The sequence below is a fragment of the Phasianus colchicus genome, chromosome 2 (assembly GCF_987193195.1).
Source record: "Phasianus colchicus chromosome 2, bPhaCol1.hap1.1, whole genome shotgun sequence".
Taxonomy (NCBI): domain Eukaryota; kingdom Metazoa; phylum Chordata; class Aves; order Galliformes; family Phasianidae; genus Phasianus; species Phasianus colchicus.
Window position 1 is genome coordinate 7777966 of NC_143437.1, and position 120671 is coordinate 7898636.

The 120671-nt window shown below is 44.3% G+C and overlaps 4 protein-coding genes and 1 long non-coding RNA gene across 28 annotated transcripts; 2 read left to right on the forward strand and 3 right to left on the reverse strand.

Moving 5' to 3' along the window:
* Nucleotides 1–15951: 15951 nt before the first annotated feature.
* ACTR2 (actin related protein 2) lies at nt 15952–38183 on the reverse strand. Its single transcript, XM_031599453.2, has 9 exons — nt 38050–38183; nt 33190–33300; nt 27330–27545; nt 23629–23701; nt 22087–22223; nt 21607–21756; nt 20774–20919; nt 20219–20351; nt 15952–19022 (listed from the first exon to the last, which is right to left on the reverse strand). The coding sequence occupies exons 1-9, from the start codon at nt 38095–38097 to the stop codon at nt 18852–18854; spliced, it is 1185 nt and encodes a 394-aa protein (XP_031455313.1). The 5' UTR covers nt 38098–38183; the 3' UTR covers nt 15952–18851.
* A 74-nt stretch (nt 38184–38257) lies between these two features.
* LOC116232830 (uncharacterized) lies at nt 38258–63439 on the forward strand. Of its 21 annotated transcripts, XR_016463887.1 has the most exons (11): nt 38258–38436; nt 39464–39552; nt 46481–46559; nt 46701–46742; nt 47736–47876; nt 53115–53282; nt 55699–56094; nt 57154–57322; nt 58229–58737; nt 59831–60024; nt 60117–63439. It is a non-coding gene; the product is annotated as an uncharacterized LOC116232830 (long non-coding RNA). The 21 variants fall into 21 exon arrangements; XR_016463893.1 differs by lacking the exon at nt 60117–63439 and having other exon boundaries at nt 58229–58283; nt 59831–60078; XR_016463892.1 differs by lacking the exons at nt 58229–58737; nt 59831–60024 and having other exon boundaries at nt 38258–38468; nt 60085–63439.
* A 322-nt stretch (nt 63440–63761) lies between these two features.
* Nucleotides 63762–75703, forward strand: RAB1A (RAB1A, member RAS oncogene family). The gene is made up of 6 exons (XM_031599430.2): nt 63762–64017; nt 70201–70273; nt 71935–72030; nt 73395–73490; nt 74506–74637; nt 74890–75703. The coding sequence occupies exons 1-6, from the start codon at nt 63995–63997 to the stop codon at nt 75085–75087; spliced, it is 618 nt and encodes a 205-aa protein (XP_031455290.1). The 5' UTR covers nt 63762–63994; the 3' UTR covers nt 75088–75703.
* Nucleotides 75704–77058: 1355 nt separating this feature from the next.
* CEP68 (centrosomal protein 68) lies at nt 77059–86597 on the reverse strand. 4 transcript variants are annotated; one of them, XM_090134665.1, is made up of 7 exons: nt 85066–86597; nt 82896–83276; nt 80628–82070; nt 79599–79706; nt 79417–79513; nt 78685–78854; nt 77059–78211 (listed from the first exon to the last, which is right to left on the reverse strand). In XM_090134665.1, exons 2-7 carry the CDS (start codon nt 83229–83231, stop codon nt 78161–78163), a joined length of 2205 nt encoding a protein of 734 aa, XP_089990791.1. In that variant the 5' UTR covers nt 83232–83276; nt 85066–86597; the 3' UTR covers nt 77059–78160. The 4 variants fall into 4 exon arrangements, with proteins under 4 accessions (XP_089990791.1, XP_031455385.2, XP_089990790.1 ...); XM_031599525.2 differs by having other exon boundaries at nt 79599–79721; nt 85066–86596; XM_090134664.1 differs by lacking the exon at nt 85066–86597 and adding an exon at nt 84824–85035 and having other exon boundaries at nt 79599–79721.
* An 8582-nt stretch (nt 86598–95179) lies between these two features.
* SLC1A4 (solute carrier family 1 member 4) lies at nt 95180–120399 on the reverse strand. Its single transcript, XM_031599421.2, has 8 exons — nt 119709–120399; nt 112998–113040; nt 112201–112263; nt 106541–106707; nt 103035–103268; nt 101703–101897; nt 99965–100099; nt 95180–97647 (listed from the first exon to the last, which is right to left on the reverse strand). Exons 1-8 carry the CDS (start codon nt 120230–120232, stop codon nt 97413–97415), a joined length of 1596 nt encoding a protein of 531 aa, XP_031455281.1. The 5' UTR covers nt 120233–120399; the 3' UTR covers nt 95180–97412.
* Between the last annotated feature and the right edge of the window lie 272 nt (nt 120400–120671).

Here is a 120671-nt window from a genome sequence, read left to right on the forward strand (position 1 = left end):
AATGTCAGCTTCAGCCCATAAAAAGAGATTTATTATCCTACACTGTATGCCAGCTCCCCATATTTGTCTTTAAAGGGCTGTGTTTGAAACAGAGGCTGTGCTGCACAGTCACTAGTGGGTGAGTGAGGAGCAAGAGCATCCTGCTGGCAGCCAGGACGTGGGACGTGTGGGAAGGGAGGGCCTTGCCCTGCTTCAGCCACCAGCCTGGCTGACAAGAAGCTTCATTTAGAAGCTATTCCTTGGAATATCTGCGTAGAGACAGAGGAAAGGTGTGCCTCCAGCAGTCCTTTCATCCCATCCTGAGGAGCGCCACTTCATTGCCTGCTGGCAGCAGGAGGACCCTAGCATCACTCGTTCTAACCTCAGCTTGTAACCTTTTTTCCTATGGCTGATGGCCAAGTCGTTTCTGTCACTTTGACCTTTGCAAACTTGCCTGGAAAATCATAAAATATATATCTAGAAGGAGCAAGCAGTTCTGACTTTAAAAATAACAAATTGGCAGAGACGTTCCCTCAGCCACGTTTCATTCATTTTTGACAGCTTACTGGGTTTCAAGCTGGCAGCAGATCTTTCCGATACTAAGTTGAATTTCCAAAGATTAAAAGGCTGAAAGGGTGCCTATGTAATAACATACAAGAGAAAAAGGTCCTGTAACAAAGAAGCGTCCCTGGAAGGGCTGTGTTTTCAGAATCCACTCGCATACATAACATTTTAAGAGCTGTCACCATCAGAGCTCGTTTTATGGCCAGTTCCTGAAGGAAGTGGTTGTAAAGATGTGGCATGAAGAGCAGAAAATCCAGGTGCTGAGCAGAGAGCTTTTGAACTTGCAGCAAATGCGTGATACTTTTTTCTAACCAGAACAACTGCTGTTTGTGACCATCTGAACTTTGAGCTACAAGAAAATGTCTTTGGGGTTCGTCAGGCTGATATCCTGTCTCTAACCACAGCCTGTACCAGACACTTCAAAGGCAGAGAATACAAGAAACTCTGTATTGAAATCATCTGCTAGGAGGGGAAATTTCTTCCCAGCATCAGACAGTTTGTCATTGATTTATCCCCTCAAACAGGGAAGTTTATATGCCTTCTTGGGGGGAAAAAAAAAAAAAAAATCCAACTGAATGCAACAGCGATGTGAGTTTATTCGTTAAGCCTAACAAATTTTTATTTGAGATGCATTTGATTTCTCTGAAATACGATAGCAACCCTTCTACTGTTTGCTCTGGAGATTCCTGTAGTGCCAGATTGGTAGTTTGCGGTTTTTTCCCAGCCTGTTTTTTGTACAGATAGCCCAAAAAATGTGATGATGTTTGGGAGCTGCGGCCCTGTAGCAGCTATGTTGCAGACGATGATGTCTCCTCCAAAACCTCCTTTTGGCAAGTGTTTCTAATCCCCTTTCATGGATCCTTTAGGTTATTTTTTATTATTATTATTGTTGAGATGATACTGTGTTCTTATTGTTGTTTGGCTCCTCTGAAGCCTCCCATGTGTCAAAGACAAAGAGCAGATTTGAGGGTATAATGCAGATAGTGGAGAGGAAGCAAATCCATACTTTTCTTTATTTATTAGTCTGCTGTTGTCAGGTAATTTCAAAGGTAGCCGTGCTGTAGCTGTGAATATAAACTAGGATAAATTGGGTGTCCATGCTGAAGGTGTAAAGTCCATATTTGAGCTCCTGAGTAAGGTGCCTTTGTTCTAAGAGGTGCTGAACGTCTTCACTTTTTTTCTGAAACTCGTTGGATTTCCTAGATGGCTAGGTGTAAAATACTGTATCTGCTGAGGTCAGTGACAGATTTCCCTCTAGCTTCAGTATCATTTAGCTGCCTCCAGCACACAGAGTCAGCAGACTATTGGCAGCTGTCTTTGTGAGAGCAGAGAGCAGAACCAAAATGCCTCTTGTGTTGGTTTGAGTTCTGTGCAAAGCTTTTCTGTGCGTTCCCCCGTCTCCAGTGAAGAAATACAAGAAACCTCTTCAGCTTGAGTTGCCATCACAATCTATTTAAAGGTCACCTTTTCAGTCTCAGCCACAAGGAACACAAGTGGGAGCGTTGCTCTGGGTGAAACAAGGCCTAACCAGGAGTTCAGCTACATCGCCGAAAGCAGATCCGATGCAGAAGCTCATCGGTTGATCTTCAGATCCTACCTTCACCCTTCTGATCTGATTGTTTAGCCAGGTCTAACACGATGCATATGATCAGCTTCCCTAAGCCAGGCTGTAGACAGCTGAAAGTAGTTGCTAAGGGTTTTTACAACATGGGTCCTGAGGCTCCGTGCCTCATTGAGTTTAATCACAGCTTGGTGTAAGAAGACGCACACAAATTCGACTTTGGCTTGCTCTCTGAAGGATTTGTATTTGCACAACTAATCTTCTGCTTGTCCTTCTCCCGTAATGGTTCTTGAACCTCACGGCTGGGGAAAAGCAAACTGAAGTCCTGAAGAAATTAATTTCCTATGGGCTTCATAAAAGTAGGCAGCTGGGCAAAACAAAGAGCTGTTAGTACTGTCGCTGAGGCAAAGCAAAGCGTGAGCTCATCCCCGATTAGACACCAGGAAAACAGAGTGGGAGAAGACTTGTTGTGAATGCCCTACCTGTGGATAAGCCCTCAGCTGGCAGTCATGCCTGACTGGGCACTGGAGATCCATTCCACAAGAGCAGCTTTGCTTTTATACCATATCTCTCTCTTAAACAGCCGGTCATGCTCAGACACATCCTTTGGAAACCAAGCCTTGTTGTTTTCATCGCTTGTAGAATACTTGTTTTAACATATACCAGTGATATCTATGAGGGAAGTGACATGTTTTCCCAATCAGGGCAAAGAAATGTGTCAAGTAATACCCTGTTTTTTTTCAGTCTGGCTCTAGCAGATAAAAGGTCCAATTTGCTATTTGTTAATTCAGCTGAGAGGCTGTATCTCTGCAGTGCTGTAGGTGGATGATATGCTGCTTTTTTGTTGCCAGCTTGAAGTCTGCTTTCACCTTGTTTTTCTCGCACTCACACGCATCACTGCAACTATCTTTCCATCTATGAAATTAAATTATTGTAGTTGGAAAGTCAGTGATTACAAGAGACTACCTATGGCTTTTATTTGCACGATGAGATTCCTGGGCTCCAAATGGCTTAAAATGTCTGAGTCTTGCTAATAATAACAACCCAAAGGGAACGGTCCCACTGACTGTATGTAGGCCAAACTTAATAAACTAACACACTCAGCTAATGACACAGCACGTAGAGCCAAGTAAATATGATCACGTGTTAAGATAGCCACTGGCTACCAAAGCTCTGATCGGCTTCACAAATTAAATAGCACAGAACTGCCAGTGCTTAGACTTGGGATTTTCAAAAAGTCACACTGAGACCAAGGGCAACGGTGATTTCTGAAGAAATGCACATCTTTCTCTGTTAATATCTACACCAAATCCGTGGCTCGGGGAGTCACTAATTTCAGAAGCAAACATGTGGGATGTGGTTCCTTCTGGCTGAAGGCTGGTACTGCTTGAGTTGCCCAGCTGAAGTCGGTGGGACTGCTCCCATGTTCTCCTGTGCAGAGTCCAGCTTATGGAAATGTCGCTGCTGACTTGGGAAGCTTCAGCTGCACGCCTCTTCGTATTGTTCAGGCTCATGTGAGCCAAAGTTGGCATAACAGCCCTTAAAAAAGTGGCCCTGGGAATGTCAGAGGGAGCCCCTGTTCATGTAAAGGATGAAAGCCACGTTGCCTTGGCTGAATTCCAGCATCTATCCTTGTGTGTTCAAGCGGATGATGGAGGTTTTCTTGTGATGGCTCCCAAACCGGGTGCTCTTTTACAGCCAGTAAAGCTAAATCAGTGTGCCTTCATTTTGCTGTGGGCTCAGCGTGTACAAAGGGCTTACAGTAAACTGTTAATTAGTGGCTGCCTGAGTGCATGCGTGAGCCCTTGCTTTGCCTATCAGTACAACGAGGGCACGAGAGGGGTCCCTTCCTTTTTGACCCTTTTGTCTAGTCTGGCTTGGCTGTAAGAGCTTCCAGGCAGAGGCTGTTACCACATGGTTGCACACTGTCTACTGGGATGGGGACCCTGGTCCCAGTGGTGAATAACAGCCTTCATCATCTGCTCTCACGTTAATAAAATACAACCAGCAGAGTGATCTGAGTCATCTATCAAATAACCCACAGCTCCACCCGCCTGCAGCTCCTCCATATGAATCCTGAGGTTAATTTAAAAAGAGTCTAAGGAATGGTGGGCTCAGAGTGACTTTGGTTGAGTGCTGAAGATTGATGTATCCTCACAAGCTCTCTGCGCTGTTTCTCCGGGCTGGGGTTTTGCGTGGTTCCTGGCCAGTCTCTGAAAGGCCGGGGCTGGGTTCCTAGCCACGCTGTGCAAGCTGTGCCAAACTGCAGGTTTAAATATTCATTGCATTCTTCACATGCCAAATCATCTAAGTTGGAAAGCAGGAGCCTAAGATTTTGCAAAGCTGCTTTTGCACGTAAAGACTATTAAAAATTCATCAGGACAAGGAAAAAACAACAACATTGCCAGTAGTAGAGAACTTTATGTTGACTTGGCTAGCGCTGTGTGGGGCTAAGTTGGATCTAACCCGCATTAATCCACTTAAATGGAAGGGTGAGCCTGATCCAGTAAAAGCAATAAATCCTCTTTAGAGCTGACCAGACTATAGGAGATCGGGGCTGAATTGCAAACAGTTGGCAGGAGGTAACTGGATGGAGCCTGAATTTCCAATGTGCCAGGTAATTTAACCCATGGCATCCCTCTTCACCCACCTCTCAGGACTGGATCCCTGTGCTGTTGGCCCAGAGGAGTGATGACAGACAGTGTGGCAGGCAAGCTCCAGGCTGAGGCAGAGCTGGAAGGCTTCGAAAGGCTCTCCCATGTTGCAGGGAGTGGGTAGCAGGGTTAGCCCAGGCAGCTCAAGAAACAGGGGTACTATGTAGGGAGGAAAGATGGAGCTTACATGAGCTCTTGCCTTTCTTGGAGGCAGTCTGCAGATACCAGGAGAGCCGGGCACTGGGTGAGGGTCCAACTACGTCCACATCTAAGGCTGAACTGGCTCAGGAGTAAGTGAACCTGCATGCCTGGGAAGTGGCTGCGGCTACCAGAGAGCAATTTGCTCAAGGCTGACCCAAGGCATGGAACTAAATCCAGACAGGGTGAATATCTCCGTTTCCTTATTCCTCTGAGAAGCTGGGCCTGAATTTGAAAGGCTGTTTAACACTTTGAAGCCACCCACAGTTCTGTCTTTGCCTCCCACACAAACTCCAAGGAACTGACTCATTCCCACCGTATTTTCAGCTGCGCGTAGATCCTGCTCTCAGCCGGGAAGATCCCCGTGCAGCCGAGCCAATGAAGCACACATTGTGACTTCAGTTAGCAGGGCTTGAAAGGGTTTCTCTACGCCGACTAACAGTCAACAGTGTCTGAAGGCATCTGGCCCGCTCAAAAGTAGAGTAGGAACCATATTCTTTGGTTAGCTGTGTAATTTATGCCTTGTCTGCTGCTCCCTACTCACGATGCTTCCTTATGTTGACTGTTAAATAGCTGTCTGTGAAAATAAGTGATGCTGTCATCCGCCGTTAAATGGAAAGAAGTCTGCTCCATGAGCATGCACTCACCTCTCCTCTCCCCCTCTCTGTGGCAAACATGTTGCCTCTCTCTCTGTGGGGACTCTGCTTTGGGTTTTGCAGCACTTTAAGAATGTGAGCAATACGCACAGCTCTCAGTGGTTCCTAACTCCAAAAAAGCAGCAAGCCTTTCTTGCAGGGGGAGAGACCGTGCTGTTCCCCTGCCCCCTGCCAACCTGGTGAGCTGAAATGCTCTTTCCAATTTGGACGGAAGTCCTGACATCCCCAGAGTTCTAGCTTGCTTATTCTCTAAGTGCTGAGGAAAACAACTCGCTTCTTGCTGACATCACACTGTCCTCCTGCTATGTTTTATCCACTGTGAGTCTTTACAGCTTCATGCTATCCTGAATAATTACACCCACGTTTTGGCTGGGAAACAGAGACAAATGAAGACAGTTAGAATTAGGACATAGGAGACCTGCCTTCCATTTTCCTGTTCTTCTCACCAAGCTCATTTCTGCTGTCTTTCTCCCTGCTGGGTAGCAGGTCTCTAGCAAATACCTGCTAGGTCACTGCCTTGCACCTTTTCCCTGCTTCTCTTTAGAACTATCGGTGGGCTATTTGGACTCTGCACCACTTCTGCATGCCATGACACCACAGCACTCTCTTTGCAGATTAATCTTTTCAGATTTTTGAGCATAATCCTGTTTGCTATATTGTTATAGAAAATGGGGAGTGTAAACACCCTCTGTGATGCAAAGGAGGTAGCAACGGTCTCAAAGAAGGAAGAGGAGATGTGAGAACGTACACACTATTTTCAGCATGCTACGTTTGCCTTTCTCCACGCAACTTTCTGATTGTTTGCCCCCCCTTCTGCAAAAATCTGGGGCAAAAGCCTGGCTCCTGTCTGCACTATTGGCTGGACAGATCAGGAATTTACCTCTGTCACCACCTGGGAACTGAGCAATGTGAAAGCCTGCTTTTCCATCCTGCTGGCACCAAGTTTGCTTCCATCAACCACAGGGAGCTGCTGGGAGCCCAGAGCCCTGACCCACTCACTATGGCCACTATGAGCTGGGACACAAATAAACAGAACAGAGATAAAGGAGAGGCTGGGCTGAAAGCAACAGCTGTTTCCTATGGATTCATGAGTAAATTCAGGCTCCTCTTGCTGGTGGGCTGTGCTTTTTGTCCTTATGCAAAGGAATGAGCGAGAGTGCCTTTCTGATACGGCAGGGTGGGATTTGTTTACCATGAAACATGAGGGAGCAGCTCCAAAGAGTTTAAGAAAGAAAAACATCTTTTTAAAGTGTATTTATTTCAGGTAGTTCCAAAGCTTCTAGCTCTGTTATCTTGCTCCAGCTGTGACTCTGGGAGCAGAATTACATTCTATGCTTGCACGTGTCAATGAGACATGACAGAGAGCAAAGTCTTTGGCCCCAGATAGCCTTTTGCTGACTACAGATGAGCTCTACTGTAGATCTCTTTGGAAGCCCGATGTAACGTTACATAAGCCATTTAGATTTTTAACACCTACGTTAGTAGAAGAAGCAAAATCTTGTCTATGTGATTAAGCAGAAGTTTTGGTTTGAGCCTGGAAGAAACTGTTGTTATAATGCCTTCCTAAAGCCAGGCTTGAGGGAATGGCTCTGCTCTCCATCCATGGAGCTGAGAGGAGAGCTTAGTGAGGACAGATGGATTTTCCTGGTACTTCCCTTGTGTGAGCTCATTCTGTTTGTGTGGAAATCAAGTGCCCTTCTTCTATACAGCAATAAAGCGTTTTGGCATTTTCACAGTAAGAGGAAATTCTAACATCGTGATCTGGGAACCAGAGAAATGCAACCTGTCTTAACCCTTTCAGTTACCAGGTTACAGTGCTGAAAACCCTTTGCCAACTCTCTTCACTTTAATTTGAGGTAGAGGGTTGTTCTTGTGGGTTTTTTTTTTTTTCTTTTCCCAAAGGGATGATTGTTTCATGCTATGCTCGACAAACCATCCTCAAGCTGATGTAAGAAGGCCCCGGACTGTCTGCCTGGCCCAGCCACTTCTGTTTACATGTGCAAAACCTACAAAAATTTGGATTCCAGATTAGCCTGTCCCTATCCACCCCCCCCTGCATCCCAGCTGCAGAAAGGTGGCTGCAAACTGCAACCGTTTGCTCCTAGCAGTGCTGGCATTGTCAATGCACAGACCTTCCCCACCAAAACAAAACCACAACAGTTTGAACTAGTCCCATTTTTATGCTATTTTTAAATTTCTTTTGAAGCAAGTAGTATCTGTCTTACCATTTGCATTAGCAGACCCTGGTGCAAGTCCCCCAGTGCCTCTGCCTTGCAGAGGCGAGGCCCTTAGCCTAAGCTGGAATGCAATCCAGCACAGCTGGGCCTGCTGGGCATCACTTGGGGTCAGGGCAGCCACAGCTGCACTGAGTTTGGTGCTCTCTGGAGCAGCTGTGGGGTGTTTGTGCTGCTAGCACATGAAATACACTGGGAGAACAGGTCATTTTAACACCATTTCCTTGCTGGTTGTAGTGGTGAGTGATAAACTGGAGCCTTGATGTTGTATTTACTGTGTTCAGGTTATCTATATCTTCCTTTGTTTTTGTTTTTTATGGGGGGGAGAAGGGAAGTAAAATCCCCAGGAAAGTGAAATCCAAGGGTAATTGAGCCTTAAACGCTTTGTACTTTGTATGTTTAAAATGACTGCTACGTTGTTTTAGAACAAACTTAAGTGTATAGAAATAAGAACCTGCTGATGTTTTAGAACGGGGTTGATAAGTTTTTTAAGGTTTAATATTAGCTGGAACTCAAACAGATCCCTTCAGCATTTCCTTTTGTATTTCTCATTTCTATTTTTCACCAAGTCTTGCCCATCTCTGCTTTCCTGAGGCTCTTTTTTGTTTATCCTACACGATTTCCTTCCTTCCTTCAAGTCCAGACCCCTTTGCTCCCCTGGGGCTTCCTATGATAGCTAGGCACTAATCGTGTACTTCTGCCCCAGAAGCACAGATAGAGGCTTCCTCCCCCTGCTTCCAGTCAAAGGAGGATGTAAGGCATAATGGTAATCTTAAACAACACTGCTATTCATTGTTTGGGAGATCTGGGAAATATCCTTGAATTCAGCTTGCTAAATTAGCTGCTTCTTGAGTAACCCACAGCTGCTGCGTATCTGTCCCATTACATTTTACAAAAATGCAGCAGTTCTCATTACATACAATATTCTCTCGACATATGGACCTTCCATTAGTTTATGTCTCCGTGTCTCTCCGTTGCCATGAATGTATACACAGAAACATTTTCTTTTGTACTTAAGGAAAAAAAAAAAAAAAAAAATCAAACCCAACAATTCTTGAGAACAGATTAAAGACAGGCACTCACAATTATTCAGATGGAGGAAAGATGTTGCAGTGCCTTAGAATACAGCCTCTGTCGGGAGCCAATACTTAGATTAAAATGTTGCTTCTGGCAGTAAAAGTGCAACTACTCGCGGTTTCCAGGCTTCATCCTGCACATGGATACATCTCCCTTGAAGTTGGCAGGCATCTTCTTGTGCATGCAGATCCTGGAAGGCAGATGGACCAGCGGTGTAAGGTGATGCGTAACCATCTATCTGAGGTGCCTGAGGAGGCAGCAGTGTGATTTTTGGATTTGGTCTGGTATCTTTTCTCCTTCCTAGTGGTTCAGAGAGGAACTTGGTTTGGAGAAAAATGGATTTCTGGCATTAGTGGATTTACACTCCCTACCCTTTAACAACTTCTCCGGCATGAAAACTTGAACAAACCTTGGGGAGAAAGGCTTTCCTCTCTCCTCCCTCTTGTGTCCTTTCCTCAGCTTTGTTTTTCCAAGTGAAGCTATGTCCTTGAGGAAAACCCAGACCTCCATCTGTGCTCTGCTCCCCTTCAAACTGCTGCTTCCAGGGCGGTGTAAGCCACGATGCATCCATTACTTTAAATAAAATTGCAATGCTGGGACAAGCAAAATAAAGTTTTCCTTAGCCTCCTGGAGCACTGTGGACCCCTCCCCTGCCTAGGGCTTATTTCATTTCCTTCAAGAGTCTGGCCAGGGGGGAGCAATGGCTGTGCACTGCAAATGGTAAAGAAGTGCTCCGTGGCTGCGGGCTGATTGCTGCCACATCTCACAGACCAGAGGAGGGCAGCCCACAGCCTCTGAAGAGCACCTGAGCACCTGCTCAGCAGTGAGGGCCAGCAGATATGCTTGTGGTGGTCTTGGCTCTGTGATCACGGTCAGTAGGCCAGAACCATGTGGCTGTCCTTCCACCTACCACAAGCTCTCTGTTTTCCATCGCTCCCTCTCCCTGCCTTATTTTCTTTTCCTGAGTTGTATATACCATACTTTGTTGTCTCTTGCCGTGAGCTGCAGACTTGCTGCTTTAAGTTTGACGCTCTAGATTTGTCTCATTCTCCAGGATGTTGCTGGGTTTGATCTTGCCTGCTTCAGGAATGTGATTTCATGGCTCCCAAGTAACATTCAAAATGAAAAATGAATAATGAACTCTGCTCTGATGCTGGCTCCTCTTTCATCCTTTTAGAACTGAACTACAAACATGCTTTCTCAAACCTCGGAAAAGATATCCACCTGTCTGCAGATTTGGCCTGCGTTACTCCTGCATCTGAGCCTCCTGCAAGGTAAGCTCATGGCCAACGTGTGCTCAGGGCCCTGTGCTGCAGGAGGGGAGGGTGACCCCACGGGAGCTGCAGAGCAGCTGGGAGCCTGTATCTGTGCAATGATCTTCAGCTGGGGAACTGCCTGTGCTGGGGGGCTGCTTTGTGCTGATTCACGTGGGACAGGGTGCGGGGCATCCCCAAGAACTGCCCAGCTGTGTGCAGATCAGTCAGATGGGAGATGCTGAGGGTGCTGCTGTGGCCTCTGGAGGTGCTTAGTCTTTGTGATAAGGGGGTGTTTCCTTCCCTTAAGATGAGAGATCCTTCTCACAGAACAGAGGGTTTGGGTTTCCGTTCAGTGGCCTCTAAATTATTTGTCCAGAGCCCAGCAGTGTCTCTTCCTGGAGTCACTTAGGCCCATTCCTTTAGAAGTCATCCATGATTATGTTAGTATTTGTGCATAAATGAATATTAATGGTGAATGTGGTCTGACTACTGGGCCCATTTCCTCCCACAGCTGTTTTTGTGTGAGACCTGATCCCCAAACATCTTGTGCACACATCTTGCAGCCTGGCTCTGCAGGCGAGCTCAATGGGGAGCGCGTTGCCTCGCTGGTGAGGCCTGTTGTGGTTTCGGCAGGACGGAGCACATAGCTGCCGAGTGCTGTCAGGGTCTCAGCAGCCCCACATTTGCCTTACAGCAGACATTCATGTACCCAGAGAACCTGTGGTTCAACGGGAAAATAGCTCATGTGCCCAAGGCTTCTCAATGTGAGTGAGGCTGCAGCTAAACTGGAGTTTGGGGGGGCTGGATGTTGGGTTTTGCTGCTTCAGCTGGCAATGAAGGCCCACCTGCAGCTCAGGGGGAAGTTACAGCTCAGTTCTCAAACTGAGCACCAAATCAAGTATTGAAAGCACCTGTCATGGCACTTCTATTTGGGTTCTGGGCATTTCTGCATTTCTCCTTTTGTGGATTTGTCCCAGAGAGGTTGTTGGGACTGACCGTGGGTCTGCTGTAGGAAGATGGTCTTTGGGACAGCAGGTTCTGTGACACAAACCCTCCCACGTTCCCAACAAACCGTTCTTAATTATCAGGTGAGCATCACCTTACAGACTGTGGATAATAGATTTAAGTAGGGAAATCACTGTGCGACTGACATATCCAAATTACTACTCCTCTTTTTTGATGTGCAATCCTCACGACCTGCAAGCAGCCTGCATTGGATGTGTGCTCTCAGAAACCCTGAAGCAAAAAGCTCTGGCCTTCAGAATGCTGTTTGCACACTGCTTTTCGTGGGGGGAAGCCTAATGCAGGATGTGCTGCAGGCAGCAGAAAGGTTCCCACTGCCTGAAATTAATCCCAAATCATTTGCCCGGATCTTGGTTTAAATCACACGATCCAATTACAACTTAATCCCATCAATATGAAATAAATGTTCCCACCTTTGGTAATTTTCTCCCTGTGGAAAGCTGCTCTGCAGCACACAGCCTCGCGCCTGTCAGTGAGTCTGTATGTTGTGTTCCTGCTGCACAAGGGGAAGGGGGGCAGAAGAAAATGGCTGGTGAAACACACAGCTTGAAAAGCCTTCTTTTGGCCCAACGTGGGAGCGCTCTATAGAGATACTGTCACGGATCCAAGCAGGCTGGGGTTAAACGGTTTCCTCAGCTTTTCTCTCTAAATCAATTTGAATATTCTTGGCAAGCTCTGTTACTATGCATGGTGGGCAGCTGTGATTCAAGCTGGGATTTTTTTTTCCCCTTTCTACTGTCCCAGTCTTCCTGTCTTGTGCAGATGTGATCCTTTCTCTCTGTCTGCCTAACAGCTAATTGTTTTACCAGACCAGTCAATAGTCTGAAGAAAACAGACCATGCATATTCTTGAAAGCAACAACTGTGTTACAATGTTGGGAGGATGGGAGAAAAAAAAAAAAAAAAAAAAAAGTCACTTCCTTCTGACCCACTCCTTAAGCAAACCTCCATAAATAGCATGCATGCTGACTTATAAGACTTATAAGGGACCCATCTATCTCCTAAGTTAGTTACCCACCTTTTACAACAGAAATGTACACTGTGTATTTGGGGTAAATTGGAGAAAGCCAGCTTGAGCATACAAGTCATCTCACTAAGAGCTCTAATCACCAGCAACCCAGAAATGTACATGCCCGTGTTGGTGTGAGAATGTGGGTGGCACATCACTGCTCCCCAGAAACTGCCAGGGGTCACTATGTTCACTGAATTTCATTCCCAGTCTCTTACAGGCAATTATGCCCTTCTTTAAAATATTAGATGAAATAATTAATAAAAATAATTAGCCACTGAGTTTGGACAGTACTTCTGCAAAGCTGACTGCTCTGCAATAGTCTGTCCCACCCCAGGTGTGAGTTGTTGAGCTATCAGGTGCACCACAATCACAGAGTTGTGGTTTATGGCCCACAGCCTGCTTTGAGAATGCCTACTGGTTTTGCTGGCACGAGAGGAGGAATAGTTCATCCCCAGACCCCACAACAGCCATCGCTTGCTGCTGCAACACAAAGGAGAGGTGTGCTGCCTTTCTGAGCTTAACCCCAGGTTGAGACCTGTCTGCACCCTGCAACAGCAAAGAACAGCAGGTCAGTGGGGCTCACTCTGCTCTCAAGAGGCTGGTGTGTTCCTCCTGCCTGGGGATGTTGGTTTAAGCTGTGAGTGGTTGTTGATTTCGCAAGTAAAGCAATAGTATACGCTACCTGAGAGGAAGGAATGAAGGCTCTGAATGAAAGCAAGCACTTCAGAGTGAGGTGGAAGCTGGTCAGTACTGTTTGGAAAGTGAAATTAGAGTCTAAGGTGCTAAATGCTGCTGCATTCAGGTTGAGGTCTTTACAGAGGTCCTAAACGTTGGTACAAAAGCTGCAGGACCTGAAGCAATGCAGAAAATTCCACTGCTTTTTTGACAGGCAGCTCTTTTCCCAGATAACAACCACAACCCCCAGCACAGGGTAAAAACCAAAGCCTTCTCCCACCATGTTCCATCCACACCAAAGGATCAAGTACTCTAGACATACTCTGTTTAAAATTCTGCACAAGCAAATCCTCAGTTGCAAATGATCATCCTTATTGCACTAAAGATAAGCAACGTTCAGCATCAGCTGCTTTCATGGATAAGCTGGGACAGTGAATCAGTGAATCCTCCTTAATGCAGAGTTGCAACTCCAAAGCTGAGTTGTTTTTGAGTAAGCAGTCCACTCCTAAAAGCAAGTTCCTTGCCTCTACAATCCTCTGTAGCATTTAGAGGATCAGTACACAGAGCACTATAATCCCACCAGACTGCCTCATTCACTTCTCAAGGAACACGAGCAGTGGAGCAGGAACCAAAAAAACAAATATTCCTCATTTCTTAGCTACCTTTTAAAAAGTGGTAACAATTTAATTAGTTTTTCATCCTCCAGGGCTGTAAGTTCTTGTATAATTAGATAATGGGTAATGATCATACAATGTTTTGTTCTCATATGGTACACGGGTTCCATCACTGAGAATGTTTCATAGGTTATTCCAGTTACAGCTCCAGGCTATCACACAGTAATGCTACAGGAAGCCCTAGCCCCTCCTTCCCCTTTTACAAGACTTTCTTACAGACAACTATTTACCAGCATTACAGGTGCTTGCATAAATCCCCTCAGCTTTTACAAGACTTGCCAAAGGGTAGTTTGAAGTAGCGCTGACATACACCACAATGGGAAAAGACAAAAATGGAATATTCCAAGGAAGCTGAGTGGCTGGGCATTTCCCAAAATATCGCTTCTCATGTCTTTAATGACACCCTTGTCCTTCGTGCTTTGGCAGGAAAGCCAACATCAAGTTTACACTGAGTGATTCAGAATGGAGTTTATTGGACAACAGTAAAGTTTAGATTTGGAACTGCCCCCAAAAGGGCTGCTCTGCTAAGAAAAATGCCTGATGCAAGTCAGGACTTACAGGATGTACTTGTGTTGAGGTCAGCAACTGTCAATTAATTCATTAAAATACTTGGAGAGATTTAAAATGGGCACACAGTGAAAACATGCATGCAAGAGGATCCTGAAACCACTTAAGCTTTAGGGCAAACAAAAACCAGATGGGAGATGGGTGCGGTGATGAAAAGGTGTAGGCAAGAGGCCCCGTATCTATCACTATTCCTGCAGCTACAATTTAATTACTGTTCCTCAGCTTTGTGGGAAGATTTTTTTAAGTTACGGGAAGGAGCACAAGTTCTGCAGTTGGAAGATGCCCCTCAGCATCATCCTGAATCTGTTAGAGATGTGTAATATGCTTTATGTGTCACCTACATTAGAAAATGATTCCCTCAACTTTAAAATGAAGGAACTGCTTTCAAAACAACTTTAAAATGAAGAAGCAAAGTCCTACACTTCCTCTCCTCCCTGAGCGTCTCCTTGCACCAGCGACACCAAAGCAGAACCCTGCACATGGCACAAGGAAGGCAAGGAGCCCTGCTCCAGCTCTTGTGGATATGCAGACGTGCATTGCAACCTTGGTTTGTGCACTTAGTTGGGACAACAGGATGCAACAGCAGGTTATAGAAAGGTAAGCTACCTGCCTGAGGGATGTTATTTAAAGCTTATCTTAATACTGTAATGCAGCAGAGCTAAGAGGCTGCTGTAGCACCTACTCAAAAAAGTAGCTTTTCTTTTTCCTTGAGTTCTATGCTGGCAAAGTGACAGTGACTTATCCCACCAGGGCAGCACACAAACTTATTAAAAAACAAACCGAAACAATTATTTCTGCATGTGGCAGAAATAAAGCAAGTTTTCAGCTCAGATTTTAATACGTGCTGAAAAGATTTGAAACTATTTTTTTCTTAACAATTCTCCTGGTTGCTAAGAACACAGGAAGAGAGATATTTGGATTAAAATAAAAAGAAAACCAACCTGCATTTTTCACCCTAATGAAACAGCTAATGAAGCTTGTTTGTGGCAAATGGATGAAGTATCTCTAAGGAGGAATTCACTACTGAAAAAGTTGACATGCAAACACTGGCTGAGCTTTCCCCACAAAAGCCATGTTAGGCAAACCAAGCCAAGGCAGCGAGAGTGGGGAGCATGTATTATCACCACTGCACAGAGGCAAAGCCTGACTTTCCCCCCACCTACAAATACAGTGATGAAATTAAGATTATAGGGGGATCTTTTTTCCCCATCTATTGAAATCCAATCTACAACCTCTATCTAAGATGGCTCATAGTTGGCCTAGTCCTCAAGACAGATTCATCCAGAGCCAAACTACACTTTGGGTTACTGTAAGAAACCCAAAATCATTGTCTGCTGGAGACATAATGCCTGGGGAATATCCATACAGAACAGCACCTACAATGTGCTAGGATGAAGAAGCTGAATGAGCTTGCTAGAAAGCTAGATAAATGAATTTTTTCCACAACAGAATGCCATTATGTGGCTACCACACATAACCAGGGTCACTGAAATCAATCAAGCACAGAGCTTGAACTAGGCAAGATTCCTCTCCAAGGCTACATATTAAATTAATATAAATATATATATATGTACATACACATATATATACAGATATATATATTAATTTAAACAAACTAGGATGGAAGGAAGTAAATCTTGGCTAGGGATTAGAGATGGGGTGCTTTTTTCACTCTGTGACAGCAATCAATAGGGAACGTGCTATTCTGTCACATCAGATTTCCTCAGCTTAAGCAGCTTGTGATAGTTTCATGATGAAAGTTACGTTAGAAAAAAACCTGACAAAACTGTGATTTCCCAAAGGAAACAAAGCAAACGTCATCTACTTTGAAAAAAATCTGATTTTATTTTTATATTGAAAAGACCTGTCAATTTAAATAGATGTTTATTTCCATTCATGGTCTCAACCAGTGCTGCGTGTTAACATGCTGTTCAGAGCTGTATAAAAAAGCCATTTGTGTTACATAGGTTAACATCCTAGAACACTGGGGGAGGGGTTTGAAGCAGCTTAACATTAAAAATGGGATAGTCCCAAAAAACTTACAACTGATGCAGCATCTTCTAGTCTAATTTTATAGGAGCCGAAGCATGTTGCAAATATAACCAAAGTTATTTGGTCTTTAAAAAAAAAAACAACATTAAAACCAGGTTACTTTCATATAGTGCTTCAATAGTGAAGCTGTCAGCTGAGAGAACAAGAGAACAAACACACACTCGTGTGTGCTAACACATAGAGAACCACACTGAGCACAACTGGAACGCCCCGTTCAATCTGTGGACATCGTACTCATTCTTCTGAATTCAGGATAGCTGTAATTTAATATGCTTTTTCTTTCTTTCCCTTCCCCCCCCCCCCCAAATAAATAAATGGTTTCCATGAAATCCTAAGATACTGCATAATCAACTGACATTTATTTCTAATGGTGCTGTGAAGTTCTCTCATGAAAGGGCCAAATTCCAAAAGCTTTATTCAAGACAGGCACATACCTAACCAAAGCCAATGAAGAGGGGAGAATGTGGTTTAGAAAAGGGGTTCAGGTCAAGGTCTGGATTTGTACAATTGATCATGTGGCAGATTGTCATTCAAAAAAGGTTTTTAAGTCATTCTTTGGTTTATTTACACGATTCTCAAAGCTGTCCAGAAAGCCCAGAGACAGTCACATGAGAAACCATAGCTCTAAAGCAAGCGCACAGCATTTTTAAATCTTGTATATTAAATGTTCAGAAGACTAGAGGAATTCAGAATACCCCTTACATTCATGTCCCCAAAAATCTAGTAACTGCATAAGTGCATGCACTGAGGCATGACCGGCATGCCTGTAAATTCATATTGTTCAAGTTAAGAGTAAATATAGCTGCAAAAAACCCCACCCACCTATAATTAAATGGTCATTACTAGCAATACTATAGCATCTGTCCTGTTTAAGAAATGCAGACACGGTCTCTGCCTGTTTGGCTCTCTTGGCCAAAAGGAAGCTGTCTGCTTGATTTAGAAAGAAAGCAACTTTTAAGAATCCAAGGGAGTTTAATACTTCCCCGTTCCCGGGGTCAATTATTAATGTAAAGATGTAGACAAATGGCAAGTATATGAAAGCACATCTCGTACATTCCAAGGTTTGGAAATCAAAAGCACATCTTAACCTCCTCACGTTTAAATGTTATGGTAGGCTTGGAAAACTAAGTAAGAAGTGAGATAATATTTCCACGAAAAGCAAAGTAGAACTAAATCTAACTGGCATCCACATGCGAGCAGTTTTTGCTAGGCTTTGTGTAAGGCAGATTTTATTGTGCTGACAGTTACCAGTCTGCTAGCGGGAAAGAAAATACAGGCAACTCTACTCGGAGAAGATGGCTGATAATTACTAGTGACAACTTCTAGTTTTCAGTACAACTCAGCTTTAATGTACTTTCTGGAAACAGCATTTTTGTCAATTGTTTTTCACTTCCTTCACCTAAAGTATCAAAAAAAATCAAGACTGGTCAAAATGAGTTGCGGATATTTACCAACCAACATCTCCTCTTCCAATGCTATTTTTAACTAGAACAAACACAGGTCATTCTTTATAACCTACTGCCAGTGGTTGTTTATAAACATCTGCTTGCTGCAATAAACACTGGGCATTGAAATATTCATTTGCAATAACTACTTGGCACTAGGTTAATATACTTGTAAAGTTTAATACAAGTGCTTCTGATGTACATACAAGCACTTAAAACATTTTAAAACTTAGTTTGGGGAGTTTTAATATCTTTAATTACAGTTTTCACAAGCATTTCTGAAAGTATTAAATCTCTTTAGAAGTTCAGAGGCTCCTCTCTCAGCACATCTAAGTTTCTCAACAGTTACAGAACAGCTAACGTAACATTCTTGCTCCCTATGCTGAGATAACAAGGTACCAAAATGTAGCTACAAAAAGAGGCATTTTTGGTCAGACTGACCTCCAGCTGTCCCTTAACAGAAAAGCAACACAGCTCAAACCTGTCTCCTCCCTCCAAAATAAAAAAAAAAGACATCTAAGGCCACAAATTTACTTTTGCCAGAATATCCGGTGTTCCCTGGTTTGTGGCAACTGTGTACATGCCCACTTCGAGAAATACAGGATGGAAGCCCCACCACCTCTAAGGATTCTGATAAATGGCCTCAGAAACCAGTTTTAGGCAGCAGGGCATACAGAACCACGTTACATCGACACAGTGTGTTAAAGCCATTCCAGCTAGTTAAACTAGTTTCTAACTATGCTTAATCAAAATTCCTTATTGCAGGAAAGAAAAAAAAAAAAAGTCTTAATGTAGAGAGAGGCAAAAAGATGCAAAGATAACCACCACAATGACCCAATAGCAAAAGCTCCCATTTAAAGGTTTTCTTATGCTAAAAAAGGCACACAACCCTTGGTGAACTAGAGAAAAAAGCCAGCAGTACTACAGCAATAAACCCAGAAGAAAAAGCCTACCAGAATTACCCAATTGCCTACTGGGAAGGAACAATGAAGTAGACAGGCTGCTCTTGCTCTGTTTTGTTTGCGGGGAAGTGGTCAAATTTAATAGTCAAATTTAGCCACATTAAGAAACATTTAACAAAAGCTACCCCAAGAAACCAGAACAAAATCTGACCTTTGGGTCAAAGGCCACAGACAGGCCTTTCCATAGCATGTAGCTGAGTGAGTTCAGAGATTGGCAATGAAAGAAAAAAAGCTTTAGACGTGATGGGAACAAGCTTTGGGATTTATCGAACAGTCACACCAAGCTTCTCCAGCACACGCACTCCCTTTTCTTGGTATTCTTGTCGGGTCATCCAGAAGTTGTCTTTGTCTTTCATGATGTCTGCTAGCACTGCGCCGCCCAAAAACACCATGTGCTTTCGGCGAGGTGGGTCTTCAATTCGGATCTTAAATTTCTAAGGAAAAAACAAAATACAACAAAACTGCTATAAGGATTCTCAAAACAAAGCCATCTCAAACAGAATTGTTTCATTGTTTTAGTAGAAAGCACAAGTTGCTTAGTGTGAGAAATGCAACCAAAATGCAATGCTAGCACAGGGCACTTTGTGTGAGCTTCCAGCTCGCACAACCAAAGTAAAATAACTACTTTGCACTGGAAATGAGAGAGGGCTATTGACACGTCCCCAAAATTATACCTTCCATGTATCCACAAAAAGCCCAGAAGTCAGAACAGAAAATGAAAGATCGTATTTTTGCATTTTATGAACACGGAAGAAGAGTTAAATACTTGCTAAGCTTTGATGGCTAAAATTATCAGGAGTTTACCAGATCACAAAATGTTTTACAATTATATCAAATTTGAGGAGGACAGATGGAACAGATTCTAAATTTATACAACCTAGGCCAGCTTATCTAATGAATATTCTTAATAATTATTTGATGCTCAAGCTCCAACTGCAAGAGCAAAAATGAGCACAGTCAAAGGTACGTGTGATTCTATTCTGTGCAACTGAGTCATTCTAAATAGCTGTAAGAGATCTTCAGAGAATACTGTATTCAAAGCTGAGGAAGTTCAATTCAGTTCAACGTTAGAAACTTCACTCTGAGAAATTTCTTCTATAAATATCTCCCTTTTGAAAAGCACATAGCATTGTTACTAGATAAAAGGCAATGCTACCTCCATCATCTGTTTGGCTTTTGTCTGCAGGTGAGCAAGGAAAATTATTCCACTTGAAGACGTGTGAACTCCAGCCTTAAAATTTTGAGCATTTCATCTACAATGCATAGCATGAGCCCAGGCTTTCAAAGATAGAAATAATTTTTGCTCAGTGATGACTTTCTAAAGCACAAAAACTCACTAGCATCCTTCATTCTATATTAGAGTTGTACGCTAACATTTAACTGCACATTTTATGCTCAAACTAACCCAAGACTTCAGAAATGACTTTCTATTAGCATGACCAGAAGGCAGCTTTATTGCATACATATGCAAAAACCAGCACAAGACCGTGAAGAACCGGGATGCACCAAGCTTTTCAAGCTGTGTGGCGGGTGATCCTTAACTTGTCATTTCTGACTACTTGGTTCCCTCTAGTGGGGATTCAGAAGAAACCTCTGCCTCACACAGATACAGCAGTGACTCAGAACTTACTGAGAGTTTTTCCACATCTCCTTTCAGAACTCGTTCCAGGTAGAGCTGTTTAAGTTCTCGCTCCAGTCGTGAAGGCAGCCCAGGGTACATAGTGGACCCTCCAGACAACACAATGTGCTTATAGAATTCCGACCTAACCAAGAGAACAATCTTTTTAGTTTCTGATAGGACAAATAGGTACCTGTACATACAGGGAAGTAAATACAGATCTACAAAACTGCCATCACACAAACACAAGAACAACCTTTGCCCAAGTTTGGCACACTTGCTCACACTTCTCCAGACGTCCCAGAAAGCAGCAATTAAAAAGGAAGGAACACAAAAGAAACCCCCCGATTCCAAGATTTAATCCTTGCCTATTCATACAAAATAGTAATGTTTTCAGATAACACATAAAGCTTCAAAGAATCATCTGAGACTGACCCCTAGTTCCAGTATATATCTTCACACAGCTGTGCACACAGTGGTGACTAAAGCAAAAAGATATTATATTCTTGGAAAGCAGTCCCTGTGTCACAATTCACTGTCAGAGTGCAGGAGTAAGCGTGCTCTTACCTGGTATCAATGTCAGCAGCCTGGATGGTGTTGAACAGCAGTTCAGCCACACCAACCCCCTCCACATTGATTAAGTGAGGCTGGAAAAGTGCCTCTGGTGCCTCAAACCGTTCTCCACCAACTTTGATAATCCTGCCATCTGGGAGCTAGTGAAGAAAAAGCCATTCAGCAGGCTGCTTTTAGCCACTTAGATACAGAAAACAGGAGGAAATGACTTACATTGTTAGTTAGTGTTTTAAAACAGGAAATTGTTGCTTATTGTCACCACTGCAAGAAGTCAGTACTACTGAAAGAAGATTCTTCAATCCCTTCGTGATTTACTTAAAGAGATCAAGGACCAGATACACTGATACTGAAGTAACAAATGCTGCCTTGCAATACAGCTCTTAATCTTGATTTTAAAGATGAACTTGTAGCAAGAAAAATGCTATTCTGAAACTCCTTTCCTCTCATGTGCTATTACATCAAGTCTCCTAAGAGCAAGCTTACCTCCCTTCTTACCAGTTACCAGTCTCGGATTTATCACAGCTAGAGAGATGAAGCTGAAACAACCTGACACGCTAGAATAAGTACACTTTCTCTACAAGTCTTTGTGCTGTAATATTCAAATTTCAAGCATCTACAGTTACAAAAGTCAGTACAAAGCTTTAAAGATATCCCCAAAATCAGCTTTTCAAGTTTTCCCAGAACCAAGTAATGTGATTCTACAGACTTTTATGTCTGGGAAGTACAGAGCTACCGCCAAGAAAAACTTACAAGAAATCAAAGCTAAATGCTACCTGATTTTAGACCTAATACATTTAGGTCAAGAAAATCTGTCTCAAAACACTCACCGTGTACGATTCAACTAGTACTGTGGTCTCTAATGCCAGTTTCTGCTCCTGCTCAATGTTGTATCCCACATAGCACAGCTTCTCCTTGATCATGCGAACAGTCTCGAAATCAGCAGAGTGGTTGAAAGCATACCCTCGCAGTAAGAGGAGCTACAGTGAACAGATTAGATTAGCAATAAATGTGAGAAACAGCACAGAACTCCTTGCCTCCAGTGTGCACAGTCAAAAACTTCTTCCAAATACAGAATGAAGTCTCTTCCCTTCTTAGACTGCTACGAGGAAAGTGAGTGAAGTCTCAATAATATCAATGCTATCAGATGAGGAAACGTAACACAGAGATGCTGAAGCAGTACAAAGAATACTGGTGTTCTTTATGTAATTATCATACAAACAATAAAGTTTCTTTCTACCAAGGGATTTTAACTTGAATCAGTGTGCCATTGCCATCAGCCTCAGCCTTAAAGACTCTTTCCAGCTCACCTTAATGAGGTACCTGGTGATATCCCTCCCAGCAATATCTAACCGTCTGGTGAGATGAGGGAGAGAGAAACCTTCATAAACTGGGCAAATATGAGTTACACCATCTCCAGAGTCCACAACAACACCAGTCAACAGACCTAAAAGAATGGAACAGGAGAGGAAGTACAACTGTTATTAGCACCTCCATAAATAGAGCAGAACAGTTTTATCATTGTAATCATAACCTCATTGGTATCCTAAAAGAACACTGTGATGGTCATCATCCTTTTGGGAAAAGGAAGCAAAACTTAAAATTGAGTTATTTCCATTCACCTAGATTTTAAACATAAGATTTTCACAGTGAAAATGCTTGTATATACACATGTTAAAAATGGATTATCCTTCCTCTTGCCTAGGTGCTTAAACCTCTACCATTTGCCATTTTTTCCAGTGTTTTGACATCTTAAATAGCTCTCTAATTAAAGAGAATAACTAAGATCATTAAATGTTTGTTGGGTTATAAATTCCTCAGCAGATCCAGCTATCTATGTGCAACATGATATTAATTGCTCCAGTATAAAGAAATGTAGAGGTATTCATGTTTCTCTTGTTAGAATTACTGTTAGGATCTGTTCATGATGCTTTCTTCTCAAGTACCAATTAATGCTTTCATAGGGAAGAAAATACCTGCTCTTCAACAGCAGACTGCTCCAAGTTGTTTTATGTTTTGTTGTTCAGAGTAATTGAGCACTACACAGTAAAATAAATTCTGCTGTAATTGTAAATGTAAGACTGTGTACTTTTCAGACAGATAGACTTGTAATGAACCAAACAAAAAACAGTGATAAAGGAAAAAAAAGAAAGAGTGATCTAAAACTAAAAGCCAGGCCTGCAAGAGTGGTTTGGGTTCAGCTGCTTTTAGTGACTTGCACAGCAGTCCTTCCCTTGAACTTTTGCTCTTGGGCACAGAAGGTATGATGACATGTTAACAAGTAAGGATAATTTTAATTTCCTGCCACACAATGGTTAAGTACACCAAGCCACCAGTAAACAGATGTAAGAAGTCATGTTATTAGAACCCATGTGCTTGAATATCCCAGATCATTGATGGATGGCAGAACTTCTATTGAATTCAGTGAATCTGTAATTTTCTTCTTAAGCTGGCAGTTATTTATTCTTTTTTATATACAACAGAAGAATCAACATGTTCCTGAACTGAGAACAGTGCAAAGTCACCTAATCAGCTGCTTGAAATTCATTCGTGGTGATAAATCTTTCAGAAAACCAAAAGCATGTCATTCAGGCCTGGAAAGATGCTGAAGGCTAAAATGAACTGCACCTTGAAACAATGAGTTTTGATAAACTGGGTTTTACACGTAGGGCTGCTTAACGTGCACACAAAGATAACTATCCATAACCCCCAAAAATGTAAAGCAAACCTTTAAAACAGAATTGAGCTTGCTGACAGCAGTAGTGAAATAGACCCAAGTCTCATTAATACTATATTAGAGTTCTGCCCTAGCAACACATAAATTAAACATATTTTAAGTTATCTTTGCCTACCTTGAGCATACAAAGTAAGGACAGCCTGAATGGCTACGTACACTCCAGAAAACTGGTATGTCTCAAACATAACCTGTAAGATGAAGGCAAAAATTAATATCCAAGTAAGGCCCATCCTTAAAGGAAGTGTCATAAATGTCTGAAAACAGTCCTTATGTAATTCTGTACTTTCACTGATCAAAAACACTTTCCAAGAAATTTCATCACAAATATTGTATGCAAACATTAAAAATCCACTTGCTTTATTGCTTTATGGCAGTGATTAGCACTGTCAGTTTTATACCTTACCTGTCCATTCATGTGAGACGAGTCATCTCAAGGACTTCAAACATTTCACATCCACTCAGCAACAAAAAGTGAATACTTTCAAGAAACCTGTATGCCAATTCCTGCCATTTTACCAAGCTATTTTCTAAAGTGCCAATTGAGTGGGAGGCACGTACTTGCAGGCCAGCCAATTACTTCATTATTTAAATGTGACTTGGGAAATAAACATTTGTTATAGCTGTATGTTCTAATTCTAATGAGGTTCAGATTTTTTTTCTTCGTATCAGGGTCACCAGTCTTACACAACTGGAGATTGTCAAAGACAGAGCAAACAAACACCTACTCATATTGGTCTAGAATCAGTGCAGTGTCACAGACTGTTCCCTGCATTTTGGCCTTCTTCCTTTCTTTGAACTGCAACAGATGACAAACTTCTAGAGTTAGCTTCAGTGCAAACCTCACTACAGTGGAAGGACTACATCTACAACAACTCTGTTACTACTTACAGAACAATCAGAGTACAGAATCATAGCATGGCCTGGGTTGAAAAGGACCACAATGATCATCTCATTTCAACCCCCCTGCTATGTGCAGGGTCGCCAACCACCAGACAGGGCTGCCCAGAGCCACATCCAGCCTGGCCTTGAATGCCTCCAGGGATGGGGCATCCACAGCCTCCTTGGGCAACCTGTTCCAATGAGACACCACCCTGTGTGAAAAACAACAATGCAGGTTTGCAGAACAGCTCTTATTGAAACATGAAAGGTAATTGCCTGTCTCATAGACTAGGCTCCCATAAGCACTGAAACTAGTTGCAGTGAAGAAATTAAAGGATGTCCAGTTTATAGTATCTTGTCCTCTCTATAAACACGAAGAAGCCCAAGTAAACAAGTAATGCACAGCAGCTTCCTCCTCCAAATGCTTTACTATGAAAAAATGATGAACTCTGATCATTCCAGCAAGAAGTTCTGTTTTTGCTCTTCCCTCCCGAGCACTTCTGCCACTTCCAGGATTAGAAACTGATTAAATCCTAAGCACTCCCACAGTTCAAGTAAAAGATATCTTAAAGATCTTAAATATCTTGAAGGAAAAGAAATGCTGATGCCTGACAATTTCAAAATTCTGAACTATTTAAAGACCCTCCTCTGTTAGAAGAACACATTTTTAAAATGGCTGTTCCATATCAAAATCCTGATCCTTGCAAAGTCAAGTTAATTATTTCATAGCTATATTGAGTGCATAGCAAAATCCCTGGGAAGACAGATGCTCCCTTTCTAGGAACATCTGCAGTGAGCATACAGTATGACAGAAGTTAGAGGAACGTAGAGGGAGTGACTGCAAAGCACCTTGCCATGCAAATGCCTTGCTTTGGGTTTTTACAACTCCCCATCTGTACTGCAAAAACCTACTGAAGCTCATATGCAGAGATCTGGGGTTTGCAATTCTTTCTTTCAAGCCATCTAGGTCTGTTCTCTTTGACTACAAAAACGCCTCATCACAGGATGAACATGTTAAAAAACCTAAGATGTAAACACAGAGCAGAATATTCTCCCAAAAAGATTTTCCTTCTAGTGACAGCTGCTTTTGGATTAGCTGGTGATGTTCTAATTGGGTCTAGGGAGGAAGAACAAAGAATTGGGATGAAGAGACAAAGAAAACTAGACTGGAACTGGGAGAAATAACTGTGTTAGAGTGTATCTCTAATGCTACATGACACACCATGAAAGTCAAGCTGCTCCTAAGGGTATTTCAGAATGAGAATGCAGCAAGCAACTGGAGACAAGCAGCAAACATTACCTTAAATTGAATAGCAATCTGTGTCTTGTGCATGCTACAAAAGAAACAGGACTTTAAAAGTATCTATGTTACAATGTACACGTCATGTGAACTGCTATTTCTGTGTAGCTGTGTTTGATGGAGAAATGAGGTGAGGAAAGAGAATCAATGGAAGTAGAATGAAGTACAGCACAAGTAATTATCTACCAACTTGATATGGTCCAAGTGACTAAACTTTTTCTTTGAAATACTATTACTGCAATGTATCACAAAATATAGAGACATCTACTACAGGCTTTAGGAAAATGTTAATTAGATTCCCTGCTTCATTCTGGTCTAGTCTCCCTGAAAAAGAAGAGTATGCGTCAAAAATGGAAGATAGACAAGTGTAAATAGGTTGCAGTTAAAAAATTAAATATTCCTAGTCCTCGTAATGCTATGATCCATTAAGAATATTAATAGAAACAGCAAACTCCTGTTCAGCTCAAGTTTGAGTTTATGAAAATGGATTCTGGTTCTCCTTAATCCTCTGAATTGTGGTTAAGTATCTACAGTCTCTGGAGTGGTTTTAAAAAGCACATGGGGCAATACAAATGTTTCCTCAGATTTCAGAAGCTATAGGAGGCTTCTCAGTTTATGGGATAAAATTACTCAGTACCAGAATAACTAAAACCCAGCCTGCTGCACTTAGCAGGAAAACAGAAACAAGTACACCACTGTAGACAGCTGAAGAGCAAAGCAGTCTCAACAGGAAGTTCAGCCATTCCTACAACATGGAGGCAACCCAGAATAGGTCACTATGTCCACCACACCACAGCTGGCTGATACACTACAGATAACACTGCTAATGTTGAGTTACACAACACTTAAATAATGAGCCACTGATGTCTATAAATGCTAGAAAATTTTCAATTTAAAAACACAAAAAAATTGTACAGTTTGATTAATCCTTAAATTTTTCGACCTTGGATTTATTTAGCAGGGCACTCAAGAAAAAAAGATTACTGCAAAAACACCCACGGTCACATTGCAGAAAGCATTACTATAGCTGTGACAACTAATGGTTTTAAAGGAAAATTAGTAGGTCACGATAAAAGTAAGTTCTTATTCCTCTAACCAACTGAATTCAAAGGTAGCTTAGGTTGTCCAGAGCAGCTCAGGATCCAAGAACCCAGCTTTCTTTCTAAAAAGGCTTTCATTGACAATCCCTAGCGTTAATCAAAGATCAGTGAATTGGTTGTCATCACACCTCTGTCTCAGCAACTTCCAACAACACTGCTCCATCTGGTAAGCATCATCTTGTTCAAGCCTCAGTCTCTTCAGAAACACTACTGGCTTACAGAAGTTCAAGTCATTTAAATTAATTAACATTCATCCAAATCCTGGTAATCAAAATATCTTAGATACCTGAAGAAAAATACGCATTTCTGACTGTTTTGGTGGTGGTGACGTGGCTTGAGACACCCAGTCTGCTTATAACTTTTGGAATGTTTGAATTTGACCACAGCAGCTTTTATAACCATGGCTGATGACACATTTTGCTCAGAAGGTAGGAGAACTGCCTTGCCTCAGGCAGCTTCTGTATATTCCAAGAAAATTCAAGTTTTTTATCCATACTTCAACAACAGCACATCTTAGTTCCTACTAGAGAGACATACCTCCACGATCTTCTCTCTGTTTTTAGTTGGGTTCATGGGAGGCTCTGTAAGCAGTATTTTACAATTTTTTGTGTCAATATTAAGTTTCTCTGGTCCAAATGTGTAATCCCAGAGGTGCTTCATATCATCCCAGTTCCGAACGATGCCATTCTCCATTGGATAATTAACTTCCAGCATTGAACGTAATTCACTTGCTTCATCTCCAACCATGAGATCCTGTAAAATGTTAATGTAGAAGTATGTCAGTTGTAGCAAAGTCTTCTGAAGAACAAAATCCTCAAACAACAACAGCAAGCTGTGCTAGCCCACATCTATCTGCGTTTTTAAACAATTTCAGAATTGCTTTCAGGAACTTAGGAGACAAGTAGAATATATTCCATGTAGTATTTAAATTGGGCTGTTATCCATCCCAAACCTTCTCCAAAATGAACTTTAATTCCATTTTCCAGTTAACCCCAAACATACCAACAAGCTCCATTAAAGCTAGATACTGCAAAGACTTTTGTAAGTGCAGATGTTTCTCCACTGACACCTCCAAAATTTTGTCATCAAATTTCAAAAGGCTGAGATGCAGAACAGCATGTAAGGATAGTAGATGAACTGCAGAGTATTTTCCCTGCACGCTGCATGATGCCAGAAAAGGAATACTGAGTGGTCCATGAGCAAGCAGAACAGCAGCAATAGCAAATAAGTGATTAGAAGTTCCACTCTATACATTAAAAGAAACAGTGGTTTACACGTTGCCTATACCAGCAGGATGTGGAGAGACACCTAAATGTAAAACATACCCTGGTCTGTTCCATGCTGAAAGTCCCAAGTCAAAAACCATGGCAATGCATTCTTACACAAACACAACCAACGGATGCAGTTTGTACAGTCATTTCCCATTAATTAAGCAATCTGTTTCTTAAAGGTAGTTAAGCAGTTATGCAAACATTGCACATTCAAATTAGTAGCACTCTATCTTCTCCTTTCCCACGTACTTCCCAGAGGAAGTATGCACAATACAACATTGTGTTTGTTCCCTGCTGTATCTCTCATTTTCCTAAAGAAGCCTTAACTGATCTGCTCACATCTAGCCTCTAAGAACATGCTTCTAGAGCACTGCTTACAGCATTGCTTTCACTCTACATAACCTCCATTTCACTGCAGAAAACTGTCTGCTCCACACAAAAACATGCCAGCTGTTTCCATGGTGCAGAAAACTTTTAAAGTGCAGGTTATTCCATTTACTACTGAATGCAAGGGGTATAAAAAAACGACACGCACAGAGAAATGCAGCATCAAGTCCATAAAAGCCCATTTCAGAAGCAACCTAAAGAGCTGCCAGCAAAAAAAGGAAGTTTATTGAAAACAGTTCAAAATATTCTGTTCCTCTCCCAGCTCTTCTCCCTGACAAAGCGCTCCATTTGCTTTCCCTTGTGCAGTAGATCACACCTCCATTACCCTGACTGTACAGAAGACAGAAGTCAAAGCTCTACCTTTTTAAATCAAAGGTACTTCAGTGGAAGCATACCATGGAAGCATACTACAACAACTCCCCCCCAAACACCACATTATGCCATCAGAAACCCCAGTGGTGAGAGGAATCAGCGGTGTTTCATTGTGTGCTGCTCTTGGAGGCTTTGTATTCCTGGACAGGACATGGCCCAGGAAAAGCCAGTATTCAAACACACAATCAAGTCACACCAAACTTCCGCGTCCTGTTAACAAAACAAAGCTGAAGGGCAGAACCATTCATTGTTCTCCAGGGCACACAAACAAACAAACATGCACGCTGGGTGAAGGAGGGCAGCGCATACAGCGTCGCTGTCGTGACATTCAATGTTTCCATCACTCTGGGACTCAATAATATTTGTCTAACTGGAAATTGAAACTTTTTTTTACCTTGGTCTGTAATATTATGTAAAGTAATTTCCACTGTTGGAGACACTGAGCTCACGTTGGTCTTAGAGTGTTATTCTTGCACCTTGCAAAACCACAGGTTATCTCACACTTAAACACAATACACAAAATATTCTCGTCAGTTAGTTGGTAGTAAACCAAAGTAATGAAAAACATCCAAAGTAAGTATGTATTCCAAGGCAAAATGTAAGGCAAGACAGAACAATGAATAGCAAAAAACAGCAGAAGAGCTCTAGGTTCCATCAAGCATAAACACTAAACAAGCAGCATGAGGCACCCCACTTACCATTTTTTTGTTATTCTACTTCAACCGGTCAAGAAAGGTGAAGAAAAGGTAGAAGCAAGAAAGTCAGAAAAAGCCTGAACAAAATCCTCCAATTATTTTAAGTACACAGTAGAAATAAGCTGAAAAGAGATGCACGCACAGCTGGAAAATATCCAGGTTAGTATAGTTAGGGCCAAGCTAACATCCTTGGGATTTTAGCTTAAATGTCTCTATTTAAAGCTACTGCAACAAATCACTGGCAGGTCATGTTTGTGCACCTCATGTTGCAAACAAAATCTGTCCCTTTCTAGTAGGATTCTGTGCATAACTATTCTATAACACTGGAATTTTACCCTGAGCAACGTGCTCATCTGAACTAGAAGAGACTCTGCCGAAAGGGTTCGACTACAGCTAGCTCTGGCTAATGCTATCTTTAGATTGTTTTAAGTATTCTGCCTTAAATACTCAAGAATTCAAAACAATAACATAAAAGTATTCATCTATAAGGAGACTTAATTGTTCAGATATCATGGAACCAAAGTTCTTCGCAATAGCAAACTATGGATGTGGGAAGACAGGAGAATTAAAGCAGCTGGGAAGCATCCTGAAGCGTACACAAACAAATGCTATCTGAAATTATACTAAGGTCATTTTCATGACCGGTGAGATTCTTCCTCCTTCAATTAAATCTACATGTAAATTATCAAAAGCCATAAAGGTAACTATCAGCACTATGAAGGGAAATCTACCTATTGTGTCAATTGTGTCAGAGGAAAAGCGTTCACAATTTGTGGCGGCTGCCTTAGGACAGGCAGTACCAAAAAGACTGGTCAAAGCTCAGCCCCCTTCCTCACTGCAAACCCAGAGACAGTCCAGCACCACGCTGCCTTTAGCAGAAACTGAGTACAACTGTAAGACATGGACTATGGCTCAACAGCTCCCCGAGTCTCAAATGCCCTAAAATCCTGTCTTAATTGGTCAAAGATACACAATGATCCTGCCTTCCTAAGGTTACTCACTCCCAGACTTGCTTCAAAGATCAGCGAATCAGTAAAGACTGCAAAGTGGTATCTACACATCTGGTTTCCAACTTCTGAGGCTGCAACTTGAAGCAAAATAATACCAGTGATACCTGAATTTTGTGTTTATGTCCTGAACTGGGGACTGCGGGTACAAGAAAATGATGCACCCCCAACTACTGTAGTTCCACAATCATTTCAGAGCCAGCAGCAGATGCATAAGGAGGGTGACCACATTCTTCTCCTAGCTTTCTCGTGGCTATCTGTTCCATTGTGCTTAAATGCTTTTATGGCAGTAAGCAAAAAAAAAAAAAAAAAAAAAGAAGGGAATTAATTCACCTTACTGTGAAATGAGAGCCAGAAAGAAAACACGGACAAAGCAACTTCACATTGGTAACTCAGTAGATGATGATAACCACTGTTCTGATCAACTTCGAGTTTCAGAACTGCACAGGAATGACAGCTTGTCTGAATATTTTTCAAAAATTAAACTGATAATCTTCTGGCCACTTCCCTTACCCAGTTTTAAACTTACAACATAAGAACCTGTAGTGAATGGATAGAATTAAGTTTTGGCATAAAACTCAGCTGCTGAAATACATTCCAGTTAAGAAATCTGCAAGCATCTCACAAAGGAAAATGGCACACATACCTAACAAGTCAACCCACTGTATTATCCCACAGGGATATTCAAAGCATCTGTGGCATAGATTTCTTGCTACAACATTTTCTTAAAGTAGGAAGCTATTATAGGCAGATGTTCTAAAACAGCTAGGAAAAAATCAGGACACAATTTACACTCTCTAAAATAGACACATACAATCCACGCTTTGGCATAAGAGGGGCAATAAAAACAAAATTATAATTTTGGGGGTCTTTTGCATCTCTCTCATAACAATTACTTGCTTGTACTTCCTATCCTTCTAATTCAACACTGATATCTGGAAGGATATTAAACTAAGTTATCAGATAATCATCACACCAGAACTGGCAGGACAGGCTATATCAGATCAGTTGGAAAGAAAATACGACTTCATCAATATGATTTCATGCCAGAGAATTTTTTCTTGGCCTTTATGACTTGTTAATCACTTTATAACTTTCATAAAACTTTACTACTTCACCAGGACTTGCTTGAAGAAATTTTTACACTAAGTTAAAGCAGACACCCAAAGAAAAGCCTCTGCCCAAGTCCTGCCAGAGAAAGATGCTTTCTCTCTACTTAAGAATAACAGTAGTAAATCAACCAACACCCTCCCAGCTATTGTGAAGGAGAAAGGTCTTCATCCTTTCAAGCAGATTGTCATGGCTGACACATAGTAAGGAACATTGCAATATTAAAAAAAAAAAGCAGCTTGGGAAGGTGTGATATCTTTCATCCTCTTGACTTCCTAGTACTGCCTCCTGCTGACAGTACTGACTTCTTACAGGCAGCAGCAGAAGTCATAGAATCATAGGATCACAGAATGGCTTGGGTTGGAAGGGATTGTCAAGACCATCTAAGTTCCACTTCCCTCTCATGGGCAATATTAGTCAGATAAATTAAGTTCTCCTTGTCACTCCTAGGAGTCTGAAAATAAGGAACAAGGCTGCACAGATGTGTGTATTTTCCCCTTTTACTACACTACTACTCAGAAGCAATAAGGAAAGCAACGTTGAAAGCCTGTACATGTGAGGTTCTACTTGCCCTTCACTAGCTGAAATGAGGGTTTCTACAGTTCTGCATGCACTTCTGCTTCTCTCTCAAGTTCCTGCTTCTGCCTTGCCCTCAAAGTAGCTTTCACAATTGTGTTAAGAGGCGGTCAAAATTTACCTGACAAAGAAATTCCACTTTTTCAGCTGGATCTGCTTCTAAAGTGGCTCAATACACTACTGTAGCACATTAGGGCCAGCACAAGGTGAGAATGTGTGGCTAGAAGCAAGACAAGAGGCTGTGACCACAGCAGGGCCAAGACATTTACTGGAGCTGCAACTGCAGAAGCAATTACTAACAACTGAAGCATTGCTCTGTAACTACAAAAGAAAGTGAGAAATGATAGACCCCACAAGACTTCTGAAGAAAATTTGGGATCAGTGGTTCCCCCCAACACCCCACACCCAGAATAACGTGCCAAGCAGCAGTTCAAATGCAGCCTCTCACTCTCTAACTGATGGTCCAGTATCACACATCTATCCACAATAAAATGAAAACAAAACCAACAGAAACAATGAAATGCGAACACAACCAAGCTTAAACATCTCATGCAATGTCACAGATGATAAACTGTGATCAGAAAGCAAAAAGACCTCGAATTTTCAGAAGCTCTTCAGCATTGTCTCATAATCTTAAAGTACAGCTCGGTGATAAATATCAACCATTGCTGTTCAATTTCTGCCTTCTAACGTTGACGGCACTTACATATCTGCATTTCAAGTCCCCTTTTGCCTGCAACTGCTTGAGCTCTATCTACTGTCTCCTCAGTTGTAGCAGAAGGCCTCTGTGGAGCTTTAGACCACCCTCTTGATTTCTTTGTAGTACATGACAAGGTAAAAATCCAGCATGGAAATTAATCAAGAGATACAGAAATGGCATAAAGAAGAATACAGAAACAAGCATTTGCAAACACTGCATATGTCGAAGGATGCCCTAAATATTATTTATCTGTGAGAAAAGAATAATGAAAAGAATTACCTTGATTTCAATGTTTCCCACTTTAGCAGTTGATCTTATAATAGGTCTTCCAACCAAAGCTGGAAATATGTGCTCTGGAAAATTTGAGCCTGCATAGCCACATTTCACAAACTGAAAAGAAGAAATGATTTTATTAGAGCACTTATTACGTTCTTTTACTAATAATCATCTGTTTAGGAATAAAACACCAGGTTTAAGAGCATGAATCCTACAAGATATACGCTTTCACATTACTTTTACACATTTCAGATAGGTAGATATACAACTCTGAATTAAAGTACCTTCCAGAATGTTTTCTAAAACAGACGGTGAGATTGCAAAGAAGCAGTACGAAAATGACTAAGTGCACTGAGAGGTATAAAAGAGTGCAGTGTTCAAATCTGAATTTCCTGCTGCCCTATGAGCAGTTCTCCAGCAAACAAACTTACCATTTCGTAACGGATCACCTCATAAGCACCACAATTAATTTGCCTTTCCAATTAACGCAAGGATCAGCAAATGATATGTCAGAAAACACAAAACCTTTGTGAACTCGGCTGTTACAGTGCTATGGAAAAGGGATTCTCTGTGATGCTTTGTACAGTTCAAATAGATTTATCAAGAGTTTAACATGTTTTAGGACAGATTTTAAGGAAAAAAAGCAACGAGCTTGCAGCAAAACATACAGGAAACAAGTAAAGTCCCGGCTAGTGGTAGCTCACATCAACCAGGACATTCTGAAAGTGTCTGTTCCTCAAATACATACAAAGGGAAGTTTTACAGTGCTAGCTCCAAAGATACAGCATATGTGCTAAGAAAGCATTAAGGACTAACTGAGCACAAAAAAAAATCCTGTCTGTGATGACGTGCAACTCTAACATGAAAAGCCACTTTCTGTTGCTCTACATTATTCATCTGTGAGGAATGTTTCAAGCTAATTATGGAAAGGTGCAAGAAACATTCCAGTTAAATTTGGGCTAATAGGAGTGGAGAGGGAATTCTTAGCTTTTTGGGCCCCTCATTTCTTCCCCTGACTCAGAATTTGCTCTCTACAGAGGCAGAGCTGTTCTGAATACCAGCAGAATTACCACGTATAACATTCATTTCACTAATTCTGTTGCAATCTATGTTCTCTGTAAAGGCAACTACTTACTGACATTAGGACAAAGAGTACAGGAGAGCTGCACAGATCTTATCTGTGTATTCAAGAATGCACAGCTGCTATGAAAAGCAAAGAGCCACATGTTTGGATCACGCTACCTGGACATGCCACAAGGCTTTCCAAATGTTTTACGCCACAGGAAACATTTGAGACATTCTGAAGGACTGAGCTGAGTGTAAATAAAAGTCTACAGATTCCTAAAAAGCTTTGCCTTTTAACAAATGACTGCTTGCAGAGCACTACACAAGTTTATTGCTGCAACATTCTGGCATACAAGAAAACTGAACTAGAAAACGCTGAGTTACAAAGATACTACTCTGAATTCTTACCCTCTCATCTGTAATTGTAACTTTCAGCCTGTCCCTATGTTAAGCCCTAAGGCCTTGACACACCTTGCTGGGATGTTGCACAACAGTAGGATACTGGCAATTCACAAATCTGATAGCTTAGCCATTCGCTGTCTCCTCCCTCAATCTCACTCATTTTATTTTGCGCAGACTAACTCCAGCTCTCTCTTTCAGGTTAGAACCAAGAATCTGTACGAGTGACATTTTTACAAACTCTGGTCAGCTCTACATGGTTAACCAAACAGAAGGGGCAAATTTTCATTCCGACTCTTTCTCCCCTTCAAATCCATTTTGTTTTCCCAGGCCACATGAATTATTACAGAATCACAGAATGGCCAGGGTTGGAAGGAACCTCAAGGATCACGAATCTTCAACCCCTCTGCCATATGCAGGGTCACCAACCTCCACATTTAATACTATACCAGGCTGCCCAGGCCCCATCCAACCTGGCCTTGAACACCTCCAGGGATGGAGCATCCACAACCTCTCTGGGCAGCACCTCACCACTCTCTCTGTAAAGAACTTCCCCCTGACATCCAACCTACATCTTCCCTCCCTAATCATTAGTGAGTACTGAAAGCAGCTCTGTACCCAGCATCCCTTGGTGGGAGATGCTGAGTGTTCTCAGGGTAGCATCTTCCCCCCCACCATAGTGAGCACTCAGCTGGTGGGTAGGATGGAGATGATGTAATGTCAGGTACTAAGGCTGAAGAAGGACACTTGATCAAACTACCAAGAGATAGCTGATAACAGATAAATGCACCTTAGCAACAAACACGTATCCACATAACAAATCCTGAACTGTCTTGGATTTTTTTGAAGAAGAAACATATGATGCTCATCCCTCTCTTACAATAGATCTTTCAAAATATTTGACTGAACATTATAAGCTAGTTTGGAATATTATCATCTTCTGGAGCCAAATATTAAATACTCGTGGTGTTCTTTCCACCCCCCATGTGAAGCCCTCTATTAAAACTGAAGTATAGTGTGCTTATTGCTCTGCCATCCCTCCTCTGTGCAGCCCTTGGAACAATTAGCAAATGATTTCAGTACAGCACTCAGTGCACACCATGGCTCAAACATTAAAATCAACACTTGATGTATTTATACACATCTTGGCAAGGAAGCCAAAGTTCACCAGCAGTCATTTTTGCAAGTGCCAGCTATACATTCAAAATGCTTTAAGAGAAGCTACTTGCTTTGCCTGCCTGCACGACCATTTTACCATATATAGTTTCTTCTCCATTGCACTGTGGTTTGCACGGACTCTTTCACTTCCTACTGAGTCATCAAGCAGCAAGAACTTGAACCTATAAGTGTTCTTTCACACTAAAGAATGAGGAAGCTCACAGACATCACGTGACAGGCTTTAAAATGAACACAGTCATATTCTTATCAGGGGGCTGTGTTTGATTCCTTCAGTTGATGCAATTCTCAAACAAAAACCCTAAATACTATTAGAGAAATGTTACAGGCCACTCAGTTACTTTCTGCTTGTCCTATAACAGAACAACCACCTCTATCACTCTCGCTGTCAAGATACCACTGCCTGCCTCTTTCTGCACTACATGTTGCAAGAACTTCCTTCTAGTCACCTCTTCCTCAAAGCAGCAAGCTACATTAAGGTTGTATTTCAGCACAAGAATTACAGTAAATTTCAGACAAGTTTGAAGTTAAAGTTAAAGCATCTGAGTTTTCTAGTCCCTATTTTTATATAATATTTCTGGTACCTGACTAGAGACTTAATTTCATGCATTAATTATGACATACCACAGCATATCAGAAATCCTTTTGACATAAAGCAGGTCCTCTTTGTCACACATGAAGATAGTTACCATGAAAAATACCATTTTGACAGAGTAGGGCTAATTTGACATATTCAATTCCCAGCTGAGGTTTCAAACACTTTCTGATGTCAAGAACAAAACTTTCTTCTGGTTTAATTACCCTAAATTGACCTCAATATTTCAAGCTGACTGATTTAACAGTTGTGTCCTGATACCTTGTCCTTGCACAGAGCTGACCCTGCAGGCAGGGTACCTTGCAGACATGCACTGTTCTGCTTGGAGGCAAACGCAACATAAACCAACAGAAGCTGAAGTGATGCTGGCCCCTCCTCCAGGCCCCTAACAGCAGCATAAAGGCACCTCACCCTGTTACTTATATCCAGCAGTGCAGTGCTGGTGTCACCAGCTCCAGCCAGGCACCGTACAGCTCACTGCTGCACTGCCACCAGAAGGGCAGCACTGAAGGATGGAGAGGGTTCCTGGGATATGTGCCTTGTGGGCCAAGCCTGACAAGTAGAGCATTAAGCACTGAAAGGGGAAAAAAAAAAGGGGGGGGGGGAAATGCCTTCTTTTTCTAAATGGTACTGCAGGAAGTGCCCAGCTGACCCTCAGCCCTATTCATTGTCCTTAGAACAGGGAAACAGGAGAATCACAGAATGGCCAGGGTTGGAAGGGACCTCAAGGATCATGAAGCTCCAATCCCTCTGTCACATGCAGGGCCACCAACCTCCACATTTAATACTACACCAGGCTGCCCAGGGCCCCATCCAACCTGGCCTTGAACACCTCCAGGGACGGGGCATCCACAACCTCTCTGGGCAGCTGTTCCAGCACCTCACCACTCTCTCTGTAAAGAACTTCCCCCTGACATCCAACCTAAATCTTCCCTCCCTCAACTTAAAACCATTTCCCCTCGTCCTGCAGTTATCTACCCTTTCAAAGAGTCGGTTCCCCTCCAGTTTGTAGGCTCCCTTTAGGTACTGAAGGCTGCAATGAGGTCACCCCGCAGCCTTCTTTTCACCAATAGAAGGCACCGGGACCGTCAGAGCAGCGCTGTCAGATCCCCTCTCCCATCACTTGCAGCGCTGACAGCACGCTCTGCAATTCAGGAGGCCGAATCCCTAACAACGCCATCCTTTGTCTCGGCTATTCCATCCTTGGCTTTAAGCATTTGGTTTTTTCTATTTAAAAATAAGTAAATAAATACACATGCGTGTCTATAATTATTTTTGGGGGAGGGGGAGGGGCACACGGGACACACCGCCGCCCCTCCCGATGGTCCGCCGCCTCCGCGATGCTATCTCTCTCTGCCACTTCCTGCCTCCACGCTACGGAGCGGACGACCCATTCCCGCCGTGTGCGCTCGAGGGCGGCGAGGCGGCAGCGAGCCCCGAGCTGGGAGCGCCCGGCGATGGCGGCGCCGCCCCCGCCCTGCCCGCGGCCCATTCATTCCCCGCCGCCTCGCCGCGGCGCAGGCCCCGCCGCTGGGCCGCACAGGGCGCGGCGGGCAAACCGGGCGTGCCGGCAGGAAGCCGGCCCGGGGGAATCGCCCTTCTCCCTCCCGCCGCCTCGCGGGACTCACCCCGGTGCCGTTGTCGCACACCACCACCTTCCTGCCCAGCGTGTCCATCCTTCCGCCTCCGTCCGCCGCACCGTCACCGCACGACGCCGCCGCCGGGCCGCGCGCCCGCCCTGCCGCCCGCCCTGCCGCGCGCGCACGCCGGAAGCCGTCAGCGTCCCGCCGCCAACCAATCGGAGCGGAGATGGCGCCCCTAAGCCCCGCCCACCGCCGTTGCCATGGTCCCACCATCCCCCACAAGGGAAATGGCAGCGGGCGTGCCACGGGGATTCGCTTTTTAAAACGTTTTACGTTCAGGGGGCGAGAACGAAAAGATGGCGAAGCATCCAGCTTTCCGAATGTAGGCGAGTTAACAATATACGCGAGGAGCAATCAGCGTTGCAGAGGGAGGTGGATTGGTGTTAAAAAAATCAATTATCCACGTAAATTCCATATATAAATATATATATATATCTTCAATTGATAGGTATAAAACATAGTTTCAAGTAAAAGCAATTTCTTACCGAGGTTACTTTTTGAACCGATGCCTCACAGATAGACAAGAGCCACGAAAACAGATTTTGCAGCTGCTTAAGAATTGTGAATATGCTTCTTCTAACAAATAAGCATCATTCAGAATTTCTGTGCCAGCGGCCTCCTGTTTGCTTCTGCTGACACCTGGCTTGTTCTTTCAGCGTGCAGAACATGGTGTACAGGAAAATGGGGAGAGGAGATGGAGCGGGGAAGAAAACAGGAGCTGGGAAGGGTTTTTAGTAAATTGTGTTCTAACAGCTAATAACATGGGTTGAAAAGCACATTTTCTTAATTGCTTTGTATTTGGCATTGTTTATTATTGTTTCAAAGTTCAGCGTGTTGGCAGTAGCGTTTTGTGGACCTTCTGTAGTACTTTCGCTATGCAAAATGTTTGCAAAGTCATGTCTTTTTTTTTTTTTTCTTGTTCCCCTGCTTGTTGTTTCAGTGACGAGGCCAACACACTGAGAAAAGGTCACTTTCTCTAAAAAATAATAATAATAATAATAATCAGAATTTTAAATCAAGAAATGAATGGCTACTCTTTAAAAAAACAAGCCTAGCACTGTCAGGAAGCTGAAATGTTTCATTTTTATTTTAATGACCTGATAAGACTTTAGATCATCTCTTTATTTCAAGATTATAAGAAACGTTGCAAATACCATGAAAAAGTTTGAAAGAGCTATTGAAAAATTTCTATTTTTATTATCTTTGGTTATGCAGACAAGTCATTCTGTCTACTTCCCCATCGTGAACAAGCTGCCCAAGGAGGCTGTGGATGCCCCATCCCTGGAGGCACTCAAGGCCAGGCTGGATGTGGCTCTGGGCAGCCTGGTCTGCTGGTTGGTGACCCTGCACACAGCAGGGAGTTGGAACTAGATGATCATTGTGGTCCTTTTCAACCCAGGCCATTCTATGAGTCTGTGATTCTATGACTTCCTGGTCATTCTGGAGCATCAGCAGCTGTACGTGGATATGAATTGCACTCAGATACAGGTAAGTTTTGCGTTAATATTTTCAATTTTTCGATGTGTGACGTTTTCATATTCATCCAAGTGAAGGGTTTACGTTGTTGCTTGATATGTGTAACAGATACATATAACAACTGCCTTAAAAGGCAGTTCTTCACCCAGAAAAATTAGTTGATCCGTTTATCTGAAGTCACTCATCTTGTTGAACCCATTGTAAAGGGCTCAGACTGAGGAAGTAGCCTCTGCCTCCTGTTCTACTGTTAGACTTGCTATGTAATTCTGGACGCATGGCTTAACCTTCCCAAATCTGAGTTTAATGAGCTGGATATGTACCATGCCATATGATGCTTATGCTCATGAATAAAGCACTTGAGCTCTGTGAATGAGAAGTGTTTCAGTTTGAGTTCTAATCCTCTGTTGATCAGTCAGATAGAATGCTTCCACTATGCTTCCTTATGTAGCGAAGCGTTCTCTGCTCTGAGATAAACTAGCCTTTATTTAGGAGACCTGAAGGGAAAAAAAAAAAAAACTAAACAAATGATGCATTTGCTAACTTTTCTGAAATTAAACATTCAGTAGAACTCAAAAAATAAATTTATTAGTTTGATTGTATTACATTAATATACATCCCCACAGCTTGTATTACATAAGCCTTTTTCTACCAGGGATTTAGTCTATTAGTTAAGGAAACCCAAGGGATTAATCTGATAGCTGCAGTCAGAAGTTACAGTGTAATTGAAGTCACCCAGGAAACAGTGATACTGAAGTCTGCCAATCCCTGCAAAACAAACGGTTAATTTGCTGCATCTAGCATAGCATATAAGGTGACACTTTAAAGGGGCACAAGTTCTGCACCAGAAATAGGCCTGTTAAGGAGGAACTTGTACTGCACAGTGTATTGCACAGTGTAGCTACTGCTGTTCTTGCTACCAACTACTGCTGTCTGGTTTTGAATTAAAACGTAAAAGTTTTTGGTTGTTTTATTAAAGGTCACATGCAGTGCAGGAGAGGAAGTGAAACATGGCTTGCATGAAAGTCTATTTTAAAACTTTCTTTACTAATTTAGTTGGACTGAAATGTTACTTCATGTTCAAAAGAAAATAGAAAATGCAGTGGCTGTAAAGAAGAAAGTTGCAGAGCATCAGAGCAGCCTTGTTAGTAGCAGGGAGGGACGTTTTGTCACGTTCTGTACTTGTCAGTGGCTTTTGCTGCAAGCAGGGTAATGGAGAGCATCCATCGGAGGAGAAGATCTGCTGTCCGCATGAATGGCATCAAGGAACAGCACAACATTCCAGAAATTCTGCCCTGTCAGTATTTGTGTCGTGCTTGAGCCATTCTAATAGCATAATATACGCAGGAGAAATTTAATTTAACTATTCTCAAAATACACAAGGTTTGGTATTTCTTTTGCACATAACTCTAATGATGTATATTCTAGTTAGTGCAACTTGCTTTCAAGGTTGTAAAGAAATAAACAACAAGAAGAAAATAACATATATATTTTTTCTATCGTCAGAGTAGATTTGTGTATATACTTCACAGCTTTGTTTTCTTGCTGTAAGTTGTAAAGTAACCTTCACATAACATTGTGTAAATGGAAAACTTCTCTGCCAGATAGTGGGCTCTAGCTTTCTTTTCCTTGTAAACCACAGAGAGAACTACCCACTGTTTCCTAGGAGGAGATGGTGCAGTGCCTTGCTGTGGCTTTAGCGAGAGGGCAAGGCTTTGTGATAGAAGATAAGCAAAGTATGATGACTAAGTGGAGTGCTGAAGCTTTTACTGCATCTGTCTTGTACTGAGTTGAATAGATTTTTAGGAACTTGCCAGTCAGGAGACCTGCCTTCATCCTAACATGCAGGCATAGAGAAACTGTATGAACAGAGGCAGGAAGCACTCAGAACAGAAAGGGAAAATGAGCTACTGATGCACGCAGAGCTCTGCTTGGTATGGCAGGCAAAGGAGGATCCAGGAGGAACAGAGGACATCTCTTCTGTGTCTGATCAGCCTGAGACAAACAAAACAAAGTGGCAGCCTGGAGAGTATAAAAGCACAGGAAATGATGCAATTCCAGTCCCACCTTCTCTTTTTTTCTCAGCCTTTGCAGGGTGGGTGAGTAGGAGTTGCCTGTGCCAACTCTGTGCAGGCTGGCAAAACTGGGGCCAGACCCTACGTATTTGAAGTTGTTTCCAGTTTTGTTTGTCAGATCAAGAGAAGGACACCCTTCATAAGTGTTGGTATTAATTCTTTTCTCTTAGTTAATCTGTTTTGTTTCCTGCTGAGGCATTTTACCTTTGTCTCTAAATTATTTCATTCTTTGTTAAAATCAAAAGAAAATAGAGATTCAAAGAAAGCACCTCTTAGAATAGACTAAACACCGAGCATTATTTGTTAGATATATGAAACAGGGGAAACAGAAACTTAGAAATATTCAGGAAGTCAGTATGCATCCAAATAGTTAATAGTTTAGGGGGCAGATAAGCCAACACACCCAGCCCCAGCATTGCATGGCTATATCACCAGCGTTCAGAGATTTCAAACTTTGCTAAATCTTTAATGTCTTTAATATCTTTCTTTGTTTATCAAACCCAAACTCACTCATTTGCTAGAGACAGTGTGGTACTGGGAGCTCATGCAGGTATCTTTCATGCTCAGAGAAGACATCTCATGTGTCAAACTGTATCAGGTGAGAGTTTTCAGCAGGCCTGAATTTCTGCTGAGAAAAAGGACTGGGTTCTCCTCCCTGTTAGCACCACCCAGTCTGAGTCATGCAAGCTGGAAGCAGTAGTGCAGTTGCCAAACTTCCTCACCTAGATCATACTATCCGGTGTAGGCTGCACTGGGATTGTTGAATGAGGTGTTCAGATGTATTCTTAAAGTATGTTAAACACAGGATTGTACTGTTGGGGATTTTTCCACAACATTTCTTTGCCAGACAGAGAAAATCACAGGGTAACAGTATAAACATTTGTTTTTGTTGATTCATTTCCAGACAAACATAAGAACATGTAAAAGTCACATTTTGCTGGATTTAGTTTTAGAATCACAGAATTGTAGAATGGCTTAAGTCAGAAGGAACCTTAAAGATCATCTAGCTCCAACTCCTCTGCTGTGGGCTGGCTGCCCCCCACCAGCTCAGGCTGCCCAGGGCCCATCCAACCTGGCCTTGGCACCTCCAGGGATGGGGCACCCACAGCTCTGGGCAGCAATGCCAGGGCCTCACCATCCCCTAAGTGAAGAATTTCTTCTAACATCTAACCTAAATCTCCCCTCCTTTAGTTTAAATTCCGTGTAGAATTTCAAGTGTGTTTGGCGTCTGCCATCCAAAATACAGACAAGGTTATATGATAGAATTCAGGCATTGTAAATCGTAATGCATTTTGATCACAGGATATGATGCTACTTGGTCACAGCAGCCCAGATCCCTGTAGGACATATACTTCCATTGACTTCACTGGAAGTTAGGGGCCACAGAGGGCTCTGTGGTAGAGAAAATCTGTCTTTTCAGTTATGGCTCCTTATTTGAAGCACTTTCATTTCTGACAGCCTCAAGTGATGCACTGAAATGTGCAGAGAAGGTGTCCTGGGCACTGAACACCTCACTCACAGTAAGCCTCTGTGTGCTCTGGACACATGCCCTAAAACATCCGTAGTTGTTTCAGTAGGTGCAGCATGTGCAAAGTATTCATAAATTGGAATTCTCCATTATGCCATTGATAATATTTTATGGATGCTTTGCAGAGCACCCAGATAACAACCATTGGCCATTCAGACTTTTGGGAATCTGGTCTGCAAAGATTTTGAGTTCTTTTCATACCAGCTGAAGTCAATGAAAGCACCTTATGAAAATGGAGTTCCAGATATTACAGTCTAGCAGACAAAGCTGGCTTATCCCAAATTAAATGTCACCTCTGAGAATGGAATTTAAGTAATTATGGCATAGTGGAAGTCTAAGACAGAGCCGAGGCCAGAATATAAATGATCTGATGCCCAGCATTAACCACAGTGCTGATTTTTGATTACTGTGAGGCTGGATACTGACTCTATAAGAAACAAATGCAGTTTTCAAAAATTACCTGCAGCAAATGCAGAACCCTTCCTGCATTTCTTAATTCAGTTTATATAGAATACTTTTACTTGAATGAGTGGCTGAGGCAAGATGAGGTGTGAGCAGCAATTTCAGAGTGGAAAGTCCCACAGAAGCAGGATGTGAGGGCAGGCAGGCAGGTGCTCAGTAAATAGGCCGTGTGCATGGACACTGGGGAGATTAACTCCCAGCTCCTGTGCTGCTTGGAAGCAGCATACAAGAGGTTAGGAGATGGAAGCACCTGTGTCTTGGTTTTTTAGTCAGTGGGATGCAGGAGAGCCTACTGTGCTTCTGTTTAAGGATAAGAACTTGGATAAAGGTATGCCACCCAACTCATGTTTCCTTGTGCTTCCTTATGAGGAAAATCTCAAGGTCTCAGACTGGATAATGATGTGGAAATGCCCACTGACAGTGACCCCAATAGCCAGGCTCACGGAAAGAAAGTCTCAGATGTGAATGAAGAATGTGAGGCTGCAGCCTAATTGATTAGAAGCAAAGAACTCTCAGACATCTAAAGTGTGCAAAGCATAAGGCTGTCCTCTAATTTCTCAGTTTTGGCAGTTTTGTTGTCACCTGAAGGTAAAGCTAGTATTAATCACTGGGGGGAAAATGCAACCTTTCTCTCTTTGATCTTTCCTCCTTTAATCCTTAAGTTTCTAAGCGCAATAAGACATTTCAGATGCCAGCAATGTATTTTTATCTGGCAATTGTTCAACGCATCTCCTAAAATGGAGAGGTGCATCTGTTGAAACACAGCATGATGCTTCTGGAGGAGGAAACCATCTCCTTTCTGGATTTGCACTGTTCATTGGTCTGACAGCTTTGGATATCCATGGAAATAGAACTGTTCCTAAGATGAATCCTACACATTGCACAGTTGCTCTGCTTCCTGTAACTCATGTAAATATTGGTGACTAATTATTCTCGAAGAAACATCCTTTCTGTGTGGAGTCAGCTTTGCAAGCAAAAGAACATTAGAAGCAGCACCCTGACCAGGTCACTAGCCAGCCAGGAGTGAGCAGAGATTGCAGGCAGGAGGTGGCAGCCTCGAGTAGCAATGAGCTGCTATCTCTGCGCAGTTATGCTCAGACCTGAACACTAATAGGAACAGGGTATGAATAGCTTGGGGTCTGGGTCCTTGCTTTAAGCACTGCAGCTTGAAAATGGAAACCTAATTTTGTCCCTCATGCCCAGTAATTAAAAATGTAGCTAAGTTGCTATATAGTTGCAGTGTCGGACTTGTATGAGTTTTCTCAGAATTTTTAATATTTTGTTCAATATCTTCAGAGGGGAAGAATGTAGCACTCTTTATATAATCTGTAGCATTCTCATCTGGCTTTGTTTCTTCTTCTGTGGAAAATTATGTTGCAGACAAGAATAAGACCCCCCAAAATACTGTATTGTTTTGATTGTGTGTCTAATTCTCAAGCCCCATCCTGGAAAGTTGATGGTCCTCCATGGCCTGGCTATTACCCACAAGGAGATCTATAAGGGAATTTTGCCTCCCTCGTGAGCTACAACGAAGTAATGGCAAATGAACCTGCTTTGATTAAAAATGTCACTGACTGAAATGTTCTAATCAACAAAACCTTGCAATTATCCTCTCTCAGCAGAGAGGGGAACTTGATGACATCATTGTTTTTTTCCAGTGAAAATGCTTAGTTGGAAAAAGACAAAAAAAGATTTAGTGAATCACATGCAACATCCCACTTGGAATCTTTGAACAATCCCAACGAGTGCCATTCACTGCAACAATCAGAATGTAAGCCAAGAGAGTTCTGCAGCATTGCTTTTTGCCCACTGGGTGGGTATGCATGGTAGAAATTTTCCTTGCTCATTTTATTGTAAAATCTGTTCATCCCTTGATTGTGTTTTCCTGGAGTCCCACATTTAAAAAAAAAAAAACATATTTTGAACCAGATGACAGTTTACTTTTTTTTTTTTTCCTTTTTTTCCTTCTGATGCACATGAGAACTCTTTCTTTAGCAGTTTACACGTAGCAAATGTTACATCTGACATCCTTCAAATGGAATCCTTCAGTTAAACTGTGTGTGCACAAATCTGTTCCCCACAGAGACAATGGTCTACCTGGGCAGATATGAATGCAAGACTGGGTTTTCTGTAATAGTCCAATCCTGTTAGACACAGAAGACATTGTCGTGAACGGTTTTATTTAATCTTTTCATTAAACATTTTCCTAAGTTTGCATAAGCAGTCACCCAGCTGTGACTTCCACACAGCCTCAGTAACTCGGAGGGTGTGGTGACTAAATTTCCTCAGAAACTTTCCTTCCTTCTGACTACACCAGAGTAATTCATTCCTCAGCTAACATCATTTGTTTGCTTTGTTTCTTCAGCCTTCATCTGCAGGAGATACCTTGGTGAGGTTAACGGTGGTCTTTCTAATGCAAAAGAGGGATGATTTGTTGAGCCAGATTCCCTAAAGAAAGAAGGCTTATGTGCATAGATTCTGTCTGGCCCAACACCCAGCATTAGAACATGGAATCCCATTGGCCAATTCACTTCAGTATGAAAAAGAGAAGATTCCAGTTTTCTGCCATTCGAGCAATTTTATGAAAGGAGATGGCTGGGAGCAGGAAAGAGAGAATGGCTTTTTTTTTTTTTTTTTTTTTCCTTTAGAATATATGCAATTTTTCAGATATCAAAATGATTTATTTGTAGTCAAGATGAGCATCTGTCTTTGTGTGTTTGTGTTTATTTTTCAAGTGAGGCCACTGAAACTGTGCAAGGACATGCACACCTTGTTTCATGCAGCTGAGCAGTGCTATCAGGACTCTCAGCAGAAGGGCTGAGCCTAACAGCTGTCCTGTGTAAGTGAACTAAACTGTTTAATCTTCACTCCTTCACAGCCATATCACTGGAACAGGAGAATGTGCCAAGAGATGTTTTGCTCCATGAAGAAAGTGCAATAAATTTGAGCCTTATCAGGTCTGTGCTGCTGGAGAAACATGCTTTCCTTTTTTAAAGTGTTTGGAATCCAACAACTTCATTTCTGTTTCTTGGTTTTCTTAATGTAACAGTAGCAGCAGCATTGGCTTGTGTAGAATGTCAACAGAAGTTTTGTTTCAGGTCCAGATGTGCAGAGGAAGAAGACTTTCCTTCCAGAGCTCTGTGAGTCCTTCTAGCTGTTACATACTGACCTGTCACAGAGGGGGTTCTGTGAGTTCTCCCTAAGTCATATTAAGCACAATTAGGTAGATTTTATTAAGCACTTTAAAATCCTGTTCTGACATATGCCATCTGGTTTTGCATCACTTGAATTAGCAATACTCCCACAAACTCTTCTCTTAGCACATCTGAAGAGTGTTAATCCTATTGACTGGTATGTCTAGATGTAAAAGAAATCATCTGTATGTGACCTGAAGCCCTGTTGCCAATGCACAGTCATATAGCATTGTGGACGTGGCTACTGCCTGTACAAAAGAGTGGTTAATTCTATTTGGAGGGCTTGACTATCCAAGCTCTATGAACAGAAAGAAAAGGGCTGACTCATATACAAGCCAATGTCAATGAGCAGAATCACATTTTAAATAAGGCCACTTAAGCAAGTGGTTTCTTATACTGAGAAAAATTGCAGGTAGACTGAAATGGTTTGTTTAAAGTACTACTTTGTGGTTGGGGGCACTAAGGAATCTATTCCAAGTGTGGAAAAAAGTCTCTACCACATATCTTCTAGAGGTTCTAAGAAGGGATGGTTGGAGTGTGAGGGATAATCTTGAGCTGTGAATGGCATGAGCAGACATTTAGGGAACCCTGGCTCTATGTGTAGTAGGAAAGTCTAAGGGAAATGAGCCAGTACATCCCTGAGCAATAGAATCAGCAAAGCCTGGTTTCTGATGGGTTTGTGTCCCATTCTGGGCTCTTTCACATCTAATCTGGTGCAAGATCTGATCCAAATTTTCCCTTGGCCTGCCTGGTCTTTGTGTCTGTCCTAGGACATCGTCTAGTGAACAGGAATTTGGTACATCCTTTCCCATGGCTGGAGGTGCTGTTTGGATCTCTTCATCCCAGTTGGCTGCCTATGTCTGACAAACTTGCAACAAATTTGTATCTTGAATCCTTTATTTTGCTTAAAAACTTATTTGAAAAGTCATGTCATTTCAGATGAGGGGGAGATGGATAGAGAAGAGGGTTTGGAATAGAAAGTGTGAATGGAAGCATGATGGAAACCTGCTTTCACTTTGTGACCTTTGAAGTTGTTCCATACAGAGCTGGCACACAATTTTACAACACTGTACGCTTCTGGTAGGTTCATTTGTTAATTCTGATCTATTTTTTTGTTTTGCAATTCCGTTATTTACTGGATGAGAAAATGTATAGTTAAAATCCCAGATTTAGTCTAAGTGTATGTACAGATCAATTTTTTTTAATTGCCTGTTTGTTAGGCTGGCATTTCTAGTATGATTTGTTTTGTTTAACCTGTTTGTCATTCCAAAGTAATATATATTTTCTTTTCTAAGAAGAAGTTGCACTGGTATGTATGGGAAAACAAAATCCAATACAAGTCAGTGAAACAGTCTAACCAAACGTGTCTAAATCCATTTTAATAGGCACATTTTGTGAACTAGAGAGATTTTCTGTAGTTCTTATCAACATTTTTATCAAATCTTCATGCCAGTAGGTCAGAACTCCATTGTTTTGCTGATGGTATGGCTGACTTGAAAAATAACCTTCCTTTTATTTGAGAACCTGTAGCTGAAATGTGTGGTAGAGCTAGTCTGCTCTTTTGTCTGAGGAAGAAAAGAAATGCTCTGATGGAAATAGAAAGGAGAAACTATTGGAAGAGATTTTTAAAACAAACAGCTGTATGTTTTTCCCCTCTACCTTTGAAAAATTCAACTAGTTCCAAGCATGGATTTAATCTGATGAAGTTAATGTCTATTCATCTTGTTTATATAATTTCTTATGTCATTCTGTGAAATAGATTTCCGTGTTCAGTTCATTATCCAATCATTACTTTTCTGATTCTGATAACCAGTCAGCCTGCAGGGTGCAAGCCCTTCTTTCAACAGTTGCAGTTGATAATATTGAACAATAGTGAGGTAGATAGACTGGGGTTCCCCTCTTTAAGGAATTCAGGACATCATGAAAGCCACAAAGTGACTCCTTCACAACACTAATACAGATGGCATAACTGGTATGTTCAGCTGACTCTTGTCTGAGATGTTTGCAGGGTTGTAAACTAGCAGTATCCTGCCTGTTTGGTCTGTGTTTGCATTGGCTTAGCCAACATCAGAATCTGCTCCAGGGATAACAAAGGTAGCAGAGGTGGGGCTCTTTTGGACTTGTTAGGCCATTTTCCTGCGGTGGATGTAATGTTTGTTAGCAGATTAGAACTGAACCTTGGGTATCATAAACGAGTTGGCCATGACCCACAGTGTGCCCTTGTGGACAAGAAGGCCAGTGGTATCCTGGGATGCACTAAAAAGAGCGTAGCCAGGCTCTTCTTAGTGGCGTGTAGCGATAGAACAAGGAGTAATGGCCTAAAACTTGAACATAGGAAGTTCTGTACAAACGTGTGGAAGAACTTTGTGCTAAGGATGACTGAGCACTGGAACAGGTTGCCCAGAGAGGATGTGGAGTCTCTTTCTATGGAGATATTCAAGACCTGTCTGGATGCTGACCTGTATTGGAGGGGACCTGCCTTAGCAGGGGGTTGGACTCAGTGATCTCTTGAGGTTGGTTCCAACCCCTGTGATTCTGTGATTCTGTGAGTTTGTGGGGTATGTTCAGTAAAGAAGAGCTGTCTTCCAGAGAACTCCAATTTAGTTACAAGTTCTCAAAGGCAAATCCTTACATTTAGCTGAAAAGTATTCTTCCTTTACAGCATATGAAAAAGGCCTCACAGTTTATTTCTGAAGTGAGAGGAGGGAGTATCAGCCTGTATTTCTGCCTTTTCCATACAGAAACATTCAACTGATACCAGTGGGTAGGTGCTGCATCACGGAGCTGAAAAATATAGAATGACTGAATCATTAAAAGAAAAGTCCTTATTCCCAACTAATAACTCCTTCAGGAGGGTTCATATTTTTTTAATTTAATAAATACAAAATATTATTTCTTATTCAAAACAAGAACCTGTCAGGTTACACTCTTGTAATTCCACTGCTTTATAATTGCAGTATTCTCTCAGTAAGGACCAGAAGTTTTTGTATATAAAAACAAGCTTGGGAAGAAAAGAGAATATAATTTGAGGCCTTCTTTAAATATCATGAGAATTAAATACTCCTTTTCTGTTTATAGTATACTTTCTATACTGTGTGAATGAGTATTTTGGGGTATTTGTTCTTAGCACAGTGAATGAACAAAATGGTCCTCTTGATTCTGTGAATGGAAGAAGTCTCTTTTTGTGTGTAACCTTGGCAGCAGACATAAGATGCTCATGGATGAAGGAAAGACAAATGATTATGGAAATGATTATGGAAGCTGGAGACTGGGAGAGGACTTAAAGAGTTGTATCACAACGTGTTTATTCTACCCTTAACATTCTTCCCTTGATGCTAAGTGTATTAGAAGCGTTGTCTGGATCATGGAAAACAAGATTTATTCACAAAAGCCACACAGTGTGCTCCTGGTGCCCCAGAGCACAGACCACATCCATATCACTCACAGTTCTTACCATGCTCAGTGTACATCCCAGCATCTCAGATCACCTTTTCCAGTAACACTTTTGGTATTCCTTCTGTCTCTCTGTAGATCAAGCCAAAAGTAGGCTTTACACCACTACTACAGCAAGCAAGGGACTGCCAGCTTAGCAATGCCTTGAACACCATCACATGGGACTTGCAGTGGCAAAGTGGTACTTAACAACTCTATTTTCATAGTACTTGGCTGCATCTCTTTGGGTCATTCATATATAATAAAATATTCACACTGTTGGAGATGGGATTCTGAGCTCAGCAGCCTTTCAGTGTGACCAACCATACTGTTCATACGTAGATGCAACAGCTATTTTAGTTAAGTCTGTTCTGCAGTGTAGACATTGGTGAGTCCGTTGTTATGAAGGAAACAGAATGATTTCCTTCATAACAACGGACTCACCAATGTCTACACTGCAGAGCAGACTTAACTAAAATGATAGAACATTTAATTGATTAATTACGCTATATTCAAAATGCAGTCAGATCAGAGTGGGAATTAAGTGACTAAGGAAAAATGGCGTACCTTTCAAAAAGTACAAAGAATATTGTCAGTTTAACATAATAAGTGCTGCTCAAGAGTATTTCACAGATCTCACTGATGAATATCTAAGAAAATCTGAAAGTTACAGCACACACACAGGACAATTTGTCATTCCATTTGCATTTCTTTCCTCCTCCCCATATTTTTTCTCCTTAAAGCTGGCCAAGCCACACCTGTAGGGATTTTTACTCTTTGCTCTCATGCCCTGAAATATAACCTCATCATTCCAGACCAATATGTGACAGTCATTTAGCAATACCTCTGCAAAATTTGAGGATGTTAACAGAGTTAGCAAAAAGCATGCAGTGTAACTTTTAGAAGCCAGGCTAAAAATTTAGTGCCAACGCAAGGGACATCTGCTTTTTTTCTGGTCAAAATGAATAGACTGAATTACTGAATTACTGAGACGATAAAGATGGAGTCTCATGATGGTATTGTACACTGCTTTGCTTTTCATTTTGAAGAGAACTCATAAGTAATGGACAAAATCAAATGAATCACCCCCTATATTTCAGCCATCTTGTCTCAGCAAATGGTCAGTAGTCAGTAAGGAGAAGCAGGAACTTCAGACAATGATTTGTTCCATTTATCTTAGATGCTCATTTCAAGATAGAGGAACTCATCCTCAGAAGGAGGAAGGCATACCATCTCGTATGTGCAGCTGTCCTGCTTAGCTTCTAAATGAATACTACTCTAACTAGCATACCTAACCTGTTTTTGCTACTGGAATCAGATGGAAATACAGTCAGTATTTGCAAATGCAAAGCTCTACAGAAATAGAATTCATCGTTCTATATTTCACCCTGCTTCACAAATAGGCAGAGAAGGCTTTTTTTTCATCTACCCACTAAGAACAAAGTGCTGATTTGGCTCTATGGTTCTTGGAAACTGTCTTTGCTCTGCTATTTCCTGTTATTTTCTCAAGCTGTGTATTTTAGATGTGAATGAGGACCAACCCTGAATCTCTTTTTGCTTGTAGCAGTATGACATGATGCCTTGGACAGATGTAGATGGATGTTTCTTGCCAGTAAAAAAAAAGGAATGGAAAATGAAAGCACAGCAGAAAGTGCTGTGTTCTCAGTTTAGTTCTGAGGATTCACTTCTCACTGCCTAAGGTAAACCATGGCAACACCTTCAGTAGTGCTGACCTTACCTGACACGTTCTGACACCAATTCCCATCCCCTGGTAAGACCTTTGGCACTTTGCATAATTGTTATTTCTTTCATCCTCAGACACACGTTACACTGGCAGACCAAGGCAGCAAGTGCTTGTTTGGTAGCATTGGCAGGGGCTCTGAGCATCTCCTTTCACAGCTCTTTGCTGTAGCCTGACATTGTGAAGCTGCCTGCAGGCCAGGCAGTGCTGCAGGACAGGCAGACACTTCCAAAGAGCACTCCTGGCAGCATGAACAGACAATTAAATTTAAAGACGAGGCACTGCTACCATTCGTTTGAATGACTGTGGTGCTTCAGCATATTGCTAGTGTTTGTTGACATGTGTAATTTATAGAATTTGGTTTGTGTGTGGTGGGAAGAGGAAATATATCACTGCGGTGATCTGACACCTCATCTGCGTCGGTGGCCTTATTTCATACCTTTTTGCATGCCAAATAGAATGAAGTGCTCTCAGAATCTGTAGATAACCTGGCAGGAGTTGAGTGAGTGTCCTTAAAACCATTTGTAACTGGTGCACCTTTGTGTTTTCTGTTTTGTGACCTTGGCAGCCCAGTGATTGGGAAAGTTGCTCATATGCCATCTGCACCTGCTACTTTTGCCGTGCAGCAATAGGTCATTTCCTTCCCAAACATGACTGGCTTCTGATACCACTGGGAAATTGGCAGCTCTTCTATGAAAGCAGTAGATTCCAGTTTCTTCTTTTGGCTTTTCACTGAGATAGGAAAGGAGTTGTTATGGTTATGTCCCCAGTGCTCTGTGTCGGAGCTTTCTTTCCTACATAACTGCTTTTTCAATCATTAAGTACAATCAGTATATGGAATCATATCTTGTACTGTATAATACTATATTACCCTGAGGTATTTTTTTTTTCCCATATTGTGGTCTTAATTCTAAACAGAGCTGCACAAACTACAGTGAAAATGTTTCCCTTCTGTCTCATGGTATTTCTTTCTCATTTCTATGAGAAGAAGAGAGTGCAGAATAAAGTTGCTATCTTGACTTCTGGCTAAAGAAACAACATAGCAGGACCTTTCTACTTATATCTCTGTCATATCGAAAAGATGAGGTGTAGGAGTGTTCATTACTCTTTTCTCAATGATTTTCTCAATGAATTCTTTTCTCCAGAGAGGATGGAAGCTGTTGCAATTTGTCTTTATGAGGTATCCTTAAAATCAACAGGTAAGGAATCATTGTGTTGAGCAACACACAGGCAATCTCCCCATCTCCAGCCTCAAGAATCACCTCTGCAAAGAGCTGGAAAGGAGCTGTGCACCTGGCAGGGAGTAACAGGAGGTGGTGAATTTAGTTTCTACTCTTAACAGCATGAAACGGCTGCACTGGCTTTACTTGTGGTTCAAAGATTTGCTCTCTCTGAAAGTTACTGTAAGTTGTTTGTGGCATAAATGTGTGCCTTAACAAACGTGCAGTCTTTTTCTTCCTGTCAGCAACTGGAGATGGTGATAGGACCACGTGTTTTTGCCCATGCTTTCATGTAGCCTTGTTAATGAAACAGGTAATCCTATTTGTCTTAAAATCAAGGCAAACATCTCTCGTGTTCTGTCCATCTGTTCCAGACACTAACAGCACGCTCATCACCATGGTATTGGAACAGTCTGGTACACAAATAGCAATCAGCAGCTATTAGCATAATATTATTACTAGATCCATAAAGCTAATATTGGCAGAGATAGGAGGTGTCGCACATTGTGAGCTAGTTTCTCAGGAGATGTACTGTGTTCTGCCAGAATGTGATAATATTCTGTATAAAAATCAGTAGATGGATGCAATTTTTAATTATTTCATGCAAGCAGCATAAATTGTCCATATAATACAAGTCAATGATTTCTTTTTACAATCAGTAATTAGCAATCCATTGCTGTCTTGTAGTAAAGCAGCATTTTTTAGAAAGCTAAGCGTATAAACAGGAGGGGGAACGGCTGTTTGTGAGGGTGGGTAATGACAGGATAAGGGAGAATGGTTTTAAACCAAGCCAGGGGAGGTTTAGGTTAGATATTAGGAGGAAGTTTTTCCCATAGAGGGTGGTGAGGCACTGGAACAGGCTGACCAAGGAGGTTGTGGATGCTCCATCCCTGGAGGCATTCAAGGCCAGGCTGGATGTGGCTCTGGGCAGCCTGGTCTGGTGGTTGGTGACCCTGCACATAGGGTTGAAACTAGATGAGCATTGTGGTCCTTTTCAACCCAGGCCATTCTGTGATTCTATGATATGATTCTAAGTTGTTTTTTTTTTCAACATTCATTAAATCAAACACTCCTTTTTTCCATCCTCCTAACCCCCAGTCACTGATGCAGACTGAAACAGGAGCAAATCTTTGCATGCAGGAGGTCACTCATCCCGAATGTCCAGCATGTTAGACAAGGTATACTCAGTTGGAGTAGTGTAGTGTTGGAGAGGCATGTCACTGCAGCTTGCCAGATAACTGTCGTGCTGTGTCTGCACACACTTCCAATGCTTTCTGAAAGGAGTGAAAGTAGCTTTCTGCTTGGCTGGCCCACAGAAGGAACACAGATCTTTCAGATCAACATTTTCAGACCTCAGACCTTTCAGATTACAAGGGAAGCAGATTGCAGATCCCTCCAAAAGGTCCTGACTCTCCTTACACCCCTACACAAATCTAATTTACACACGTTGAAAAGTCCAACTTCAGGTGTTTCCTTTTCATTTGGTCGCTTTTCCTATAAGATCTGTTTTGGAGCTGAACAGCCACACTTTTTCAATCCCTGGTATATAAATTGCTAGTTAAAAGAAGTGGATTCCTCTCAGGCAGCATATTTTTGCAGATCTGGTTCAATGAATAGCTCATACATATATATATATATACACACACACACATATATAAAGCTTTTCTTTCCGTTCTTAGTCAGAATATATTCCTGGGAGACCTATTTTGCAAGCTTGTCTGTACGACTTCTGTAGAGAAGAAAGCAGACAGAACCTTTTCAGATTGCAGCTTCACAGTTGCTGTGTTGAAAGCATGAAGCAAAAGTGAAACCGAGCTATTACAGTTCTTAGTTTTCATAAACAGCTTTTCCTTGCTTTGCTCTTCAGCAAATTCCTGCTGAGCTAACATTTCTGTTAGCATGACAGTGTCCATACATGCTCTGCTGTAATGAGAGTGAGCATCTTTGTCTGAGCTGGTTGTGATTGCGTTGAAAGAAACAGAATGCCATTGTGTGTCAGTCCTTACTCTTCCACTGAACATGAAACTTCCTTGGTCATGCTGTTGGTTCAGTCTCCAGTCTCCATTTTCATATCAATAGCAGTTTTTTGTTTTCTTTTTATCTCACTTACAGAATTCTGCATGTGTAATAAACTAATGAGAAACGTAAATGGCTCACTAATAATAGTGCAGCCAAACAGCTGTGTATGAGTGGAGCTCAGCTGAAATGGACAGGGAGACAAATAGGAACTATGTTGTAAAAACAGAGGATCACTCCTCGCAGTTCAGCTCTGCCTTCCTAACAGCTTTTGGCTCAGCTATGGGATGGAGTCCAAAGTACTGGGTGACATTCATACATGCTAGATACAGCGGAGGGCATAGGGCAGTATTTTTATCCTGTTATTCACTTTTATCAATCTCAGTTATTAAGCAAGTGGTGCAAATTAGCATTAACCTTGACTTAAACATCTAAACGTAAACATCTACTTCCCATTAGGCTAACTATGTATATCCCATTGTGTTTCTTGCAGGGTCTATGTCTCATGAGTGCATGCCATACTGCCCCACTGGGATACAGTGCAGTGAATAGGAAAAGAAATGTGTTTGAAATTGGCACAACTGCAATAAACATAACGTTACAGCTGGAACTTTCTTGGATCTTTTCTCTCTTGCTGTCATAGGCCAATATCTTGGTTCTCTGCTGTCAATTGCTTAGAAGCAATGTTATTGAGGAGTCACTTCTGCCTCAATTTCGTGCATTTATTGAGACTGAAAAAACTATAGCTGGACTAAATGCTGTAACCACAGCTGACTTTATGTAGCTCTTTTTGCCATGGACATGACTGCCCACCAAAGAAAATGAAGATGCATCACTTTCATTTTTTTAAATGTCTTCTTGTTTCCATGAACAGAAAGCAGTAACAAAGGTCTGTGCTTTATCTTCTCTGACTGCAGCGTGTGTTGCAATATGACATACTGCCACTGCAGCTCTCCCTTGCTTTCTCAGTTTTAGATAGGCTGCATCCTCCTCAGCAGTCTTATATGTTTATGATATGAAGCTTAACAGATGTAGCCATGAAATGTTATTATTTTACATTACTTTGCACAATTCTGAATGCCACCTCGAGACAGGATTTGGGGGAGAACCATGGCCTCATAGATGTGTAGAAGTCTGTGCCTCCCCACACTGAGTCAGGGGTCACTACATCTGGCAAGTGTCACATTGGTACAAGGGCTTGCACTAGAAAAGTGCAGGTGGCATGCTTTCAATTAATGAAGAATGCCGGGGTCTCCAATAATGTTAATTACGTGTTGATGGAGAGAGCAATAGTCCACTGCTCCTTCCAAACTCTACTCTTAGAACTAACAGCAACTAAAAATCAGCTCAGTGGAAGCTGTTGCCCTTTTCCCCATGTGCTGTATCTCTTCCATGTGGATCTCAGCTGGATAGCCAATAGCAAAGCAAGTGTGGCTGTTCTCATTTTCTGTTCAAATGCTATCTCAGATAATAAGCCTGAGTGATTTTCTGACCCACACACATTTTCTGACCCATGCACCTGATTTAGTGATGATTTTACCACGTCTTCTGAACCATTAGCAAGTTTTGTATTTGGACACTGAACACTAGCCATGGAATGAATATTAAATGGGACAGTATTGTGCTAGATAGAAGCTGCATCTGAATAATCTCATGTGTTCAAAATGTGACCTGTTTTCTCCACAGTACAGAAAGAATCTCATTAGTTAATGAACATAGGCAGTGCGTGCAGGAACTGATTGTGTTTAATTGTTTATTATTTCATCTTTAAATAGCTATAAATAATTTTAGTTCCTGATTTTGAATAACATTCTTTCTAATTATTTTTCACCACTGTTACCAGTGGAATGTAAATATTTTCTTTCTTTTTTTTTTCTTTAATCCTTAGTGGTTAATTTATAGATCCTGGAATTATATATCTGTTCTGTCTCCTTTTGTCTGCTTTTAGGAAGAAACTGGAGCTGCCTCATCAATGCCTCTTCCATATTGTCTGATCTCAGGAGAAGGACAGCATGGATGAATTTGTGCAACAACCCTACCCGTCATAGAAGATTATATCTTACAGGAAAATCCACTGGTGACTTGTAAGCTACACTGGCCATTCCTCACTCACAGTGGTAAGCAGTCATTTGAGATCTGCAAGAATCTTTTTTGGTATACCTGGAAACTAGTCTAATTATTTAAGTTTCTAAAGACAATTTAGAATCCACCTTCTGTGGACTAAAAAATCTATTTAGTGCTTATTTCTTGTCTTGGCTGTTCCATGATAGTGAGCTTTACCACTTGAATTCGCTGATTGAAGTTTTAAGCTGAATGCAGCCTCTATTTATTTTATTTCTTTTTTTTTTTTAAATCTGTTACCAAAATTCAAAGCATTTTGCAGTTCAAAAACTGTTCTTTGCTTCATCAAAGATTTTATTAAACTGATCAATGCCACCCTCCTCACAGGACTGTAGTGGTGTCTATCCTTGTATGATACAGATAATAGGAATTACGAGATTTGATCTGAAATAATAGGGATGATACTTAATCCTCATCTGCCAGCTGAAGGAATTGGAGTAAAGGCTGTCAATTACAGATCCGTAAGCTAGCCTTACAGATGTGCTGTGTTAGGATGAAGGCATTTGGTTCTTAACAGACACAGAGCCCAAGCTTTCTCGCTGCGTTTCTGTTACATGTAAGGATTAATGCTGAATAACAATGATAACAGATGAATCCCATCTGGTTTTCTGTTGTTTGCTAGTTCAATTCAGTGTATAACTACTCACAGTTTAGTCTGCCAGCCAAGGAAGGTATGCAATTATCAACAATGTGATAGGATAAACCTGTTACGTAAGCATATTTTCAGATCTCTCCAAATTCCATAATACTTAACAAAGTATAACTCTTGAGGTGAAATGCACCTGTTTACAGAATGATTCAGCATCAAGGAGAGGTGTGCTTTAGAACTTTAGGTAGACTAAATGTCCTTGCTGACTGATCCTATGCCTTCCAGTTGATATCTTTCCTATTGTCTCTTTTAGGCATGAAATATAGCAGGATACTTATAAGAAGTAGAAACAAGAAAAACACAGAGTTGTAAGGAAGATTTTTGTGTTTGGAAGACTGTGGGGGCCCAAGCATGGCATGCACTGTGTTTGGGGGTGGGGGGGCTTCTTTAGTGTGGCACCTTTGAGCTGTAACTTATTTCTCCAACTGCGTATCCAATCATTGACATGGCAGGAGTCCAAAATAATCCTGTTTGGAGAGAGGAAAGTGCCTGTAGAGCTGGGCTGAAGTTGTTTGTCCTTTCCTCGTGAAGATATGCATCATGTGGGAGGTGGCTCCTCCTTCCTCCCTGCATCTTTAGCCACTGTGAAAACTGATAATTCCATGAGACAGTCAACTATGCAATTGCAGATCCACATTTAATCACAGAAGTCTGAGATGCTCTCTCCCAACACACAACTAAGCAGTACAAAGACATGCAAGCAGCTTCACAAACTTGCTAACAGATGCCCCATACCAAGTGAAGTGAAGTTGTTAGTGATGGGTAAGTAGGGAGAACGATGGCCCAAAAAGCTGATATTGAAGAAAAAGGATGATCAGTGGAAGATGAAAGAAAGTACAGACACTGATTTGATTTGCTATTGTTTGCTAGAAATGTATCCTTTGCCCACTTCTAGATGCCATACAGATGTATAAAGAAATTGCAGCCTGTCAGTCTAACTGGATGAAGCTCTCTTCCAGTGCCCTGGCATCAAAACTCTATACAACAACCTTTGGTATTAAATCAGTGTCAGTGTTAAATAACATCTGTGCCAAGCAGGGAGATGCCAGCCCTGTTGGATGAATACATGCCAGAGCATTTAGATGCTAACTGGTGTGATGAATTAAACTCTTATACAAATAGATACCTAGGCACAGAACACAGAGACCAAATTCCATTGTGCACTACCCTGTTATCTCCACTTGGTTGCAAAATGCTTGAGTCAGAGGCAGGAGATAGCCTTTGGCATTATCTGTGAAGAGTACTATGATCCCCAGTAAGCAAACCAGTGTGGTTTTACTTCCTGTTGTTCCTGGGCCTTTTTCAAGCGAGCTTTCTAGCAGTACTCTGCCCCAATGTTTATGTGGCAATCAGCTGAAGTCTGCATTAGTAAGAAAGAATTCATTTCCAAGAAGGGAACCAGATCTGTGGGCAGGGCATCAGGTGCATCAGGGTCCAACCTCCTGTCGCACAGCTGTGGTCCTCAGGCTGAGCTGCCATGACAAAAACAAGATACAGAACCCATCCTTGGATGGTGTAGAGCCACAGACACTGAGCACATCAGTTTGAGCTCTTTCTTCTTTATCTTTTGTGGCACTGAAAATTATGATCAAAAAGATGGCCAGGATGTAGCTTATTAATTAAAATGTTCACCAGCAACCGTAACTGAAAGCCTGAGCTGCTTAATTTATCACTGGTTTTACCACTGAGCTTTTTTAGATTTCTTGTGGGCTCTTTAAGGGATCACTGGAATTGCCACTTCTGGAAGCTTTTAAGAAAACAGTTATTTGGATTGAAATAGATACAATTTAGGCAGAGGATACAACTCAGTTGTCTCTTGGTGTCTCTTCCAACCTTATTTTTTCTACGATTTTAGCAGGTGCATTCAACTCCTGCCCTGAGCTGGCTGTGTTCAGCTGCTTCCAGTAGGCCTGTGCAGCTGAAGCTCCAGTGGCTTCCTCCAGGCAGCTCGTGCAATACAACATGTGGTCTTGTCAGTTTTGCAGAAGGTTGGGAAATCAAGATCTGAACGATGCCAACAATGCAAACTCAAGAACAACATAAAGAAAGGTATAAAAGTTAATAGATATTCCATTTAATATAATCTTCTATTTCAAATCTGCATGGCAGTTACCCCCAAAACTCCTACGTGCTCACCACAGTACTGAAGCAAAATGAAGCCTGGATTCTGAAGAAAGGAGCCAGAACAAGGTGCTAGACATCTTTCCAGAAGTTTCCCAACAGAGATAGATGTCTGCTCTCCTGGGAGAATGTCCCTCACATCCACGAAATGCTCGTGACACTTGATTCTACTTGTACCTACTTTGTTTCTGTCTGCAACCAGAACTGAGGTGAAACCTCTGGCCCCGTTCCCCTCACTGCAGGATGAAGAAGCACAGGCCATGCCAGGCAGAAACAAGAGGTAGGGCTGAACTGATGATTCGCAGACCAGTAAATTCCATTACACCATGAAGTTACCTATCTCCTCTGAGAAGCAATGTGTGATAGTGGAACAGCTCTTTTTAAAGATTCCAGAACACCATTTCCCTCCCCAGTTCTGTTCTTCTGTCATCAGACTACACCTAAATATGGTTCATTGACTCCTTCCCTCTCAGTGGTGCCCAACAGCTACATGCTTCTCCTTTGACCTTTATTTCCTAAATCAAGAATTCACAAGGAGGAGAAGAATGTGCCAATACCACTTTCGATGTGCTGCCAGCACACCTGGAATGGACTGATTGTATTGTTAGAAAAACATCGGCATCTGAAAAGCACTGCAGAAAGATTAAATATATGGGAGGATTGTGAGCAGTACAGGAGAGACGAACTGCTATTGATAAGCCCAAATCAGTGTTTGTTTGTTCCCCAGGACTCCCAGTATCAAAACAGCCATCTGTAGCAACTCAGCTCGCTGTTGTGTATTCCTGGTACCTGAGCTTCTCAGTCTGGTTGTTGCGCATTTGTTAGCCTGTGACCTTCCCACAGCATGTACCAGACACTGAGCAGGGGAGGGAGAAGGAAGAGCAGAGGAAGACAAGTGGAGAAATAGTTTTATTTTTTATTTTCATTTTACACAAGGTCTAGGGAAAAGGACACTGGCAGAGGCCAAATGATATCTGAACACCACTGTGCTAACATGGCAACTTTGTGGGAAGGCAGTATTTGAGTCAGAGGCCTGATTCTCCCTACCTTTGGTTCAAGACAAAGGTAAAAATTGTTTAAAAGCTGGTAGACAACAGACCTGAAACCAGCCCTTGCCCTGTGAGGGTGTGGCACGATGATATAGCTAAAAAGATAGAACATTTTTGTATGAAATGAAAGCAGAACAGGAAGGAGTGAACCTCATGCAGCTCGATGCTCTCTGCAGGCCCAATGCTCTCTGCAGTCTGTAGGGGTGCTACCCTCGCAGTCCCACTGTCAGCACTGCAGTGGAGCAGGCACATGAGCTCCATACTGCAGTGCAACATCTGTGCTCAGAAATGGATTATGCAGCTGTTGCATTCTTCCACCATCATTTGTGCTGCTTTGCCTCCTTCCTCTCCCCCCTTATATCTGCCTGCAGCCATCACAGATTGCTCTTTCTCTTCTTCCCACTCTCTAAGCTGTGTCTTGTCCCCTTTCCACCCTCATTTCCCAGAGCAGCAGCTGCCATGGGCACCTTTTGTGGCCTACGGAGGTGGGAAACGGGGAAGGCAGGCCCCAGCCTGTAACCCAAGTTGGGACAGCAGTCAGAACCAGCGGAGCTCAACCTCAAAAACAGAAGTTACTGAGTCAAGATAGCGATCCAAGGTGCACAGAACCAGGGAGGACGATTACAATTCAAGGCAATCTGTGCTCATGCTTTTTCCTAGGCTGCTCTGGTAGCACAGTACAGCTGGAGCCAAAGGAAATTCTGCAGCTGATTTCACTAACAGGATAAAATATTTGGCACAAGCAGAATTCAGCCCTGAAGGTATATGAATAATGTTTCCCCAGCCAGCACATGATACCGCTGCTAGCGTTATGCTCCTTTTAGTAAGAGACAGGGTGGGCCTCTTGGACTATCCAGTGGTTCATGGTGTTCAGGATGCACCATGATACCCACTTAATGAAGGAGAAGGAACAGGATGCACTGTGACACAGACAATAAATCATTGCTCCCATCCCAGCTGGAAAGCAGGCAGTGGTCCCAGCCTGCTCATCCAGTCCAACAGGTACGGAACTGTGACAGCAACAGATGACCTCAGCCTGCACCTCCCAACAGACATCCTGTAGTTCTGCCCTCTCAGAGCAGATAGGCAACCTGCAGTGACAGGTTACCTTGCCTGCTGTGCCACTGCTTCGGTCGTACAGATTAAATATGCTTTTCTCAGACACAGAAACTATTATTTCTCTGCGATGAAGCAGCATCCCACATTCTTATTAACCTGTGCCCTACTTCAGAAGCAAATCTAATTTGCAGCTTTCATAGTTTGCTACAGCCAGAATTGGTTTGTTCCTGTGTCTGCTCTGAGTTTGCTGATTTTCTACTGCACTGAGTATGGCACAACTCTCTTTTCTGTGGCCTGTCAGCATAACTCCTGAGAAAAACAGAACAAGGCATTGGGGTGGTTGGAGCTGTTTGTTTCAACACTCACACAAAAAAAGGCAGAAGTGTTAAAATGTTAATAATACAAACATAATTTGTGTCAGCAGAGAACAACGTTCTGTCAATATTCTGTCTGGGATGTTCCTACACTTCTGGTCACCTCACACTGAGCATCTCAAATATGCTATTTGAGAGAAATTTGGGTGAAAAGACAGAATTTCAGAGGCTTCAGTGCATTTCTGGTGGTGTGCATTAAAAAAGAGGGGTGGGGAGTATTATTTCACATGTACACCATATAGGGAAAGGGAAGCGGAGCCTTCCATGATGGCCACCACGAAAGCAGAACGCACAGCACCGTGACTGATCCACACGGAGGTCACTGTCTGACAACCAACACAACCAAGCAAAGGAAGCCCGGAGCTTTTAAAACCAACGCTCGGCATTTCCCATTTCAGCTGGCACACTTTGTTGACTTCCCTTCTGGAAATCAACGTAACCGTGCTACAGACACGGAGCCGCGTGGGGCACGAGCAGCTCCTCACAGTCTTATTGTAGGGAAACAAGAGGATCAGCTCCTGTGGGCACTGAGCTCTGCCGCCATGGCAGCGCTGCCCTGGGATGCAGGTTTGCGGGTTGTTCCTTTGAGCCGCCTGGAAGATAAACTTTGGTCAACCTGTTACACGGCGCCCTTTGTAACTAAGGGACGCCAGCTAACGTGTGGTCGGGGATCGACATTCCCCAGGCAATCATGTGGAGCCGCTGGGACCGCAATCCCAGCACGACGTCGGAGCGACCTGCGCGGTCAGGAAGGGCAGAGCCTTGGTGGGAACGCCTGTGGAAGCGCCGCCATACCGCTCCATGGCGTACCGGCCCTGTAGGCACCGCGGTCGCACCTCCACAACGGCAGCCAGGCCTCGGCAGGCCGCGGCCCCGCCCCGCCAGGCCCCGCCCCGCCGGCTCGCCCGGGCTGCCACGTCTGCCCGCCGACGTCACCCCGGCCGGCTCCTCCGCGGCCAATGCGCAGCGCCGCCCGCCGCGCCGCGCCGACGGGGCCGAGGGAAGAAAGGCCGGTCCGCGCGCATGCGCCGGCGCCGCCGCGGGGGCCGCCGGGAAAGCGAGTCTTCTGCCCCCCGGCGCCGCCGCCATCTGTCCCGGGCGGCGGGCGGGGCGCGGACTCGCTTTCCCGGCGTGCCCCGCGGCCGCCCCCCGGCCATGTAAGCGCCGCTCGGCGAGGCGCCGCCCCGTTTCCTGGTTGGGCTCCGGCGGCCATTTTGGGCTGAGGAGCGAGCGCGGAGGCCGCGGAGCGGGCAGGGCGCCGGCGGAGGGGCAGGCCGAGCCGAGCGCCGAGACAAGGCGGGAGCCGTTGGACGCCTGCATCCGCGGAGCGCCCGCCTCGGCGGCGGGAGGTGCCAGGCCGCGACCGCCACCCCTCACAGCGCTCTCGCCGTCCCTCGGGCCGCGGGCCCCACGGACATGTCCAGCATGAACCCCGAATAGTGAGTGCGGGGCGCGGGGGCGGCGGCGGGAGAGCGGGCGGAGGGGAGCGGGCCGCGGCGGGAGGGCCGTGCGGAGCGGGGCCTTCCGGCAGGCGGCCTCCCCGCGGCCCTGGGTGACGGGGCGCGGCCGCGAGGCTGAAGGGCGGCGGCGGAACGCCGCGGCCATGGCGGGCGGTACGCGGGGACGGGACGGCGGGGCTGCCGTGCGATCGCGGCCGGGCCTCGGAGGGCCGCGGGGGAACGGCGCTTTGTGAAAGCCGATCCGGGCCGCCGGCTCGGCAGGCGGAGGTCCGCCCTTCGCTTAGCTGCGAGTCATGTGTGTGTCACATGGCTCTTGCAAAACACCTCGAGCCTCTGCGGGTTTTGCAACGCCGGGGCTCGGTATTGAAACGGCCGTCGTCAGCCCGAAGGTGGCACGGCTTTCCGGCGGGTTGCCGGAGCTAGCGGTCTGTCTGTGCAACCCCCTTCCTCGTCCACCCTCTCCGCTCCCCTCCCCCCCCGGGGCCGGGGGCTGCCGCAGCCTGGCGGCGGTGAGAGCGGTTTCAGTGCCCCCCCCCCCCCCCCCCCAACCACCACTCCCGTGGGGCCGCAGGGACCGTCGCTCTGCTCGTGGTTCTTCACGAGGAGGAGTTCTTCAGGAGAAACTTGGGAAGAGCTAACAAAAAAAAAAAAAATTTTGAAACCTGCTGTAGTACTGGAGAGTGTTTTTAGGGTTCTTTCCTCAATGTTGGTTTTGCCAGTGCTAAAGGTTGGGATGGTGAAGTTGCTGTGCCCTCTGATGTAACCAGAGTGGCTCTGGTGCTGAGCTGCGTGCGTTGGATGGCATTGCTGCTCCAGATGACACTCAACCAACTTCAGTCCTTGGAGCTTACTTTTTCTCACAGTGCTGGCTTGCGTGGCCATGGTTTGTGCTCCTGGTACATGGCAGCCTGACTGCGAGCACTCTGTGCCCATTAAATCACCTGAAGAGCAAAGAGAAACAGAAGGCAAAGTAGTCATCATCTAGTTTGAGATAGTTTGTGAAAACCAAGAGGTACAGCCAGCAACTCAGATTACATCTTGGCAAGGTTACATAACAAGCCTGCTGGTGTGGGTTCAGGAAACGTGAAAACAGCAGCAGGATGCAGTCAGTGGGTGAGCAACCAACGAGTGCTGGGTGCCTTTATGGCCGTGAAAGATTCCAAGGTCCCAGCTGAGTTCATCCTATACACCATCAGATTTTGGAGCCAGAGGCTGCCTGCAGAGTGCCAGGCCAGGCTGTGAGGAGCTGGGGGAGGAAAGGGTTCTTCCCTTAGCTTTCTGACCTTAGGGAAGGCTCTCAGCTGATACAGAGGATGGTTTCCTGCACGGAGGTACTGAATGCTGCTCTGAAGTTGAAAGAATATTTTGTGGGAGACTTGTTCTCTGCAGAGCACATTTCATCCTGATGATGAGGGCCGTTGAGCTCTTGAAAGCGGGTTGAAGAGGAAAGGCTGTAGTTTAAGATTAACTTGTGATATTAAAGTGTCACTTCCTGACAGGGCCGTCTCTGCCGGATGAGGATAAGAGATGGGAAGAGTACAGTGAGATTGACAGATATTTTCTTTCCCTGTAGTATACTTTGATCAATATTAAACCAGAAGTAAGACTGATGGGGCTAGAACCTTCTTCTTTATAGTTCATCTGCAACAGGTGCAGGTGTCTATTTGTCTTTCTAGCAGTGCCTTGCCTGTAATGTATATTCATTTCCTTACCACAGCCCCACACCCTCCTTCCCTGGCATGCCAGAACTCCATCAGGCATCAGTGGGTCAGATGTTTTTAGTGAAAAAGACTTGCATTCTTCATTTGGTTTATTTAAAAAGCCATGAGATTAGAAGCATGGTGTCAGAGCTTGCAGGGATTGTGTGCTTCTGGGAGCTTCCTTGGAATTTCGGTGCTCCAAGACAGCTTAGTGGTATAATGAGTGTGCTGTTCCCTCTGAGTGAAGGAGAGCTTGCTGACATGTCGCTGTGGTGTCTGTGAAGCCACGTTCTCAAAACATCTGTCTGGGCAGTGCTGGGTTGTGTTCCTTTGTGTTCCTCCCCCGCTGTGGTGTTTAAGTAAGCAAAGCGTCCATCTTGGCTTGAGTGTCAAGGTCTTGCTGGGTTTGGTGCTTCCTACCCGTTGTGCAACCTGTGTGCAGCAGGCTGGCTGGTGTGAATGCCGCAGGGTGAGCAGGTCAGCAGTGTTAGGAGCTCATCCTGCTGAGTGCTATGTCAGGTCTGGATTTCATGCTAGGGAGCTGGAAGGGGAATAAGGAAATGTTTGTGGAATATATTTGCTTATAGTATTCAGAGGTGTTACCAAATACCTGTGTGGGCTTTTCATCTTGTATGGTGGAACTCAGTGGATGATGATTGAGTGACAGCTTTGGGTTGCTGGAGACATCTGGAGTCACGTGTTCTAACTTTTCTAAACCACAGTGTGTGTTGCAGAGTAGCATTGTCTTCCAATTCTATTTGCTTCCACAAACAGAGGGTAATCAGTGGTAGTCATGCTTCTCTTCAGCATTTCTTGGATGGTGGAACAAAGACAGAAAATTGGAGGCTGCTGTGTCTGTTTGCAATAACCCTGCTGCTGACATCAGTGATTAAAGCTGATTCCAGCAGTTCCCTGTAGGGGTTGGATGTCTACCTTGTCTTGTCTGTTTTGGGATAAAACCTTCCTGATCCTAGGAAAAGAAAGGACACTTACTCCTGGGTTAACAACAATATCGTAGGCATGCAGTTTCTTCATTCTGTGCGACTTTGGCCTCATCTGTCCTGAACTTCCTGGCCATGGCATGGAGAATCTGTGGTAGTGCTACTCTCCACTCAGATGTGACAGTTCTCTTTGGAGATCTCATCTTTTGCAGCAGGCAGTTGAATTTAGTATTATCCAACCCTTCTGTTTGTCAAGAGGCTGGCATGTCCTCTTCCTGATGAGGATAGAAGAACCTCCCTTGTACTTGCTGTACCTGCCTGCCTTGCTGTGCATTCTCCTCCAGTGTGCTGTCTGGTATGGGTGCTAAGTATGCCTGCTTATATACATAATGAGAGATGGTTGAATGATCAGTCTGAATTCATGTCACTTCGAAGTGGTGTGGAGACGCTGTATTGCTTGTGTTCAGCCAGCTTTACCAAGGCTTTATGTGCTCTAAGAGCCAGTGACCAAACTCTTCAGTCCTGAAAAGCAGAACTCAGTAGCATCAGAAATGGTCGTTGCACTTCAGAGCCAACACCAAAATTAACCTGTGTGACTTGGACACATGAGAGCAGTGAAAGCTGTTTATTCCATCAGCTGAGTTCAGTCTGGAAATAGACTTCAGTAAGGCTTTGTAGTTTGTTTTCATTTCTGTTGGATTTAAACTGTTAGAAGTATAACATCATGGCCCATGTAGCACTGTTCATCTGGTTCCTGAGGTCTGTATATAGGCACCTCATGCTTTAAATGCTCCTAAAGCAGCTGTACTTAGAAATGCAGCATGCAGTTGTGTATTACGCATGCAGTAAACCTTAGTTTTTGAGAACCTAAACAGTGAGGTTCCACTTTCAGTTATCCTTGAGTTCACACAGGTCTAAGCTTCAGTCATGCTGATCTGGTGAAAGTAGGTTTATGACACAGCACCCATTTCTAGGGTGGCAGCCACTTAGTAAAGGCCATTGCCTTGTGCTGGGGCCAGGATGGTGCTGGAGCTGCTCCGAGTTCTGGATTGCTTCTGAAACAGAGTGAAGTCAGGAAGGCCTTAGTTGGTAGAGGTGTCGAAAGCAGTATTTAAGGCTTTTGGATTCCTGTTGCTTGAATTTAGCAGTAGTGCTGGGTAAGCTGTGACAGCCCTTCTTTGCTTCTGAACAGTAAATGGTTGCATGTAAAATGGAAGACTTAATAGCAAGGTAGAGGTGGCTGGTGGCTGCCCTGAGCACCAGGAGGAGGACAGGGAAGGCCATGTGGTGCCTGGAGGCTGGGGACACATGCATCTTCCTGATGACAAGCTCCTCACTGGGGCCTTCTCTAACTAAGAAGGAACTAATGCTTTTCTCCCAACATTAGCAGCAATGTTTTAGTGAGAACAGTGGTAATATTCATATGATACTGTTCTTAAGGAGATTACAAATGTGCTGCAGGCTCTCATACTTTCAAGAGTATTAATGCTTTCCAGAAGTAATAATTTAGTCTTGCAGGAAACTTAAGCTTTGCCAGCAACTTAACAACCAACATACACTGTGAAACTTGAAAACTGAGGAAGCTGTAGCTTCAGTTTGTGATCATGGAGAAGGAGGAATAGGTTGAACTACAGGTCAGGTCTGAGAGCTGTGTGCCTTCACCTCACCCTCCAGCCTACGTCACTCTTCTCTGCTGCTCCCAAGGCAGTAAATCCTTGGTGGGAGTAAAGAGACTTCAGTGCCTGACTGCAGGTGCTTGAGGGGTAGCTCCTGCCAAAGTTCCTGGATGTGGGAGGTGGCTGGGGGAGCACTGAGTAGCTGTAAGGCTGGCTATGCAGTCCTGCTAGCTTGCCACCAGGCTTAGAGCTCATCTTGTGCTGGAGCTCAGCAGGGCATCCTCAGCTCCCGCCTCGTTGTTGTGGCAGCTTCTACAGGTTGGCCCACAAGACATATGGAACCCCTGTCCCAAAGGGTATGGGGGCAGTGCACAGGACACTGCTGAGTCAGCTCAAAGATAGGCCTGAGCTTTGTGAGTGGCTTGTCAATGCTGTCCTGGGCAGCGATCACCAGTGTGAGCTGCTGGCAGTAATAATGCCCTTGGTAAGTAGGAGTTCTTCATCTGTCTTGAAGCTGTTGAGATAAGTGGGTTGTGTGTGTGCAATCAAACTTATCTCTCCTGAACTATTTGGGTTAGTAACTGTCATTTTACTAAAATGGTCTTGCTTTATGTTAGTATGTGACTTGACAGTAGTGAGTTCTGGTGGCCATAAACTGCTAAATATCCTTTAGATGACTTTGATTTTTGAAATACCTTGAGTGCTTTTTACTTTATGATGTGTAGGAAACATGCATTTGTGAAAGATTAGCTTATTAGTAGTTACATTTACCACTTCTCTCAAGGCTAGAGACAAGCCAGAAGCACTGTGAAGGTGAGTGGAAGTCTCAGCTGACCAAGTTCCTTCAGCTTGGGACCAGCTGGAAAGATGGGTCACCTGGGCATGTGACCAGAACAGAGGTGATGGCTGGTGGCTGACCAGCTGTTTGGCTGCTATCAGCTGAGGATGCGTGCAGGCTGCTGCCAGCTAGAGTTGCTGCAGCACTGGGGAGTAATAGGTAGGGATGAGTGGTTTCAGGCACTTGGGTAAGTCTTATCTTCATTTGGTTAAGTGGCACAGAAACATATGTGTTGTAAACCTGTGGCTAAATGAGTATAGGACTTCATTCTGGACATCGTGGGGCTGAAGTGCTACAAGCCTAGGGTGGGTTAGTCTAACACAGGTTAGCTGCTTGCTGCAAGTGGTGGTCCACATCATACTGCCATCCTCCTGAGCACAGGTATGTGCTGATGTCACACCTGAGCATGAATACATTCCCATTTGGCAATGGCTTTAGTTTTCTTTCTTTTCTGGAAGACCAGTAGAGTATGTGGCCATTCTGCTGTAAAGTCTGCAGCAGAAGACAAGTGTTCATTTTCTGTTAGCAGGTCATTAAACTTAATTTAGGTGTACAGGCTGTTAACACTGTGTATTCCGTTGGCTTTGTTTGCTTTTAGCCAGCTGTCCATGGAGTTACACAGTGGCATTGGGCCTTTGACTTAAAAATGGTGTGGAGAAAGCTTGCTGGCCACCAGAACTTTTAGTTCTGCCATCTGTTGCTGCAGTTGCTCAACCAAAGAGCAAGGCTTGCACTTAACTGGAAAGTGTGGTTTCAGCTTTAGCTAGACCACAAGGGGCTGAAACAGGGCTCTCTTGCCTTGCTGATAGAGCAGTGTCCTCAGTGAAACTTCCCAGGAAGAAATGCTTCTATCTAAAAACGCTGCATTCAGAACATGTACCTCACATTTCCCTTACAAAGCAAATTAAGTGACTTGTGAAAGCGTCTAAACTGGGTAGAGGAGTTTGGAGTTGTAGGTGCCTGTTCTCTAGCAGTGAATTAATTTACCAAACAGATATATTAAATTGCTTTAATGAACTTGGCTGTCAGTGGCATCTTTCACTAAGTGCTGTTTTTTCTTCTTGCAGTGACTATTTATTCAAGCTACTTCTGATTGGAGACTCCGGTGTTGGGAAATCTTGCCTTCTACTTAGGTTTGCAGTAAGTGATTGTGCTTAAACTTTATTGGAAAGCAAAACAAAAACCTGCTGGATACTTAAGAAGAATTTATCTGCTATAAGAACAGCTTGAAAGGACTGATGTCTGTCTAATACCTAGCCATTACCAAAGTATTCCATAACTCTCCTTCTGCACTTGTTTCTAGCTGATGTGTTCTCAAACTATAAGGACAGATGTTGAGGATGTGCACTTAAGTTTGATTGTCACTCTCTTACTTGAGGGAGAATATCCTAATGCTAGGTTTTGATACTATTGCAGATAATGGTGACAGTTCCTGCCCAAATATCTGCTCTGGGAGACCACCATGAAGTGGTGGTCTGCTGTGCACCAGCAGCATCACATGTGGAAACTATCAGGGTGTGCAGTGCTGCTTTAGTAGGAAAGGGTGATGTGAGAAGCAGACTGAATGTTTGATGTAACCTGCTCTGCTCTTAGAGCTGGAGGCCGTGGATTGGAAGTGACATCACTTGGCTGGAGCAATACTCCCACATCAGTCTAACCTGCTTTTCTTGCAGATGCTACTGAATACATTTTGTCTTCATGTGAATTGTCCAACTTTTCTTTTTGATAATCAGCTCAAGTCTGTGTCACTTACCTGATATTTCTGTAACTAAGTAGCTTTTTCCTGTGGAAATTTGACTTTCTAGCTAAGCTTTTTTTTTGCTTGACATAAGGAATTATTACAGCATTTGCTTACACGTGCTCCTGCTGTAGGTTAAGCAGCAACAGGCTTTTTGAACACACCTTTCTGAGCACTGAAATGTTAAGGATGTAAATGTCACATTCTAAAAGGTTTAATGCTTTATTTCTACATTCTGCTCCTTCAGGCAGATGTATTATCTGAGGTGTTTTCCATTCACAACCCAAAGAAATCACGTGCTTTTGTGCCAGCTGCTGGTTATGTAAAGCCTTTTGTGGCATATTTTGCCCAAAGTTCTATCCTGCTAGTACTTCAGGGCTGTAAGCTGCTTTATGCCAGTAGGCTCATGATCTCTAGAACATAGCAGTGAGCCCAAGGTTCCTGTGCTCCCTAAGGCCAGCTGGGAGCTCAGAGCAGCTGTGTGTGCTGTTAAACCAGTGCTGCCATTGGCTTCCTGTGTTTACTCAGACTGTGCAGCAGGGGACTTCAACACAGGAGCCTAAGCTGTAATTCTAAACTGCCTTAGCAACCAAAGGATCTGAAATTCAGATGTGGAGTGTGACTGAAGCAAAGCCTTTACCTTCTTGGAGATAGCTGCTGTGTCACAGGTAAAGGAATCTCCAAAGAAGATAAAAATTTGAGGCATTTTGATGACCATCATGGTTATTCAAAATAGCTTCTCAGTTTGCCAACTCAAACAAAGGCTGTCTTTTACGCTGTGGTTCAAGAGGACTTCATATTGTAGTGGTTTTCAAAATGAATTTTACTGAGTAGTTGTGGCACATAAATCTTGTTTTATGCCATGCTTTTAACTTTTGATACGTTTCTGAAGTGTAAATATTGATTGAAGAGGTGCAGGTAACCGTTGGACTTTGTAATGGATGGTCAGACCACTTTTTGCTGGAGGACTAAGTAGCTTTGTTTGCATGGTGTTTGTCTGTTGCATAATTAAGTAGGTGACTGCAGAAGGGCAGCTGGCTTGACTCTGTTCACTCTTTCCTAGGATGACACGTACACAGAAAGTTACATCAGCACAATTGGTGTGGACTTCAAAATCAGAACTATAGAACTAGATGGGAAAACAATCAAGCTTCAGATAGTAAGTAGTATTTCTGAACTCCTAGCTACATCGATCAGTTAAGCATGGTTACCTGCATGATTACTTATATTTGATTATATTTTAACGATTAATATGGTGTCTTCCCTGTACCAAGAGGATAGGCAATTGTTACAAGACTTCCCATTGCCTGTTTCTAAAGAAGGATGCTGACGAAGCCTGCTGGCCCAAAGGGGAAATGGCCTGTTGTGTTTTTTTTCTTCCTCTGGGAAGACAAGAAAGCTGATGTGTTACAAGGCACCGTGGGCAGTGAGCTGGGGGGGGGGGGGGGGGGGGGGTAGGATCCTGTGCTGGTGTGTTCTCATCAAAACTGGGCTTGTTCCGCAGTAATTGGCAAGGATTTGTGCAAGGACATCATGCTACTGCCCCAGATGCCCAACTTCTGCAGCAACTGTTAACAGTTGTCTGTGCTGTTTAGTGCTGGAAGTGTGCTTTCATACATCTGAAAGGAGAAAGTAACACAGATCTTGTTAATTGGCTTGCCCAACTTAGCGTTGACTGTCTTCTGGTCGTTTGGCCTTTCCCTTAGAAGAAGCAGGGGAAGAGGCTTGGCAGCTTTTTCCTCTAATCTTGAAGCACTCCAAAATGGTGACTTGTGTAACGAAATCTAATATCTGTGCAAGGTCACACAATCCCTGTCAGCCATTGCTTCCAGCTCAAGCAGAGGCACTCAGGATGGGGAGGCAGTGACTCAGGGATTTCAGGCTGTGTTATGGAGCAGCAGTCCGGTTCACAGCCGGAAACCTCTGTGGCAGAGCCTGCAGACCTCCAGAGCCAGGAATGCTGTCAGTACTGAAATCTGTCTCTGAGTCTGGCTGCTTTTAATACATGCTTAGCCCTGCTCATGATGTGGCCCAGGGAACAGTGGTGTTTGGGTGAGTGGTGTTTCTGCCATGGCAGGGGAAGAATTCAAGAACCACATACCCTTCCTTAACAAAGGTTGCCTTTGCAGCTCCTGTACCAATGAAGCTGAAGGGTTTGGTGATGTTAAAAGATGCCCACACCTGTCTGATCTTAACAGGTTTTAAAGTCTTGGCTTGTGTTTGTTCTCCTCACCACTGCACTGTAGCTTCCATTAAGGTCCAAACAATGTGAAATGCTTTCTTCATTGAGATATCTTTAGTGCACTTGTCCAAAAACCAAATGAACAGGCAGTTCTAGAAAAGCACCTACTGAAGTGTGCTTCACAGTTAAAACATTATCTTCAAACCTGTTTGTTTCTGTCTCTGTAGTTGTGACTTGGCTATGCCTGCAGCTGGATGGCTGATCAGCCAAGCTGCATTTCCACAAGGTTGTGTAATGCTGGTACAGCTACACTGCAGTAACTGGTCCTGTTTGTCTTGCAGTGGGACACAGCGGGACAGGAGAGGTTTCGAACTATCACTTCCAGTTACTATAGAGGAGCTCATGGCATCATAGTTGTGTATGATGTTACAGATCAGGTAAGGGATGAATCTGCCCGGTGCTTTCCCACATGGACTGCACTAGGCTGGTATGTAAATAAATGCAATCTGATGCTTTTTGCACTGCACAGGATTTCAACAACTTGGCATTTCTTAAGTATACAAGTGGCATGTTCTTCTGACTGTGTTAATGTTTATCAAGCTAAATGTGTGCTAGTGTCTGCTTTGGGGCTTAACACAGAAATAAAAGGTGCTTTGGGATATGTGGCTGTAAAGCTGTGGTATCCTAGGCTTAAGCTAAGATCTGCTGGGCAGGTAACTGACTGTACTGTGTGAATATTTCTCAGCCTGCCTTTGGCAGCAGGAAGCCTGAGTTACTGATGAAGTTGTTGAAAGGTTTCTGAATGTACTTGAACTTTGGTCTGCAATGAAGACTGGAATTTGAAACAAATGACAGTGTGTGCCACGTACAACTGAGCCAGTGTTTTCTGTGCATCTCTGAAGATTACTGGTGCTGTTGTGCTGCCTGAAGGGCTGTTTGGAGGCGTTGAGTTTCCTGAGCTAATATAAAAGGAACAGTTGGGTTCAGTACTAACCTGAGTGGCAGTTCTGTATTTCTGGAGTCAAAGATTCCATCATCTCTACGACAGCATGGCTTGCACCTCATAGCTAGTGCTCTTAATTCTGCTTTCAGCTGTGTGGCTTTTCTCTCTCTGCTACAGGAAGAGGAGGAGAGGTCCCTGATGGTGTATGTTGGCCATTCAGGAGGGAAATACAAAGGGGTGGAGGGGGAAATGCAGCAGTGGAGGAAGGGTGATTGTACAGGGCCTGGAGTGATGAATTCTAGAGTTTCTAGATCGCATGTTGACTTCCTTATCCTGAAATAATCAGGGACTGCTGTGTTGTTGATAAATACAGCAGCATTGTTCTATCCCTTGTGGTTGTGAAGCACACTGATAAGCACGCTATTCTTCTTCTTTTTCCAGTCATTACCAAGTAGTGCTGACCTGTGCTCGTGGTGAGGGGTCTTGCTTACAGTTCTCTTGTCTCCTAGGAGTCTTTCAATAATGTAAAACAGTGGCTGCAGGAGATAGACCGTTATGCCAGTGAAAACGTCAACAAGTTGTTGGTTGGGAACAAGTGTGATCTGACCACAAAGAAAGTAGTAGACTATACAACAGCGAAGGTATGTTGATAATATCCTTGCATGGCTGAGCGCTGCCTTGGGTTGCAGATGCAGCTGAGTAGGGTAGAGGAGCACCTTGGTACCCAGGTGGCAGTGTGCCATGAGTGCAGGTAGCTTAGGTGCACAGCAGGCTGGGGCTTGGGAGTGGGGTTGTGGTCTGGGAACTTGTAGCTCGTACAGAGCTGCACTGGGAAGCAAGGTGAGGTATGAATCTGTACATGAGCTCACTGTTTGCTGTTTCTCAATTTGCAGGAATTTGCAGATTCTCTTGGAATTCCATTTTTGGAAACCAGTGCAAAGAATGCCACAAATGTAGAACAGTCTTTCATGACCATGGCTGCTGAGATTAAAAAACGAATGGGTCCTGGAGCGACAGCTGGTGGTGCAGAGAAGTCCAATGTTAAAATTCAGAGCACTCCAGTCAAGCAGTCTAGTGGAGGTTGCTGCTAAAACTTGCCTCCCCCCTTTTGTCTCACAACAATGAATTTGCAATCTGAACCCAAGTGAAAAAAAAAAAATTGCCTGAATTGTACTGTATGTAGCTGCACTACAACAGATTCTTACCGTCTCCACAAAGGTCAGAGATTGTAAATGGTCAATACTGACTTTTTTTATTCCCTTGACTCAAGACAGCTAACTTCATTTTCAGAACTGTTTTAAACCTTTGTGTGCTGGTTTATAAACGTGTAATCCTTGTTGCTTTTCCTGATACCAGACTGTTTCCTGTGGTTGGTTAGGATGTATTTTTGTTTTGATGTTTCTATTGGCATGTTTAGATGTCAGGTTTAGTCTTCTGAAGATGAAGTTTAGCCATTTTGTATCAAACAGCACAACAGTGTCTGTCGGTTTCCATGCATAAAATTTAGTAAGATATATGTAAGATCTGATTTGCTAGTTCCTTCTTGTAGAATTATAAATGGAAAGATCACACTATCTCTGATTAATAGTTTCTTCATACTCTCTGCATATAATTTGTGGCTGCAGAATATTGTAATTTGTTGCACAATATGTAACAAAACTGAAGAAATGTTTAATAAATATTGTACTTATTGGAAGTAATATCAAACTGTATGGTGATAAATATTGTCTTAATTTGTATTGGCTAAAGGGGAAATCAGGCTTGCATTGTGCACAAAACATATCTTTGTGCAGCCATGGCTCTCAGACCTTGTAGTAGAGCAGAGACCTTCCCTGCAACAAACATTGTGCTGTGCCCCAAAAGCCTGAGCTCTCACAGTGCTGAAGGCACACACCCCATACCAGGAACACCCCGGTGTTGGTGGAGGCATCGTGCACTCTGAATGTACTGCAGTTCCCTAACTTAGTCTCAGATCTTAATTTATTTCTCAAGGACTCCACATAGGGCACCTGTCTGCTTTGTGTGAAGGGAGAGGAGCAGTATTTCCCTAATGTGAGTGACATCAGCGTAACCTTGAGGCGGTTAATATAACTTTCTACCAGTATATTATGTCTTTTCTATATACTGTTAATTCCATCCTCTTTTAATTAATACTCTTCTTCATGCAACAGCTTAGTTTCTCTTCTGTTATGTGTAGAGGCACCAGGAGGATGCAGTGGGGACAGGGCAGCCCCACCCCAGGCTGTTGCTCCAGTAGGCGCTATTGCACCCAATGTGGAACTAACCAGCAGCAGTGAGGTTTGGGCAGCGTGTGATTCGTTGTACAGAGCTAATCAAGTCATTAGTGCCTGATGTCTAGCTAAAAGCCACAGGAAAGCTAGCCTATAACACTTCCTATACATGTAAAATTGTTCAGCTTTATCTAAACTCAAACGTTCAGCCTATTCTGTAAATAGTCTCATGTTTGAAAGACCATGTAACATTCCCCTAGTAGTAAATACACCTTGTGGTAGTAAGAATATAGCCTAGGTATGTTGTGAGGTATAAACTAAAATTGGTGCAAATATCCTCTGATCTTTTTTTTGGGAGGGGGGGGAACTTTGGCTAACAGCTTTCTTCAACATAGTTGCATCAATCAACAGGCAATTGTAATACATAAAGTATTGTCATGGTTAAGTTGAACTCTTCCACTTGAGACCTTCACAATAAAGTGATGTGCTTTCTATTAGATATGTGCTTGTTGGTATAATTCATTATAATGTGACTGGCTCCTCCTTGAGGGCAGGAGCCACGGGAATAGTGAGTGCTGCTAAGATCAGGAAGTGACCCAGAAGGTGTACTGAGGGCAAACATCTTCCCTTCAGAGAACTGCACAAATGAACTTAAATGTTGAGATGCCTGCTACATAATATCCAAAACAATGTTAATATATACAGTAATAAAAGCATTGCAAAACCAACTTGGGCTACACCAGTTGTTCGGTGGTTTTTGTTGTTTTATCTTTTTTTCCTAAGTCATGACTTAACATGTTGGCACTGTTCAATGCTGGGACCAAGTGGAGAGTAGAGCAGGTTTAAAGGTAATCCCTGCTGAACTGGGCTCTCACTTGTGAGCTCCAGCACAGTGGTTTGTGCTTAGAACCTGCCAGTGATGGCCAACAGGCAGCAGCCTTCCCTTCCATCAGCAGAGGGGTAATGCTGATTCCTGCTGCAGGAACCACACTGAGTGTTGAGAGGAGGAAATGGAACTTGGAAAATATTAAACAAAAAAGACCAGTATGTTATTTAGAACTCCTGGCTGCTTTGGTGTAACTGTACTTCTTGCCTTCCACTTGTGCACTGCATGTGCTGTATCTGTTCTCTTGGTAAGAATGGGAGGAAATGATGTATTCTGCAAGAGAACGTGACTATTACTATTTAGTGTAAAGGTTAATTACAAGTACCAACAGCCTGTAACTTTCTTTTTTTGGCTACTTACCTTATGAAGTTGCTCCAAGCCCGCCCTTTTCTGTTGCAGAAAGGCCCTGGAGCCCCTTTCTGATGAAGGGGAGCTGTAAGAGGGGGATGGCACAGTCCTGTTCAGCCAGAGGGACCACCATGGTGCAGCATGCACCACCATGCACAGCAGGCTGCCTGCCTGACACCACGCAGCTGCTTGCTGTTTTTATCAGGAGTCACTCAGAGTATTGGCTCTTTGCATTTATGCATAACAGAACAGTCAAGTGGGCACTGATGGGTAATTATAAACAAGAGTTTGCTCCCAAGAACCAGGAGGAGCTGCTGCTGCTTGGCTTCCAGCACCTATTTTTGAAGGGCACAAACACAAACTGAGAACGCTGCTATTAGAATCACACAGCTTTACTTAGGTGTGAGTTGCACTGCACACTATGGATTACTCAGTTAAAAAAATGAGCTCCTGCCACATGGGACAGAGCACTGCAATAAAAGAGTAAGCTACATTCCAATAAAACAAAGAAGGAGGCGGAGAGCTGTACATTCCTCACTCGTAGAGCTCCCCAGCTTAGCAATAACAGCGATACCAGGAGCCAAACAACTGCTGTACAGCTTGCCTTTCTGTGGCTACAGTAAAAACCAAACTGAATGGGCCCGTGTTGGCCAACACAGCAGTGGTATCCCTGCAGAGCTGTCCATGCAGTCACTCTGCTCAGCCCTCCTGTGCCTGGCTAACGAAGCTCAGCTCTGATGGAGGCAGCACCTGCAACGGAAAGAGAAAGCTTAATCTTGGGCAGTGGCTGCAATCCAAACACAAACAAAACCAACTCACTGTGCCTCAGTCACCTCCACATACACGCTTGAGAGCATGTAGTATGTGTCTTTAAGAATTAGAAATAAAAAGCTCTGTAATGCGGCATTACCCTCATCTAAAGCTCTGGAAATATTTATTTCCCCTTCACCACTCCAGTAAATGTTCAGAAATGAAACACGCGAGGTCGCAGAGCACTGGGGGAGGAAGGAGTTCCCAAGTTGTGCCTCTCAGGCTGCAGGAGCTGCACCAGCCCTCCTGACACAGCACGGAGTCAGGCTCCATGCTGGCACCCACAGTCATTTCATAAGGTTTTAGAAGGATTCCCAGTGACAGCTCAATTGGCTGAGGGAAATGGGACCAGATTTACTCCGCAGTGATGGCCCCCAATCACCGCTCCGTGCCAATGTTCCCTCTCCCCTTACCCTGCTCGACCACTGGGCCTCTGGAGCCTGAGCTGCTGCCTGCTGTGTGCTGCTGCTGCTCTCCTCCTGCACGGGACCCACAGCAGCCAGGACCGACTGGTACAGGCGCTCTGCGTGGTTCTCCAGCTCCTCTGACTGCTTCTCGATCAAACCCAGCGTGTCCTTTAAGGCTGGAAAACAGAAGGCATGAGTGGAGTTATTAACACGGCTGTAAGAACAAAGAATAGAGCTCCACCTGCCCCAGACAGACTTCTGAAGGAAACCGACTGTCAGATCTCACTGAGCAAGTCCATGTCTGCCCCTTCCAAATTGTGATGCAGTGTTACAAGGGCAGCAGGATGTGACATAGGAAGCTGCAGAGTAAGACTGAAAGTACAAAAATAGGGGCTCCCAAAGGAGTCCTTTATGCAGAATGCCAAAGTAGACTATTAAAACCCCTTTGGTGGCTGCAGACAAAGACTTTTTGGCCATGGGACGTGCACATATCCATCAGCCAGGCAGGCAGCAAGCACTGTGATGGATGGCACGGCATGGAGCAAGGTCAAGGCATGGAGAAGCCGCAGCACCTCCAGCCACAGATACAACTCTGCATCAGTCCTTTCCTTACATCCGCCTCCATTCTCACAGCAATAGCAAACTGCCCACCAACTGCCAGGGATCTGGAGGGCCGGCTGTACCCACATGCAGCCACACAGAAGTGCCCATCTCCCCCACCCAGCAGCTCCTGCTCACCTGGCGAATTGGAGGCCATGCACTCAAGCAGAGCAGCTCCACGCTGCAGCACGCTCTCTGTCAGGCTCCGGTGGTCGGCCACATCCTTCCTGAACTCCTGGGGAGAAAAGGGGAGCAATGCTTAGCAGCATGATGGGCAGCACCCACCCCCAGCGTGGCTGTGTGCTGCAGGCCATACCCACCAGGTAACGGTGCAGCGCCGCCCTCACGCTGGCAGCATCAGGCATAGGGGGCACCCAGCCATCCGCCGTGTCCGCCACATCATACAGCCAACAGATGAGCTCCTCCAGCTGGTGGCAAAACACCTGCGTAACAAATCACAGCTGCTGCTCCGCCAGCTCCCTGCCCTCCTCCTCACAGCCACCCAGACCCATGCAGTTCATCTGCAGCTGCTCCTCCCCTGGGGATTGTCTCATTCAATTGAGTGCCTTCGTTTCTTTTTAAAGCGTCTCAGTGAGGGATTATTTTTGTAGGATGCTGTGTAAAGCCTGGGGGCCTCTGCTCCCTCTGAAGCCTCCAGCCCTGCTGGGCTCCGTCTGGGAGTTGTGCTGCTGCTCCGGGTACAGAGAGCTCCCTAGGCAGCCCTGTACACCCCAGGTACAGCCCTCAAACATCCCAGGCAAGGCTGTGTTACAGCCCCAGGTAAGGCCCTGTTACCCCTGGTTTGCAGCACAGCTGCCCCGACTTCCCAGCCCTCCCCAAAAGTTGCGACTGCTTTAAGGTGAACTCAGGCCACCAACAGGGATAACCCAGAGAGCAGAAATGTTGTGAGGACGCAGAACTCCCCACTACCAGAGGTTCTTGCTCCATCTGAGGAAATTATCTGCCCTGGTGAGCCACCCTGCACAAATTCCTACCCGCTGCCAGGGACCGAGCACCAGCCAAGAGGCACTGGGAGGACAGGAGCAAAGTATGGCCCCGAAGAGCAGTGTGAATGAGGGAACTGGGATTGTTCAGTCTGGAGAAGAGGAGGCTCAGGGGAGACCTTACCGCTCACTACAACAGCCTGAAAGGAGGCTGTGCTGAGGTGGGGGTCAGCCTCTTCTCCCAGGTATCAGCAATAGGACGAAAGGGAATGGCCTCAAGTCACACCATGGGGGTTAGGTTTGGTATGATGATCTTAGTGGTGTTTCCAACCGTAATGACCCTATAATCCTACACTGTATGCAAAACCTTCTCACAAGCAGCTTCAGTCCCTGGTCTCAGCCTACCTTAACGCACTGGGCGAGGGATTCACTCCACTGGTCCCCCTCTGTGGGACAGCCTGCAGCGTGCAGCCTGCTCAGGCGTGTTCCCTGCAGTACAGCCCTGCTGCTGGCAGGGAGATGTGGTCTCTGCAGAGGGTCTCTGTTGATTCTGCTGCTTGGCTGAGCACCGTCCCAGCCGTAGGGGTGACGTAGCCCAGCAGGGTCTCCAGTTCTTTCCCTTTGGTCCCTGTTGCCCACTTCTCCAAAAGGAGCCCATTTGGATGAGAGGGTCTCTGGGCCATTGCTGTGAGGTGGAGGGTCCCAGTGGCTTTGCCTGGGTGTCCTTATAGTTAAAGAAAGGTCAGACAAAATCTGAGACAACGTTTCCAGCTCCCGGAGCCGGGGAGGCAGGGAAAGGAATTCTTCATCACCATCCCACTCCCTTCTCAAGGGGAGTATCTGTGTTGTAGGCAGAAACCTCTCAGCGCTTTTCACCTTTCCTTTGTGACTGGAAAAGGGATTCCTGGTACACCAGCTTCCCCCATCCGCATCAGGGCAATCAAATGAACTCAGCCTGGCTAACCCAGATAACATCAAACCCTTAGCAAAACCTCCAGCAGGACCTGCAGTGCCAGCAGAGGAAACGCTCCTTGCCAAGGATGCTTTTGCAATGGGAGAAGGTTCGTAGTGAGAGAGAGCTCCCGCACTGCCTGCTTTTCCAGCCACTGGTGTGGAGTATCTCCTTGTGGAAGCCACAGCCCCCTGATGCTGATTTTCTCTCCTTCCCTGATCCCGCCAACCTAGGCCATAGATGCTGGTGGATCTGAAAGTGCCCTCAGGAGACAGAGAGAAGCTGTCCAGATCTACTCCTGAGTCGTGGAATAAAGGCTCCGGCACCTTCCCAAGCTTGTACTTTGGCTTCAGCGGGTATGTATAGTCCAGCAAGTCCTCATACTCTTTATTGGGGTTCCAGTGGGGAGACTGACGATCCGGGGATGGGGGTAATGAATCAGGTATGGCGCATGCCCAGTAATCAGCCTGATAGGAGGACATCTTCCTGACGCGCTCCATGGCGGCGCAGTCACGCAGCAGGGGGCTGAGGGCCTTGCGTGCCTGCAGTGTCCTACCTCCTGTTGTCCTACCTCCTGTTGTCCTACCTCCTGTTGTCCTACCTCCCGTCACACCCGGCTGGTGGCACAGCTCCCAGGTGGCTGCAGTAGGTGTGTCCAGGCTGGCTGGTGAGCTTTGGGACCGCCTCCCTTCCTGCTGCTCAGAGATGCTGTTTTCCTCTAAAGAGAGAGTGGAGAAGCTTGATCTGGAGCGGCTCTGCCTGGGGCTCTTGGGGCTGGGCAGGGTTAGCTGAGGCAAGGACTCTGAGGGGCTGGAGGACGGGGACCAAGGTGCCTGGCTCCAGTGCCTGGAAGTGATGCGATGGATGCTGGCAGTGCCATTTTCCTCTGTAGAGTTCTGCAGGGACCCAAGGAGAGAAGAAAGGAGAAGCCAATTCACGTGCTTGCTCAGCTTACAGCCCCAGCCATGTTACAAGCCTCCTGCACCACCAGGAAATCCCAGTAAAAAGAACCAGGAGAAACACTTCTGATGCTCGGGCAATGGTACATAATACTCGTGCTTTGTGCCCAGACAGAAAGCCCCTTTGTGCAGCCAGGCTACCGAGATAAAAGCCCAGCCCCAGCTCCGCCCCGAGAGGCGGCACAGACATGAACTCTGTTGCAGCAGTGCGCCTGCACGCCGCTCCTCAGGCCTGGACGGGGTTTGTTTTTAAGGAAAGGCATCTGGAGGACTTGGAAGGCTGCATGAGTCACTTGGCAGCCAGAGGCACTTACTTAAGGAGCTCCATTTTGAGCAGCTTCCAGCTCCACGGCAACAACACAGGAAGCAGGGCAACGGCCTGTGTGCCAGCACCCAGCACACCGCCCGAGGAGAAGGGGAGCTGCCCCCCTCGGCAGCACCCACAACCACTGCTGCACGCTTAATGCAACAGCATCACTACTTAGAACCCAAGGGCTTCTCCTTCCTGCTTGGGGCGACGGTGTTTTGGGTTGATCTCAGCACGTTTTCGAGCGCACGACAGCTGATGTGCTGTCAGGAGATGCAGTGCTCTGCGCTACAGGATTTTGTGTCACATCAGACAAGGTCCTTTGCCTCCAGGCTTTTCCTTCCCCTTGAGGTGAAAGCTGCCCAGGACAGATTCTCCTTCCCATCCCACAGGACCCAGACCCACAAGGTCCCAGCTCACCAGGACACATTGGCAATACAGTGGTCAGCACTCACCTGCTGCTGTTCCAGGAAGGACCAGTGGCCGAGACGACGAGACAAGTCACCACTGTGGTCAGCTCCGTAGGTCAGCGGCCGTCTCTCCAAGCGGTTTGCTTCCATTCCAGGCAACCTGGATGTGGGTGCTGTAGCCAAACCACCACGTCCACTCACTGCCAGGCTCTCCGTGCCGTTCAGGGTGGTTTTGGCTTCCTCCGCACCCAAAAGCTGGTGCACATTGCTGGCCAGCTCCGGGCAGTCTGTCTGTCTGTCCGTGCAGTCCCACCTTCCGTAGCATTTGGCCTTCTGGCTCAGTGAGGCTTCAGAGAGCGACTTTGCCACATCCAGGGCCATCAGCACAGAACTTCTTCTGGGTGATGCCGCTGCGTCCTGGGCTCTCTGAAACACACAACAAAAGATGCTCTCCACCTCCCCTCATCTCCACGCAAAGTGAAAGAGTTGGGTGGTTTTATAGCAAAGCCAGCAGTGTGCACAGGGGGCCAAGAAGGTCAAGGGCATCCTGGCTTCTATCAGCACAGGCTGCCCAGGTGGGATCACAGTTCCTGGAGGTGTTCAAGAATTGTGGAGATGTGGCACTGAGGGACTTGGTAGAGTTGGCTTTGGTGATCTTACAGGTCTTTTCCAACCTTAATGACCCTATGATTCGTCACACCTTATTGCATCAAAGTGCAACCCAGAGAAGAGCAAATTGGCCTTCCTGTCTGAGCAGTGATGCCTGGTTTCTGGGCACGGCCCACAGGCACAATGCAACTAAAGCTCTTACAGCCCTGAGTTCTGCACCACAGCTTGGTCCTCTCCTGAATTAACAGCCCATCTCAAAACCAGGCTGTGTGCCATCAGTGGGCCCACACGAAACATCCTTCATCAGAACACAGAGCACATATTAGCTTGGCTGAGCCCTGAAGCGTGCTGGGGGGAAAGCTGAGGTTTTTAAGGGCCAAATGCAAAAACCCTGAGATGGAAGCCATACAGAAGTGAGCAGTATATAGAAAAATAAAGAGGGAGAGACAGGGAGCCATAAACCCTAAATCTTGGTGCTTAGCTGTGCAATTTTGTGCAACCTGATCCAGGTGTGGATGTCCCTGCTCATTGCAGGGGAGCTGGACTAGACAGCCTTCAGAGGTCCCTTCCAACTCTAAGATTCTATGATTTCCCAGGACTTTGGAGTTAACACTGAAATAGCAGCAGGCTTTCATTGCTCACTAATTAGTTTAGCTGGGTCTGGGCAGATTCAGGAAGATCACAATTTGAGGCAACAACACTCCTCCCTCCAGGGAAACCCACTTCAGGGCACAAGCAGGGCTTTGGGATTCTCCTGGCTGGGGCTGGGCTTTGTGTTGCCGTCCTCCTTCAGGCTGGGAACATGATCGCTGCCGTGGCTGCGGGGCAGCTAAATTCAGCACAGCAGTGACAGGCAGACAAAGGCCTGTTTCTCCAGGACGGCTCCTCCTGGACCCGCTCAATCTCTGCTTTTTGCCTTCTGGATGACAGGGGCTGAACCCCAAGGAGCAGCACGCTGCTGCTGGCCAGCCCTGCCAGATGGCCGCACCTGCCAGCCTTACAGGATCCCCGTTCAGCCGCCTGGCTCGCAGGTCAGGCCGAATGCCAGAAGGTCAGATCTGACCTACGTGTGATTTAAAGGCACAATTACCCTCCCAGACCGATGCGTTTTCCTGCCGTTCGCGCCAGGGAGGGGTGAGAAGGGCTGACACGGCTGGTTGGGCTCCTTCTTCCAAACCCAGCTGACCTCACGTGCACAAAACCCACCAGGCGACAAACCTAACGGTACGACGGCGACATTCCGGAGCCCATTTCAGCCCACGTGCTCGCCGTGCCTTCCCCATGCCGTCACCGAGCATCCGCCCTGCCCCCTCACAGGCTTCAATGACCGCCTTCCCAGCCCCCCCCAGACACTTTTACCGTACTTCTCCCCGTTCCCAGGCGCTGCGTGGCACCACGGGGCTTTGCCCAAAGAAAGCGTGGAGGCACGGGACCGGCAGCCAGCTCCTCTCCAGCACCTTCGGGACTGCACTCCTCGGCAAATCCGTTCCGTTTGCCCGGTAACTCTCTCGTCAGTTATCGCCATCCCGACCACACCGCTCGGCTCCCCCCGGAACGCCCGCAGAACCCCCCACCCTCCGCCCCTCCCGGCCCGGCCCGCACGTACCGAGCAGCGGCCCCGGCGGCCCCTCCGCAGCCCTACCCCGCCGCCACGCTCCTCTCCGCGCGTCGCAGCCAATGGGAGCGCGACTTGCGCCGGATCGTGACGTCACAACGGGAGCGGCTCGGCCCCTCAGCCAATGGGAGGTGGCGGTGGGAGGTGGCGGTGCCCGCTAGCGCCGCTCGCCGCTTTGGTGCTTCGGCTCCGTAAAGTGGTGGAAAGCTTAGCAAAAGCCTACAGAACTTGGCTCACCCACGCAGCTGGTCGTGGGAGCCACTACTGCAGTGTTACTGAGTCTTTCCTAAAAACGGTACCTGCTGCTTCCCCTTCCCGACTTTGGAGAAGCTCCTGAAAAATTAACTTGCAGGCATCCTCCGCAGCTGGCGAACGAAACGTGCCAGAACCGAGGCAGAACAGCGATACCTATTTCTGTGTCAACACCGAAGGCCAGAAAAACAAACCCCAGTGCTGGCAGCCGAGTAATTTCAGCCCTTTACCGCTCGCTTGCCCCGCCGTGCAACGGCAGGATTCGGCCCAAGGAAGAGGTCAAATAGAAATTGCACTTCTCCTCTCTGGCCACACGATGTACCCAGCACACCGCGAACACCCCGGCCTGACTGCCAGCACAGCCACAAAGGCGGCTGTTCCCGGTTGGCATCCCTCCTCCGTGCCGTGTTACCTGAGAGAATTCAGGCTGCGGCAGCAGGGAAGCAAAAAGTGTGACCTCGATGACTTCCACTGTTGGTTGGAACCTGCTAAAGTTTGCTGGAGTCGAGTTACGAATGTTTGTAGGCCTTCCTCAAACACCAGTAGGCTTAAGCACCTCCATCTCATTGTAACTGCAGCGTACTGCAACAAAGAGCATCCCGGTCTGCCTGCCCGTGCACACCTGTTGTGACACAGTAATGACAGCAACTGCTGACGGCAGTCCTGGGGAGATCTTCTGGAGTGGCTCTGCTAGGCTTCAGAACCAGTTTGCAACTCATCTGGTCACAGAGCTGTTTTAGCTTCAGTATCATGACAGTAACTTCCAGCATGTGGAAATAAATTCCAGTTGCTAGGCTGTCTGCCCAGTCCAAAACTACGGGTATCCTCCTTAGTGCAATGGCTCTACTCTGACATCCAAGGTGTGAGAAGTCTCAAGAGCAGCAAAGCTGCAATCTTGCCAAGCTCTTTTCACGCAGATCAGCTCACAAAACTCCCAGGAGGCACAGGGTACTCGTATGTCCATTTGAATGCTCGTAATGGGAAGACAGCAGAGGTTTGATTTTCAGTGACCTCATTTCACGCTTATGTAAGATGACCTGACTCTTCAAGCAGTGATACCACACAACCCAAGCCATCCATTTGACAGCAGAACAACACGGTCTTGTCTTTCAGCCTGTGAACCGACTCACAAAGCACTTTCCTACCTGCATCTACCTGAAATGTAAAAGCATGGATGTGCCCAGATTGGCAGACAGTACCATGCAACACTTTATCTCTTCTGTTTGATGTCAATAATAATACCTAGCAAGCTCTAATGATGTCTAGGTTGAGTCAACACTCAGTCTAGTGCTTGACTCAGTTCTCATTAGAGATAAGGCAATCAATCCACACCTTTCCACAGGTCTGGTAAAGCTCAGTGTCTTTCAAATGTGGAGGCACTGCAGTCCTGACAGCACTTACCTCAGAAAACCTGCTCGTTTCACAGCCATCTCTGTGTTTAAAGCTGACACTGGAACAGTGACCAAGGCGCAAGAGCACTTCTCTGGTAGCTGACTGGTCCCACATTCCTCCAGGTATCACCTCACAGCGTCACAGGGAAGCAGAAAAAAACAGAGACATGACCTTAGGATCAGATAGGCTTTTTTGGAAAGCATTACATTCATAGATTCCTAAAATCCACACAGTATGATTACAATTTTAAGTCATGCAGTCTTTCGATTTATACTTCTTTCTTCTGGGGCTTGCGGTTCTTGTAAATTGACACTCTTGTTTCTTAGTTCAAGGACCAGAATTTGGTGCCTGAAACAAACCAAAATACACTTATATAGTAGATTTTTATCACTATTTGTGATATATTGCATAGCACACCTCATTGTAAGATGTACCCTGTGAGCTTTTAATAGAAACGTACTACAAAATACTTTAGCACCAAACCCAGGACCTCAAATCTGAAGCTATAACATTGATCAGACTGAGTGTGTGTCAAATGCAAACTTACCTTAAATTCACCAGTGTATCCCAAAGGATTGCTGCATGACTTCTCCCACTTCTCAACCTCTCTCCAAAGAACAAAGTCTGTTAGTTGGCAGATCAGATTGTCAGCCCTTTTGCTGCACAATAATGCATATCTCCAAAAAATACGTACCATTCTGAGCTCCCCTGGAGCCCCTTTAGAGATGAGTGTCTGTGCACAGGGCTTAACAAAACATTACCCAGTGTAAGATGGCTTGAGCTTCAGTGGAAGGGTGTAAACAGAGTGATATCACAGAATGGCCAGGGTTGGAATGGACCTCATGGATCATGAATCTCCAACCCCCCTGCCACATGCAGAGCCACCAACCTCCCCATTTAATACTACACCACGCTGCCCAGGGCCCCATCCAATCTGGCCTTGAACACTTCCACAGGGCATCCACAACCTCTCTGGGCAGCTGTTCCAGCACCTCACCACTCTCTGTGTAAAGAGCTTCCCCCTGACATCCAACCTTAATCTTCCTCCTTCAACTTCAAACCATTTCCCCTTGTCCTGCAGTTACCTACCCTTTCAAAGAGTTGATTCCCCTCCTGTTTGTAGGCTCCATTTAGGTACTGAAAGGCTGCAATGAGGTCACCCCGCAGCCCTCTCTTCTCCAGGCTGAACAAGCCCAGCTCCTTCAGCCTGTCCTCGTAGGGGAGGTGCTCCAGTCCCCTGATCATCTTCATGGCCCTCCTCTGGACCCTCTCCAACAGCTCCCTGTCTTTTTTGTACTGGGGGCTCCACACTTTGACACAGATATGCAGTTAATTGGTGACATCAGCATGCTGGCAAAGCAGACCCAAAGCCCAGGTTACAAAATTCTCATTCAGGGGCATTTCCAAAGGAGTCACAGAGAGCTTGCTTGGGTGACAGTATCAGTACAGAGACCAGGATCCCAGCCCAGTATAACACCCAGCCACCCAGGGCAGCTACAAGTCTGGGAGTTCACCAAAAAAAGGCCAAAATATGAATTCTATTTGGGGTGATTTTTTTTTATTTCAGATTGAGAAGCTACACAAAGAGAGAACAAATAAACATTTCCATGATAGAAGGGAAAAAGAAAGAGAGCACCCTGTTGTGTCACCCTCCTAATGCAACAAACCGTCTCAGCTTGAGCCACAGGACTGCCTTCTTCCCAGGCAAGCAGGGAGAATTTTTACACCAAAGAGCAGCGTACTACACAGTAAACATCTGTAATATTAATCTACCCCAGGGTCACACAGCCCCAGCAATATGGTCTTTTTTGCATATATGCACATACATCTGGTCTTGGCAGACATTAAAAAAGCTGATACAGAGTCACACGGATCAGACCCATTGCTTTAAAATAAGAACAGCTACAGAAGTTCATAAGCATCAACACCAAAACGTGGCATATTCATTCGACAGAGTGGTTACTCTCAGTGCTTTCAGCACTAGATTTTATCTGAAGGCAGGTACCTTTGTATCAGTAATACTGGATTGTACTGGAGCAGCAGATGGCAGTGAATTTCAGAGTTCATCTGTGTGCCACTTTATTAAATTAATCAACCAAATGGCTCAGCATATAAAAATACAAGAATCCTCCCTCCTAATTAGAGTGATTTATGCTCTGGTAGAAATAAAAGCACATACACATAAGAGCATCAGAGGCAGGATTGCCAACAGAAAACTTAGAGGATAAAGAAAAGAAACTCACTTTCCCTGTCCCTGTTTTACACCAGGTCATCCTTGTTCTCCTTCCTGTCTGCAGGGATAATGGAGTCTCTTGCCTTTGGTGCATAGTTATATTGAAAAGCCAAACAAGGCACCTTTAAGGGTAGTAAGGCAGATCGTGTATCTCTGCAGCAGGAGACGCCTTGTGTCTTAGGGGTGGTCCTGCTGGCCCCGAATCCAGAGGGCTCATCAGAATTGTCGCCCTCACTAAGAATGAGTGAGTCAGTCTCAGTCTGCCATAGAGAAGCAGCAATTCAGGAAAGACCCACCTCCAGTTAGCAGAGGTCCACTCAGCTATCCATAGTGCTACACACGGCCTCCATCCTGTGCAGCGCAAGCTTTGTGCATGACCTTACAGAAGAGCAGCCAGGATAGGAACAGAGAAAATCTAATAAGACTACGTTCTTAAAAGACAGGAACATTCAGGGATGGGGAACACATTACTTCCATGCTGGTCCTTGGGGAAGTAATGCCAACAGTGCATCTATTGTGGGGCAGACCAGGGAGGCAGTCAAGGCTAGCTTGGCAGCTTGGTTGCAGCTATTGGACTGATTAGAAATAAAATGCCATTAAGGTATTGCCTTCATCTCCCCCATAAAAGGAGGTGAGATGGCCTGTGTCCTCAGATGAGACCAGGACATCTTTAGGTTTAGCACAGTACTCTAGAAGCCCGGCCCTGCTGCAGTCTCAGCAGATTCCAAGGACCACAGCAGAACATGCAAGAGGGATATGGAGAAAGAAAACTGATCCAAACATCAGGAAGCCTTGCTTCTACATCAACGTGGCCATCTAGAAAACACATTTTTCTTGTGGGAGGCACTAATTCATGAGAATGTTGTGAGCACATAAAATACCTCTAGCTATAGCCATCAAGTTTCAACTCACTGGGCATTTTCAAGAGCATTATCTTTTTAAAAGAGGACCGACTCAAACCCCTGTGCTGCCAGGGAAGTGCCATTCCACCATTCCACAGGCCACTGAAAGCTTCATGAAATCACATTAATACACATCAACAAAGGACCTGGCTCATCCATTTTGTGACATTCCTTCAGGTTCTTAAAAAGCTACAATGAGTACCAGTTAATACTTGGGGTGCTTTTATGGTTAAGTACAATTATTTCTGTGGGAGCACCACGGGATTCAGGCATGCGGAAACAGTTTCCTTCAGAAAAAAGACTCCTTTCTGCAATGTGTAACAGAAATCAAGTTGTACTGACATAAACTATGCAGTTTAACTTCAGTTCCTAAATGCATACCTGCAAAAAAGCGTATTATTTCTGAGTGTTGTTAACAGAATAGACCAAGTGAGAGCTACCTTAAGGAACATCTCATACTGAACTTCTCTGTGCTCTCCATGTCTTAAAACCACACCATTAAGTCTGCATCACAACAGGGCTGGCTCAAAATTCATTTCCTCAAAGTGGTTCCTGTCAGTATGCTTGTTTGCCTTGCCTTTGGGAAGACAAGTATAAACGTCTCTTGAGCAGGACTTCAAGAAAGAGCAGCTGGACTGCTGAAATGTTCAGAGCTATCACCTCCTGTTGCCTTTGAGATCAGTGCTTAAACCCAAGTCAGATTTCATAGCTGTTGAGGATGATGTACCCGTTGGTGCTGAGGCTCTTTGAATGGAAAAGTAGTTTTCTTTTTCCTTTTCTACTAAAAAAAAAAATCATCCTGGAGAGAAGATAACTCTCCTACAGTTCTTCCACCCTACCAAAAAGATGTCTCACAATCCTGCACTAACATACTATTAATACTATGATATCAATATCCAAATGCATTTATAAACCTCTAAATGTGGACCTTTATAGGGGAGATGGCCTTGGCTTCAGGATTTAAAGTCTGCTCCTAGACTGCTTGATGACTCAAGGAAGCATTCTTTTCCTTTTTCTGCCTACATTCACTGCTGGAATTGTGAAATAGTGCCACTGATGTGCCCATCTAGATAACAAGGTCTTCTTTGTCCTCATAGAATAATGGCTATCTGAGGAGCATACACTGAGCTACACTGCAAGGAGGAATGTGGGTCAAGTCCTGACCCAGAGCTGTACTGTTTATTTCTCTGTGATCATGGCCAGCAGCCAAGAGCAGCTTATCAGAGCCCTGTGCTGATGCTTACTTGTTGCTCAGTGACAGTACACTTCAACAACACCAGCACTCGATCTCTCCCTGTAACACCTGGCCAGTTAGCAGGTGTTGATTTGCATCGTCCCTAATCCATGCAGGACAAATGTCTGCAATCTTTTTGATGATATCCATATCAAAACACTAAAGGAAAGATGCTTCCTTCAAAGCCTTCGCTGCTTCATCCATGTAATTACCCTATCCTGTCTGATCTGCCTGCCATTCTCATTTTTCTCCACTTTTTTCCCATGCTGCCACCAGGATGACTTGTTTTATTAATTGAAAAGCTCTTCCACTGAAACTGGGCAGAAACTAAGGCTCCCCATTTAGGAGTTGAATCCACTATGATGTTATTTTACCTAAGCCTGGACTTTCATGGCAGCCCAGAAGGATGGAAGGAGGCAGACAAAGCAGAGCAACTCACTGACACCAGCTCCCACTCTTCTTCCTGCAAATGCATACACTGGGTCTCTGGTCATCCAGTCACCCATGCCAGCACAATGTAACTCTGACTTAATGATGCATACTTCAATTACTTGATTCCTTTCAGAGTTTTTGATAAGTTCATTATTATCCAAGATTTAGTGCTCTGTGTCTTAAGAGTGCTGAGACTCACTACCTTCCACATTATTGTCTGTGAGAGAGTGAGTGGTACCTGTAAAGGTCATCTATAGGAAATGAACTGCAAGCAGTTGTACAACCTGCCTAATTCTGAGTTGTTCATCTGTCACAGGAGCAGTCATTACAGGCAAGTCTGCAAGTACTTTAAGCTGTCCAGTTTAAATCCACAAAAACGTGACATTTCTCTTTGGTGAGAGTTTGAGTGTTGATCCTTTGACTCATGATCCTTTGACTCCCTGCTCATAACCTGCGGGAAGGTCAAGGAAAAATGATTTCCAACAGAAGAGTGCTTTTGTGGAGTTGAAGAAATGTGCAGTGCTTGCAGAAGACAGGACTGAAAATTCAGTCTGGAGTGTTGATCAGAGCTACAGATCTCTGCAGAAAGAAGCAGTGGTTTTGTACATTAGGCAAGCCCTCAAGGAAGCAACCTGCAACATTTGCAGTCACAAAGATACCAGGGCCGATCACTTGACTAAAAGCAGAAAGTCTCTTTTCATCAAGCTGCCCAAACGCCTGTTTTCACACACGAGAATTAATCTAAGAATGGTCACCACTGGGTCATGCCCATCTCTTGCTTCAGCCAGAGTAAATGCCCAGGGAAGAATACAGGAACAGAGCAAACACACACACAAAACCCATCATAACAATCTCTCCAGCTCAGAGCATGGCCTCTTTGGTAGCAATGCGTCTGCCCAGCAAAGACAAAACAGAAGTTGTTTTACCAGCTGCTCCTGTACCCTGGCTGGCTCCCTGCTTCTGTTATGCCAAAAGGACATTATGCCAAAAGGACACAGCTCTGATTGTCATATTGCTGCAGGAAAAGCCCTATGTTTGACCCTGGTTTGTAGTTTGCAAGAGACATCCCAAGAGAGGTTTAAAGCCCTTTGCAATTACTGAATCTTGCAGGACAGCTACCAGTGTGCCAGCAGGAACCCAGCTAAAGCTTTGCTCCTGGGTCTACTGAAAATATTCTAACAGTAGCCACGTGCTGGCACCCCTCATTGCTCACTAGAGCCAGCCAGGCCTCGACAGCCATGTCTCACAGCACAGAGCAAGCACCTTTCTCAGGATGACAGATGCTGCTCAGCACTCTCAAAGCAACTCTCTAAGTTACTAGGTCTCACCAATCCTTGGTGAGGTAAGGGCAAAATACATTCCTAAGGACCAACTGAAGCTGGTCCAACTCAAAACTATGTTCACTGATCCATCAACACATAAAAATAGCTTAGGGAACTGCAGACAATGAAGGAGATGAGTCAGTGACTGATAAATCATGGAGAGGAAATTCAGTCCCTAAGAAGAAATTAGAGATGGTCCCAAACAGTCAAAGGCATGTCACTGAAATACAGAAGGTAAAAAAAAAAAGTCTGAGACTAAATGGGATTGGGCATGCCCAGGGCTTACAAAACCTTTCTTTTCCATATTCCTGTAATTTTCTCCCAAAATGCAATCACAGTATTAGAGGATAGGACACAAACTGTTTGTAGCCTACTTTCCTAAGACGAAGAGGCTTTTCTGACCACAGCTTGCTGTGTATGCATATCCACCCTTTCTGACTAATAACACTAGAATTTTCTTTCCCAGTTCCATTTCACCAGCACACCACAAAGGCCTCCATGATGGTAACTAACTTCATACAGAAGGAGTTGCCTCTAGTAGTCCCCTTGCATTGAAAAGATGTGACTGGAGCTCCTCTTATGAAAAACAGCTATTAAGAAGGAAAAATAACACCTGGACCCAAGTCATATGCCCAACAGAAATCTAAAGGTGAAACAATTGTGAATTGCAGCAGGAAAGGCAATGGCAGCCCACTATCTCCAGGGGATGTAGCTACCTCAAGGAAAACATCAGAAGGGATTAAAAGGGTTTGTATTTTCCAAAAGAAAGACTAAAGCCAAAAAAGAAAACCAGCATTATCTAGATTGAATTTATTTCCTCCTGAAATCAAAAGCAACTGACTAAAAATTTCCATTTTACAGTCAAGCTGGGAGAACTCAAACATATGCCTAGTCAACAGATGTTGGAGTTCAGTACCATACTGGCACCAGATTCATGGAATACCTGGGTAAGCACAGAGCAGGTGTTACTAGCTGCACCTGTGCTGCTGCCAAGCACCTTCCTGGTCAGCTTGCAGCCTCTTGGTATGAGAGCAAGCTCCCAGGGCAACACTGCAGGTCAAGGACTGCATCCAAATAGCACAGAAAAATGCACAACCTTCAACAACCCTTCTATTTTTCTGCCAGTGACCTTACCTGAAGGCCTTGACCACTGGAAGCAAATGGCAAGTCTTCTGTCTCACTGGGCTTTCAATCAGGATTCACACTGTTACAAGAGCAGCTGTTGGAATGTATCACTTTTTTTTCTTTTCTTTTTTTTTTTCTTTTTTTTTTTTTTTACAGTCCAAGAGAGTACAGTAATAGATCTTTTACATTTGTACCTTATGAAAAAAATAATCTGAAGTCAAGCAGAGAGCCCTAGAATACATGGCATGGCTATCAAATGCAATGGTAACATCATAGAAAAACAAGAAATGTAGTTTCTGACACAGACAATACAAACAAGACCAGTAGGATATTCTGAAAGGCAGTCACTACCTGACATTTGTATTTCCATAGAAAACTGTGGGATCCCTCTCACTGTGTGCAAACAACAAAAGAATTGGCAGCTTCGTAAGTCTAAAGCAGAGCTTTTGTAACCTTACAGATTTGTGGCAAGTTAAAAAGACTGGCCCTGAATACTTAATGGCTCATACAGACCCCCTATGGCACCTGTTTGCTGGAGGAGTGTTAAAATTCCTTTGTTAAATTCCAGCTATGGGAATGCTTGACCTTAAGCTCAAATGCTCTAACAAGCCTTACATGGGACTACATGCACTGATGCAGAACATGACAATCCACTAATGGGGACTGGGAGAGGCATTCTTCAGCAAAAATGTTTACTTTCTGCATTGCTAGTGAAAAATATTAAGACAAATCTGAGATAACTGGCTTTAATTTAATCATTTTCTGTCAGAAAGAACATCCCACAGCATCCCGCTAGAGGGACAAGGTACAATCAAGTGGCAGCACTACAGGGAAGGAATATCAGCAGAGCAGTGGCTAGGTGGTGCCTGTGAGGAAGCCCAGCCTTTGGACAAACCCCTTATGCATCTGTTGACAACACGAGCTTTGGAATGAAAAATCAAAACTGAGAAACATTCACTTCTCAAATCTTGCCTGACGCTTCACTTGGGTGCTGCCTGCTCTTGTGTCCTCAACTGAACTGCATGTGTCATGGTGAGGGAGAGCATCAAAAGAGCTAAGTGTCTGATGGGAGATAAAAATCCAACTACAGAATCCAGCCTGCAGGGAACAGTTGTGATTTTCAGTTCCCCCAAAATATCCACGTACTGTTTTAAAATCACGGTTTCTGGCATTCTGGTGCAGTCAAAGTTTTCCATGAAACATTAAATATTTGTTATAAAAAAAGAGGGTTGATGAGAACCCTGATAATTTTTTTTTTAAACCTCCAACATTTTTCAAAATACCTTTACTCTGAGGACTCTCATTGCCAGCTACAAAGCCGGCTTCTGGTTTCCTGAGTTGAAAGGAGTTGAGATGACTCTAATGGGAGGAAATGCAAAGTTTCAGCAGGTCTTGATCTGCTAAAAATGAAATAGTAAATACCAGGCAGAGGACAGCCCTAGAGAACAATGTCCGTCTCCTTCCATTTTTAAAACAAGATGAGGACTGATCAAATTTTGTGGACATGATTATAAATAAACTGGTTAAAAAGAAACTCCACCTGCAGTTTTGCAGTGGGCTGACTAACCCTCGCCTACTTTGTTTGCACAGTGCTGCTGCACACAATTAAACAGCCAGTAACAACACACTCACTGTGTTCTCCCTCAGAGGTGGCCACATCTCATTCTGAGCACCTTTTAGCAAAATTCACCGAGTCCCTTTACCAGGAAAGATGCTTTGCAAATGAAGGCTGGTGCTGCTGCTGCTGCTATAAAATTGGAGCTGCCTCTTCCTAATGCCGTGACCATAAACATCAGCAACCAGATACCTTTTCAAGATAGCTTCCTCTGAAGCTCAATCAAACAGGGGAGAAAAAACAAGGGGAGACTTATCATAATTGTATACCAAAGCAAAGTGTAAATATATGTTGCTGAGTTAACAGTATGGAGGACTGACCACATGCACTCACCTTGTTAAAGTAGCCAACAGAAAGTGCCACAAGGCCAGGGCAAATCTTAGCATTTATGCACAGCCATCACTTTGTAACTACCTCCTGACCAAAATGCCAAGAGAAATCAGCAGTTTTGCAATGTTTTTTGGACTTCAAGCAAGTTTGGGGGGTGCAAATTCACGAAGCATGTGGTAGAGGAAAAAGGTAGAGCCAGAATCCAGGAGCACCTGGGTCAGCCCCAAGCAAAGGCTACCACCTGCCATTTAGCATTACCCTGGCCCAGCACCACCTAGAATTAAATGTAAACTGCCACCAAAAGGACATTTATAGTAGACCAAATTCCTAGCAGGAATGATATACAGCTGTCCCAATACTCAAAGATCACTGAACTACATCAGGTTAGAAATTCACCTCCTTTTTTCCCCTTTCAAGCTAACAGTCAGACTTGTCTGTTGTCAGTTCCCACATGTGTGTTCACATCTTTTTCCTCCCTGTACAATTTTGCTGGAAAAGGGATATGACTTAATTTGTTTGGACTGACCCGTTATACAAACATAAGCAGGACGTGGCGTGCTAGCAAACGTGCATGTGTGTTTTCATGAAGGGAACTGACTTCTTGATGTTGTCACAGACAAGCTTCTTTTAGAGATATTTATACTGGAACAGACTCCACATTCTTTTTTTAGCCCCAGAGGGATTACTTTAACAAAATTTGTGTTTCCTCTGGATTTTTTTTTCTCAACAGCTTGCTAAGAGGGGAGGAGAAAGCCAGCCCTTGATCTGCACAAATATCTCCTTTGTCTGGTCCCAGAGTTTGAGAATTACTCACCAAAAGGCAAGAAAGCTGCAATGTAGTGGGGGAATGGAACAAGATTTGGACCTCCTCGTGACTTGTTCACATATGACATTAAAAAAAAAAACCCACACCCTACTTCCCAGGTTATATTTGATGTTTTTAAGTGATCAGAGAACAGGAAAGGAAGGGGAGTGGGAGAAAAATGTTGCTCCATATTGTGTGTGTAATTGTCAGTAAGAGTTTCCAGGACAAAAGCTAAACTTGAGAAACATTCTCACCTACTGTGGAGTTTCTGAACTGTATCTCCATTCAAACAGCAGCACAATAAGCTTACTAATTTCTCCCTACCATAAGCACTTACTGGGTTGGCTGCTTCCCCATATCCAACCCATATAAGCCTTTACTAACAGATCTCTTGTAAAACCAGACATTTCAATTGGCATTGCTTTCAGCTACATGTATACGTGTGTATGTGCAACACATATATACACGTATACATAGGAAAATTATCAAAATACTATTACAAAGTGTGTGTTCTTTCTCATCACCCCTTTTCTTCCCAGCCCACCTCCGTCCCTTCCCCAAGCCAGCAAATTTCAAAACAGACTGGAACTGAAAATTTTCAAGAGCTGCCCAGCCCTTGCTAGCACTGCAAATGTCTAGGTGCAATAACAAGTCCCTGGTCCACCTCTAAGACGTGTTTGACCAACAGCTTCTAGTTCACAGTACTGATTCCTTGGATTCAGTGTCTGCTGTACTGGTTGTGTTGGAGACTTGTTTTTTGTGGGTTACCAAAGGCGACGTTTCCTCTTCAGATTTGTTGTTAGCAACTGCTTCTACGTTGACTTCTTTTAGCTCCTGCTCTTTTTCTCTTTTTTCTTTTTCATTCAGGTAATTGAGGATACCTGCTCCTAAGGCATCCCCTTCCACATTCACAACTGTGGTAGTTCGGTCCCTGGATAAGGTTAAAAACAAAAAAAAAAGTTTAAGAGAGTTACAACACAGTAAGTGGGGCCAAATTCTTCCCTGCAGATCCACAAATACTAATGGACCTAGAGAAGGAAGATGTTGTTACCCGTAGGTATTTTCTACAGAAATATTATTCCCATTTCAGAACTAAGATTGTGCACTGGAACTGGTTCAAGCCATCCCAACTCTTGCAATCAGCTGGATCTGGTTTCTCAGCAGGTTGCTGTAATGTTACTATTTTTTCTCAGACATCCTTCTTTTCCCAACCCACTTTCTTCTCCTTCTCCAGGCCAGCTTGTTTCAAATGCAAGTTCTGAGCTGGAATTTCATTTAGGCTTATCCAGAAGATAATTCATAACACTCAACTTTTTTTTTTTTCTTAACTATAGAAAATCTAGTAACTTAACTATTTAAGGTGTCCTTCCAAAAGCAGAGAATGACTGTGTTCCCTGCATTTCTCACTACGAGCATCTGTTCCTATCTTTAGTCCTACAGTGCAATTCTAGTGTGCTTCAGGATTGAACAGAGGAGGGTTATAACTCAAAGAACAACTTCACGTGCTTCTTGAGATTTCTGCTAGTCATTCTGTAGCATAACTTCAGCATATGCTTAATTTGTAACTGTGATCCTCTTTAGTAATTAAATGTCTGACTTTAAAACAAGATAAAGGACTCTTCTGTCCCTCCTCCCCATTTTTGTTACCAGGCTAACTTCCTGAACTAGAACAACACAGTTGACCACAGAGGGATACTACATATTTTAAGAAGTAGCCAGCGTGACACAGGCTAAGGGCAATCCAGACAGGAACAAACAGCAAATTTCAGTCATGCAATCAGGCAGTTCTGAGTACATACAGCTTATGGAAAGCACAACCAGCACTGCAGTTCGTCAGGAAGAAGGAACACAAAGGGATGGCCACTGCTTTGCCAGTCTCTCCTGAGATGGCTGATACCCAAGTAGTGACAGCAAGAAAGAATTATGCAGTGAGCTTCATAGATTTGTGTTGGTGCAGGAAGGGAAGAAGATAACAGAGCTGCCCTCTAACCCAGCCTTGGAAACTCAAGACTGCCCTCACACAAACTAATTTCCATGTCTTCTGTGAGAGCAGGCCATCCTTACAGAGAGAGGCAGAGATTATGTACATCTAAATGAGGAAGTGCCCCCAAAACTACTAAGTGTAAAAAATCTCAAGGGGGATTCAGATTGTCTGACCATTGCTGACCAGCACTTGCAGCCCGCTACCCAACTAGATGGCCTGAAAGCAGTGTATGCTTTTAAATTATCACATCAAGCTTAATTCACCAGTATTTAAAGTACAAGCGTGTTGAGTGCTCGGAGAAGCCTTCCCATTTTGATTTTTTGTCAGTATTCTACAAACTTTCAATTCCCTAGTATTTTTAGAGACTACAGACAGACAGGCTTGTTTGAGAAGAACCGGGAGCCCCTTTTCCACAGAGCTCATATAAGCAATAAGAAATCATCTGCATGTTGCATTTACTGTCATCATGTATTATTGGCTGGCTCCCCAGTACTTAAAGTAAATTTTCTAGGCTTTCCTTAATCTGATTTAGGTGGTATAGAAAGTAAATTTAGGCTTTAATGAGGACATAACTGAGTGGTGAAATAAGCTTTTCCAAACAGAGCCAGATAGGAGATAATTGCTCGTGTTTCAAGGAGGAAAATGGGAGAGGGAGAAGGAACCAAGCAAAGGTCTAACTTCCTAGACCTTTCCCAGAAGATGGAAAGAAAAGGTGGTAATATTGTGTACTGAACTCGTGATTCCCAGAAACGTCTTCCAGCCAGGACATCAAACACAGCTGTGATGAATGCTGCAAGCCCACTGTGTACCTGCCCTGCTCTGACACTTGTGCTGGTGCTGTGACTGGTCTCTTGCTGTTATAGTTCAAACAACAGCTGGCAACTGCTTCTGGTGAAGGTTGCATCACACATCTGTTTTCCATCACTATTCAGGCTGTTTTCCTTTTCTCCCTTCCTTCTTCATATCCAACTAATTTCCAGCAATATTTTGAACAAACTTAACAATCCTCTGGAGGGAACTGAAACTTGAAATTGAATTCAATAAAGGCTCAGTAAAAAATACTGAACGGGGATTTTAGCACACTAAATTAGTTGAGAAAGAACCACCATATTCATCATTCTCCATCACCTGTCATGAGCTTCCCATACTGCAGAGAGCCACAACTAGTAGGGTTTTATTTTATACCACACTTGGATTACCCTGAACCATGTTTCCAGCTGAACATGTCATGTAACAGCACATGCATGTGATCTGAAATACTTACACAATCCAGTCCACTGCTAATATCAAGGAGAGATCGTTGGTGGGAAGTCCAATGGCCTCCAAGATAATAGCGATGGTGAGGACTCCTCCAGCTGGAACCCCAGCTGCACCCACACTGGATGCAGTTGCTGTGACACTGCAAATCAATTTTGTTTCTGGTTAGTACAAGCCCTGCAGCACTCCTCTTCTACATTTACGTCACACATTTCCCTACTTTAGGAACTGTAAACAAACTCCACAGCGAGGGACACACAGATCATTTGCTTCCCAGGCAAATCCTTTCCTGCCTGCTGAGGCACAGTAATGGATATAGAATACAGTTGCTCAGCAGACACCCACAGCAGCTACCAAGGTAACGAATTACCTGTCTTTAATAACATTTCAGAACAGGAAAAAAAAACAAACAAATTATTTCTCACTATGTTAATACCACATCCGTTTCCAAGTCATTCATTGGTTCAAAGATGCTGAATACATGCTTTCTTCACTCTCCAAATGTATAAAGGTGAACTGTGCCATGCACAGAGGATAAAGTATCCCAGACTAGCTTCACAACAGGGAGAAACACAATCCCACTGCTGAGCTAGGACTATGCTGAAGCTCTGCCCAAGGCATGAAAACCCATGTGTTAACCAGGACTGATGTGCTTTAAGATCTAGCCTCAAAAGTCCAAGTATGCCGTCCACAGATGCATACTAATAGCACTGTCCCTTCTTTGTGCCTCACCTGCATTCAAACAGATCCTTAAGCAGTGCACGTGCAATGGACATGAATCACACACCTTTTGGTGTGAAGATGTCTGCAACTGTTTTTCCCTTGAGCTATCACTGGATAATTCTCAGGCTTGCGTTAACATTTGACTCACTATGAGTACACGAAAAGCTAATTTGGCCATCTGCAAAGAAAATAATATTCCAGCCCTGCCTTAAATAGACAAACAATATTCTGAGAAATGCAGTAAAGGAGGAAATAAAACCTGGGTGGGGAAGGTAGAAAATGTGAGAAGGTGTATGGTGGATAGAGCCCATGACTTCTTGGCACAGTGAGGGCTTAAAACTCCTTGTAAGATCCTCAATTATTGGATTTGGGGGAGGGAATGAAAGAGGATGGTACAATTCATGGGACACTGGACCTGCAAGGATGTTCCAGGCATAGAGAGGAGAGTCTTAGAGAAAGAAGCAGGACTAAGGCAGTGTACAGTACAATGGGGAAAAGCATAATGAGCAGAAGGGGGATGGTCATGGGTCTGAGCTGGGAAACCAGTGATGAAGTGGTAGTAAGGGCAGAGAGGCATGCAGGAGCAGTCTCGAGTATGAAACTGAAACAAAAGGAACTGGGGAGCTGGCAGAAGGATTTTCTAGGACATCCGGAGGGTAGCATTCTTGGTAGTGCAGCATGCCATAATTACCCAGCTTAATGGCAAGTGGAGTGGGAGGAGATCCTTAAGTAAGGAGAGGAATTCAATGTGAGGAGCAGCTTTAAACAGTTCAAAGTCTGTTTCATAATTTCATTACTCCTCCCAGGTTCCACCTTTTATTAAACAGAGATTCTGGTCGATCTTATAAAGCTTGCAAGACTCCATCCTTTAATCACCCTATCATTATGCTTCATAGCAGTTTGCAAGCTTTAAGTCAGAGACATGGAATGCAAACTATAAATGCTAGCTATTAACAGGGAGACCACAGGCTTTAATGCATCTGGGGGCCAGAAGGATGTGGTTACAATAACAAGCAACTTACAGAATGGTAAAGATTTGCCCAGCGTTGAGGTCGACATTGTTCAGCTGAGCAATAAACACGGCTGCCATGCACTGAAAAATAGCAGCTCCGTCCATGTTCACAGTTGCACCAATAGGAAGGATAAACCTGCTGATCCTGTTGTCGACTCCATTGTTTTCCTCAATGCACTTCATCATTGATGGGAGAGTGGCTGAGCTAGAAAAACAGAGCAAGAAAGAAGTCAAACACAAAGCACCAGGGGTGCTGAGTAGCAAATCCGCTGCCTCATGACTGTTCATGCTTGTAACATGCTGCACAACAGCGTGTCAAGATGATGATGCCACTTTGTAGTCCCTCACTCATAATAGCTATGTCCCTCCCTGTTGGTCTTGAGCAGCAGTATTCAATAATCTCCTTCTAAACAGAAATAGCTGGTAAGGACTCTAATCTCCAAGATGAAGAACTCAAGACCTAACAGTATGCAGCGTAACACAGCTGTGGAATGATAAGGTCTCAAAACAGAAAACACAGCAATACATGCAAAATATAAATACAGCTGTTGCAACAGTAATCTCTTGGTGTTGTACTATTACCTTCTCAAATGGACAGGCAAGTGAAACAATCACTGCTGGATTTATTTCTTGCATTATAAATTGTATGGCTTCCTTCACAAACCTTCTCCTATTTCATGTTTAACTCAGCTCCTGTGACAGTCATGTGTCTGCTTCTTTTGGAAATGACTCAAAATGTTTTTAAATATTCATTTATACATTCATGATCTTTGGTCCAGAGTTAGCCTCTTGGGAAAAGGTTAAATGACATGCTTGATAATTTGGCTATCTTTCTTTACAACAAATAAAAGCTGATAAGGCCAGATCTTTGAAATTAAAAATGCTAAGTCACTTTACGCTAGCTAATAAACCTGCTTTGCTCATACAAAATCAGGCTAAAGTTGTTCCAGATTGTTGTTCAATTCTGCTGAACTTGGATAACTAAACTTCTCAAAACAAACTCCCTCACTATTGACCCCTTGCTTTACTTAATACTGAAAGCTGGCAAGATCTTAAGACAAATGCTTTCACCTCTTCATGCCCAAATTTCCAACTCAGCATCATGCTACACATTATCAATATCTTGAGGAATTGTTTTCAACACCTAATTATAAGTGTTTCCTGTCTAGCAGGCTGCTGAGAGCAGTGAAACTCTATGCTCAGTTACCTCTTTTTGCAATGTTAGGAATATTTTCACCTAAAACTAAACACATTCTGGTATTAAGATATAAGTAGCTTACAATGACAATTACAGTGTATATTCCCAGACACATATATTCCCCAAAGAAGCAGAGAAACCCACCTGGAGCAAGTGGCAAAAGCAGTGGCAAATGGTGTGATAAGTCCTAAGAGAAAACGATACGGATTTTGACGTGTGGATGCAAAATAAATGAGTGGCAGAATGATCCCTCCATGGATGAAGTGGCCCAGTATAGAGGCAAAGATGTATTTTCCCAGACTGGTCACCAGAAGCACAATATCTTCCATTTCCACAATCTTGCTCCCAACAAGGAACATAATACCAATAGGTACATACCTGCATAAACAAATACTGTCTGTCATTAAGTGTAAAGAAAAAAACCTTGAAAAACATGTTCTCCCTTCTAGAGATAATGGTCTTCTAAAGAACGTGCCGCTCCTACTGAGGGTCAGCACCTTACTTACCACACACTCAGATTACACAAATTTGGAAGGCCTCTTTTACATGTTTGCTTGGTGGAAGGCAAACAGTCAAACTGAAAAAAAAATCTCCCAGACACTCAAAGAGATATCTAGGAAAATGAAGAAAGGAATCTAGGCAAGAAGTAGAAGCGCTGTCTGAACCTACTGGAACATGACACTCAGGTAGTCTTTTAGTGCACTGGAGAGGAAGGCAGGCAAACATCAAAATTAAGGTCACTATTGAAGGGAAGGCAGATGTTAGGAAAGAAAAAGAAGTATGTGACTGGAGCAAAGAAAGGAGTGGAAGAGTGGCATATTATGCAGTCTGTGACCACCAGCAGAAGTATGAAGTTAGGTCATTAAAATGGTGGGCATACTGGGTGCCAACACATTCTGTGCAGGAAAAAAAAAAAAGCTATCCCTATACTAGTGAGCCATACTGCAGAGCTCAGCTAAGGGCTGCTGATGCGCTTGACAAAGAAAGCAAGTAACTTGGCTATTTACAACACTAAGTCCAATGACCAGGCTTCCAGTGCCTCCCTCAAGTCAACAGCCACGTATGCATTTTTCCACCTCCCCTATCTAGAAATGTCTCAGGACGTCAGCATTTGTTTGACATTTCCTTTGTCAGAAATGCTTGGAACTGTTCCAGGGGGAAGGGCTGCATTTGCCACAGCCACACCTCTGGCTTGGAACTGCCCTTGTACATGCAGCATAACAGCTACTAAGCAAACTATGGAAATCACTCCAGATCCAATCTCATTTCCTTCAAAGTCATACTTGGAAAGTTTACGTCTGAGCATCTCTACCTATTCCTGCATCTAAAACTAAGAAACACTAAAAGGTCAGACTAACTAGATCTCCAGCACCCTGTCCTAGACACACAGCTGCAACAGATTCACTTGCACATCTCAGGAATGAATGCTTTTATCCCACTCTCCCCTATAACACAACGCCTATGTTCAGCAAGACTGATTTGTGGAACCAGAACAAACGAAAGGTTTAGTTAAGCACTTAAAGGTATGGAAACATGCAAACCTTCAGGCTGCCAAGATCAACCACTTATTCCTAGCCTGCCTCTACCAGGTCTGCAACGCCTCTGTTCTGCACCTCACTGTGTCCCAGATCAATGTGAGCATCCTTGCTCTGGCCTCCACTGGCTGAATCCCTGGAAGGACTTGTCAAACTTCACCTCTCAGCCTCTGCCAGATCTGCCAGGTCTATCTGAGCCCCAGTCCTGTACAAGCTCTGCGAACATGAACACTGAACTTGAACCTGTGGCTAGATCCTTCCCTTTGAAGAGGGAGGCTGGAGAAGAAGAAATGGAAGTTAAGACCTAAGTGCTGCTAAGGACAAGAAAGGCTGTTGAATGGAACTACAAAAGAGCACAGCCTACCCTCTCGGTGGTACAATTTTACCAATTCCAAAGTATCCTTTGGGAAGTACACACAGCTGGACATATTTTGGATCAGTATCAGGAAGGCACAAGAACCTTAAGAAAGGAAAGAGAAGTAGTAAGGACTATAGTGCACTAGTGTTGAGAGGCAGCTGTGGCCCCAATAATCCACAAAGTAAAGGATTACATACCAACTGATTGGCTTGAAGTGTTAGCACTGTAATCAGCTGAGTACAAGAACTGCCTCTTATCAGCATTCAGTGTCCAAGGAATTACATTTAAGAGTAAGAGACATAAGCTACTTTTAGACTTCAAATTTTTCAGACTTTCAGGACAGCAAATAACAGAGATCTGCCCATGCAAAATCTGTTCTGTTTTTTTTCCTCAAAACATTTCTGCTTCTTTCTTAGAGGGAGGAAAATTACTGGAATCAAAAATGAAGAATGGAGAAAATACACTTTTGCTAAGATAACTTCATAGCTTTTCTAAAATAGCTTTAGAAAGAGAGTGATAAATACCCTATAATTCATTTGTTCACCGACTGTACTCACAAACATTTATGTCTTTGCATATGGTGTATTAGTACCATTGGTTTCCACAAGAGGAATCTAGAACCTCCCACCTGCTCAAGAACCACACTACTGCTCCGAGGCCTAGACTCATCTTACAAGACAGACAAAACCTGAACAGGAGGCTGGTGGGTGATCCTGCACCAGAGCTCAGGTGGTCTGAAACCGCTGATTTCTTGCCTAGCGAAAAATTCAGTGTTCCCTTGTTGCTAATATACAAGCTTTTGCTGGATGACAGGAACTGAGATCTGCCAGAGCAACATTCACAACATAAATGTGTCTGGCCTTCAAGGGAGTGAAATAATGGATTTGCTCATTCATAGGCAAGAAAGAAAAACAGTTTTAGGAAAGACTTACTCTTGGAAGTGAGAAAGAGAGAAGCATCCTTAGAGAAGCACAAGCAAGAAACAAGCAGTTGATTGCTAATATCTCTTGTCCTTGCTTCACCCAGAAAAACAAAATCTTAGAACAAGAACAGAGACTTCAAGATCTGCAGGTAACATGATGATGGACACTCAATATCCAGCATTACTATTTCAGCAGGATGGAGACCAATCTGAGCAAAGGAATTTAGGTTCTCAGTCACTCTGTGAATCAAGTGGACACATGGCACTCTGTTCTGTTGCATTTGGCAGAGTTCTTCTCAAACTATTTAACAGTGAGTGGAGCTATCTTCTGATCTCATTGGGTATGTTTCAGGTCAGTACAAGAAACCATCTGACCAACAGAAAAATTAAGGCATAAACCTGCAAGTACACAGTTTGGCACCACGTTTTGCACCACATCTGCAGATGCACTCCAGTCACACACATCCCTAGCTTTCACATGGCTACATTCCCCCCTTGCTCACACCTCATTTATTCACTGAAACCCCACACCATTAGGCACACAATGGCAGCTAGCCACAGGCTTATGTTGTTATGAAACAAAATGTCTTCTTTAACTAATAAAAATGGAGTTCAGGACAGGATTTTTAGCAGCTATCTGATACCCTAGCTAGGCATGATTATCTAATCACAGGTCAGAAACAAGTAGAAAATACCCTACAGAGTAACAGCATAACCTTTGCTTTTGTGCTAGTGAGGGATCTGGTATGAAAAAGCTGGAGAGGTGAATAAAAACTGAGATTCCTAAATTAAGCATAATATTCTATTGCACATGTACATGCAATCCCACACTTACCACATAATCCAGGTAACCAAGACCATAGTTGCCTCGTTGAATGAATTAAAGAAGCGAATGAGATCTTCTCCTTCCCGGCCAAGCTTTTTCAGTGCCACTCCTAAAACCAGAGCAAAGAGCACCAGTCCCAGTATATTCATCCCTTCAATCTCAGTACCAACGGGGATCTGTAGAGGCAAAATAAGAAGGCTTGGTAGGTGTGAGACTGGCACAAACCCCAACAAAAGAGCCACTTTGTTTTGTTTCTGTTAGCTGACCCAAAATCAACATGCAAAACCTATTTTGGGAAGGACAGCATTTTACCCAAGACAGCTCTGCACTGCAGAATGGAAATGCATTACACAGTTGAAGGGAACCAAACAAGATCTGGATTTAGCCCCAGTACAAATTTCCTTGGTTCCAGCTGGCATGGATTTACTGAAGAGAGAAAGGGCCTGCCACAACCTCTCCTTATACTCTAATACAATGCATGCGTTCTCAGCAAGCTGAATAGGAAACCTCACAGTTTGCTCAGGACAAGCTCCACTGCAGATGTGAAACAATACAGACAGCAGTCACGCAAATAGAGGGTAAGAGTGGAACAATGGTTAAAAGATTGAAACTTTCTTCAGTTTCCTTATGATGATGGGTCTGTGAGATACTGTGGGTGCAGATGGCGGATATTGGCTACGCTGACTTCCTAGCTCTGCTCATTCCAGGTGTCATTTGTTGTAGGCACTATGACATTCTACTGCATGAACAAATCACATCTGAGAGTTGCTTTCAGTGGTCTGGTTCCAAATACTCTATTATTATTTACCTGACACATCTGAGAGGAATCTTTTCAAAAACTGCTGGCTCCATTACTTTAGTGCAATATTCATACCAAGGTGAAAACCATGAGTAAACAGTCAACAGTAAGAACTGAGAAGGAGAAAAAAAAGGCAGAGAAAGGTAGGAAACTGAGGAAAGCTGCTCATTCATCAATCCATGTCAGCCATGGAGACACAAAGAAGAGATACTGCTCGCTCTCCTTCTCTAAAATCACACAGCTGTATGGTACAAGGAGGGGAATAAAAAAAGAGGATCCACCTATCCACAAAATTGAGTTTACTCAAGTCTGCTCACAGCTTGCTTCTCAAGAACTGAGACTCGTTTGGCAAAGCAGTATCTTGTGAACTGAGTGAGCATTCTCCTAGCTTCATAAAAATACAATTGCTTTGACAAACGCTCTTTTTCCCCAACTTGGCAGTACAAACTCTACCTGTCAATTTTTTTTTATTTGGATGGGCTCCTAAAACAGATCAGGCTTATGGACAAGCTTTGGTTCTTTGGTTAAAATAGACACTAACTCAACACTGAGAAAGAAGAGCGCGTTCTCAGCTAAAAGCTTAAAATGAATACTGAGTAAAGAACTCAGGATCCTGATCTGCTATAGATCAGAATAAAAGTAACATGCCTGAGATGATTCTTTCACTGGAAATATACTGCTGAACTCGACTGTCTCTAAGTGACAGGTGGAAACAAGGAACTGCACAGAAGGGAATAAAACAAATTACACACAAAAACATACCAGTGCGAAGGTTAAACTGCTGCTGAGTGGGCATGATGGGGATGGGTTAGGGTCAGATTTGATAATCTTAGTCTTTTTCAACCTTAATGGTTCTATATCAGGTTCACTTGATATAAGGCTAATATGAAAATCCTTGCCAGGAATAAAATGGGTCCAATTTTTTTTCTACCTCAAAAAAATGTTTTTTATAAAAGAAAAAAAAACACTGAGTGGTCTTTTTGTTTCGGTTCTCATTGAGAAGTTTAAAAAAAAATTATCAGTATCCAACCCTGCTATGGAACACAAACACAATGTTTCAAGCTGCTGAAAGTGCCAGGCATCCTGACCTGGATGTTACCAGAGCAGAGAATTTCATGACACTACTTATACCAATGTTTTGCAAAGCATCTCTGCCCTTTAAACTTCTTCTGCTGGAGTACTGCTCTTCCCAGCTCATTAAATGCAGCAGCATGAGCCTGGAGCCTAGCAACCCGCTACCATTTGGACTTCTCAAAGCTCTGGTCCCAGGAACAAGGCTAAACAGCAATTCAATCTGCAAGAGGATCAGGCAGCTTCCCACCAGCTGTGTAGGGCATACAGGGACACAGAGCAGGACTGAGCTAGAGCTCCTTATGCCCAGTTTGGAACACCATTTCCCTGATTAGAGTAGTTCAGAGGTCTTCTAGCTCATTCAGTCACTCTGCCTTCTTCAGAGCCAAAGGGCTTGCCAAATTTTGTCTTGGGAAGCTAGAGGAGGACGAGGAACAGTAGAACCTCCAGTTAGATAGAGCCAGGACACGTGGTTTCTCACCTTTCATCTTACCATTCACAGTGACCTACTGTGCATAAACTGGGTAATCCATCCCAAACTCCCTCACCTCATCACTCTCTAAAACAAGAACACAGAGTTTAGTCCTCTCTTGTCCTCAGAGATGTCTGATGTCCACCCAGCACTGCCATCTTTGTTGCTGCTCTTTTCTAGGCACTCACACTTATGAGCCCTTGCAGCTAATTTCTTGCAATCTGCGGACCAAAGAGTTCTCGGTGACAAGAGAAAGGATTCTGTGTACAGCCACCAAAAACTTCTTAGCTGGTTCACTTTATTCGCTGTCATTGTGTCCAAGCTACCTTCAGGTCGTGCGCTTATTTTCTTCTTTTTGAGCCAATTTCTTAAAAACACACAGTATTCCCCCATCACCTACATCTCTGCAAATTTAGGCAGAAATTGTGCCCTGGAATTTTCAGGAGCAATCTAATGTATTCAGGGAATTTCACCTCCTTGCAGCAGTGGAAGAAATCCAGCAGTAAATCCTGAGCGGAAGATCCTCTCAATCCCAGCTTCAAAAACTGGCAGATGCTGAACAGCCTTTTTGTACTCTAACAGAAGAGTCCATCACCCCAAAGGAGCTGCCAAACCAAGCAGCATCGTGGACATCAAACAAAAACAGCTTTAATGAGAGCTTTGTTGCTGGGTAAACTATAGAACACGTTATTGTTTGCTTGAAATTATGTGCCCTGGTAGAAAGACTCACAGACCTCTTCTGGTCCTTGAATCCCTCTGAAGATCCTATTGTTTTTCAGCTCTTAAAACAAGATGCATATTAAGGAAACAACTGCTGACATTGAGCTAATTCAGGACTAGGTGGCTGAAAAGATAATGCAGCCATGTGATGTGAGGAAGAAGAGCAACCAGCAGTTTGTGTATTTTTACTACTGCCTCAGGAGGAACTCAGCGTCTCTCATGGCCTCCTGGAGAGAGGATGTAGCCATAAAAGCTAGGTAAACATGAGGGAGCATGTGAAACAACAAAAAAGAATGTGGCTTAGCAGAATCTACGTGCCCCTCTACTCATATCATCAGCAACAGAAGGCAGTGCCTATTAGTAGGAAAAAAAAAAAAAAAATCAATAGAAAACTTTGTTATGCATCGTTGGTATGGAAAAGGGTAAATATTTCCCCTATTCTATCAAATACTCCACTGATGAAAGAAAACATTAGATAGGATTTCCATCTTGCTTCTCTGCAACACAGATTCTATGGCTATGATAGTTAAACTACATCTTATCCCAAAGCTATACTCTTCCCTTCCAAACTTAATTCTCATCTATCCATAAATAACAGTCAGAGCAGTACTAAAGCTAACAGAACTGAGATGATGCTTTTTTTTTTTTTTTTTCCAGTCCACTCTTCCCTGGAGACAGGAGGGTATCTTCTAGAATTAAAGTTCAGACCTGGTTCCACACCACAAACTGAAAAAGGTTTTGGAAAAGTAATAGGGGAAATAACATTTACATCATAACCATGGGCAAAAGCAAACACCTGTGGCAAAGTCACAATATCACTTGTGGTACAGCATCAAGCTAGTCATGTAAATAAGAAAATGAAAGAAAACTGAAAAAAAAATCTCACATTTTAAATTGCCAAAAAATACATTCTTATCTCTTGAGGAAAAATTACCACTTTCCAAAGCATTTAACAAGTGCTCAACAGATGAGCCTGTGGACAATGAATATGGCTGGCCCCGATCTGCGCTCGGTTGGCAAGAGCACAACTTTTGCCTAATCTTCAGTTTATACTGAAGATGAACAGGAGTCTTATTCACCTTTCCTTTACTCCTGCTTAAATGAACAATAACTTCATGATGTAAGCAACCACACTTTGCCTAAGTGCATGTTGTTACAGCCTTTCATGTCAAAATTGGCTTTAGCAGCACGAGGCTGCATGGGCATGTACTGCCTGAGGGTTTAATAGCAGGAGAAGAGAAAGTGTGCTTCTGGAGTCACATGGCTGCTCTGCAGTCATTCCCACACACCCATGACAGAGGTGGTGCGTGCAGATCTGGGCTAATGTATCTTACAGGCATGGGCAGAGCCTGGGCAGATGCAGCTGCCTTCTTCCCCAGTGAGACCGCTCACCATGCAATAGCAGGCTTCTAAGCAAGGACTGATTTTCCCCTGCACAGCTCTTGTTGCGCCATCAAAGCCACCTACCACCCTGGCTGCAGAACTGGGAGAAGTTCAGCCCATGAGCTGAGAGCAGATGGGGAACACACTGCTCTGCACTGCCTGCTCACACACCATGTGTGGAGAGAAGGTAACGAGGCCAGCACCTCCTGCACCAAGGGATTGGCTCCAGAGTCCCTCTAGATGTGCACAAATTGCTTTTTATGTAGACTGGTGGAACCAGAGGGCAAGCCCCATCTGAATCCCTACAGGACACATACAAACACTACAGAGGACATGCCCTAGAGACTTATAAATCATAATAAAAATAAAGCAATATATCTGGTGTCTCAGACAGTCAGACTGAATCTGAGAGACATAAAATAGCCTTAAAAGCCATTTCCCATCACAGTTCTGTCTCCCCAAAACCCCACATAAGCCTGTTCGGAGTGAGATGAAAAACTGCAGGCAAGATGCTGGGTCAGTTTTGTAGCATTCTGTCTGCAAGGTGAATGTAATTATTACTGGATCTATAATATATTGGCTCTGGTCAATAACGAAGATGTTTGATGGCCCTGTGCTGCAGGAGGGATTTCACTACCAGACTGCAGAGCACTGCTGCAAGTCCTATGAGCTGCATACAGAATACAATTTTGTCCATTAGGTTTAATTTTCACCGCACTGCAATAGCAGCCTACTTCTGATGTTCTGTCTAAAACTTGTATCGCTTCAGACCACTTGTTACTAATTAAAAAAAAAAAAAAAAATCTCACACACAAAGTTTCGACACCAAGAGAAAATTCTCAACTTACTTTTTCTTTAAAGAAAAAAAAAAAGGTCATTTTCTGCAAATTGTTAAGGGAGGGGAGGGTAAGGTCTAAAGGACACATACAGACAGCTTAATTGCTACTTAATTTCAAGGCTATAAAAAATTGGGAAATTCTAGGCAGAGGGACTAATCAATACTGAGATCAAGCAAGGCTCAGTCTAAGAATGCATGGCCTAAAAATCAGGTATTGAGCACCAGCTCAGTTGAGTCCAACTCTCTTATCCATCACTGCTTTCCTGTTTGACTGCAGGTAACTCACCTGACCTGTGTGTGTGTGTCTCAGTTCCAGACAAGTAAAAGTATTTGCTAAGACGTGCAGTAAAACATTACAGCTAAAAACCACTAAGAAGTGACCTTACCTTTTCCAACGTGACATTTCCAGAGGTAGTGTTTCTGAGCACTATCTTATAATCTGTTGCATACTGCAAGAAAAAGAAAAAAAACAACACCTCAGTGTTTGTTGATATGATCATTAATAAAATTGACTACATCACCTAGCATTTCACAAAAAGGAGGTTACTATCAGGAACTTCTGCTGAAAATCACAGTGTGGAAAAAATGACCTTGCCTTGTATAAGAAAAGAGAGTGATAACTCCTTGACCATGTGGGGACAGAGAAGTGCCCTGTGACCACTGATCTCCCAGGTTTGGGCAGCAGCCAAGGGATTCCCCTTTCCTCTACCCTGCTCTTGCTCATGCATCATGCTGTTGCACTGCCTCCTGTGGAAGGCAAGTGGTGCTTGCAGTATGTCACTACTAGAAATGGCAAGAGAGACATTAAAAACATGTATGGCTCTGCCAGCTAGTCATGGCACAATGTAAGCTACTGGTCACAAAGCAGAGTTGCCATCATTGTCCTAAGCAGTGCTCAAAGTGGAGCAGCCTACAGAACATTTCTGGTGGAGCTACAAAACACTGGCCATGAATATGCCTTTTCTTGAGGAGCATTGTTCAAAACCACACCACTTGCTGTGGAATTCCGATGTATTACTACGTCAGATGCTTCTAACAGTCCCACCCACCAGAAATAGTATGACTTCTGATATTTTCTACACCATCTTTATGTACTTTTTGTTTTATTTGTTTTTTTAATAGCAGAAGTCACTTGGTCTGCCTGCAGTATACCTCACATCCAAAATTCACACACATTTCTTACCGTTCGGAAAGCAGCAGCAACAAGATTTGCAGGAAACAGGTTTCTGTAAAACACAAACAAGAAAATGAAATATTTTTGCAGTTTCTAAAATGAATTTGAGGTGTTTTGCTCTCAGAAAACTCCTTTTGCAAAAAGAAGCACACTGGCATTAGTGAGGTATGACTGCAGGAGACAGTCTGGCAGCACGGAACAGATGTCTCGCCACTTCTCCAGCGGTGTAAGATCTCCACATCTCCTCTTGCTCATACAAGAAGTCCCTACTTGCCTCCACACTCCCATTTAGGCTGGAAATCAGAGGCAATCAGACACCATACTATATAAACACATCAAGCAGTGGCTACCCAACCTGGCTTAGCCACACCAGCTGCAGCAACAGCTTATGGCCTTCAGGGTCAGGCAGATTTTTAACGTTACCCACACGATTATCATTTGCCCACAGTATGACCACAAAGGACAATCCAATCAGCACAACTCAACTAAGAGAACAGCTTAAGCCCTCAACACAACAAGGTCGGCTTCCCTGAACACCAAGCCAAAGCAGAACAATGCCAGGGGCCAGAGCTGTCTGCAAGCACTGAAGCAGTTAAATGGCATGGATGGAAGCAGTGGCAGCTTGGATGGAAAGCTGCAACATCTGAATTCAGCAGTGCCTTCATACAAACACAAATGGAGCATCAAGTCTGTGCAGAGAGGGCAGTGTGCAACCTGCCAAATGCTTACACTGGGTGCAAAGTTTACAGAAAAAAAAATTATTAACTGGGGTACGTAAAGAAAAATTGCTGGCTTCTTGTATTTCATAGTTCACCAGTTCTTTTTACTGCTCCGCTTCCTTTCTCCCCCTGCAGTGGGTAAAGAGCATGTGTTCCCCTGGCCAAACAGCATTTTGTTTTGCTGTGTCAGAAAGCAAAATGGGAAGGGAAGCAGCTCACCTCTGGGCAGAAAACAAGACCCCAGGGGGCAAGGACATGAATTCTGGGGCTAGGAACTGAGAATACTGCCAGCTGAGTGCAATAAGGATGCACGTGAATTCTCCTGATAAGAAAACAGAAGAGCTTACCTATGGCCTATCACTTGTGGCAAAAAGAATTGGGGGAAGTTTCTTCTCATCCTTTGTTCCATGCACTGCATAAAAACAGCCTCCAAGAGAACTCGAGTTCCCTTCAAGCTTTGTCCTGCTAATCCCCCCAAGAAAGAAAAAAGGAAAGGAAAATATGTTGTTGGGAAAAAAAAAAAGAAAGAATACTTCCTTTCAGCTTTTCAAAATCAGGGTGGTTACTTCTCTTTGAGAATAGTCTGGGTTTTGAAGGAACAAAGATGACAAAAAGAATACGAGATGGAAAAACGAGCAGAAATCAAATTACTTTTTCAAAATCAGCATTTCCATTCTGACAGAACCAAACCACAAGAAGCAACCCCAAAGCCTAAAGAATATGGTTCTCCAGTGCTTCCATGTGGCTGAGGAACCAAAAAGCCCATAATTTACACAGTACGTCAGGCACGGGCCCCAGTAATTAAACACTGACTGAACAACAAGCATATACTTATGGCACATACTGAGCGATGCCAGCAACCCTGCTACATGAAGGCAAGGGGCAGGTTCTTGCTTCCAGTGCAGGGCAGCACACAATGTTATACAAACATGAGCGTATCACTGTCACTCTGCTTTATCCCTGGAGCACTGCTCACTGCACCTGTTTCTGAGAACTGAAATATGCATTTCAGACAATTGATCAAGTTGTACATTTGGATTTCGGTTCAGCAGCCCAGGAGAACACAAAGATTCCCTTGCAAGTTTGCTCCTCTTTGTTTCAAACCCTGAAGTTTAACAAAGAAGGTGCTCCAGGTCATAAAAAGCAATCAACAAATAAACGGCTTATCACAGAGGCACAAGTACTGCAAAGACTATGCTCATCACTCACTAAGATCAGTTAGTGTGCAAATTAAATTAAGCCTTAATTACAGGTGAGTCAGACCACAGGTTTTCAGCTTCATTGCCCAAGACGGGTTTGTTCAAGAACACCACCCCAGTGCCTAAAAACAGGGGCCAGGACGCCGCAGGCTTCGGGGAGAGCCAAAAGCTGGCTGCTGACCTGCCTGGGCTCATCTGTGCCCACGGGCTTCACCCAGCATGTGCTGCCAAGCAAAGCTCACAGCCCCACAGAAAACCAGACCTCTGTCCCTACAGTCAGCAATCCCAGGTGAGCTGAGGAGTTGCACAGGGAAGTGCAAACATCCTCCTAGCCAGGTGAACCAGCACGCAGAAAGGGTGTGTAACTGGGTATGCCAACTAAATGCAGGTATCTGCCAGTCAGTGTTTTTGCACAGATCAAATCTTCAGGTTTCTCACCTTGGACACGGAGTTTAAAGAAATCAGCATGGTTCTATCACAGGATTGCTGACTACTGCTGCTTGTTTCTTGCAGCCCTGACACTGCCGCCGTGCCCTGTGCTAAAGAACATGATCAGCTCTCCAAAGCAGACTTGTGCTATTGCAAGAGCACACCCACAAAGAAACCCTGAGTCTGTGTGATAAGGAGCCTTGCACGTGGTCTGGGATCAGGCAGCCCAGAGCTGTGACAGAAAGAGTGCAGCAGAATGATGCAACGTAGCAAGGCTTGACATCATGGCAGTGTGCACCTCGGCTGCTCCACTGCTCTCCGCATCACCTACACAGACAAGAAGTTTTTCTAGCCTAACGCTCAAGTACATGATAGAGGGAGACTGTGCAACCCCTCTGAGCTGCAATCAAATAGAGAGACAGACCACCAGGCAGCTGTCATACATAACAGCTGCGTGCTGGGGCTGGAGCAGCAGCTGGGCTGGGTGACGAGATCTCCATGTACCAGCACACTGCCCAGTACAGGAAAGCACCATCTCAAATCCACTTAAAATAGGAACCACATACAGCAACAGTACCAGCTGCGGAAGTTTCAGGATTAGCATACTTTCTGTTTGACTACTGTAAAGAATAGCATATATAAATGCTAAAGACGGATATATTTTGCCATGTCAGAGCTCTTACAGAGGGGAAATGGGGTTACCATTCTGTAATAAAGCACAATATATCCCAAATGTGCAAGTGCAGCTTCACTTTGGAGGTTGTAGCTTCCATCCTTATAAATTTTGATGTTACAATCAAATTCCTCTCTTCCTTACCTTGTGGAATAAAGCTGGCACAGGAACTCCTTTGTTGCATGTATAAGGGATTATTGTTAATCACTGTTTCTAAATGTTTCTTTTGCTAGAGCTCTGCTAACAGCTTCGCTCTGGCAGCAAAACCATGAAGGGAAATCCAGGCGAGCAGAACAAAACCCTAAAATAACATGCATTCCTCTTCTATTGCTTCTTACACAAAGGTTCCACTTTTAAGGCCAAAAGTCTTCTGTTGGAAAACATTTTTCTGAGGAAGTCTGGACTAAATGAGGTGAACATTAGGAAAATATTCTGTGCTGCTTTATCTCCTGTTTTTCAATGAAGTCTTTTCAATGGTAAGAGTCCACAGACAGCAACTTTACTGCCATCTGAAAATCTGCCAGAACACATCACAGCTTGGACTGCTCTACTAAGTGGCTTTCTTTTTCCTTCTTTCTCAGGATTTTCATTCACTACCACACAAGTTTTTTTTTTTTCCTCATACCTGTATGGACGCACTGTGCTTGTACATTATTTTTGAGCGTGTGCCTCTGCTTTAACTCAAAAAAAACTTGAGAATGTTACTTGCTTATAGCAGGTATTTAATACTTTTCTGCCCTTAGGGTCCAGTCTGTAACTACTATGCCTGGGAGATAAAGCATGACTGGGTTAGTCAGTAGTAAAAGGCAACTACCAAAGAACAAAAGAAAGGACTAGAGAAGATCAGCTTTCTACAAATAATATTAGAAAAATACAGTGTAGGCACGCAAACAAAAAAGCCAAATGCTTACTACATACAGAACTGAGTCAGCAATCCCTACACTTAGAGTGAGGATCCAGGCTCAGAAAATGACAGAAGCAAAGGCAGGCAGTAACATTTACTATTTCTCCTTTTTCAGCAAGCACCCTGAAGTTTCAGCCATCCAGCTTCAGTACTGTGGTTAGCATGTCTTTGTGTAACTGCAGCTGCTCCCAGCCACTTCTTAATTCTAGTTATCACTATGAAGTTGACATCTCCCCCTCCTTTCCTAACAGTACAGTTTTGCTGTTTCCAGAGCAGGACTTCAGAGCATACTCTTAGATCGCCTTCATGGATGCTGCTTTGGGTGAGTCACTGGAAAACCAGGATTTGAAGCAACAAGTGCTACTGGGGTGACTGGTGTCTGAACAAGAGCCCACCTTCCCTGTGGTCCATCCTAGCCCTCAGCTCTGTAGCCCAGCCAGCAGAACGCAGCCACTGCTTTTCCTTGTGCTCAAGCTCCTGTGTGTCTTCCCTCCGGCTCTGACGGCGCTAGGAGGTAATCCACAGGCTTGCTCACAGTGCTGTGGGTACTTCTTTTGGCAGCCCAGCTGGTAACCTCTGGCAGGGAGACAGAAAGGGCAGGAAGGAGCAATAAAAGGAGCAATAAAATGTAAATGCTGCAGACTCATCTGTCATCCCAGGAAACCCTGACACTACTGCAGGAGGCACACATCTTGGACCTCTGCATACCTTTCCTATAAAAAGCCAATGATGCTACGCCCATCCCACTCACCATGTTACTGCTAAGGTCAGATTAAAAACAAAAACAGAATTCCCAACCCAAAGCCAATCCCATGGTTTCAAAACACATTTTCATCCCAAAATAAGGCAAAGAACAGCACCGTCTGAGATCTTTTCTTCCACTGAAAATATTGTAAAATAGTCTGTTGAAACGTTCCTTTTTGATGAGTGAGACTTTCTACTAAAGTCTTTTGTATAAAGTTTAATCAAAACACTGATCTCACTAAGATGAAATGCCAGGCTCATCTGCTATTAGAAATTTCAACAGAATCAGAAGTTCCTGCAAAACTGTTTGATTTCATTGAATCAGCAAATAAAGACCGAAGCCAAAGCAAAACTCTGGCCCTATTTAAACACGCAGTCTTGACAAGTGCCCATCAGAAGTGTGGACGAATCAATACAGATTCTTGCAAAATATTTGCTCTTATTCGTTCCACAGTGCTCTGATAAAGCACAATATGTTAGCTGGTGACTGGTGTTGTGCCCTCCCCAACACCTCAGCAGCAGCCAAGTATCCAAATGACCTCCAGACATTGCTGTGACAGTGGAAAGCAATGGCTTTGGTCGTTCATTAATAAACTTCCCAAAAGCAGAAAGGATTGGCATCCTGGGAAAGGACAACCTGTGTCAGCTCTACAGAAGCCAAAGTAACTATCAGACTCACAGCTGTGACTTAGTCCAGTTTAGCGTGTTTTCAGTGTGGCTGTGGGACTCAGATTGCCCACTTGTACCTTCTTTTCATCTTTTTTTCTGAAAGAAACTAAACACTGAAGGCTCAACGGACACAGGGAGCCTCTGACACAACTGAAAACAGTTTCCTTGTATCTGATAGAAAAATTGAGGAACAAAAGTAAAACAGAAAGGCAGAGCGGGATGCTGCAAGATCTAAATGTGCTGAAGGCAACATTTCTGCCCTGTAGAGCTGAGGCCTCCTTAACTGAAGACAAGGCTGAAATAACAAAGATCAGTACTCAAACCAAAATACCCACATTTTCAAGAATAATTAGGTTAAAAAAAAGAAAAGAAAGAAGGAATTTAATGGGAGAGATAAGTATTATTTCCAGAAGACACACAGCTCATTCCATCCTCAGGTTCATCAGGGATTTGTGTTAAGACAGGAGCTTTAGAGCTGATGGCACAGTGATGGCTCTCTGTCCCTAAAGCTGAAGAGAAAGCTGAATTCAAAGGTCACCATGCATGCACTGGGGAGGGGCCCCCGGACCTGCACTTTCCAAAGGAAATCGCTCAACAACCAGAACACTTTACCCAAGTCTTATCACTTTGAGCATTCCTTTGGAGCTCAACCCCACCACCAGCAGGACACTTCTCAACTCTCCATCTGCTTTTACAGACCAGAGCAAGAAGCAAGTTCACAACACCCAGAGGGTCACTGGAGCATCCCCATCCCATTTCTCACCCTACTCTGTGCAGGATGGCAACATGCAAACGAGCCACCAGTTACATCAGCTGCATTAGGACGCAGCGGGGACAGCCACCACAAGTCACCTTCTTCCCAGCTGTCACCGTCATTCTGACTCCTCCTTTTGCCGTTTTCCTTCACATGCCTACACTGCTTATCTGCTCCATGTCACCTCTGCAGCCAGGCCACCTACTCGCACAGTCTTTAGCATGGTCTGTCAAGAATTGTCAGGCTCAGCTGCAAGAGAGTAAGTTATGGATATGAAATACAGCGTTGCCTATGGGCGCCTGGGTGGGTCCACGGATCTTATTTCTCTACGGGGTGAGAAGGGCATAAACTTGGATTTCTGAATACAGCCTTTTTTACTGCCAGTTTACCCAGATGCACCAGCAAGTCTCTCAGCTGAAGGAGCAAAGCTTCAAAGCGAAAACCCCTGACTTAGCTCGGCGCCCTGCTGAGCGCAACCCCGCATCTGCAGCCTAACGCTTCCATTCACACCTCGGTAACACGGCAGCGCGGCCGGCAAGCGGCGAGGGAGGAGCAGGAAGGAGGGGGGATCCCCCGCGGCAGCTCGCAACACCGCCGGCTCTGTCATCATCCTCCCGGGGCGGCCCTACCTGACGAGGTCGAGGAAGGAGTCCACCGTCTTCTTGCTGGTGGCCGGCACGGCGCCCGGCAGCCCCAGGCCGGGCGCGTTGAGGGCGGAGGCGCCGGCACCGGGTCGGATGATGAAACCGAGCGCGACGGCGAGGCCGGAGGCCAGCAGCGTGGTGCCGAGGAAGTAAGCGATGGCGATGCCGCCCAGACGGCCGAGCGAACGCGTGTCCAGGCTGGCGGCCCCGGACACCAGGCTGCAGACCACCAGCGGCAGGATGACCATGCGCAGCATGCGCAGCAGCAGCTCCCCGGGGAAGGCCAGGTAGGCCACCTGCGCCGGGCCCAGCGCCGCGCCGCGCACCGCGGCTCCCAGCGCCACGCCGGCCACCACCCCCGACACGGTGAGCAGCACCAGCGCGTTGCGCCGCAGGAAGCCCCGGCAGCCCCGCAGCCGCCCTCCGCCGCCCGCCGCCGCGCCCTCCGCGTGGCCGTTGCCCGCCTTCTCCCCGCCGTCTCCTTTCTCCACGCTGTCCGCCGTCTCCATGCCGCCCGGCTCGCTCCCTGCGTGCGTCCCGCTAGCCGCCCGCCCCCTACTGCCGGGCCCCACCTGCTCGCGCTCGCCCAGACCCGGCCTCGGAGGGCGGCGCTCGGGCGGGGGGCGGGAAGAGCGCGCGGTGGCCGAGCAGCCGGCAGCGCCGCTTTCCCGTCGCCGCTCTCCTCAGCGCCCCCGGTCCGCGCGCCCCCCAGTGCCGTGCGCGTGTCACCGCAGCTCCCTTAAAAGCCCCCTCGGAGCTCCCGCGGCTCTCGCGAGTCCCCTCAGCATTCTCTTTGATGCCTGCGTTGCTTTCACGTGCGCCCCTCAGCGTCTCTAGGGCTCACGCATAACCCCTCCGTGTTACCGTTGAAGTCCCCCTTGGAGGCCCCCTCCACGTCGCCACGGCTCTCACATGTCCGCTCAGCGCACCCCTTGGTGTCTGCACAGC

What these genes read in the sequence shown, in the direction of transcription:
- ACTR2 (XM_031599453.2), bottom strand. Translation starts at nt 38,097, where the DNA reads ATGGACACGCTGGGCAGGAAGGTGGTGGTGTGCGACAACGGCACCGGG. An exon ending in TGGGAAACATTGAAATCAAG is followed by an intron (nt 27,546 to 33,189) that starts GTAATTCTTTTC and finishes AACATTTTACAG; the next exon opens with GATCTCATGGTTGGAGATGA. An exon ending in TCACCAGGTACCTCATTAAG is followed by an intron (nt 21,757 to 22,086) that starts GTGAGCTGGAAA and finishes TGTTCACTGTAG; the next exon opens with CTCCTCTTACTGCGAGGGTA.
- CEP68 (XM_031599525.2), bottom strand. Translation starts at nt 83,231, where the DNA reads ATGGCCCTGGATGTGGCAAAGTCGCTCTCTGAAGCCTCACTGAGCCAG. An exon ending in CGGCGCTGCACCGTTACCTG is followed by an intron (nt 79,514 to 79,598) that starts GTGGGTATGGCC and finishes TTTTCTCCCCAG; the next exon opens with GAGTTCAGGAAGGATGTGGC. An exon ending in AGGCCCAGTGGTCGAGCAGG is followed by an intron (nt 78,212 to 78,684) that starts GTAAGGGGAGAG and finishes TTTCCGTTGCAG; the next exon opens with GTGCTGCCTCCATCAGAGCT.
- RAB1A (XM_031599430.2), top strand. Translation starts at nt 63,995, where the DNA reads ATGTCCAGCATGAACCCCGAATA. An exon ending in GCCTTCTACTTAGGTTTGCA is followed by an intron (nt 70,274 to 71,934) that starts GTAAGTGATTGT and finishes ACTCTTTCCTAG; the next exon opens with GATGACACGTACACAGAAAG. An exon ending in TGTATGATGTTACAGATCAG is followed by an intron (nt 73,491 to 74,505) that starts GTAAGGGATGAA and finishes CTTGTCTCCTAG; the next exon opens with GAGTCTTTCAATAATGTAAA.
- SLC1A4 (XM_031599421.2), bottom strand. Translation starts at nt 120,232, where the DNA reads ATGGAGACGGCGGACAGCGTGGAGAAAGGAGACGGCGGGGAGAAGGCG. An exon ending in GCTTTTGCCACTTGCTCCAG is followed by an intron (nt 101,898 to 103,034) that starts GTGGGTTTCTCT and finishes CTGTTTTTCTAG; the next exon opens with CTCAGCCACTCTCCCATCAA. An exon ending in TTAGCAGTGGACTGGATTGT is followed by an intron (nt 97,648 to 99,964) that starts GTAAGTATTTCA and finishes AACCTTATCCAG; the next exon opens with GGACCGAACTACCACAGTTG.